At 39.5% G+C, this 144,179-nt stretch overlaps 1 protein-coding gene across 3 annotated transcripts; it reads left to right on the forward strand.

Annotated features, from left to right (window-relative positions):
- Positions 1–13,344: 13,344 nt before the first annotated feature.
- GXYLT1 (glucoside xylosyltransferase 1) lies at positions 13,345–92,013 on the forward strand. 3 transcript variants are annotated; one of them, XR_004059714.1, is made up of 9 exons: positions 13,345–13,799; positions 32,368–32,460; positions 43,385–43,556; positions 46,717–46,842; positions 50,444–50,695; positions 57,301–57,424; positions 57,713–57,885; positions 73,311–73,625; positions 91,680–92,013. XR_004059714.1 is itself a non-coding variant. In XM_010376179.2 (8 exons), the coding sequence occupies exons 1-8, from the start codon at positions 13,579–13,581 to the stop codon at positions 73,470–73,472; spliced, it is 1,323 nt and encodes a 440-aa protein (XP_010374481.1). In that variant the 5' UTR covers positions 13,345–13,578; the 3' UTR covers positions 73,473–79,456. The 3 variants fall into 3 exon arrangements, 2 of the variants coding, with proteins under 2 accessions (XP_010374481.1, XP_010374480.1); XM_010376179.2 differs by lacking the exon at positions 91,680–92,013 and having other exon boundaries at positions 73,311–79,456; XM_010376178.2 differs by lacking the exons at positions 32,368–32,460; positions 91,680–92,013 and having other exon boundaries at positions 13,346–13,799; positions 73,311–79,456.
- The last annotated feature ends 52,166 nt before the right edge of the window (positions 92,014–144,179 follow it).

The raw sequence follows: 144,179 nt of genomic DNA on the forward strand, positions 1-144,179 counted from the left end.
AAAAAAATTGAGTTCAGTTTTAATAATTATGTGGGCTTGGTTGTCTGCTTATCTGTATTCTAATGTTTTAGTCTTTTTCTATCAAAGGAAAAAGATTTAATATAAAGATTCAAGCTTCACATCATGACAAATAATAAATTGTGAAATATAATTTTTTCTTCTTCTTTTTGTATTTTTTATAAATATTGGGTTTCCCAACATTTCCCTGGCTGGTCTTGAAATCCTGGGCTCAAGCCATCCTCTTGCGTTGGCCTCCTAAAGTTTTTGGGATTATAGGTGTGAGCCATGGAGCCTGGTGGTTACTCTTTTTCTATTTTAATCTAATTTCTTATTCTTGGTCTTTTTTGTATTTTTCCAGAGTTTGATTTTTATCTATTTGTTTTTCTTTTGTTCTTATAAATGGCCACAAATCCTAGTGTAAATCAGGCCAAATAGTATTTAAAAAAAAAATTATTTCAAGTTGTAAGAATAAACTCAGAGGGGAACTTTTTGGGGCGAGGACCCAGTGAGATACATACTTCCTCAGCTGGAATTCCTGAGGAGTGGAAATACTACATACAGTTTTAGTAGGTCTTGAGATTACATCTAGATTTAAATTGGCTGACCTACTTGGAGGAAGGGAGTTTGGATGAAAGCTACCACCTCATCATCATTTTTCTTTTTTTTTTTTTTTTTTTTTTGAGACGGAGTCTTGCTCTGCCGCCCAGGCTGGAGTGCAGTGGCCGGCTCTCAGCTCACTGCAAGCTCCGCCTCCTGGGTTCACGCCATTCTCCTGTCTCAGCCTCCCGAGTAGCTGGGACTACAGGCGCCCGCCTCGTCGCCCGGCTAGTTTTTTTTTTTTTGTATTTTTTAGTAGAGACGGGGCTTCACCGTATTAGCCAGGATGGTCTCGATCTCCTGACCTCGTGATCCGCCCGTCTCGGCCTCCCAAAGTGCTGGGATTACAGGCTTGAGCCACCGCGCCCGGCTCATCATCATTTTTCTAATAAATCTTTTAGCAAGAAAAATCAGAAACGAAACTGGAAACCAAGATTTATTAACTTAGATTTTATGGATATTATTTTCATTATCCTCTTTTAATTCATAATAATACCGAAAATAAAATGGTCCTGTGTTTACTTTTGGAGTCAGCAAGAATGGGAAGAGCTGGAAGATTATAAAACTAGTTTGGGGCCGGGCGCGGTGGCTCAAGCCTGTAATCCCAGCACTTTGGGAGGCCGAGACGGGCGGATCACGAGGTCAGGAGATCAAGGCCATCCTGGCTAACACGGTGAAACCCCGTCTCTACTAAAAAAATACAAAAAACTAGCCAGGCGAGGTGGCGGGCGCCTGTAGTCCCAGCTACACGGGAGGCGGAGGCAGGAGAATGGCGTAAACCCGGGAGGCGGAGCTTGCAGTGAGCTGAGATCCGGCCACTGCACTCCAGCCTGGGCGACAGAGCAAGACTCTGTCTCAAAAAAAAAAAAAAAAAGAAAAAAAGAAAAAAAAAAAAAGAAAACTAGTTTGGGAGAAGATTTCTAAAGGACAAGTAAAATGACAGTGAACACATTTTGTTTTTTAATTTTTAATTTTTGTGGGTACATAGAAGGTGTATATATTTACAGGGTACATGAGATGTTTTGATATGTAATGCATAATAATCAAATCATGGAGATTGGAGTATCCATTTCCTCAAGCATTTATCCTTTGTGTTACTGACAATCCAATTATACTCTTTTAGTTATTTTTAAATGTACAATTATGTTATCAAATAGAAGGTCTTATTCTATTTTTTTTTGTACTCATTAACATCCTCCCCACCCCCGCCACCTACCCTTCCCAGCCTCTAGTAACCATCCTTCTACTGTCTGTCTCCATGAGTTTAACTGTTTTAATTGTTAGATCCCACAAATAAGTGAGAGCATGGGATTTTTGTCTTTCTGACCCTGGCTTATTTCACTTAACATAATGATCTCCAGTTCCATCCATGTTGTTGCAAATGACTGGATCTCATTTTTTTTATGGCTAAATAGTACTCCATTGTTGGTATGTACCACATTTCCTTTATCCAATCATCCGTTGATGGACATTTACATTGCTTCCAAATCTTAGCTATTGTAAACAGTGCTGTAATAAACACGGGAGTACAGATATCTCTTCAATATACTGATTTCCTTTCTTTTGGGTATATACCCAGCAGTGGGATTGCTGGATCCTATGATTCCTCGATTTTTAGTTTTTTGAGGAACCTCCAAACTGTTCTCCATAGTGGTTGTACTAATTTACATTCCCATCAACAATGTACAAGGGTTCCCTTTTCTCCACATCCTTGCCAGCATTTGTTACTGCCTGTTTTTTGGATATAAGCCATTTTAACTGGGGTGAGATGATATGTCATTGTAGTTTTGATTTGCATTTCTCTGATGATCAATGATGTTGAGCACCTTTTCATACGCCCATTTGCCATTTGTACATCTTCTTTTGAGAAATGTGTATTCAAACATTTGGCCCATATTTTGATTGAATTATTAGACTTTTTTTTCTTACAGAGTGTTGCTTGAGCTCCTTATGTATTCTGGTTATCAATCCCTGGTCAGAGGGGTGGTTTGCAAATATTTTCTCCAATTCTGTGGGTTTCCTCATGTTGTTGAGTGTTTCCTTTGCTTTGCAGAAGCTTTTCAACTTGATAGGATTCCATTTGTCCATTTTTGCTTTGGTTGCCTGTGCTTATGGGGTGTTACTCAAGAAATTTTTCCCCAGACTAAGGTTCTGGAGATTTTCCCCCATGTTTTCTTTTACTAATTTCATAATGTGAGTCTTAGAGTTAAGTCTTTAATCCAGTTTGATTTGATTTCTGTATATAGTGAGAGATAGGGGTCTAGTTTCATTCTTCTGCATATGGATATCCAGTTTTCCCAGCACGATTTATTGAAGAGATTGTCTTTTCCAGTGTATATTCTTGGCACCTTTGTCAAATATGAATTCATTGTAGGTGTGTGGACTTTTTTCTGGGTTCTCTATTATTTTCTATTCATTTTTTTGGGAGACAGAATCTCACTGTGTCACCCAGACTAGAGTGCAGTGGTGCAATCTTGGCTCACTGCAACCTCCACCTCCTGGGTTCAAGAATTCTCATGCCTCAACCTCCTGAGTAGCTGGGATTACAAGTGTGCACCATCACACCCAGCTAATTTTTGCATATTTAGTAGAGACGAGTTTCGTCATGTTGGCCAGGTTGGTCTCTAACTCCTGGCCTCAAGTGATCCACCTGCCTTGGCCTCCCAAAGTGCTGGGATTACAGGTGTGAGCCACTGAGCCTGGCTTCTGGGTTCTATTCATTGATCTACGTGTCTATTTTTATGCCAGTACCATGCTGTTTTGTTTACTATAGCTCTGTAGTACAATTTGAAGTCAGGTAATGTGATTCCTCTAGTTTTGTTCTTTTTGCTTATTAGGACAGCTTTGGTTATTCTGTGTCTTTTGTGATTCCATATAAATTTTAGGATTGTTATTTATATTTCTGTGAAGAATGTCATTGGTATTCTGATAGAGATTGCATTGAATCTGCATATTTCTTTGGGTAGGTAGTATGAACATTCTAACAATATGATTGTTCTAATCCATTAACTTGGAATCTCTCCATTTTTTTGTGTGTCCTCTAAATTTCTTTTGTCAATGTTTTATAGTTTTCATTGCAGAGATCCTTCACTTCTTTGTTTAATTCCTAGGTATTTAATTTTATTTGTGGCTCTTTTAATTGGGATTACTTTTGTTATTTTTCAGATTGTTCACTTTTGGTATATTGAAATGCTACTGATTTTTGTATGTTGATTTTTTATCCTGAAACTTTAGTGAATTTGTTTATCAGTTCTAATAGTTTTCTGGTGGAGTCTTTAGGTTTTTCCAAATGTAAGATTATAATTACCTGCAAACAAGGATAATTCAACTTCTGTTCCAATTTGGATGCCCTTTATTTATTTCTCTTGTCTGATTGCTCTAGCTAGGACTTCCAGTAGTATGTTGAATAACAGTGGTGAAAGTGGGTGGTGTTGAATGCATTTTTAAAAAGAAAGTAGGTTGAGTTCCCAGAAGAAAAGAGCAGTGATCTGGCCTTAGCCTGAGAGGTAGTTTTTGGGTTTTATTTATTTATTTTTTTTAGACGGAGTCTTGTTCTGTTGCCAGGCTGGAGTGCAGTGGCGCGATCTCTGCTCACTGCAACCTCCACCTCCCGGGTTCACACGATCCTCCTGCCTCACCCTCCAGAGTAGCTGGGACTACAGGCACGTGCCATCACACCCAGCTAATTTTTGTATTTTTAGTAGGGACAGGGTTTCACCATGTTTGCCAGGATGGTTTCAATCTCCTGACCCTGTGATCTGCCCGCCTCGGTGTCCCAAAGTGCTGGATTTTTTGGTATTTAATAAGGGAAAATTTAAAAAGCCTATGTTTTCTAGCATAGAATAAGATAAATAATTTAAGGAACACTTTCACTTAATTGGAAAAGAGAGCAAAAAAGAATATTTACTTTATTACAAATAAAATATATAAATGTAAAAATAAAAGAAACCAAACATAACAGGATTACCTAGTGATGTAATTTCTGTACAGAAAGGAATATGAGGGAACAATAAGAATTCTGAGTTCAGCCAAGCTTCAGACAAAAGTGTGATAGTAGCAGAATTCTTAATTATTTTCAGTCTTCAATTTTTGGGAACGTGGGTCAAAAGAGTCTTGAAACCCTTCCTTCCTTCCTTCCTTCCTTCCTTCCTTCCTTCCTTCCTTCCTTCCTTCCTTCCTTCCTTCCTTCCTTTCTTCCTTCCTTCCTTCCTTCCCTCCTTCCTTCCTTCCTTCCTTCCCTCCCTCCCTCCCTCCTTCTTTCTTTTTTCCTCCTTTCCTTTCCTTCCTTCCTTCCTTCCCTCCCTCCCTCCTTCTTTTTTCCTCCTTTCCTTTCCCTTCCTCCCTCCCTTCCTCCCTTCCTCCCTTCCTCCCTTCCTCCTTCCTCCCTTCCTTCCTTCCTTCCTATGCTTATTCCCTTTTTAAAGTTTAAAAAAATATTTTGGGGGTACATAGTATGTGTATATATTTACAGGGTACATAAGATGTTTTGATAAAGGCAGGCAATGCAAAATAATCACATCATGGAGAACAGGGTATCCATTCCTTCAAGCATTTATCCTCTGTGTTACAAACAATTCAATTACATACACTTTTAGTTATTTTTAAAATGTACCATTATGCTATTGATTATAGTCACCCTGTTGTGCTATCAAATAGTAGGTCTGTTCTTTAATATTATAATTACGAGCCTTGACTTATCACAATAATTTGCATATGGGTGTTTTCTTTTTTTTCTTTTTTTTATTTTTTGAGATGGCTTTTTGCTCTTGTTGCTCAGGATGGAGTGCAGTGGCGCAATCTCAGCTCACTGTAACCTCTGCCTCCAGGGTTCAAGTGATTCTCCTGCCCCAGCCTCCCAAGTAGCTGGGATTACAGGCATGCACCACCATGCCTGGCTAATTTTGTATTTTTAGTAGAGACGGGGTTTTACTATGTTAGTCAGGCTGGTCTCAAACTCTTGATCTCAGGTGATCCACCCACCTCGGCTTCCCAAAGTGCTGGGATTACAGGCATGAGCCACACACCTGGCCTATGGGTGTTTTAATCCAAAATTTCCTCGTGACTACATTTCCCTACAAATCTAGCTTTATATTTTACTGACTTTTTTTTTTAAACGGAGTCTCACTCTGTCATCCAGGCTGGCATTCAGTGGTGCGATCTTAGCTCACTGCAACCTCCACCTCCTGGGCCCAAGTGATCCTCCCATTTCAGCCTCCCGCGTAGCTGGGACCACAGATGCACAGCACCGTGCCCAGCTAATTTTTGTATTTTTTGTAGAGATGGGTTTTCACCATGTTGCCCAGGCTCATCTTGAACTCCTGAGCTCAAGTGACCTTCCTGCCTTGGCCTCCCAAAGTGCTGGGATTACAGGCATAAGCCATTGCGCCTGGTTGTTACCATTTTTTAAAAAATAATATATTTTGTTTTACTAATTGGTATGCAGGGTTCTTGAAGTTTGAACCAGGGAGAAACAGAGGGATGTCCAGAGGATATTCCTTGCTCTCTTTCCCACCTAGCCCACTCTACACTTTCCCTACCTTGTAGATGGAAATGTCAGCGAAATTCTGGTATCATATAGGAGGTTAAGACATCCTCATGAATTGGCTTTCCACCGCTTCTTTTTTTTTTTCAATTTAAATTATTTATTTATTTTTAATCTTTCACTACTTCTTTTTCTACTCTTGTGGCCTGTAGCAACGTGTTTTTGAGAATGAAAAGCATTACTTTAGTATTTCATTCTTCCCCTGACTCTTTCCCTAGAGTTACTGCTCTGAATGAACACATGAGATTTTTGTTCAAACTAAACATTATTTTCCAACTTTTCCTCCAGTCCAACAAAATCTCTAGGAATCGGACTGTGGAAAATCGGGAAATACACTAGAAGACCATTAGGGGAGAGAATGAATTTTACTTTTAGCCTGAGTTTCTGAATCTTTGTGCTCTGCTACTAATGTGACTTGTATTTCACTGATTGTAAATTTTATTTTAGACTCCAAGACCAGTCTGAAAGATTTTCATATAACATTGGTTCCCTTTTTGCTTTCAATTTGAATTTGTACCACTCCATTTAGTGCTTATTTGTTCCTAGTGAGATAGCATGGTGTAATGGAAAAGAACAAGAAATCGAAATGTTAGAGGATTTCTATTTGAATTTTGGATCTTATTATTAACCGTGTGGTAAATGAACAACTCCGAATTTCAGGCTGTTTGCTTTTTGAGGGGAAGTTGTTTTTTATTTTTAAATTTTTCTTACCATCTGTGGTCACATGTCTATCAGGCTCATTGTTTTAAAAGAATAGAATAACATCTCCTACTTCATAGCAATGTTATAAAGATTAAATTAAACATTCATTTATTTATTTGTAGAAAGAGGGGTCTCCGCTAGCAAGACTAATAAAGAAGAAAAGAGAGAGGAATCAAATAGACGCAATAAAAAATGATGAAGGGGATATCACCACTGACCCCACAGAAATACAAACAACCATCAGAGAATACTATAAACACCTCTACGCAAATCAACTAGAAAATCTAGAAGAAATGGATAATTTCCTGAACACTTACACTCTTCCAAGACTAAACCAGGAAGAAGTTGAATCCCTGAATAGACCAATAGCAGGCTCTGAAATTCAGGCAATAATTAATAGCCTATCCACCAAAAAAAGTCCAGGACCAGATGGATTCACAGCTGAATTCTACCAGAGGTACAAGGAGGAGCTGGTACCATTCCTTCTGAAACTATTCCAATCAATTGAAAAAGAGGGAATCCCCCCTAACTCATTTTATGAGGCCAACATCATCCTGACACCAAAGCCTGGCAGAGACACAACAAAAAAAGAGAATTTTAGACCAATATCCCTGATGAACATCGATGCAAAAATCCTCAATAAAATACTGGCAAACCGGATTCAGCAGCACATCAAAAAGCTTATCCACCATGATCAAGTGGGCTTCATCCCTGGGATGCAAGGCTGGTTCAACATTCGCAAATCAATAAACGTAATCCAGCATATAAACAGAACCAAAGACAAGAACCACACGATTATCTCAATAGATGCAGAAAAGACTTTTGACAAAATTCAACAGCCCTTCATGCTAAAAATGCTCAATAAATTCGGTATTGATGGAACGTACCTCAAAATAATAAGAGCTATTTATGACAAACCCACAGCTAATATCATACTGAATGGGCAAAAACTGGAAAAATTCCTTTTGAAAACTGGCACAAGACAGGGATGCCCTCTCTCACCACTCCTATTCAACATAGTATTGGGAGTTGTGGCTAGGGCAATCAGGCAAGAGAAAGAAATCAAGGGTATTCAGTTAGGAAAAGAAGAAGTCAAATTGTCCCTGTTTGCAGATGACATGATTGTATATTTAGAAAACCCCGTTGTCTCAGCCCAAAATCACCTTAAGCTGCTAAGCAACTTCAGCAAAGTCTCAGGATACAAAATTAATGTGCAAAAATCACAAGCATTCTTATACACCAGTAACAGACAAACAGAGAGCCAAATCATGAATGAATTTCCATTCACAATTGCTTCAAAGAGAATAAAATACCTAGGAATCCAACTTACAAGGGATGTAAAGGACCTCTTCAAGGAGAACTACAAACCATTGCTCCACAAAATAAAAGAGGACACAAACAAATGGAAGAACATACCATGCTCGTGGATAGGAAGAATCAATATCGTGAAAATGGCCATACTGCCCAAGGTTATTTACAGATTCAATGCCATCCCCATCAAGCTACCAATGAGTTTCTTCACAGAATTGGAAAACACTGCTTTAAAGTTCATATGGAACCAAAAAAGACACCGCATTGCCAAGACAATCCTAAGTCAAAAGGACAAAGCTGGAGGCGTCACGCTACCTGCCTTCAAACTATACTACAAGGCTACAGTAACCAAAACAGCATGGTACTGGTACCAAAACAGAGATATGGACCAATGGAACAGAACAGAGTCCTCAGAAATAATACCACACATCTACAGCCATCTGATCTTTGACAAACCTGAGAGAAACAAGAAATGGGGAAAGGATTCCCTATTTAATAAATGGTGCTGGGAAAATTGGCTAGCCATAAGTAGAAAGCTGAAACTGGATCCTTTCCTTACCCCTTATACGAAGATTAATTCAAGATGGATTAGAGACTTAAATGTTAGACCTAATACCATAAAAACCCTAGAAGAAAATCTAGGTAGTACCATTCAGGACATAGGCATGGGCAAGGACTTCATGTCTAAAACACCAAAAGCAATGGCAGCAAAAGCCAAAATTGACAAATGGGATCTAATTCAACTAAAGAGCTTCTGCACAGCAAAAGAAACTACCACCAAAGTGAACAGGCAACCTACAGAATGGGAGAAAATTTTTGCAATCTACTCATCTGACAAAGGGCTAATATCCAGAATCTACAAAGAACTCAAACAAATATACAAGAAAAAAACAAATAACCCCATCAAAAAGTGGGGAAAGGATATGAACAGACATTTCTCAAAAGAAGACATTCATACAGCCAACAGACACATGAAAAAATGCTCATCATCACTCACCATCAGAGAAATGCAAATCAAAACCACAATGAGATACCATCTCACACCAGTTAGAACGGCAATCATTAAAAAGTCAGGAAACAACAGATGTTGGAGAGGATGTGGAGAAATAGGAACACTTTTACACTGTTGGTGGGAGTGTAAACTAGTTCAACCATTATGGAAAACAGTATGGCAATTCCTCAAGGATCTAGAACTAGATGTACCATATGACCCAGCCATCCCACTACTGGGTATATACCCAAAGGATTATAAATTATTCTACTACAAAGACACATGCACACATATGTTTATTGTGGCACTATTCACAATAGCAAAGACTTGGAATCAACCCAAATGTCCATCTGTGACAGACTGAATTAAGAAAATGTGGCACATATACACCATGGAATACTATGCAGCCATAAAAAAGGATGAGTTTGCGTCCTTTGTAGGGACATGGATGCAGCTGGAAACCATCATTCTTAGCAAACTATCACAAGAAGAGAAAACCAAACACCGCATGTTCTCACTCATAGGTGGGAACTGAACAATGAGATCACTTGGACTCGGGAAGGGGAACATCACACACTGGGGCCTATCATGGGGAGGGGGGAGGGGGGAGGGATTGCACTGGGAGTTATACATGATATAAATGATGAATTGATGGGTGCTGACTAGTTGATGGGTGCAGCACACAAACATGGCACAAGTATACATATGTAACAAACCTGCACGTTATGCACATGTACCCTAGAACTTAAAGTATAATAATAAAAAAAAAAAAAAGAAAGAGGGGTCTCATTATATTACCCAAGCTGTTTTCGATCTCCTGGCCTCAAGCAATCCTCCTAGCTCTTCCTCCCAAAGCGCTGGGATTACAGGTGTGAGCCACTGTGCCCAGCCAAGGATTAAATTCCATTGTGCATTATGTCCATTTATAAAATGGAAGTCATGCAAAAAGGTTTTTTTTTCCCCTGCAAAAAGTTTTTGAATTTTACTCTGAAAAGGTGTAGAATTTAACTCTTTCTCCATAAGATGTCTTTTTTTTTTTTTTTTTTTTTTTTTTAAGGAATCAAGTACTTAAGGTAGAAGCGTAAAGAAAATGCTGAGCAGGCCCCCAAATCTGCTCCAGAGTGATTTAGAGAAGATATTTAAACAAAATGAAAACGGCGGCCGGGCGCAGTGGCTCGCAGTGCGATCTTAGCTCACTGCAACCTCACTGCAAAGTGCCTGTAATCCCAGCACTTTGAGAGGCCAAGGTGGGTGGATCACGAGGTGAAGAGATAGATGCTATCCTGGCCAACATGGTGAAACCCGGTCTCTACTAAAAATACAAAAAATTAGCTGGGCGTGATGGCACGCACACTCCTGTAGTCCCAGGTACTCCGGAGGTTGAGGCAGGAGAATCACTCAGTTGAACCCGGGAGGCGGAGTTTGCAGTGAGCCGAGATTGCGCCACTGCACTCCAGCCTGGAGACAAAGCGAAAGTGCATCTCAAAAAAAAAAAAAAAAAAAAAAAGAAAATGAAGAAAAGAAAACGCCCACTGATTGAATGTCTATTGTATATCCAAGATGTACTAGGAGCTATACGAAAAATCAAGATTAATCTTTTAAATATAAAATTATTGAGATGTGGCTTAATTCTGAATCAGAGAATTTTCCAGATCATGGAGACTTCTATCTCCTAAACAATAAATTTTGATACTCTTAAATTACTTTTTCTCCACCTAAATTTACCTATTTGATAGGATGAATGAAGGTCAACATCGGTTAAAAATTTGGATATCAGTCTATCAGAGAATTAAGAGACTGGCATAGACAAAAAAATAGATTTAGGAATACATACCTTTACGCAGTACATGAAAGAAACACCTAACTGTTGTGACATCAAATATGTTAAAGCGTCTTCATTAACTTAATTTTAGCAATATCAAAATGCAATGTGTAAATCCGGTTAATAATTAGAGGGGATGCCAGCATGCACACAGCTCCTCAAAGATAGCCAGTTAAGATGGTGTGTAATAGGAAAATCATTTCTATTTTTGGAATGGTTTATATAATTTTTCAATAGAAAATTACAAGATTAGAAGGAACCTAAAGGGATGATATGGTCCAGTACCCTGACGTCAATAAATGAGTGGCTGTTCTTCCCGATATGCTCTTTTCATAAAACTGTTGCAGAAATGAAAATTGCTTGCCTTCTCTTTTTGCCATTCCATTATTTTAGCCAGCTGTGGGTCAAGGAGTTATTCTTAATTATTACTACGTTTAGTTTCTTTGTTGAAATATATAAGTTACAGTTAGTATCTTTTAAATTAAACATTTTTCGAGTACTAGTCCTTACTCTAGTTTCTTGGTACCGTATCCTTCAGCTTTCTCTCAAAAGTTGTTTTCATTATTATCAATGCTTTTCCTATCATTCTGGGTACTTCGTTAAGTTTATCTTCATTTCTCTAAGAAGTGTAAGGTGTAGTGGAAGGATTTAGTATTCTCGTGGTTTTTATTTGCCTGTCCTCCCTTTGAGAGCAGTACACTCCTTTATTTCTGAATACTCTGCATCCGAGCCCCTTGTCTGGCATGTAGAATATGTTCAATAAATGTTTATTGAATGCATAAATGTATGTTCTTATTCTCTTTACACATCTCGATAGCATGCTAATTTTCATTTTTTATCAGGTAAAGTAAGAAGGGGAGGAAGTTGAGCCTTAAATTTGTTTAGTGACTTTCTCATGGTCACAGAACCACTACTTTTTTGGTATAGGGAGCCAAGGATCCAAATGGAGACTGCTACTATATTGAGCATTTCCCCACCTTGTATTTCATGGTCAAACTTGTCAACTCCCCAGACGCAATTTCAGCAGTTAAACGCATGATTTTTCCCTATGAATATGTGTTTGTGTGTATTTTGAAGCCTCCCTTCCCTTACTTTTTGGCACTGGTGCTGCTTTCTGCCTCCAATCTCTCCTCTCGCTGTTTCAGCCTCCACATTACAGCCAGAGTCTGCTCTCTAAAATGCAAATGTGATCATGTTACTTTCCTATTTAAAAACCCTTCAATGGTTCACTAGTGTCTTGCAGATTAAATTCAAACTCCTAGGTGTGCTAAACAAAGCACTCAAATATCTGGCCCCTTCTATGCTCTTATCGCTCATCATATCCTCTTTTGCATTCACTTAGCTGGTGGTATCAAACTTCTCACGGTTCCCTACACACGAGCCTGTTTATTGATCCTTCAGCCTGGAATTACTTCCCTTAACTGACTCAAGACTCTAGCGGCACCTTTGCTATGAAGTCTCTCTTGACCACACTCGCAGACAGAACTGATTGTTCCTTTGTGTGTGTGCCCACACCCTTACAGGCCTGGATCTTAAGTCTGTATCATTGTGTTGCGCTTATTTACAAGTATCCGCTGTCCCACCCACGCTCCAGTTAGGCTTCTTTATACCCCTAGGTACTCACACCGCGCTTGGCCCAAGTGATGCTTTATAAATGGCCAATGAATGAACGTAGTGGAAACAGCTGAAGAAGAGGGAGAAGAACTGGGGAAGAAAGGAGAAGCTCTGTGGGGAGAATACTAATTGTTTTGCACATGCAAATAATGAGTTGTGAGGGAGGTCAAAAAGGTCAAAGGGAAGAGCCCTGTGGTACAGGAACTCACTGTCTGCTGGGAGGCAAGGTCCGCATAAGAAACATACGAAGCAATGAGCTTATCTGAGTGAAAATGGCTCGTGCACATTCTAGTATCACAGAAACTTACAGGCTGGGGGAGGATGGAGAGGAAAGTGGCCTAGTCAAGTGCCTTCTAAGTGCTAGACGGTTTTCGTGCGTTAAACAGTTTAATCTTTACAATCACCCCACGATGAGGACAGTAGCTCCATTTTAGGGACGAAGAAACATGCTCAGAGAATTTAGGTTGCCCAATGTCACAAACCACCATGTGGAAGGACCATAATTAGAATTTAGGTCAACTGCCTCCAGAGCCCTGAAGCTTTCGCTCCACCTCTCTCGGCGGTCGAGACCCACTGCTCTCCCAGTCACCTGCGTGTCGGCCTGCCCTCACTCTACCCCGCAAGCGCGCCACGTTCCCCGCGCCCACTCCGCCCCCGGCGCGCCAGCCCTGCGTCCCTCCTACGCGAACTGCGCCGGCGCGTCCAGCCCTCTCGCCCGGGGGAGAGGCGGGGCTGCGTCGCTGCGGCTGACCCTTGGGCGCGCGGCGGCAGAGGCGGTGTCCGAGCTTCCGGGCGGGTTGTCAGCCGGCTCCGGCGCCGCGCTGCGCTCGCCTAGGTGGTGGGCGGGGAGGGAAGGAAGGGAGCGGGTGCAAGGCGGCGGCGGCCGCGGCGGCGGGGGAGGAACTTGTTGCGCCCGCGGCTGCGCGGTGGCGCTCCCTCAGCTCCAGTTCGCCAGGGCGGGCGCGGCGGCGGCGGAGACTGAGAAGCGCGGCCGTGGCGATGCGGCGCTACCTGCGCGTGGTCGTGCTGTGTTTGGCCTGCGGCTTCTGCTCGCTCCTTTACGCTTTCAGCCAGCTCGCCGTATCCCTGGAAGAAGGAGCGGGTGGCGGTGGCGGGAAGCCGCAGGCCGCGGTGGCTTCCTGGCTCGCGGGCGGCGGACGCGGCGCCGTGAGAGGCACGGGCGGCGCGGGCCCCGCAGCGCATCCCGGCGGCTCGGGCAGGTACGGGCAGTTCCCCGTGCGGGAGACGCCGCGGGCGCAGGGCGCGGGTTCGGCCTGGCCCGGGCTGCTCGTGGTTCGGCGCCGCGTCTCCCGCGTCTTTCCTGCGGTTTCTGACCCCTCATTTCCCTCCTTCCCCTCCGGTCGGGGCTAAACCAGCGCTGCTCCCGCCTGAGAGTGTCCCACACTTTTTGTGTTTGTCTTTTGACCCAGTCATGCGCCCTTTAAAGCAGTTAGAAATAAATTTTCAACTTTTTAAAAAGAGGATTCTTTGAAAATAAGAGGTGTTCACAAAAGCCTTGCTGCTGCCTGGCTTGTGAGAATTCCTTCTTGTTTCAGTGGAGTTCAAGTTGAGATATTTAAACATGAGGCTGGCGCCCTAGTTCAGTGTTTAAGGATTGTGCGTGTGTGTATGTGTGTGTGTTTTGTCTCTCATGCTGATTTTGCTGTGTTAACGCTTACACTTTTAAGTATTAGCCACAGTTAAATTTGGAAATGGCATTTGTGCGGGTTGTGAAATTTTCTTTTAGAAACACTATCTTTCTTGACAAATCGGTATTTAAAAAGCGACGTAATGACCTAGGTGGATTTGCACAAATCACTGCCAGAGTAGGAATCGACATGAGATTTAAATAGAAAAAAAAGTGTTTCTGTCAACGCGTTATGAATGCTTGAAATCTGAGCGTTTACACTGCCTTGCAACATGGACACTTCCACCTTATGTATGGGCACCTCTCTGGGAACGATCTGAAGTGCTGCCTACCAAGACTTGGCAAATGCTGCTTTGATACAGAAAAGTATAGGGTTTGTCGGGAGAGGGAGTGTAGGTCAGCTGTGGGCTGTTGTTTAACATCATTTTGAGAGTCGATGGTCATTCCCGGAATGAAAAGGGGAAGTTTGGGCAGAGTAGCAGCGTGGAAAGCGGGCTTGTCATGTTTTTACCCTGCGATTTGATTCTAGTCAGGGTAATTCCTACATCAGGACCCTCAGTTGTCTGTCTTGGGAGAAAGCATTCACTGAAAACTTGAATGAGCTCGTGAAAAATGACAGGGTTTATGTTTATGTTTATGGCCTAAACTGTTTATGGCCTACTACGTTGTTGTGAAGCATTTGCAATTATGGAAAATGGATTATATTGGGCAAAATTGTAAGGAGGCAACATTTTAATTAAATATTTAATGACGTTAGACTGATGCTAGCATTCCTTGGTCTTAGATATTTTATTTTGTGACAAAAATTTACAAATTTTGTTTGACCAGTTAACTTTAATAAAATTATTTGGAATTTTTGAAAATAGGAGCCTCAGTTTCAATAAACATCCAATAGAATCATTACTTAAATGTTAAGTTTTATGTGTCAGGATTGAGTCAGCCGAAATGCTGTACTTTTTTAGGTACTTTGAGTAGCATGACTTTATTTTAAAGAAAGTGTACATCTAAGTTAGAACTAAAGGTGTATCTGTCTTTGTAAAAATGTGATGAAGAACAACATGTCACCACATTTGTGCGTGTAAGAAACCATTTGGGCAGAGGAACAAGGTGGAAAAGTTGGATTGTCAAGTTTTACCCTATGGTTTGATTAAGGTCATGCAAATTACTAAGACCTCAGGACTCTATTTTACATATCGTCATTTATGACATCTTTATAGCAATCTCGTAGAGTTAAATCAACTTTTGGCAACGCTCGGTAGCTCACACCTGTAATCCCAGAATTTGGGGAGGCTGAGTGGCGATGATTGATTGCTCGAGACCAGGAGTTTGACAACAGCCTGGTCAACAACCCATCTCTACAAAAAATAAAAAAATTTTTAAAAATTAACTGAATGTGGTGTTTCACACCGGTAATCACAGCACTTTGGGAGGCTGAGGTGGGAGGATCACTTGAGCCGAGGAGTTCAAGGCTACAGTGAGCTATGATTGTACTAGTGTAATCCAACCTGGGTGACAGAGCAAGATCCTGTCTCAAAAAAAAAAAAAAAAAAAAAAAAACAAAAAAAGGCAGGGTGCGGTGGCTCAAGCCTGTAATCCCAGCACTTTGGGAGGCCGAGACGGGCGGATCACGAGGTCAGGAGATCGAGACCATCCTGGCTAACACGGTGAAACCCCGTCTCTACTAAAAATACAAAAACTAGCCAGGCGAGGTGGCGGGCGCCTGTAGTCCCAGCTACTCAGGAGGCTGAGGCAGGAGAATGGCGTAAACCTGGGGCTGAGATCCGTCCACTGCACTCCAGTCCGGGCGACAGAGCGAGACTCCGCCTCAAAAAAAACAAAAAACAAAAAAAGCTTTTTTGGCCGCCATGAGATATGGTATAGAAATCCCTAAGTTCTTCATGTATAAATCATTTGGCCAAGATCCAAAGCAAATCATTATTGGAGGAGGATTAGAAACCGTGTATCCTTTGATTGTTATACAAGAGCTCTTTCTGTAAAGAAAGATAAGGGTCTAATTTAGGTAGTGGACTCAGTGCATAGTGGGGCTATGGGGCAAGCCAGCAACTTCCTCTTTTCAGTAGTACTTAGGTATTATTGCTTTTTTGTCTTTTTTGATAACATCTTACTTGAAATATTATAACTATTATTTCTCTTATTTTAAACATGGAATCTAGGTTTGTACCCAGTCAAGTTCCGTTGTTCAGATCTTATAAAAACTCTTCATAGTATAGAATTTCATGGCAACAAAATACTTGGAGTAAGAACTTTAAAATGAAAGGAACAGTTTTTCAGTGGAATCTCTTATCCATTAGTGTATTCTATTTGAAGCCATGATTTTAATAATCAGAAAATACATAGGTCTTGGAGTCAGATAAACCCGTGTTCTCAGTATTCTGGCTCTGGTTGCTGTGAGACTTTGCCTCAATTGTGTCACTTGCCTGTGTTTTAATTTCCTCACCTGTAAAATGTAGATAATATTTTTTAAAGCTTTATTAGAGTATAATTGATAAATAGAAATTGTATATGGTTAAGGCATACAACTTGATAGTTTGACATACATGTACATTGAGAAATGATCACAGTCAAGCTAGTTAAACATCATTCATCACCTCACCTAGGGTTTTTTTTTTTTTTTGTGGTGAAAGCACTTAAGATCTACTGTCATAGCACATTTTAGATATACAATACAGGTTGTTAACTATAGTCACCAGGCTGTACATTAGATTACCTTACTTAATTTGTAATGGAATTCTTAGTTGTCTTTGGTAAAATTCAATAAAACGATGTCAAGCAAAACATATTTATAGGCTTACACAGTTTTTGAATTGAAGGAAAAACTGCAGATAGCAGGGCAACTCAAAGGACCTTAAGGAATGGGGACTCTTTTCCACTAACGACAGAACTTTCATGGGGTTTTTCTGTTCTTGCAGGTTTTGTTCTCGAATCTCAAATACAAAATCCTAGGACAAGGCTGTCATTGGACTTGCTTGGATTGCATGCCTGTTTGTGGACCAGTCAGTGTTAACTTGGGATGGGGAGCTCTGATTTATTGACTCTGTGTCACTTGCACATGCCTGGGGCAGACAGAATAACATGATTGGTGTTGGAGAGGAGAGGTGCCTCAAAGGAGAAGAAATGCTGGGTAGGCAGTGCCTCTTCTACAAGGAGAGACTCAGGCTCTTCAGTGTGGACAGACTGTATTAAGGTGTTTGACAGAAAGCAGTAGTTATTACAGGACATCAGTACTTCATACCACTTTGTTGCATTTTAGTTACTTTTTGCATTTTAGATACTCAGGATGATTAAATTATCATATTTCACTGATGAGTCCTGACATTGATTATCAAAATTTTACGTGTGGCTATACAGCAGTATTGGTTGTGGGGAATCAAGAAATTACTAAATGTTTCAGTGATACCATTTCTGAACCCATCATGCCCTTGGAGTCTCCTCGTGTATCTCCTTGTCACACAGGGAGGTAATTACCTCACTTTCTTTTTTAGATCTGGTTAGGCCATAGACTTATCATTTCTGCTGGATCCTGGGAACCCTAGTGTTGTATACTGAGAACTTAAAGAATAGAAAATAAGGGTTTTGGAGTGACAGACTTCAGCTTTGCCACTTACTGACTCTGTTGACCTTGCACGTGTTTTCTTCATCAGAGAGAATATGATATTGAGTTGTTTGTGAGAATTGAAATTAAATATTAAATAGCTGGCATAGAGTACCTAGTGTGGTGCCTGACACAACAACATTTTAGCTAATATCATTTTGGTAATTTAAATTTTAAGTTGGGATTTTTTTTTTTCCTTCCAATTTCTTACCTCTGGGAAAAATTCTGGTCATTGGGCTCCAGTTAAGACCTGTTAAATAAAAATGTCCTGGCAATGGGGTCCAGGAATTTATATTTTACAGATGTGCCCCAGCTTGTTGTGATAAAACCAAAAATTGAGAATAGTTTGGGCACTATTTTCACACTACTGTTTGAAGTTCCCCCCCTGCCTTTTCTTTTTTTCTTTTTCTTTTTTCTCCTTTTTCCTTTTTTTTTTTTTTTTTTGAGGCGGATTCTCTCTTTGTTGCCCAGACTGGAGTGCAGTGGATTGATCTCGGCTCACTGCAAGCTGGTCTTCCAGGTTCACGCCATTCTCCTGCCTCTGCCTCGGAGTAGCTGGGGTTACAGGCGCCTGCCACCACGCCCAGCTAATTTTTTTGTATTTTTAGTAGAGGCGGGGTTTCACCGTGTTAGTCAGGATGGTCTCGAAATCCTGACCTGGTGATCCGCCCGCCTCAGCTTCCCAAAGTGCTGGAATTACAGGTGTGAGCCACCTGCCCAGCCCATTTCCCCCCTTTTTTTTGCAGTTATGTTTGAAGAAGAGAGTTGAGTCAGTGAACAGTAAAGAGTTGAATTACTTACTAAAGCCACTTTAATCTCTGCTTTGTTATTGCAAAAACATCTTACATAAAACCAGTGCCCTGTACCTTGTATTTTGGGTCATTGAAGGATCATAGTGGTATCTACGTTACGTATTTGTGAAGTGTTATCTTAGTTTGTTTGGGCTGCTATAAAAAAATACCATAGACTAGAGAGCTTAGAAACTACAGAAATTTATTTCTTTCGGTTCTGGAGACTAGAAATTCAAGTCAAGGCACCAGCAGGTTCAGTGTCTGATGAGGACCCATTTCCTGGTTCATAGATGTCGCCTTCTCCCTGTGTTCTCACATGGTAGAAGACAAGAGGCAGGCCCCTTTTATAAGGGCCCCCCAGTAATCCTATTCGTGGGGGCTCTGCTCTCATGACCTAATCACCTATGCCCTACCTCGTAACATCATGTTGGTAATTAGATTTCAACATATGAATTTTGAGGGGACACAAACATTCAGACCATAGCAAATGCTTAGTGCAAACTTGACACATAGTATTTAATAAATACTAGTAATTAATTAAAATATTCTGTGCTTTTGGAGGGGAAAGTTACTTGGCTTATGAAAAAATAATAGGTACTTCTGATTTAGAAATCTTATTTTTTATTTCTGAGACAAGGTCTCACTCTGTCACCCAAGGTGGAGTACAGTGGCCTGAGATCATGACTCACTGCAGCCTTGACCTTCTGGGCCCAAGTGATCCTCCCACCTTAGCTTCCCAAGTAGCTGTGACTACAGGCATGCACACCACACCTGGCTTTTTTTTTTTTTTTTGTTGCGACAGAGTCTCGCTCCGTTGCCCAGGCTGGCGTGCAGTGGCATAATCTCGGCTCAGTGTTACCTCCGCCTCCTGGGTTCAACCAGTTCTCCTGCCTCAGCCTCACAAGTAGCTGGGATTACAGGTGTGTGCCAATCTGCCTGGCTTTTTTTTTTTTTTTTTTGTATTTTTTGGTAGAGATGGGGTTTCACCATGTTGGCCAGCCTGGTCTTGAACTCCTGACCTCAGGTGATCCGCCTGCCTCGGCCTCCCAAAGTGCAGGCATGAGCCACCATACCCTGCCTAGAAAATCTTATTTTAAAGCAGTAAGATCATTATCTTTATGCCATACCTATTGGAAGTACTTCCCCCAGGTATAAACTTAAATTTTATTAATGTGTGTACTGTATGAGGTTTACGTTTTGTTTTTAGATTGGCTACTTTTTGCTTTATCGTTTTTACCTTTATTATGAATGGGAAAGCTTTCTACCAGTTTTTTTTTTCCCTCCCTTTTTTACATTTAAATCAATCTGGCTTTGTGGGGAAGCTAGGCGGGTAGAGGAGGTATATTGTGTGATGCTGTTTCTTTGAAATGATTGTTTCAGTGTCATTTATGCATAAACAGTCCTTTTCCTACTTGCTGAGGATTAGTGAAATTAGAAATTTAAGAAAAAGGTCTTCGAGCTAGAAATTAAGTTGTCTGGAAACTATTTATTTATTTTATTTCTTTTTTTCTTTTTGATATGGAGTCTCTGTCGCCCAGGCTGGAGTGCAGTGGTGTGATCTCGGCTCACTGCAGCCTCCGTTTTCCGGGTTCAAGCGATTCTCCTGCCTCAGCCTCCTGAGTAGCTGGGACTACAGGCGCGTGCCACCATTCCTGGCTAATTTTTTATTTTTAGTAGAGACGGGGTTTCCCCATGTTGGCCAGGCTGGCCTTGAACTCCTGACCTCAGGTGATCTGCCTGCCTCGGACTCCCAAAGTGTTGGGATTACAGGTGTGAGCCACTGTGCCTGATCTGGAAACAATTTGGTTGAAAATTAAATAACAGTGATTTGGCATATCATGGGAATGGCCTCCTTTAATGTGTCTGTAAGCATCTTTGCTTCTCTTGCACAGTCATAGGGTGGGGATACATGTCTTGAAGTTGCATTGCTGCTTTGCAGCAGCACTTCATTCATACCGTAATGTATTTATGCTGAATATGCCTAAATTTGTCACTGACTTTTTTTTTTTTTTTTTTTTTTTAATTTGAGATGGAGTCTTGCTCTGTCACCCAGGCTGGAGTGCAGTGGCACGATCTTGGCTCACTGCAAGCTGTGCCTCCCGGGTTCACACCATTCTCCTGCCTCAGCCTCCCGAGTAGCTGGTACTGGTGCCCGCTACCATGCCCAGCTAATTTTTTGTATTTTTAGTAGAGATGGGTTTTCACCGTGTTAGCCAGGATGGTCTTGACCTCTTGACCTCGTGATCTGCTTTTTTTTTTTTTTTTGAGATGGACACTCTGTCGCCCAGGCGGGAGTGCAATGGCGTGATCTCGGCTCACTGTAACCTCCACCTCCCTAGTTCAAGCGATTCTCCTGCCTCAGCCTCCCAAGTAGCTGGGAGTACAGGTGCATGCCACCAGGCCTGGCTAAATTTTTGTGTTTTTAGTAGAGATGGGGTTTTACTGTGTTAGCCAGGATGGTCTCGATCTCCTGATTTTGTGATCCTCCCGCCTCCGCCTCCCAAAATGCTGGGATTACAGGTGTAAGCCACTGCACCCGGCCTAATTTTTCTATTTTTAGTAGAGACAGGGTTTCACCATGTTGGTCAGGCTGGTCTCGTATCACTGACTCTTTAAGTTTTGCATAGTTTTCACTGAAGCCTCCTATCATGGACATTTTGAAATGAAAATTACTTTTTCTAGTTTGACTTAAAAGTGTAACCAGGCACGGTGGCTCATACCTGTAATCCTAGCAAGGAGGCCAAGGTGGGTGGATTGCTTGAATCCAGAAGTTCTAGACCAACCTTGGCAACATGGCAAAACACTCTCTCAACAACAACAAAAATACAAAAAATTAATTGGGCATAGTGGTGTGCACCTGTGGTCCCAGCTACTCCAGAGGTTGAGATGGGAGGATCGCTTGGGCCCAGGAGGTTGAGGCTGCAATGAACCGTGTTTGCACCACTGCACTCCAGCCTGGGCGACTTGTTTATTTATGTGTGTGTGTGTATGTGCGTATAAAAAACATTTTGTAATTGGATTTAAGTAAACTTCAAGTTCGACAACTGTTATTGTGCCGAGCGTTGTTTTATCACATGTAAATATATGTAACCACCCCCACAATCAGGATACAGAATTGTTTCATCACCACGAAGATACCTTGTGCTACCCCTTAGTCAGTTGTAGACAAGCTACCTAGAGCTATATGCTTTGTGCCTTGCTAGATTTGAGGATGAGCCATAGTAAAGTAACGTTTTATTTCAGTTTGATCCACAGTGAAAACAATTCCCTTTTAGAACTTAAGTGCTTTTGAATGTCAGTATGGGTATAGTGAAGACATATCCACCAACTCATATTAACACTTTGCCCCATTAAAATTATTTGAGTTACCTCTTTGAATGTTGGATTTTAGTATTCTGCTTTCAACAGTTTTAAGCAACTAATAGCCAGAACCTAGATAACTACCTTTACTTTTCCAATATTTTCAAACTTTAATTTTTCTTTTTGGCCTGAAAGTACACGTGCTGTCTTCAGATGAGTTGCTTATGCTAATTTATCTTATTGCTTCTAATAAGCCACTGATATGTCGTAAGTTCTCAGTGTGAGTTTCTACTCTTTAAGTTCTCAGTGTGAGTTTCTACTCTTTATCTTGATCTCCAAAACCAGTTTTTCAAAGTGGGAGAATGGATATTTGGGAGTTAAGAAACTGTAAACAAATTACTTCACTCCTTACAGCAGTACCTAAGTGTTTTACGATTTTTTTTAATGGCATGCAGCATATGTATTCACTGGTGCATGTGTTCTTATGTTTCCAGTAAAGAAAGAAAAACATCTTTCCTATATACTGTGTGGTTTTTGACATTGAATTATGATCAAGAAATTTACCTATAACTTGATTTTTCCCATCCAATTTTGACTGCATTAAACCTTTGTGAAGTTAATCATTACCCCCAAAGAAACCGTATATCTGTTAGCAGTAACTCCCACCTTGCACTCCTCAGTCCCCCAGTCCTAAGCAACCACGAATCTATTTTCTGTCTGTAGAGGTTTGCCTGTTCGGGGCATTTTACATAAAGGAATCACACAGTATGTGGCCTTTTGAGTCTGACTTTATTCTTGGTATAATGTTTCAAGGTTTATCTGCTGTAACATGTATCACTGTATTTCATTCCTTTTTATGGACAAATAATAGTCCATTGTATGGATATACCACATTTTGCTCATTATTTGATGGACATTTGAGTTTTTTCATACTTTTTGGCTATTATAAGTGATGCTGCTATGAGCATTCATGCTCAGTTTTTCTGTGAACATGTTTTCAGTTCTCTTGAGTATATACTGAGGAATTTAATTGGTGAGTCATGGTTGCACAACTCTGAATATACTAAAAACCATTGAATTATACACTGTAAAAGGGAATTATGTTTGTATTATTCTGATTTGCTTTGTAACAACCCCACACATCTTAGCAGTTGACAATAGCAAGCATTTATTTCTTGCACACATTACATGTCTATGGCTATGACTTTGCTTGATATATCTTCTCATTCTGGGATCCAAGCTGAAGGAGCAGTCCATACATTGGATATGCCTGGTCTCATGGTATTGGCTGAGGAATAAGCCAGATTGAACAGCACAGTCCCATTTGAAGCTTCTCCTTTAATGCCACAGTAATCATGTCTTTTTGTATTACTTTGGCCAAAGCAAGTCACTCGAATAAGGTCAAAGTCAATAAATGATGCAGGGATATATGCCTCCCCTATCAGGCAGGCAAGGCCCATGGTAATGAATAGGGTTGTATAATCCTTTTACAGTTAAATGTGGGGAGTGAATAACTGAACAGTAATACAGTCTACAACACAAATAGAGATTGCCAGTTAAGGAGAAAGAGTAATTGATGCAAGAAGGTCTTTAAGGACCCCTGAGAAGAAGATGGGCAACAAGGGGATGCGAATAGAGTTGGTAGTAGGCATGAGACTAGCTAAGAGGAAGACAGTTAATTTATATTTCTACTAATCAGCATAGTCATGTCATTAACTGTTCTTCAGTATTCATCTGAGAATGTGAGTGAATGGCTCAGTTTCAACTGAAGATTGTACTGAAAAGGTATGGTGAAAGGAGGTGGTGCAAGTTGTAGGTATAGGAACATGAATGGATGAACCATATGACGTAGTCTGAGTAGGGAGGGAAATGGGTAAAGGAGGGAGCTTATACCTAGGAAGCATGTGATTGGAGGGCTGAGTGATTTCCACACATGTAACGGGATACAAATAATAAGCCTAGGCAGCAAAGCAAGACTTTGTCTCTACAAAAAATTTCTTTTTGAGGCGGAGTCTCGCTCTGTCGCCCAGGCTGGAGGGCTGTTACCCAGACCTGGTGTGCATTGGCGTGATCACAATCACTGCAGCCTCAAACTCCTGGGCTCAAACTATCCTCCCAACTCAGCCTCCCAAGTAACTGGGACTACAGACACACACCACCATGCCCGGCTAATTTTTTTTTTTTTTTTCTTTGTAGAGACGGGGTTTCGCCATGTTGCCCAGGCTGGTCTTGAACTCCTGGGCTCAAGCGATCCACCCACCTCAGCCTCCTAAAATGCTGAGATTACAGGTGTGAGCCACTGTGCTTGGCCAGCATTTGCCATTTTTAACTGAAGAGAAAAGGAGGTAAGAGTTACTGGAGTTAAACAATTGTGTAACCTGAGTGTTGGTTAGGTCTCCCACATTGCAGTATGTGAGGTGACATTCTGTTGTCCCCCACTAGACAGTATGATCCATGTCCATTTTACTCACTATTGTGTTGCCAGTGTTTGGCCTGTAGAGGTAATCATTCAGTAGAAAATTTATTGATTTACCAAATGAATGGTTAGAGGAAAGTAGGATTTGGTACTGAGACGCTACTTCTACTAGTCTTCTATGGAAGCCATGGAGCAGGTGGCAGTGCCCGTCGGGGAGGCTCGGGCTGCGTGGGAGCCCACTGTGGAGGCAGAGCTTGGACATGGCAGGCTGTAGGTCCTGAGCCCTGCCCTGCGAGGAGGCAGCTGAGGCCCGGCGAGAATTCGAGCACAGCGCCGGCAGTCTGGTAGATCTGTGAACCAGATGCTAGTCTTCTGTGAGTTGGGGAGGAACCAGTAGGTTGGTAGATCACAATGGTGTGGCATTGTGGCCCTATTACATGGCTAGCAGTTGATGCTGGCTTTTTACTAGGAGCTCAGTGGAGGCTGTTGATCTGCATTTTCTCAAGTGGCTTTTCCATGTGCCTTGGGCTTCTTACAATGTAAAGGTCAGGTTCAAAGAGAGTTCCAAGAAATTGGATGTAGAAGTCTTAAGGCAAGGGCCTGAACATTGGCACAATATTATATTCAGTATTCTATTTGTCAAAGCAATCACAGAGCCCACTTAGATTCTGGATAAGGGGAGTTAGATCCTTTTTTTTTTTTTTTTTTTTTGAGACAGAGTCTTGCTCTGTCGCCCAGGCTGGAGTGCAATGGCACGATCTTGGTTTACTGCAACCTCCGCCTCCTGGGTTCAAGCGATTCTCCTGCCTCAGCCTCCTGAGTAGCTGGGATTACAGGCAACCACCACCACACCTGACTGATTTTTTTAGTAGAGGTGGGGCTTCACCATGTTGGCCAGGGCATTCTCTAACTCCTGACCTCAAGTGATCTGCCTACCTTGGCCTCCCAAAGTGCTGGGATTAGAGGCATGAACCACTGTGCCCAGCAGATCCTACTTCTTAATAGAAGTGTCAGATGTGTGATCATCTTGGCACCTAGTTCTGTGTCCGGAATTAGTGGGTTCTTGGTCTCGCTGACTTCAAGAATGAAGCCGTGGACCCGCGCGGTGTTATATGGCTCTTGAAGATGGTAGTCTGGAGTTTGTTCCTTCAGATGTTCAGATGTGTCCACAGTTTCTTCCTTCTGGTGGGTTCATGGTCTCGCTGACTTCAGGAGTGAAGCTGCAGACCTTTGCGGTGAGTGTTACAGCTCATAGAGGCAGCGTGGACACAAAGAGTGAGCAGCAGTAAGATTTATTGTAAAGAGTGAAAGAACAAAGCTTCCACAGTGTGGAAGAGGACCTGAGCTGGTTGCCGCTGGCTGGCTGGGGCAGCCTGATTTTATTTCCTTATCTGACCCCACTCACATCCTGCTGATTGGTCCATTTTGCAGGGAGCTGATTGGACCGTTTTGACAGGGTGCTGATTGGTGCATTTACAATCCCTGAGCTAGACACAGAGTGCTGATTGGTGCATTTACAATCCTCTAGCTAGACATAAAAGTTATTCAAGTCCCCACTAGACTCAGGAGCCCAGCTGGCTTCACCTAGCGGATCCTGCACTGGGGCTGCAGGCAGAGCTGCCCACCAATCCCTAGCCACGCCTGCACTCATCAGCCCTTGGGCAGTCGATGGGACCGGGCGCCATGTAGCAGGTGGCAGTGCCCGTCGGGGAGGCTCGGGCTGCGTGGGAGCCCACTGTGGAGGCAGAGCTTGGACATGGCAGGCTGTAGGTCCTGAGCCCTGCCCTGCGAGGAGGCAGCTGAGGCCTGGCGACAATTTGAGCACAGCGCCGGCAGTCTGGCAGTGCTGGGGGACCCAGTGCACCCTCTGCAGCTGCTGGCCCAGGTGCTAAGCACCTCACTGCCGTGGGCCAGCGGCTCCCAGTGTGGGGCCTGCGGAGCCCACGCCTGCTGTAACTTGCACTGGCCTGTGAGCACTGCGTACAGCCCCACTTTGCGCCTGCGCCTCTTACTCCACACCTCCCCACAAGCAGTGGGAGCCGGCTCTGGCCTCGGCCAGCTCAGAGAGGGGCTCCCACAGTGCAGTGGCAGGCTGAAGGGCTCCTCAAGTGCTGCCAGAGTGGATGCCGAGGCTGAGGAGGTGCAAAGAGTGAAGGCTGCTAGCACATAGTCACCTCTCAATCCCTCCTCTAAAGAGGATACCCCAACTACTGTTGGGAATTTGGCCGATGACCACTCTAGCTACTTCCTGCTGGATAGGTGCAATGAAGGGACCCTGCAGTTGTAGTGTCCCCCAGAGGGGAGCTCTCTAGGCCAGTGAAGGTGCCAGTGGGTCGGTCCAGGGGTCCTCGGTAGAAGTTGTTGAGCTCATTTGGGGTTCCATTTGTAAGACCATCTGTGTAGCTTGATGACCTCGATTTTAGAAGAAACAAATTTGACAAGAAGGTTAAAGATACAGGGCCCAAAGGCGAGTAACTGCAAGATGGCTGCCACGGGACTTAGAAAGGGGAGAAGCCATGTTGCCTAACTCCAGAGATTGGTATAAGAATTTGAAAGGCGTCTGATTTCAGAGGCCTTTTCCTGTTAACGCCAGGCAGCATCTTAAGCTCTCCCTGACTGGTTAGTGTAAAAACAACACTCTTCCCCTAAGAAGGTGCAGAGTCCTTCTTTCTCAGCAGTGAGGAGGTCTAGGTCTCGGCTGTTTTGGGGAGTCACTGCTGCTAAAGAGTCTATTTGAGATTGTAAAGTAAGAATAGATTTCGTTATTTCTTGCAAACTGTTTGAGAAATCCTTTGAGAGTGTGTGGTAGTACAATAATGAAGTAGATAAACCAGCTATCCCTGTTCCTGTAGCAGTAGCCATTCCTAACCCTATAAGTAGGGGTACTAGTTGTATGGCTCTGTGCTGACGGACTTAAGCTTTGAGGGGTACTGATAAGGTGTGAGTTCCCGGGGCAATATTAATGTTGGGACTTAGAAAGACTAAGGTGCAGATGCCTGTCCAGTTAGTGGGGAGGCAGATATAGGTCGATGTTCCACATAAGAATATACCTTCGCTGGGTAGATAGAACTGGTTGTGTATGTTAAAAAGGTGTGTGAGTTTGTTGTTTTCATTTTGCCATCCTCCTAGAGTACTTGCCAAGGTAGCTCTGGTGAGCGGCTGGAAAGGGGTGTTGGGAGCAAACTGAGTGGCTCCCTGTGTTCTGTTTTCCTATTGGAGAAAAAAAATTTTGTATCTACTAGGAACTTTCCAGAGAGTGATTGAAAGAGGGGATAAGAAGGCATTCACTAGTGGTGGGGGCACTGCTGCAGGGCGTCCAGGGGTGAATGGTCATGCAGGGAGTATGTTTGCCGTTACAAAACCTGGACTGCTTGTTAAGCAGGGAGGAGGTGATGATTTTGGGGGGCCCTGAGAAGCAGACAAGCCGACTGAATGGAGCTGTTTGGGTGACTCGGAAGTTACTATGATCAGTTGGAGTTTTTGAAGGAATAGGGTACACTCTTGTTTCTTTACTACTTCCATCTCTCTTTCTTCCTCTTTGACTTCTTTGTCTCTCTTTTTCTGACTCTGTCTTTCTTTGACTGTCTCTTCCTCTGTCTCCTTCTCTTTGTCTCTCCTGTTCTTCCTCTCTCTTTCTCTGACTTCCTGTCTCTTTCTCTCTTTCCTTTCTGATGGTCTTTCCCTGCCTCTGCCAGCTGCGTATGCTGCTGTTCTCCTTTCTCCTTCCCCTTTTTGATGGCTTTGGCAGTATAAGACTGTCACCTTCTTTGGTTTTTGCATTGCACGCAGTAACTCCATGATTTCCTTGTGGCATTTAATGGGGGTTCCTGGAGGTTAGGAATTCCCTTTCTTTCCATCTTGTAGCATGGGCACGTAGGATTAGATAACCATACTTGCTGTCTGTATACACATTTATTCTTTTTCCCTTTCCCAGTTCTAAGTCTCAGGTAGGTGCCACTAGTTCTGCTAACTGGGCACTGGTCCCTGGGGGAAGAGGCTTAGTGATGTTCAGGTACCGTTACATCACTAACTATGGTGAGTTTGTGGTCTCGCTGGCTTCAGGAGTGAAACTGCAGACCTTCACTGTGTTACAGCTCATAGAGGCGGCATGGACCCAAACAGTGAGCAGCAGCAAGATTTATTTTAAAGAGTGAAAGAACAAAGCTTCCACAGTGTGGAAGAGGAGTTGCTGCTGGCTGGCTCCTGCAGCCTGCTTTTATTCCCTTATCTGACCCCACTCACATCCTGCTAATTGGTCCATTTTACAGAGACCTGATGGGACCGTTTTGACAGTGTGCTGATTGGTGCGTTTATAATCCCTGAGCTAGACACAGACTGCTGATTGGTGCATTTACAATCCTCTAGCTAGACATAAAAGTTCTCCAAGTCCCCACTAGACTCAGGAGCCCAGCTGGCTTCACCTAGTGGATCCCGCACTGGGGCTGCAGGGGGAGCTGCCCACCAGTTGCCCTTCATGGGTGCTGGGGCTGCGTGGGAGCTCACCGCGGAGGCAGGGCTCTGACATGGCGGGCTGTAGGTCCTGAGCCTTGTCCCATGGGGAGGCAGCTGAGGCCCAGTGAGAATTCGAGTGCAGCGCCAGCAGGCTGGCACTGCTGGGGGACCCGCGTACCCTCTGCAGTTGCTGGGCCAGGTGCTAAGCCCTTCACTGCCTTGGGCCGGTGGCCCCGGCCAGCCGCTCTGAGTGTGGGGCCCGCGGAGCCTGTGCCGGCGGGAACTCACACTGGCCTGTGAGCACTGTGCACAGCCCCGGTTTCTGCCTGCCCCTCTCCCTCCACACCTCCAGGCAAGCAGAGGGAGCCGGCTCCGGCCTCGGCCAGCGCAGAGAGGGGCTCCCACAATGCAGTGGCGGGCTGAAGGGCTCCTCAAGCACTGCCAGAGTGAATGCCGTGGCCGAGGAGGCGCTGAGAACAGGGTCTGCTAGCACATTGTCACCTCTCAGTTTGATAATAGCAAAAGTATAGGGCTCTTGGTGTGGCTCAAAGCTTCACAAAATTTAAACTCATTACTAAGTTGTTCAATGTGTTGGTCTTGTTGAATTTAATTCTCATGTCTGTGGCTTCATCATCTTGCATCAACTTAAAGAAAAGCAAAACATTGCCCCCAAGTACAGTTTAATTGTAATACTGCAAGAGGGTCCTTTGAGTTAGAAGCGCCCTGGTGGATATTTCCTGAGAACAGGGAGTTTGAGGTGTGCTGTCTAGCTCACATGGTTTCTTGAGACTAACGAAGATCAAGTAGTTTCAGCAACTTCTGCATGTTGGCAACATGCATGTTAACTTTTCTAGTCAAATATTTGTAGGAAGATATTTTTGAAATATGAGGTAGTAAAGATATGAAAATGTTAATAGTGGTGGGTAATTAGTTTCTTAGGCTTTAAAAAATTTTCTAAATGGTACTTAATAACATGTATTCATTGAAGTATTCATAGAAACACAAATTTTCAAAATTTAATCCTTAAGTTGTAAATAAACAGGATTATCATGAGAGAAGTTATTATCAGTATTTTGTTAAAAAATTTCAAGTTGACTCTAGATATCCCTTGATATAGCGTTTCTCATTCAGGTCTGATTTTGAGACTTACCTGGGGATATTGATGAAAAATTGAGGTTCTTAGTCCACTTCTCTGGGGAGGCTTGATTAACTGGATCTGGGATAGGATCCTATATCTGTATTTTTGACAAGTGACCTGAGGACCAGGCAGGTTTGGAAAACAATGCATAACTGATTTGTAACTTAAAGTACAAGTTGAGGCTGCAAATGGTATTGTTAAATATATATAATTTTAATTAATTTTATAGTAAAATTGAATTTGTCTTTGAGATTTCCATTTCCATTTTTCACTGTTGTAGAGTTTGACAGGGGATATGGAATAACCTGATTAGTTATCTTCTTAGAACAAAGGTACACATTAGGTGTTGATTGTAAATAAATTGTGGATTTGTTGAAATAAAGCTGTGATATCGTCAGTGTCTGAAAGACAGAGATTGTATCTACCTTAAAACGTTTCTTGTGAGTCTAAATGGGTGTGAAAGTGCCTGAATCTGAAAAGAACTCTGTGTTCGTTATTACCATCACTGAGTCTGACTATGTGGTATGAAATCAAAGACTTAAGAAAATACATAGCCATGCTTGAGAGGGTACAAACACAGATTTTCTAATCAAGTCTTAAGTTTTACTGATACGTACACATTTTCTTCTCTTTCCGGTTCAGCCTTTTAAATGAAGATATGTAGCCTTTTGTGCTATGCTAGAAAATGGTGTTTCTTTACAGGAAAACAGTTACAATGTAACTTTTTTTTGTTGATTAAGAAATTCCAACCTTCTTGTTCTTTATGCAGTAGTATACAGAATTACTTAGGCAGCATTTTAAAAACCACCAGTGCCAGACCCTGTTTCTAGATTCTGATTTAATAGGTCTTGTGTGGCACCCTGTACCAGAGCTGAGAACCTCTGCCTTGGACTGTTGCCATTTGTGAGAGATGTGATCAGATTTTTGCAAATCAGAAATTTCGTAGGCCATTTGATATACGCATAGTAACTCATAATTGGATTCATAGTGAGAGAAAACAAAGCTGCATAGTGATGAGATAATGAAGTGGCCTGGTTTAGTGACTCACCCTGACTTCATACGTACTTTAGTACCCAGTGACTTTTAGACTATTATTTTGAAAAGAAATAACGATGAAAAACAATTTTTTTGTAATATAAGGTGTTTTCTTTTTTCCTCTTTGGCTCCAACATGCAACCTAACAAGAAAGACCAGACTTGATCCTCCATTTTAGCTTGTATAATGTGGAACCGAGATAATGTAGATAGTGATACTAGGCTGTGAATATCAGCATGATTTCTGGGTTTTTTTGAGGGGAGGGCAGTTCAATTTTTTTTTGTTTTCTTTTTGTTCGAGACAGAGTCTTGCTCTGTTCAGCCAGGCTGGAGTGAAGTAGCACAATCACAGCTTATTGCAATGTCAAACTCCTGGACTCATGCCATCCTCCCACCTCAGCCTCCCGAGTAGCTAGAACTTACAGGTAAATGCCACCATGTCCAGCTAATGTTTTATTTTTAGAGACGGGGTCTTGTTATGTTGACCAGGCTAGTCTTGAACTCCAGCCTCAAGCAATCCACCTACCTCAGCCTCCCAAAGTGCTGGGATTATAGATGGGAGCCACTGTGCCCATCTATGTATGTGTGTATGCATGTGTGAATATGTATGTATATATACATACACAGAGCAGTGGGGTTGCTGGATCATATGGTAGTTCTATTTTCAGTTTTTTGAGGAATCTCTATACTTTTTTTTATAGTGGTTGTAGTAATTTATGTTCCTACTGTCAGTGTATGAGTGTTTCCTTTTCTATCTTTGCCAGGATTTATTGTTTTTTGCCTTTTTGATAATAACTGTTTTAACTGGGTGAGATGTTATCTCATTGTGGTTTTAATGTGCATTTCCCTGATCATTAGTGATGTTGACCATTTTCATATACATCTTGGCCATTATGATTTCTTTTTCGGTTTGAAACACCATACAAGTAGTTTGGGTTGAGGATTAATTTAAAAGTATTTGAAGATCTTTTCCCTTTCTGCTAGCATTTGTGGCATTTTTATTATGTTTGAGGATAAGGAAATATTTTGTTTGTCCCAAAGGGATTTTGTTCTAGGGGTATATGTGTAGCCTATGAAGAAAATTTTAGAAGACATATTTGTCTGTGTTATCTGACGAGGGGATTTTAATATATCAGGAGAATTTCCGATGGAAAAACTCTTTCCCAATCTGTAGTATGGTTTACCTTCAAGGTTATAAAGTTCTATTTAAAATAATGGTGCCCTAAGTAAGGGAGAAATCAGTTTTCCAAAATCTTTATCATAGCAATTTGGATTTTCAATTTTATTTGCTTTAAAATAGAACAGTAAGTTACCATGTTACTGAGTAAATTCCTTGTTAGTTCCAAATCAGAATACTCACTCACATAGGACTCTTATTTCTGTCTTACTCTGTTAGGTGTAAAGATTTCTCTCTGTGTTACTGGAATCCCTATTGGATGCTGCCCTCTGATGTTTGTGGAATGAACTGCTTTTGGGAAGCGGCTTTTAGGTAGGCACTTAATATTTAATTGGTAGATCAGTGTAGGTAAGGTTAGATAGTTGATAATAAAACCTTTGACTGTAATAGGATGTAAAAATGTTTCTTATGATATTATACAAATAATTTATTTTCTGATTGGGTTTTCCATTTTTCCCATTTTGTAGTTGTTATCACTATTTTTTAGTACATACTGTGTATAAATGCTTTAAATTTTCTTAGATGTTATTAAGGTAAGCCACTGTTCTTAAGAAAATTTATGATCTAACTTTTGGTAACAGTTGTTAAAATGATAAACTGGGATAAAAATAGGCTTCTACTGATGTTTACAGATCTATATAATATATATTACCATCTATAATATATAATATAATTATATATGATATAAATATATATAAGGCACATATCTAAATTAAAGCTGGTATACTGTAGTGGATAGGGACAACTGGAGAAGGATTATATTAGTTATTAGCAGAGAGGTTGAATATTGGGGAATAGGAGGATAAAGATAAGTATTTAATGGAGGAGCAAATGGAGGAGCAGCTTCTGGCTACTACTTCCTTTAATGTTTATTGACCTTTTAAGTTACTGACTAGTTTAGCTTTATTTGCTTCTCTGGATAATGAAGGTATTGGGTTGCCTGGCCTCTTAGGTCCCTTCTTGCTCTAATCTTCAGTGAAAGAAACAAGTATTGATAAGAATAGGATAAGGCAGTGACTCTCAGACTATCTCCTTGATAGAGTGGCAGAGGGGAATGGGACAAAGGGTTGAAATGCTCTTCCCAAGAGTAAAATTTATTTGAAGAGTATCTACTTTTACTGCATCTTTATGATTCATTTAAATAGTCTAGGCTGGGTATGGTGGCTCACGCCTGTAATCTCAGCATTTTGGGAGACTGAGGCGGGAGTATTGCTTGAACCCAGGAGTTCAAGACCAGCCCAGGCAACAAAAGCAAGACTGTCTCTAAAATAAAAAAAAAAAATTTTTTTTAATTTTAAAAGTTAGCCAGGCATGTTGGCATGCGGGCTCAGGTGGGAGGATTGCTTTAGCCCTGGAGGTTGAGGTTGCAGTGAGCTGTGATCATGCCACTGTACTTCAGCAATTCTCATTATATTTGCAACATGCTGTGCTAGGTGGTAAGCACCAGACTCTTGGGTCAGGTTAATGTGGCTCCATCCTTCTGGAGCTTACATTCTGGTGGGAGTTTCATACTAGTAAACCTGAAATTACAATAGAGTGTAACAAGTTGTTGCTGTGATGAGTCATCTTAAGGCATCAGGGAAGACTTCCTGGAGGTAGTGACTGGATAATGATCTGGAAATTAGCTAGTTTCAAGGACAGGAGAAGTGTTTCAGATAGGAAGAACTTCATTTTTAAAAACTCTTAATTAAAACATTTATTTTTAATTGACAATAATTGTAGGAATTTATGGGGCATAAAGCAATGTTTTGGTGTCTATACATTGTGGACTGATTATATCAAGCTCATTAACATATTTATCATCTTACATATTTATCTTTTTTTTGTAATGGGCACATTTGAAACCTATTCTCTTAGCAGTTTTGAAATAAACAATTATCTGTAGTCACCTTGCAGTGCAGTAGATCTTGGGAACTTATTCTTTCTGACTGGAAGTTTGTGTTGTATTCTTTGGTCAACATCTTTCCATCACCTACTCTCTCCCACCCCTTCACCTCCAGTGCCTGGTGACCACCATTCTACTCTCTGTAAGAACTGCATTTTAAATATCTATTAATTGTACATATTTGTAAATTCTTGCATTCTCAATACAGTGTGCATCCCATGAAGAACTGGCAGGGAATAGGTTCAAATCAGATAGTTTAATTATATCCTGTTGCTGTGGAAGAGATTGGGTGATTGAAATTTTAATATGAGCCAAGTGATAATATTCCAATTTTTAAAAATTAACTTTTAAAGATAATCTAACCTTTCAGTTTGGTTGTAATTTTGGATAGTTGAAGCTTTTTATGTTTTCATTCTTATGAATATTTGCAAATGAATAGTATTGACAAGAGTCACTTTGCCTTGCCACGTAATTCCACTAGCTCAAAGCTGGGTAAACTTGAAAACTTCAGCATACTCTGATTTATACAACCCAGACCTTTTTGTAAATTACAGCATGAGTAATAATAGTCTTTCCTCCTTATTGACTGCAGGAATGTCCCAGGGAAATTTACCTAGTCGGAATCCTGGACTCTTGGCTTACCATTCCTTTTGTTTTGGCTCCTCTAACTCATTTTCCTAATGCCCCCAAGTATTCCATGGAATAAATTATATGTGGATGGATACATAATGTTGTAAACCTTGTGCCTGTAACCTGAATTTGAGACTTCAGAAATTATATGCCTTTCCTCTGTTATACTTTCTACCCGTAACGTTGCATCCATTATATCATGCTATTACACACAAAAAAGTAAATATTTTGTGTCATATAATTATGTAAAAATCTCTCAAACTTAGTTTCTTATTTAGAACTAAGGATTCCCTCACATTTAATCACCCTGTTTCAAATATGCATACAAGGCCAAATGCCATACACCTGCCAAATCATTCTTGCCCTCCATCTCAGTATCTACTTTAATACTGGTAAAGCTTCTTTGGAATCCCCCTTTACTACCACTTTTGATGTCACATTCTGCCTGGCACCAGGGGGCCCTTAGTTGGGTACCTTACTTTCCCAACTTGAATTATTTGTATAACTTAGATCAAATCTTACCTGGGGGATCGTATTCTCCTGATTAATTTATTATACAGTGAACATAAAATAATATAAAAAATAAAATTGCCTCAACTTCTATTACAAGTGTTTTCATCATTCATATACATCTTGTGTTTTCATCATTCATATACATCATATGCTTTTACATACTTGTAATTCTGGTGTAGATTAATCTTGAATTTTTTCTTTTTCCTTGAGACAGGATTTCACTGTCTCCCAGGCTGGAGTGCAATGGCATGATCTTGGCTCACTGCAACCACTGCTTCCTGGGCTCAAGCGATTCTCCTGCCTCAGTCTCCTGAGCTAGGACTACAGGCATCTGCCACTGCGCCCGGCTGTTTTTTGTAGAGACGGGGTTTCACCATGTTGCTCAGGCTGGTCTCAAACTCCCGATTTCAGGTGATCTGGCCGCCTCGGCCTCCCAAAATGCTGAAATTACAGGCGTGAGCCACCACCCCCAGCCTAATCTTGAATTCTGAGCTTAAAATTTTAATACTTTCCAGTGTAGTATGGTCTTCATATTTCTCATGTCAGTGGCATCACACTATTCCATTGCCTCTCAAAGTGCTGGGATTATAGACATGAGCCACTGTGCCTGGCTTTATGGCCTTAAAACAAAATAAAAAATTCCCACAACAGTTTGCTTTCAATCCTCTCTTTCCCTTCATCAGCAAGCTTCTTTTAAGAGTACCTACCTACTGGCCGGAGGGGTGTGGCTCATGCCTGTAATTCCAGCACTTTAGGAGGACAAGGCATGCAGATCACTTGAGGTCAGGAGTTCGAGAACCAGCCTGGTCAAAATGGTGAAACCCCATCTCTACTAAAAATACAAAAATCAACCAGGCATGGGGGCGCACACCTGTAGTCCAAGCTGCTTGGGAGACTGAGGCACGGGAATCACTTGAACCTGAGTGGGAGAGGTTGCAGTGAACCAATATCACATTGCTGCACTCCAGCCTGGGCGAAAGAGTACCTACTGGTTTTATTTCTGGGTTTTGTTTAGTTTGTTCATTTTTTTGAGATGGTCTCACTTTGTTGCCCAGGCTGGAGTGCAGTAGCACCACCAGGGCTCATTGCTGCCTAGACCTCCTGGGCTCAAGTGATCCTCCTGCCTGAGTCCCCTAAGTAGCTGGGACTACAGGTGCATGCCACCATACCCGAATCTTTTTTTTTTTTTTTTTTTTTTTAATATTAGTCAAGATGAGGTCTCGCTGTGTTTCCCAGGCTGGTCATGAACAACTGAGCTCAAGTGATCCTGCTGCCTCGGCTTCCCAAAGTGCTGGGATTACAGACGTGAGCTACCGTGCTCAGCCTTGGTTTTACTTCTTTAAATAAAAAGAACTTCACACCTCAACTATCTACCACCTGACTGTTATTCCCATCACCCCACCTCTGAATTATTGTTTTGGGGCTTAATCTTACTTTTCTTACCCATTTGGCACTGTTTACTGCTTCCTTTTTCTGTCAGCTCTATTAGCCTCTGGCTTTTGAGACCAGACCAGTTACTCAGCTCTTTGATCTCTCTCCTGGACTCCTCCAACTCTGCTTTCTAAATAATCTGCATTTCTTAGGACTCTGCTCTTTTCTCTCCCCATTCCCGGAATAGTTATAGGATAATTTGTTTAACTGATAGCTCCAATTCAGAGTTCTTTTCTGAGAGCCAGACCTGTATTTCCAGTTGCATATTGGTCATTTTGACCTTGCTGATTCAGATGCCTCAGAGACTCATGTTCAAACATGAACAAGTCTAGCTCCTCGGACTTTCCTTCATCTGTGTTTTGTATCATGTTTACAATGGACTTTCTCCACATGTCAGTCTACATTAACTCGTCTTGTCTCCTTTCACACTGTTGCTCCTGGCTGCTGCTTCTTTCCTTCTCCCTTAACGGTTGTACTCATCACTTCCCATCACTTCTCGAACGATTGTAGTTTCCTCTCACTGCTCACCTCATCTCCCTTCTCTGTCTCCTCTTGGTTATTGTATTTACCACATCTGTTGTGATTGTGAATCTTCACTTCTAGACCTTTAACTTTGCAGGCTGATACCATGTGGTGTTATCATTTAAGTCCCATGCCTAGCAAGGTGTTTGGGAACCAGTGAGAAACAAATGATTAACAGGATCGTTTGGGAAGCTTTCCCCAATACCAGGTTAGACTAGGTCACACTAGGTTAGATGTTTGTGTTGTGAGCCTCTTTAGCAATCTCAGTTTTTTTCTATTAAAACAATTACCATGCTTTCTTATTGTTTTAAAAATCAATCTTTTCACAACAGGCTGCAAATTGTGTGGTGAAGATTGTGGCTTTCTTATCTATCCCAGTGCCTATATGAAAGGAGTTCAAATATTTGTTAAAAAGAATGAATTATATCACTAAATTGTGTTTTAAAAATTATCTGGCTATAAGCCTGCACCAGCATTGTGTGAGTGTATTTGGGGTCATCATAACCTTAGCATTATTGGGAATTATAATTTTATCACTTATTAAAATGATAGCTTTTTGTTGATTATTTGTTGAATGTATTTCCACATTTATTTAGCTTTTTTCTTTTGTTCTGTATATCATCTATTTGATATTGATGTTTATCTATTGAATTTTTAATGTTTATTTTATGAACTCTTAGAATAATATATTCGGTTTTGCCATTGATTGCAAATAAGTTTCTAATTTGTTTTTTATTTTACTTTCATTATACAAACTCTAAATTTTAGAATTATCAAAATATAAAAAATATTTTGTTTTGTACTAATTTTTGTATGACTTGAGCTTTTTAAAAAATCAGTTATTTAAAATATTTAATCTTTATGGTGGGAATTGATTTTAGATTTGTGAATTATGTGGTCATAGGTGAATTTAATCTTAGCTGTATTATTTTGAGTAGTTCATACTAGTTTTAAGAGATATATTTTTACTGGTTATTTAAAATTGTATTTTAGAAATTAATACTTATATTTCATGTTGGATTTTTATATTTTATTTTTTAATACTTTATATAAAAATCCTAGAGTTTTTTTTAAGTATTTTGTTTTGAAAGTGTTTTACATGCAACTCATGAAAGTAATTTTGCCTGGTGTGATAATTTAACACAACTCTTTTTTTTTTTCCTTCCTTTCTTTTAGTCCATTATGTGTTGCTGGGAACAACTCTTTTAATAGTAAGAGAAGAAGGTGTTGTTTTTCTTTTTAAGCACAACAGGCTAAGCAAAAAAGCTTTCCATTTTGTTCAACTGCAGGTTTTTAAAGATAGCTTCATGGCATTTCTCTTTTAGTTTCAGTAGATGGTTATTTGAAATTTGTTCAGTTTGACTTTGTATACATCAGTGGTAGTTTGTAGTCTAATTATGTATTTTTTTTTTTTTTTTTTTTTTTTTTAGACTGAGTCTCGCTCTGTTGCCCAGGCTGGAGCGCAGGGGCGTGATCTCGGTTCACTGCAAGCTCCGCCTCCCGGGTTTACGCCATTCTCCTGCCTCAGCTTCTGGTATAGCTGGGACTACAGGCGCCCGCCATCTCACCCGGCTAATTTTTTGTATTTTTAGTAGAGACGGGGTTTCACCGTGTTAGCCAGGATGGTCTCGATCTCCTGACCTCGTGATCCACCCGCCTCGGCCTCCCAAAGTGGTGGGATTACAGGCTTGAGCCACCGCACCCGGCCTTATGTATCTTTTTAAACAGAGAATACTAATTTAATAATAGGCTATAAGAGCACACTGGAGATTATACTGTGAAATAAAACAAAATCGAAAAAATTATTATTCCTTTATAGCAGAAATTTGCTTAAAATCAGAAGTTAATTCCTAAGATTTAGAAATTTGTTGTTAACAGTATTTGCATCTAAATTTGTTATGTAAAGCATTCTTTAAGTTTTTTTAATGATAAACCACTACCTCCCAACTTTTTACTTTGATAAATTTCAAATATACAAAGGTTACAAGAATAGTACAGTAAGCATACCATACATTTTTCACCTAGATATTTATTACTAACATTTTACCAGTTTTCTTTTTCTGCCAAACCATTTGAGAGACACCAGGCATTATGACACACCCCTAAATACATAGATTCAGCATGTGTCTCCTAAGAACAGGGACATACTTTAATACAGCCATAATTGTCACTTTAAGTTATTTAACACTGTTCATAGAATATATATTCCTATTCCTATTTTCTTATTTTCCTGTTAATGTCCTTTGTATCTTTTCCTCCCCATTCAGGACCCAGTCAAGGACCATACATTGCATTCAGCTCAGGCTGAGTTAGTCTCCTTTATTCTAGAACTGTTCCCCAGCCTTTTTTGGGGTGAGAAGGGGTGCTGTTTTTGGTATCTTTTGTGATATTTTTGTTTCTGTTTTGCAGAATGTCCCTTAATTTTGATTTGCCGACTGTCCACTTATTATTAGAGGATTTTTGGCACGATTACTGCATGGGATACTTTGTTCTTCTTTGGGCATGCTATCAGGAGACTTCTGAAGCCATAAGTTTAATATTAAGTTTGATCACAAGGTTAAGGTGATGTTCTTGCATTTCTACATTGTACCAGTACTTTTATCTCCTGTATAATATATGGGGGAAATACTTTGTTAGTATGGAGTTTTAGCATCCACTGATTATATTTGTCTAGATTATCTGTTACAGTGGTGATTGCAAAATAGTGAATTTTATAATTCTCTCATTTCTTCTGCATTTATTGGTTGGTATTCATCTTTAAAAAAAGAAGAGTTCTCTCTCCTTACCCCTTTATTTAATATCATTTTTTGACTGATGCATTCACTTTGTATTTATTTTTTTGAAACAGTCTTGCTCTGTTGCACAGATTGTAGTGCAGGGGCATGATCGCAGAGCACTGCAACCTCTGCCTCCTGGGTTCATGCAATTCTCCTGCCTCAGTCTCCCGAGTAGCTGGGACTACAGGTGTGTGCCACCACGCCCAGCTAATTATTGTATTTTTAGTAGAGACGGGGTTTCACCATGTTGGCCAGCTTAATCTCAAACTCTTGACCTCAAATGATTCACCCACCTCGGCCTGTCAAAGTGCTGGGATTACAGATGTGAGCCACCATGCCCGGCCAGGCTTCACTTTATAAATTTAATACGCTATCATTCATTACTGTCATACTTTTCATATGCAGGTTATGCCAGCTTTAACCATGGGAGCCCTCAGATATTATCTTTGAATCATCTGAAGAATTTCTTCTCATCGTATATCTGTAGAGAAATAAGTTTGACTTTAAAATCTCCTTTTCTATTACATTTCTTTAAATCCACATTGACTTTTTTCCTGTTCATATTGTGATCAAAAGAAAGATTTTTGTAGACCTGGCAAGATTCCGCGATTCAATTGGGGCCAACATAATTTGAATGACTGCGTCCCTATAACTGCTTAGAAGGTTTTAGTTATCACTTCTTATCATGTAGAAGCTTACTTTAGATTTTTTTCCAGTTGCAATTGATTTTCCTGTCTTTTGGGTCTAGGGGTAGTGTGGTTGTCAGAGACATATTTTAACTGTGTTTTTTGTGGTTAGTTTAGGAGTTGAGCCTGTACTGTATATAATACTTTCACTCAGAAGGATCCCAAACAGAAAAGGAAATGTGATGTAGTTGACAGTCACCTGTAGAAATTGGTGAAAGGAGTGCTGGCAGTGTGACTAAAACGATCCTTGCTAAAATACCTGGGAGGAGTTCCTGAGACTGATTTTTAGAGGGATTTTTTTTTCTTGAGAAACATTTGGGTATATTATTATTTAAGACATCTCCCAGCACCCAGGCTGGAGTGCACTGTGACATGATCACAGCTCTCTGCAATCTCGAACTGCTGGACTCAAGCAACCCTCCTGCCTCAGCCTTTGAGTAGCTAGGTGTACACGTGTGCACCACCACACCCAGCTAGTTTTTTTGTGTGTGTGGATACTGGGTCTCGCTATGTTACCCAGGCTGGTCTCAAACTCCAGACCTCAAGCTCTCCTCTCGACTTGGCCTCCCAAAGTACTGGAATTACAGGTGTTAGCCACCATACCCGGCTTTGAGGCTGTTTTTTCTTAAGGTTTAATATACTTCTTATCTGTGTATGTAGCTGATGCTGTACAAAACAGCATATGACTATCATGCCTTACTTTTAAAATCTTCTCTTGGCCTTTGACTTTGGGGCAAGATCTAGCTATGGGCCAGTAAAGCAATCTGAGCCCATTAATGATTCTTAAATCATGATGCTGTAGAGAGAAGTAGGATCTGGAGGCAGTCACTAGAAAGATGAGGTAATTTAGAATTCTCTAAAAATTGTTGTGTCTTTATTGCCTAGTTTTTAACTTGTCATTGTGGCTTCCACTGTTTTTGAGATGAACTGGATTCATGTCCCCACTTTATAGACGTAGAAAGCGTAGATAGTCTCCCCTCCACTGATAGTTTAAGTCTCCCCTCCATCATTAGTTTCAGTGTTATGAACTGATGGGCTCAGCACAAAAGAAGGCAAAGGATAGAGGGTACAAACAAGGGAAGAGACATTGCTTGTTTCAAATTACTGTCAATGGAAAATAATAGAGAGCTTTAAAAAGACCCAAGCTGGCCAGGCGCGCTGGCTCATGCCTGTAATCCCAGCACTTTGGGAGGCTGAGGTGGGAGGATCCCTTGGGGCCAAAAGTTCGAGGCTAGTCTGGGCAACATAGTGAGACCCCATCTCTACAAAAAAAAAAAAAAAATTAGTTGGACATGGTGCACGTCTGTGGTCCCAGCTACTTGGGAGGCTGAGATGGGAAGATGGCTTGAGCCTGGGAGGTTGAGGCTGCAGTTAGCTATGAATGCGCCACTGCACTCCATCGTAAGTGATAGAGTGAGGAGACCCTGTCTCTAAAAAGAAGAAGAAAAAGTAAAAAGACCGAAGCTTATGCTAACACCAGACATGTGAAAGAAGTGGCATAGCAGAAGCAAGAGGTATTAAAGGTTACTTTAGCCTGTTGGTATACACTGCTGCTCTGTGTTAGAAGTAGATTCTAATGACGTTCTAGTGTTCGACTAGCATGTTTTAGACCATCTTAGAAGTGTTTACATCTTGCTGGATATTTGGTAAATGGGACTGAATGTGTATTATTAATGTGAAGGAAATTTTTTCTTGTAGTCAGCATGGTTTAAGATTGGATGTAATACTGAAATATTTATGGATGAAATTATGATGAGTTTGCTTTACAGTGAACTGTTGGTTGGTGAGAGGTGGTATGGGGAGAGGTTTCAGATGAAGTAAGAATGTTTTTAAGGTTTTTTTTTAAAAAACAATATTTTAAAAAAATTGAATGGAAGACCTCAAATCAACCTTTCTCAGTGGGTTCCTTGAGAGAATTAAGCTCTAATTTCCTAAGGCATAGTAATGAATTAATTTATTTACTGGCAACCACAATGGTACTCGTTATGTATTCTTGGGAGAATTGAGAAAGTAGTCATTTTTTGTGTGTTCTGTAGTTTGAAAGGAGGAAAATGGTGAGAAGACCTGGTTGAGAGTGTGGAAATACATGATTGATTCAACATTTTAAAAATGTTTTGTAATTTGACCTTTGCCCTTTACTTATTTTTAAAATAAATACATTATTTTTTTCGAGACAGGATCTTGCTCTGTCTGGAGTAAAGTGGCACAATTACAGCTCACTGCAGCTTCTATCTTCTGGGCTCAAAATATCCTCCCACGTCAGCCTCCTGAGTAGCTGGGGCTACAGGCACATGCCACCACTCCTGGCTAATTTTTGTATTTTTTGTAGGGATGAGATCTCGGTATGTTGCCTAGGCTGGTCTTGAACTCCTGGGCTGAAGTGACCCTTCTGCCTTGGCCTCTCAAAGCTCTGGGATTGCAGACTTGGCCTCGTTTGTTTTATAAATAAAAATTTTGAACTTCAGTTTTTCTTTCTTTCTTTCTTTCTTTTTCCTTCTCTCCCTTTCCCTTTCCCTCTCTTCTCTTTCCATCCTCGTCCTTTCTTTCTTCTCTGTCTTTCACAGGGTCTGGCTCTGTTGCCCACGCTGGAGTGTAGTCATGCAATCATAGCTTATTGCAGCATTGAACTCTTGGTTTCAAGTGATCCTCCTGCCTTAGCTTCCCAAGTAGCTGGGACTACAGGCGTGAGTCACCACATCTGGCCTTGAACTTCACTTTTTGAACATGATGGAAGTACCATGTTGTAAACATATACTAAAACTGTTGGAAAATGTGGTTTTCTTTCCAATTAGGTACAGTCTGAAAATACAGCCTGTTGAGAAAATGCATCTAGCTGTAGTTGCCTGTGGTGAAAGACTGGAAGAAACTATGACCATGTTGAAGTCAGCTATCATTTTCAGCATGAAACCTCTTCAATTCCATATTTTTGCTGAAGATCAGCTACATCAAAGCTTTAAAGACAGAGTAAGTATTTGAGACATAGTCAAGGTTGTAGAGTTGAATATTTAATAATATACTATAATAGAATGTTGTTGTAATAGTCTGTTTTCACATTGCTAGAAAGAACTACCTGAGACTTGGTAATTTATAAAGAAAAGAAGTTTAATTGACTCACAGTTCAGCATCGCTGGAGAGGCCTCAGGAAACTTAGAATCATGGCGGAAGGCAAAGGGGGAAGTAAGGCGTGTCTTACATGGCAGCAGCAGGAGAGAGAAAGAAAGAACACCACACTTTTAAACCATCAGATCTCGTGAGAACTGATGGTTATCACGAGAACAGTAAGGGGGAAACAGCCCTCATGATCGAATTGTCTCCCACTAGGTCCTTCCCTCGACATGTGGGAATCACAGTTTGAGATGAGATTTGAGTGGCAACGCAGAGCTATACCATATCAGTTGTTTTATTTCTTCACTGCACAAAAATATTTGTTCTGTAACACCGCCCTTTTAAAGTGAGGAGTGCTCCTTGAACCACTTCCATCTGAGTCCAGATCTAAGGTGAAAGAGGAAGGTTCATTTTTGAACGGCAGTGGGCTACTTAAAAGTAAGTTCCTGGTGAAACACGGAGGTTTTATTTTAGTGACTCTAGTTCCAGGATGCTTTGACTAAGAAGTCCTGTGATTTATTTTGTCTATATCCTTTCCTTGGGAGTGCCTTAATCAGAGCTTATATAAAGGTTTTAATCCTGTTTTGAGGGGAGAGAATTCTTGATTAATAATATGGCGGGAAGTGGCTTCTGGTTCTGATAAGTAAGTTATTTATTTTGGTTTTGTATTAGTTAAAATCAATTTGGCAACAGTGGCAGAAAACCCAAAATAACAGTGGCTTAAACAGGATTTAAGTTTATTTCTCTCTACCATGAAAGTAGATTGTCTGGATTATATGGCAGTTCTTTATCTTCAGATACTGTGGCCTTGTCTGACTGTGGCTAAGCCATTTTCAACGTGAGGCTTCTGCTTGATGGTCCATGATGACTACTCAGACTCCAACCAATACACCCATATTCAATTCAACATGAGGACAGGGAGTGAAAAAGGGCAGTATCCTTCTCTTAAGGGTACTGTCTAGAAGTTATTGTGACATTTCTGCCAGTATCCCATTGGTCTGAATTTAGTCATATGACCATACCTAGCTGTTACAATGGAATATATACTCTTTAATCAGGTCAGCCTTGTAACTTCCTTAACAACAACAAAATATTACTGTACAGTATAATAAGAGAACAGATACAGGCAGAAGAAAACATACAAAAAAAAGAAAATTCACCTGAAATCTCGCTACCTTTTGTTCTGAGATGGTGGTAAAGGTGATGCTAATGATCATTCATTCATATTTTTGCTCTCCTCCCTCTCTGTCATCTGTTTACATCTATCCACTTAAGCTTTTAAATTCATTTGGATTTTTATGCTTGGTCTAGCTGTAAAAAATATATTTGATGTTTTTTCAGGTTAAATCAGTTCATTTTGCATATTTAGTGCAAAAATACTAGTTATGAGCTTAGCTCTTTTAGTTTTCTGCCAAAAACGTCTATACCTTTTAGTTTTTGGCAGAAAACTAAAAGGTATAAAAGTTTTCTTACTGTTTAAGTGGTATATGAAAGTATACCTTTTTACTTAAATATTTTTAGTATCTGTATTTTTGTTAGATAATTTTGTGAACTTGGTCTCTATCTGGATTGTTTTTTAAAATACTGAGGAATTAATCTTGTCCTAGGGGTTAAGAGAATAGTCATAGACTGCTGCCAATTATGGAAATCTTTGAAAATATAATAGAAAAGTAAAACATGTATTGCATTATCTTAGATGCAGCCTTTGTGTTGTGTTTACACCTGGCTGAATTGTTTGTGTAACATATACTATATTTTTAAACTTAGTTTTCCTTTGACTGTAATCATCACTGAGAATGTTTGGTTTTGCTTTTGATGAAAGTATATCAAATATTTTGTGGAACATGCTTTTAGTACATGAAAACACTGTTATATGTTAAAGTGACTAAGATTTTATTTTGAAGTTGGTATTGAAAAGATCTTTAAGTGATTAATAAGTGGAACCGGGAAATTACAGTGCTAGTATTTTAAAATAATTCGTAGATAGCTGGATGTGGTGGCGTGCACCTGTAGTCACAGCTACTTGAGAGGCCTGAGGTGGGAGGATCACCCGAGCCTGGGAAGTCAAGGCTGCAGTGAACCATAATCATGTTACTGCCCAGCCTGGGTGACAGAGTGAGACCCTGTCTCAAAAAAAAAATAAAATAAAATAAATAAAATAAAATAATCAGAGACACCATAGCAGAGTGTTGGAAGTAAAGGCATTCCCTTAAACTATGTTGGAAGATACTGTTTTAAAAATGACTTAAACACAATCATAATTCAAAAGAGATCATATTCAGCCTGTATATAAACTACTTAGTTTTTCCCCCCATAGATTGTTTCTTACTGCTGTTTAGGAAATTTGAATGAGTAATTCTGTTGAAATAAGAATGAGAGATATTACTTAAACTAGATTTGAAACAATTTAGTATCTTGAAATCCATTTAGGGTACTAAGTGTAAACATGTTCATCTTAGATTTTCAGATATATTTTGCTTTTTGTAGTAATTTTTTAAAAATTGGCATTGGCTATGTATTTATCAGAATATTTTATTATCAGAAATATTCAGGCATATTAAAGCTATGAATTGATGGACAAATATTTTTTAACTAGTTTCACATTTGGTCTGACTTTGAATGGAAGCATCTGTCATATATACGGTAGTAATAAAATTAGTGCTTAATTTTTCTGATTTTAGCTTGTTAATGGGTTAAGAGAATTTACACATTAGGTAAAGCTGAGGAAGACAAATTTGCAAGGGTCTTTCACCTTTCTGATTTGGGGAGTTGGACCCTGATAACTTTCATTATGCTTCAGATCTTAATGGTAAAGTCTTTCCAGGATCTTATTTTGATTTTTATATTTTAAATGAAAACAAATACCATGGTGGAACAGAAGAATCTTTCCCTTAATTTTACAGCATAAAATGTGTATTATCTTAATTTTTAGCTGTTTTGTTTTATAATCTGTTGTTTTATGATTTTACAGAGAAAATTCAGGGTGAAACTATACTGTTTTTTTTTTTAATTGTTTTAGCTTGACAGCTGGTCATTTCTACAAACATTTAATTATACGTTATACCCCATAACCTTTCCAAGTGAGAATGCAGCAGAGTGGAAAAAACTCTTTAAACCATGTGCTTCACAGAGATTGTTCTTGCCGGTAAGTTTTTTCCCCCAGTGTCCTTTTTTTTTTTTAATTTTGAACCTGACTTTTACACATATGAGTCTCTGAAGAGTTACATGTAATTCCAGTTAAATAATTAAATTAATAAATAGAAATCAATACGGGTACTATTTTCCTTTTGAACATGAAAAAGTATTCCTATGGAACAAGTAAAATAAAAACCCTGTTAAGAATGAAAAATTTTTAGTAATTTCTGTTGAGATACCAGTTTAATATATTCAGTTGTGTGGAACTCTTTTATCTATAAGAAAGAATAGAGGTTGCCAGGTCTTAATGGAGCCAAGTCTTTTGCCAGCAGAAATGCAGTGGCGTTATCACTTTCAACTTGTAGGCAGCATTTAGAGTTTGAGAAATGAGATAGAGTGCATCATTAAATAGCAATTTGTGTCTTATACCAAGCCAGTTTGTCTATTGTAGCTGATACTTAAACAGAAACAAATTTAAGGCATATGAACTCAAAGGGAAAATGGGAACTATTTATTCAGTGGGGCTGTTCTTTGGTAGTGTTCTATGGTGACAAACCTTGATTTTGTTTCTTTTTTTATATACAAATGTTCTGAAGCAAGGTTACGTCTTTAATTTTGATTTGATTTTACGCAGTTTTAAAATTCACAGTTGTTTAGACCATTATGATACTTAAATACTTACAGTTTTGCAGCTTAAACACATAGAGAATACTTATGGTAGAAATATTGAATTTAAGAAGCACACAAGTTTCCGGAAAGTATATAAATTATGGGGAAGAACCTTCAGTTACTTCTTATTGCTAAGTGGATTAAGGCAATCCCTAGCTTATTAAGAAAATGGTTTATTGAATCCAGGATATCTGTAAGGTTAAGTTATAATATTGATAAACACGTCTGCCTAAGCAGTATCTTTGTTGCTCTGCCTTAAAAAGTTGTATCCTAGGATCTTTCTCTTCCATTGTAAAAAGCACACAAATAAGGGATTAAGATTGGTTAAAAAATATGTTTTAGATACTTCATGTAGGTTTTATTTTAAGTAAGTTTTATATTGAATGATTGCAGTGTCATTTAATTAATGTGTGAGTGCCTAGTATTTGTTAGTCATCTATATTGAAATGCTGGGTATGTAGGAATGAATAGAATACACAGGTTTCCTGTTTTCATAGAGCTTGTTACCTGATGTGGGAGACAGACATTAAATAATCACACAAATATATTGAAAAAACAATAAGAGATGAAGGAAAGACGTGAGGTTATGGCCATTTCTCTGCCATTTTGTTATGGCACTTTATTAATACTTGGCACCATGGCACTTGTTAGCACTTTATTAACAAGTTTATTATTGATGTTATATGAAATTTGCCAGATCATTTAATGATTAATCTAGTTAAATCCCTAAATGAAATTTTAAGTATAAGAACTACTTGAAACCTGTCAAATTGACCTCATACTTTACTGTTACTTCTAATCTTTTTAACCAGATTTAAGTAAATTGGTGCTTTATTTTTTTATAGTGATAAACTTTTTTGCTGAGTTTTTCTTCCTTTAAAATAGATGCATGAAAAGAACTAACGTAAACTGTACCAATGCCTTCTTCACCTGAAAGCAATCAGAACTATACATAGGTGATTATTATTTAACCATATGTCTGATTTCCAGCTGGTAGTAGCTCCCAGCATTGAACTTGAAGCTTTATGCAGGTTCTTCCTACTCTGCTAACAGTATAGTAATCTGTAAACAGATGTGACACAGATGTAGAATGTTGCTATTAAAAACAATTCTCACTTCACCACCCCTCAGAAAAGTGAGACAGATACACAGATTCCATCCCCTCACACACACCTTTTTTTTTTTTTTTTTTTTTTTTTTCTTTTGAGACAGAGTCTTGCTCTGTTGCCTAGCCTGGAGTACACTGGCGCAGTCTCGGCTCACTGCAACCTCTGCCTATCGGACTAAAGCGGTTCTCCTGCCTCAGCCTCCTAAGTAGCTGGGATTACAGGCATGTGCCACCGCACCTGGCTAATTTTTGTATTTTCAGTAGAGACAGGGTTTTGCCATGTTGGCCAGGCTGGTCTCAAACTCCTGACCTCAGGCAATCTGCCTCAGCCTCCCGGAGTGCTGGGATTACAGGTGTGAGCCACCATGCCTGGCCACAGATTCCCTTTTAGTTGAGGTCTTTGACCAAGTGTACTTTCCCTACTCAGGCCCTGCAGTCAACCATCAGATTTTTTTCCCCAGCCTGATATTAAATCAGCTGATAGATAAGGGAGGAATGAGGTGATTTCAGCCTAATAGCTGCTCATGAAGGTGATGGCTTTAGTTGCAGGAGGAAGTAGCAGCTTTGAAAAATAGCAGAACTAGGATCAAGCTCCTATTATATTCTTAACTAAAAAGGTTTAGATTCACCTATTTATTGAATCTTACTAATAGACCAGGATAGGCAGTAAATTTAAATTTGTAGGTGTCAGAATCTAAAGTTCATGGGTAAGGCAGAAATGAAAAATTATCCTTGGTTGGGCGCAGTGGCTCGCGCCTGTAATCCCAGCACTTGCGGGAGGCCGAGGTGGGTGAATTACTTGAGGTCAGGAATTTAACACCAGCTTGACCAACATGGTGAAACCCTGTCTCTACTAAAAATACAAAAAATTAGCTGGATGTGGTGGTGCATGCCTGTAATCCCAGTTACTCAGGAGGCTGAGGCAGGAGAATGGCTAGAACCCAGGAGGTGGAGCTTGCAGTGAGTTGAGATTGCGCCACCGCACTCCAGCCTGGGTGACAGAGTGAGACTCTGTCTCAAAAAATAAAAAATAAATAAATAAAATAAAATAAATAATAATTATCCTTAAAATTCCCCAGGGAAGGCACATGTTGGAGATTTATCTCTTAGAAAGTGCAACATAGCCAGTCTTTCTTCTAAGTCAAGCCTTTACCCTTGCTAGGTGCACATTTTGCTTTGATTCATTGGGAGACAGCCTGGAAATAAGAGCATGGACTCTGAATCTGGGTTGTCTGGGTTCCAGTTTGGCTCTACCACTTACTAGTTGAAACTGAAATATGTAAAGATGCCAGTGTTACAGGTCAAGAGAAATAAGTTCAGAAGATCTTTATTTGTATTGGTTTATTTCTGTATTTATCTCAGGAAATTAGGATTCAAGATATAAATTTACCTAAGCTAATGTTATTGTCCATTATGAAAAACATTTCCTCCCTGATCTTTGAAGATTTGGTATTCTCTCACTTTTTGTAATTGAGTATTTGTTTTGGTTTGTTTTTATATCTTCTCAATTTTTATAATTCTCTCAATTTTTATAATTGAGTATTTGTTTTATATTCTCTCAATTTTTTATTCTCTCAATTTTATATTCTCTCAATTTTTGTAATTGAGTATTTGTTTTGGTTTGTTTTTAATATCTTCTCTGAAAGTTAATGTGAAGGTTAGCATAGTATCTTTATATATATGCTGTTGTTAAAAATGACAGATTTAGGAAAGATTACCTTAAAATAATATAAATTAGCTAATCTCTTAGATGTATCTTATACAATTAGAGGTGCTTTTATGTTTCTTTTTAAAATAGAATTATAGTTAATCATTCAAATATCTCTCCTTGTAGTTAATCCTGAAAGAAGTTGATTCACTATTGTATGTCGACACTGATATCCTTTTTTTACGACCAGTTGATGATATTTGGTCTTTACTAAAGAAATTTAATTCCACACAAATTGCTGCAATGGCACCAGAACATGAGGAACCTCGAATAGGATGGTATAATCGCTTTGCTAGGCATCCATACTATGGAAAAACTGGAGTAAACTCTGGAGTTATGTTGATGAATATGACTCGAATGAGAAGGAAGTATTTCAAGGTAAGTCACTAATATGGGTAGTTGTTAACATTTCTCTAAAAACCTTCTAAATTGTTGGCTTTTCAATTTAGTTTTATTAAAAACTTAGAAGTCAGTCTTAGAAGTCTGACAGCTATTACCGGTCACTGTTCTGTTCTGTTGGTCTGGTAAACTTAGTTTTTTTTTTAGCCTTCCCTTTTCCGAACCTTTTTAAAATTCTGTTTTAAATTTAGTTTTGTCTCCCACAACTGATTGCATTAATAAGCCCAGTGTTAGGTAACCTCTGCTCTTGTTTAACAGAGAACAGCTCTCTTTGGTTACCAAGTTTGTTATTATATCTTGAATTTTTAAATTTCATGTACTGTAAAGTTGTACTGAATATAATAAAACTAGGATAGTAACATGATTGTTATTTTCTGATTGTTAGACTATGCACAGTGATCTTATACCAGAAGATGGTGCTGTAAGATTATCTGCAAAAAAAAATGTGACTTCTCAATAACTGCATTTGAAATTTATGAAATTAATAGAAGTTTAGTGTTGCAAAGAACTATAGAGATAATATGACAGCCTTTGATTACAACTTAAAAATAGCTGTAAAGTTCAAATCCATTGTTTTTACAATTATTTTATTCTTATTTTACTTTTTTGTAGAGAACAGTCTCTACAAAAAAAAGAGTTGCCCAGGCTGGTCTTTAACTCCTGGCCTCAAGTGATCCTCCCACCTCAAACCCCCAAAGTGCTGGGATTATAGGCATGAACCACTGTGCTTGGCCAGATTTACTGTTTTTTTACTTACCTATTACCTATTTAAATATGATTCATAAATACTTTAATAGTTTCTCCCTTTCCCTTTTTCTTTTTTTTTTCTGTGACATGTTCTAAACTACCTAGAGATGTAGTTATGGGGGTTGGAATAATTTCTAAACTTTCAAACCTTTTTTTCTTCTGCACATTAATGACTATGAAAAAAATACAAGATGATTGGTTGTACATTAATTCAGCAGGTATAATTTACTTCACACCTGTGTTACAAACAACCCTATTCTTGCTCCTTGGAACATACTCAGATTTGCTTCATTTTCAAATATTATTATTATACTTAGGATTGTCGAGATGGTCCTACAAAATTTATTAATTTTTAATTCCTTTTCTCATATATTTTTATTTTTCTTGATCTCTATATCTATAGCAAACATTGTCTTGGTTTTTTTCCTGCCAGTTCTACAGTTTCTAGCACAGGTCTTAAATTTTAGAAATTTAGCAATATAACTGAGTTACTTATAAGCGCTTTCCAAACTGTTTTATACAGATTCACGACTGTTGCTTCATGGTTCTTAACCCATCTACAGCCACAATACAAATTTAGGACAAAGGTCATAGTTTAAGTTATTTATTTGTTTTGCTGTCACCTGGTTCTTACCACTCATGGCTGTTCATTTCCAACTTGATGTATTATAGTTATGTATATTAAAAAGTTAAAATAGGACCAGGTATGGTGGCTCAACGCCTGTAATTCCAAGACTTTGGAAGGCCGAGGTGGGCAGATCACTTGAGGCCAGGAGTGTGAGACCAGTCTGACCAACACGGTGAAACCCCATCTCTACTAAAAATAGAAAAAATTAGCTGTGCATAGTGGTGCATGCCTGTATTCCCAGCTACTTGGGAGGCTGGGACAGAATCGCTTGAACCAGGGAGCAGTGAGCTGATATCACGCCACTGCACTCCAGCCTGAGCGACAGAGCTACAGTGTGAGTGAGACTCTTTGTCTCAAAAGAAAAAAATAAAAATAAAAAAATTTACATTCAAATACTTTAATAATTAATAATTATTTAATTAAATAAATATTTAATTTAATTTAAAATTAATTTAATTCTTTTTAAAAAGCATATAATTTTTAATCTCATAATTGTATATTTGTTAGACAATGAATAACATTGATTAAATTATTATGTTCTATTTTGCATAATCATATTTGCAGTGTTGAATCCCTATTAGGGTATTTCTTTTCTCTCCTTCTAAAAAATATATTACTGTATTTCTTAACCTTTTCCTGTTTATTAGAGAAAAACCAAAGAGTATAAATTAGACATGGTGGGAATCTTTTCTTTGTTTGTTTACTTTGCCCTTTTCAAATTTCTGTATGTTACTTTGTATTTTTTTGTCTGTTTGCTCCACCTACTGAGGGCAGGATGTGGCTTTTGTACAGCTTTTTATTAAGAATATTTAGCATGGTGTCTGATATAAAGTAGCAACTTGATAGATAATTGCTAGCAAAGGAGAGTCAGATGAAGGTTTTAGAAACTAGGCCATTAATGAATTATTGAAAAATACTGGAAAAGAGAATACTTTGTGTGAAGTAGTTACAATGTTTTTACATATTTGTAAGATGTATGTGATAGAAGACTTTTCTTGTGTTAGTACATAGCTTATGAGAGCAGAATAATAACAATGTACATCTTGCCAAAGGACTTTTTAAAGTGAAGTAACTAATCTTTGGGAATTGATGAGTTCCCACTTTCTTGTTGGATGCTCTTTAATTTTATATGTATGTATAGGACAGGCTGATAATGATAGTCCATTCATTTTCAAAGCATGCTTAATTTAAAAAATGAAACTAATTGATCTTAATGTAACATACATGTATTTGGTCATAGGTTCACTAAATTTTGTAAAATTAGAACATTTTCTGTTTTAAATGTTATGAAACTAAATTATGCTTATAAATATTCAAAAAATTCATTGTAGAATAAAAAGACAGATCTCCTCTTGACATATCTCTCCACACTTTCATGCCTCCACCCAGAGTGACACTATAAACTTGGCTGTGTGTTCTTTGGACCTTTTAAAAAGTATATTTTGAGGCTGGATGCAGTGGCTCATGCATGTAATCCCAGCACTTTGGGAGGCCGAGGCAGGTGAATCACTTGAGGTCAGGAGCTCGAGACCAGCCTGGCTAATATGGTGAAACCCCATCTCTACTAAAAACACAAAAGTTAGCCAGACATGGTGGCAGGTGCCTGTAATTCCGGCTACTCGGGAGCCTGAGACATGAGAATCACTTGAACCCAGAAAGTGGAGGTTGCAGTGAGCTGAGATTGTGCCACTGCACTCCAGCCTGGGCGACAGAGTGAGACTCCATCTCCAAAAAAAAAAAAGAAAAAGTATTTTGAAACAAGCATATGTGTGTATTAGCATTTAGATATAGGATTCTTTTATACATTTTCAGCTTGCTTTTTTCATTTAGTAAATATATAGTTGACTGACTTCTATGTCATTACACATAATCACATTTTTAATGTATGTATGATGTGGAGAATGGATGATTTTATTTTCTTTTTTTGTGTGTACTTAGTTTGGATATGTAGTTGTATGGCTGAAAATATATTTTAAATTTTGTATTTTCTTGACTATACTACTGGTGTGATTAAAAATCTTTTCTTATAATTTGTAGCCATTTCTGTTTCTTCTTTTGTGAATGGCTGCTTGCCCATATCCTTTGCCCACTTCTTGGTTTTCTCTTTCTTATTCACTTGAACTCCTTTTATATGTAATGCCTCTTTATTAAACTCATTTCTCATAGCTTTTCATTGGTTGTCTTGGATAGTCTAGGTTATATCATTAGCAGACAATACTAGCGTTATCTCTTCTTTTCCAAATAGTTTTCTAATAGGACTTTTTTCTTTAAGGTTTTTTTTCCCTTTTTATTTTTTTCCTAAGACTGCACTGGCCTCTTAATTTTGTCTTTCATTGATTTTCTTTGAATAGATACATTTCTTGTAGGATATATATTCAAATATATATATTTGATTTATATTGATTTTTAAAATTTATATATATATCTATATTTCTCTGTATATTTGAATAGATAGAATCACTTGAAGACTTTAACGTGGTATTGTACAAGGGCTCCACCAGTTCTGCCTGTTGAAAGTGTTGCTGGTTTTTGTCCTTGTGTAATTGATATTTTTCTTTTCAGATCCTAAGAATGTTTCCTTAACATACTCAATGACTTATTTCTAAGAGTTATCTTTTCAAATTGTTTCCTTAAGTAAAACTTGTTTTAGTCGTTTTCCAGATTAAAAAAAATTCTGATTATAATTACTGTTTACTGTGTTCTAAGAAATTTCACACAAGGATAATACAATTGTAGCAGATCAATTTAAGTATGTGGATTTTTTTTTTTTCATGAATTCTGGCCTTCTCTTTTTTGAAGGATAGATTGTTGATATCATCACTGAATTTACTATAAATTATACAGTAGCTTATAACAATGTTTCTCAAACTGTGTCAAAGGATCAATTTTTAAAAAATTTTCAGTATGTTATGAACCAATACTTTTGTAAAAGATAGATTGCTAGAAAAATAAGTAGACATAAAACTATTCTATTAACTTGCTGTAAAAATTTCTAAATCTTACTCTTAATTTCTGTACTTAATTACTTAATCTTATTGAGGACATAGAAAAAATTTACATATTAGCACACTATGTGAACTGCACTATGAAGAATACTGGTTTTTACTTTGGATAGTTTAAAAGAGTCACATAGATCTAAAAGGCCCAGTATTCAATTCTACCCCTTCCAACACCAGGTTCTCACTGGACTCAGTTACTTGCGTCCTTAAGTATTTAACTTTGGGTTTTCAAATAACAAGTTTTGAGCATTAAAACAAACATTACATTCAGTATCTGAAAAAGCATTAAATTCAGTACCTGCTTTATTTTAAAAAAACAAAATACAAATTGATGGATTATTGGTATAATATTTTTATCTTATTTCAAAAGGCAGCATTGTGCTTAATGGCTAAACAGGAGCTTTCCAGTTAAAATGAAGATAAGGATATCTGTTAATATTACCATAACTTTTTTTTTTTTTTTTTTTTTTTTGGGAGACAGGGTCTCATTCTGTCACCCACACTGGAGTGGAGTGATGTGATCTTGGCTCACTGCAAACATTCACCTCCCAGACTCGAGTGATCCTCCCACCTCAACCTTCCAAGTGGCTGGGACCACAGGCGTGTACCACCATGCGTGGCTAATATTTTATACTTTTGGTACAGGGTTTCACCATATTGCCCAGGCTGGTCTCGAACTCCTGAACTCAAGTGATGTGTCTGCCTAGGCCTCCCAAAGTGCCGGGATTACAGGCGTGAGCCACTGTGCCTGGCACCGTAACTATTAAGTAATATTTAAATAGCGGTTCTCAGCATGGAGGAATAACAAGCTCCCATATTAGACAAGTGAAAGAAATAGGTATAAAAAATTAGATAGGATGTAAAATTATTATTTGCGTGACATATTTATATCCCTGAAAAACTTCAACCTATTAAAACTACTATAAACGTTAAGGATATGTAGTTAATTTGGCTGGGTTGAAAATTAAAATACAGAAATTGCTGCTTTTAAAAGGAGAGTCAAACTGTTTACTGTGCTGGCTGACTCCAGGAGTTCTTTCTTAAGTAACCTAGTATGGTCTCCTCCTGAAAACAGTGTTGATATGCCAATTAGTTGATATCCAAGAATAGGAAAATACTTTTGCTAGCAGGGTTGTAATTCTGATAGCAAAACTTACAGTCATTAAAATGGGTTGGGTGGATGTGTCAGCTCTTCCATAGTATGAGAGGCATCAGGAGACTAGGGTCTCTTTCTTGGAGTGCAGTCGTAATATTGCCAAAGATGCCAGTCCTAGCTTGCCTACCTCTGGGATGGTGAGAGTTTATGGGACTGCATACATCTGCTAGACTGGACCCAGTTATTTTCCTTAGCAAATCTTCTTTGACTTTGTATGTCATTCATGGTGCCTCTTTACAGAATTCTTTGCTTGCATTTTCTAATGTACAAGTAGCAACCTTTTAGAAGATAAAATGGAATCCTCTCAAAAGAGATAGTATACATAGGAAGAAACTTGAAAGAAATTGGCAGTATATATGTATATACACACATATTATATATATATTTTAAATGTAATAAGATAAATGAACACTTAAATAAGTAGGAAGACATACTATGTTTTTGGATAGGAAAATCCATCATAAAAAGGCCAGTTGTCTGTGAGAATTTTTTACTACAAGTAGACACAAAGCTCATAAATTTCTGCTGCTTTGTTCATTTTCCCCACTCCCTCTGCAGCCTTAATTTTTGTCAATCATACTGTTTTTTAGTGTTTAACTTTAGTTGTGTATGCATTTTTTAACTTGATTTATCAATTTCAGAATGATCTATTTGAACTGCCAATTATAAAAGTTAAGCAAATCAATCTGAGAATAATAGCCATCATGGTAAAAAAATAATGATAGCTTTACCATGTGTCAGGTGCTATTCCAAGCACTTTAAATTTATATATTAACAATTTTAATCATCAACAACTCTGACGTAAGCACAGACATAGGTACCAAAACTATCTTAAGATAAGGATACAGTTACTTTCGCTTTCTTTCCTGACTTACTAGTTTTATCACTGCCACATACAACTTCCTTTTGTTATCTTCTCTTTTACTGGACAGCCTTTCTCACATTTAGGGTTGGAAATGTCACTGGATATTGTGAGGAGTTTGCATTTCTCTTTGTGGCTTTGTAATGGTTACTGTGGGTTACTGTAATATCTTTTGAATGTTTTTATCAACAGAATGATATGACAACTGTACGACTACAATGGGGAGATATACTTATGCCATTGCTTAAAAAATACAAACTGAACATCACATGGGGTGATCAAGATCTATTGAATATCATGTTTTTTCATAACCCAGGTAGTTATTCCTTTTATTTGCATTAAAAAATCACAGATAATACTGAGTGAAAACGGAAAACATGCACTTATCTGATTCTGTCTTATATTAATGATTATTGCTATTTATGTTTAAGACAGAGTAAAACTTTTCTTGAATTTTGCTTTAATTGGAAGAGATCTAAATGCTAAACATTTTTCATTCATTCTTACTTGTAAGAGCTGTATTTTTTAACTAAAAGTTTTGCATAATGTTACATTTGTGGAATTAGGGGTATTTGCTTCATTGTCTGGTCTTTTCTTTATGTAGAAAGCCTTTTTGTTTTTCCGTGTCATTGGAATTATCGACCAGATCATTGTATATATGGAAGCAATTGCCAAGAAGCAGAAGAAGAAGGAATCTTTATTCTTCATGGGAACAGAGGTGTTTACCATGACGATAAGCAACCAGCATTTAGAGCTGTTTATGAAGCACTAAGAAATGTAAGATTTGCCTTTTCTGTTTTTTTAACTTTGTGTTTGAAAATACTTTCAAGCTAATGGTTAGTTTACAAAAATAGTACAAAGAATTTTTATACACCCTCAGCCTCATCTGTTACTAACATTTTGCCTTATTTGCTTTGTCATTGATTCTCTCTACAATTTTTTTCTGAAAATAATGTAGTTGTTTTTTCAGAAAACTTAAATTTGATTGTAAGTTGCATACATTAAGTTCTTTTACCCCTAAAAGCTTCGGTTTTTTTTTTAAACTAAGAATAAGGACATTCTCTTATTAACCACAGTACATATATCAAGCTAGAAAATTTAATACTGATGGAATACATTAATCTGCCATCCATATGGCTTTACTCTCTTTGATCTAGTTTCTCAGTCTTTGTCTTATATGACATTGGCATATTTCGACAATAGAGCCTTTTCACCCCCCCCCTTTTTTTTTTATTAGAATGTTCTTCATTTTGGCCTAATATTTCCTTACAATTAGGTTCAGGATATACATGTCTGCTCAGAATACTCTATAGGTGGTGAGATGTCCTTCTCAGGCTCTCATAGTCATAGTCCCCTTTGTCTGTCCCTTGCTGCTGATGTTGATTTTGATCAGTCAGTCAAAATGTCATTAATTGTCTCCACAGTGTAGTTATTTTTCCTCTTATAAGCAGCCAATGGGGAGAACCTTTTAAAATCATGTAAATACTCTGCTTCTCATTAAAATTTTCCTACAAGATTTAGCATCTGTTGTTGGTTCTTGCTCAAAACAATCTTCACTATGTTATTTGCAAATTGATGATTGTTCAATACTAGCACTCCTTCCACATACATCATTTGACACTTGGCATGCATCTGTAAGGAAGAGCTCTCCCTTTTGCACATATATTGACGTTTATATAATCAGTATGAGCCCTTTGATACTTATTTTCTCCAGTGATTTATAATTCATTATTTCCTTGTGATTATGTTGATGCTAAAGTTGTTCCAGATATGGCCACTGGGAGCCCCATTGGCTACTTCTTGTGCCCCTTTGACATGTGCTCATGACTTTTTTTGAGTACCTCCTTTATTTTCTGTTCCAACAAAATATTCCAGGTTTATTTTATACTTTCCCTGCCCTACCCTTGAAATTAGTCATCTGTCAAAGGAGCTCTGCTTCCCTTTGGTAGGCTCTGGATGTTAGGCATGTTTATTGCTACCGTGGTCTCATTGCTTCTGAGCTTTTTCAGTGGCAGAGCTAGGAAGTATAAGCATGCACACATGATGTTATGTGTTCACACCTGATTCTTTAACTCCAGGTCATTCTTCCAAGGCTCTTCCTTGCTTTCTTTTACTCTATATTTTATCTCGTTTCTTCCACAGTTAGAATCCTGACTTCTATCAATAACACATTTTCTCATTTGCTTAATCCTACAATTATTTAAAATAATTTCAGAAATGTTCCATTCATACCATTGTCTCCACCCCCAAACCAACTTACTAAAAATGGCTTAGGATTTGTTTTCAGTCCTTCCTCTTCCTCTCCTCTGCTCCCAGACAAGGGTGTGTACTCAATACTGTATTCATAAGTTACTTGGATTGGTTCTTTTTTTCTGCTCTTTCAGTGTGATTATTTTATTCATTTGAAATACAGTTGGATTCATTTGTTTCCGTATGCTTTCAGTTTTAGTTTTTTTTCCACTATCTTTGTTGATATAATTGCATTTTTTGTTGGGGGATATTAATATACTTCACAAAGTCAGAATTACATAAGAGTTTACTCACCTGTAACCTGTTGTCTTAGCCCTTTCATCCTAACTGCCCCCTACCTCTATAGGGTACCAATTTCATTGTTTTCTGGTTTATCCTTCCTGTGTTTTTAATAAGATGAGCAGATGTGTGTATGTTTTGTAATTTCCATTTTTTTACACAAAAGGTAGTTTAGTGTATATCTCCCTTCATTCTTTGCTTTTTATACTTAAAATATTCTGGAGATATTTTTCTCTCTCTCTTTTTTTTTTTTAAAAACAACTGTATGGTACTGTATTTTATGTATGTACCAGAGTTTATTCAACCATTCTCTATGTTTGGACATTTTGGTAGTTTCCAGTAGCTTGAATTATAAATAATGCAACAATGTACAGTTAGCTGTGTCATATATATATTTGTATTGTTGGAAGGTGAGTCTTCATGGTAAATTCCTCGAAGTGGGATTATTGGATTGAAATTATTACTTGTGTTCCTCCATAGGGATTGTTTGTATTCCTGCCAATGATTTATGAGACAGTCTGTTCCCCACATCCTCATCAACAGAGTATAGTATCAAGCTTTTAAAGTTTTGTCATTCTGATGGGTGAGAAATTGAATCTTAGTGTAGTTTTAATTTGCATTTCTCTTTTGAGTGAAGTTTAATCTTTTTATATATTTATGAACTATTTTTATATGTTTCTGGGGGGTGAATTTTCTTTTAAATATTTCACCTATTCTTCTATAGGTTTTTAAAAAATAACTAATGAAACATAATTTATATGCTGCAAAGTTCACCCATTTCAAAAATATAATTCAGTTGTACAACCATCATTATTACCATGAGGGCATTTGGGCTTTGTCGCCCTCTCCTTCCTTTAATTGTTAAAAGTTCTTTGTATGTTAGGAATATTAGTACTTTTCCTGTGATACATATTGTGAATATTTTTCTACCAATTTGACTTATTGTATTTGATGCCATTCAGTTTGTATAATATTTTTCATGTAATAAGTTTATCAAATTTTTTTTTCTTTTAATTAACAACTGGGTCTTGGTCTGTCACCCAGGCTGGAGTGCAGTGGCACAGTCATGACTCATTGTAACCTCTGTCCCCTGGACTCAAGCGATCCTCCTACCTCAGCCTCCTAAGTAGCTGGCACTACAGGCACGTTCCACCACACTCAGCTAACTTAAGTATTTTTTATGGAGATGGGGGTGTTGCTGTGTTTCTCAGGCTGGTCTTGAATTACTGGGCTTAAGCAATCTGCCAGCATCAGCCTCCATAGTGGCTGAGATTACAGGCATGTATCACCCAGGCTGGCGTGCAGTAGTGCGATCACAGCTTACTGCAGCCTCGACCTTCTGGGTTCAGTTGATTCTCTCACCTCACCCTCCCGAATATCTGGGACTATAGGTGCATGTCACAGGCTTGGCTAAGTTTTGTATTTTTTGTAGAGATGAGGTTTTGCCATGTTGCTCAGGCTTGTCTTGAATTCCTGGGCTCAAGCAATCCTTCTACCTTGGCCTCCCAAAGTGCTGGGTTTGCTGGGATAACTCACCACGCCTAGCCTAACACCTTTTTTTTTTGTTTGTTTTTTTGTTTAAAGTCGTTATCTGAAAGCTTTTTCCAATCTACACTTGGGTTACAGAACAGGTTATAGAATAATTCCTCCATATGCTGTTTCATTTGTTACATTCAGACCTTTGCTCTGTTTGGAATTTACTCTTTTGTATTGGGTTAGGAATGGATACTATTTGACTTTTTTCTAAATGGCTATCCTTTTGTCTCAACACCATTTACTTAAAAAATCTATCTTTGGCTGGGTGCACTGGCTTATATCTGTAATCCTAGCACTTTGGGAGGCCAAGGTGGGCAAGCTCAGGAATTCAAGACCAACTCAGGCAACTCCTTCAGCCCAGCAGTTTGAGATCAGCCTGGGCAACATAGTGAGACTTTGTCTCTAAAAAACAAAATAAAATAAAAGGCTGTCTTTAACCAAAAGATTTGAGATACTGACATTATCATAAATTCCATTTATTTTTCATTTTTTATTTTTGATTTTATTTTATTTATTTATTTATTTATTTATTTATTTATTTATTTATTTTTATTATACTTTAAGTTCTAGGGTACATGTGCATAACGTGCAGGTTTGTTACATATGTATACTTATGCCATGTTGGTGTGCTGCACCCATCAACTAGTCAGCACCCATCAATTCATCATTTATATCATGTACAACGCCCCAGTGCAATCCCTCCCTCCTCCCCCCTCCCCATGATAGGCCCCAGTGTGTGATGTTCCCCTTCCCGAGTCCAAGTGATCTCATTGTTCAGTTCCCACCTATGAGTGAGAACATGCGGTGTTTGGTTTTCTGTTCTTGTGATAGTTTGCTAAGAATGATGGTTTCCAGCTGCATCCATGTCCCTACAAAGGACGCAAACTCATCCTTTTTTATGGCTGCATAGTATTCCATGGTGTATATGTGCCACATTGTCTTAATCCAGTCTGTCACAGATGGACATTTGGGTTGATTCCAAGTCTTTGCTATTGTGAATAGTGCCGCAATAAACATACGTGTGCATGTGTCTTTGTAGTAGAATAATTTATAATCCTTTGGGTATATACCCAGTAGTGGGATGGCTGGGTCATATGGTACATCTAGTTCTAGATCCTTGAGGAATTGCCATACTGTTTTCCATAATGGTTGAACTAGTTTACAGTCCCACCAACAGTGTAAAAGTGTTCCTATTTCTCCACATCCTCTCCAACACCTGTTGTTTCCTGACTTCTTAATGATTGCCGTTCTAACTGGTGTGAGATGGTATCTCATTGTGGTTTTGATTTGCATTTCTCTGATGGTGAGTGATGATGAGCATTTTTTCATGTGTCTGTTGGCTGTATGCATGTCTTCTTTTGAGAAATGTCTGTTCATATCCTTTGCCCACTTTTTGATGGGGTTGTTTGTTTTTTTCTTGTATATTTGTTTGAGTTCTTTGTAGATTCTGGATATTAGCCCTTTGTCAGATGAGTAGATTGCAAAAATTTTCTCCCATTCTGTAGGTTGCCTGTTCACTCTGATGGTAGTTTCTTTTGCTGTGCAGAAGCTCTTTAGTTGAATTAGATCCCATTTGTCAATTTTGGCTTTTGCTGCCGTTGCTTTTGGAGTTTTAGACATGAAGTCCTTGCCCATGCCTATGTCCTGAATGGTACTACCTAGGTTTTCTTCTAGGGTTTTTATGGTATTAGGTCTAACATTTAAGTCTCTAATCCATCTTGAATTAATCTTCGTATAAGGAGTAAGGAAAGGATCCAGTTTCAGCTTTCTACTTATGGCTAGCCAATTTTCCCAGCACCATTTATTAAATAGGGAATCCTTTCCCCATTTCTTGTTTCTCTCAGGTTTGTCAAAGATCAGATGGCTGTAGATGTGTGGTATTATTTCTGAGGACTCTGTTCTGTTCCATTGGTCTATAGCTCTGTTTTGGTACCAGTACCATGCTGTTTTGGTTACTGTAGCCTTGTAGTATAGTTTGAAATCAGGTAGCGTGACGCCTCCAGCTTTGTCCTTTTGACTTAGGATTGTCTTGGCAATGCGGGCTCTTTTTTGGTTCCATATGAACTTTAAAGCAGTTTTTTCCAATTCTGTGAAGAAACTCATTGGTAGCTTGATGGGGATGGCATTGAATCTATAAATAACCTTGGGCAGTATGGCCATTTTCACGATATTGATTCTTCCTATCCATGAGCATGGTATGTTCTTCCATTTGTTTGTGTCCTCTTTTATTTCACTGAGCAGTGGTTTGTAGTTCTCCTTGAAGAGGTCCTTTACATCCCTTGTAAGCTGGATTCCTAGGTATTTTATTCTCTTTGAAGCAATTGTGAATGGAAGTTCATTCCTGATTTGGCTCTCTGCTTGTCTGTTACTGGTGTATAAGAATGCTTGTGATTTTTGCACATTACTTTTGTATCCTGAGACTTTGCTGAAGTTGCTTATCAGCTTAAGGAGATTTTGGGCTGAGACAATGGGGTTTTCTAAATATACAATCATGTCATCTGCAAACAGGGACAATTTGACTTCTTCTTTTCCTAACTGGATACCCTTTATTTCTTTCTCTTGCCCGATTGCCCTAGCCAGAACTTCCAACACTATGTTGAATAGGAGTGGTGAGAGAGGGCATCCCTGTCTTGTGCCAGTTTTCAAAGGGAATTTTTCCAGTTTTTGCCCATTCAGAATGATATTAGCTGTGGGTTTGTCATAAATAGCTCTTATTATTTTGAGGTACGTTCCATCAATACCGAATTTATTGAGCATTTTTAGCATGAAGGGCTGTTGAATTTTGTCAAAAGTCTTTTCTGCATCTATTGAGATAATCATGTGGTTCTTGTCTTTGGTTCTGTTTATATGCTGGATTACGTTTATTGATTTGCGAATGTTGAACCAGCCTTGCATCCCAGGGATGAAGCCCACTTGATCATGGTGGATAAGCTTTTTGATGTGCTGCTGAATCCGGTTTGCCAGTATTTTATTGAGAATTTTTGCATCGATGTTCATCAGGGATATTGGTCTAAAATTCTCTTTTTTTGTTGTGTCTCTGCCGGGCTTTGGTATCAGGATGATGTTGGCCTCATAAAATGAGTTAGGGAGGATTCCCTCTTTTTCTATTGATTGGAATAGTTTCAGAAGGAATGGTACCAGCTCCTCCTTGTACCTCTGGTAGAATTCAGCTGTGAATCCATCTGGTCCTGGACTTTTTTTGGTGGGTAGGCTATTAATTGTTGCCTCAATTTCATAGCCTGCTATTGGTCTATTCAGGGATTCAACTTCTTCCTGGTTTAGTCTTGGGAGAGTGTAAGTGTCCAGGAAATTATCCATTTCTTCTAGATTTTCTAGTTGATTTGCGTAAAGGCGTTTATAGTATTCTCTGATGGTTGTTTGTATTTCTGTGGGGTCGGTGGTGATATACCCTTTATCATTTTTTATTGCGTCTGTTTGATTCCTCTCTCTTTTCTTCTTTATTAGTCTTGCTAGCGGTCTGTCAATTTTGTTGATCTTTTCAAAACACCAACTCCTGGATTCATTGATTTTTTGGAGGGTTTTTGTGTCTCTATCTCCTTCAGTTCTGCTCTGATCTTTGTTATTTCTTGCCTTCTGCTAGCTTTTGAATGTGTTTGCTCTTGCCTCTCTAGTTCTTTTAATTGTGATGTTAGAGTGTCAATTTTAGATCTTTCCTGCTTTCTCTTGTGGGCATTTAGTGCTGTAAATTTCCCTCTACACACTGCTTTAAATGTGTCCCAGAGATTCTGGTATGTTGTATCTTTGTTCTCACTGGTTTCAAAGAACATCTTTATTTCTGCTTTCATTTCGTTATGTACCCAGTAGTGATTCAGGAGCAGGTTGTTCAGTTTCCATGTAGTTGAGCGGTTTTGATTGAGTTTCTTAGTCCTGAGTTCTAGTTTGATTGCACTGTGGTCTGAGAGACAGTTTGTTATAATTTCTGTTCTTTTCCATTTGCTGAGGAGTGCTTTACTTCCAATTATGTGGTCAATTTTGGAATAAGTGCGATGTGGTGCTGAGAAGAATGTATATTCTGTGGATTTGGTGTGGAGAGTTCTATAGATGTCTATTAGGTCCGCTTGGTGCAGAGATGAGTTCAATTCCTGGATATCCTTGTTAACTTTCTGTCTCGTTGATCTGTCTAATGTTGACAGTGGAGTGTTGAAGTCTCCCATTATTATTGTATGGGAGTCTAAGTCTCTTTGTAAGTCTCTAAGGACTTGCTTTATGAATCTGGGTGCTCCTGTATTGGGTGCATATATATTTAGGAGGGTTAGCTCTTCCTGTTGAATTGATCCCTTTACCATTATGTAATGGCCTTCTTTGTCTCTTTTGATCTTTGATGGTTTAAAGTCTGTTTTATCAGAGACAAGGATTACAACCCTTGCTTTTTTTTGTTCCCCATTTGCTTGGTAGATCTTCCTCCATCCCTTTATTTTGAGCCTATGTATGTCTCTGCATGTGAGATGGGTCTCCTGAATACAGCAGACTGATGGGTCTTGACTCTTTATCCAGTTTGCCAGTCTGTGTCTTTTAATTGGAGCATTTAGTCCAATAACATTTAAGGTTAATATTGTTATGTGTGAACTTGATCCTGCCATTATGATATTAACTGGTTATTTTGCTCAGTTAGTTGATGCAGTTTCTTCCTAGCCTCGATGGTCTTTACATTTTAGCATGTTTTTGCAATGGCTGGTACCGGTTGTTCCTTTCCATGTTTAGGGCTTCCTTCAGGGTCTCTTGTAAGGCAGGCCTGGTGGTGACAAAATCTCTAAGCATTTGCTTATCTGTAAAGGATTTTATTTCTCTTTCACTTATGAAACTTAGTTTGGCTGGATATGAAATTCTGGGTTGAAAATTCTTTAAGAACGTTGAATATTGGCCCCCACTCTCTTCTGGCTTGTAGAGTTTCTGCCGAGAGATCTGCTGTTAGTCTGATGGGCTTCCCTTTGTGGGTAACCCGACCTTTCTCTCTGGCTGCCCTTAAGATTTTTTCCTTCATTTCAACTTTGGTGAATCTGGCAATTATGTGTCTTGGAGTTGCTCTTCTCGAGGAGTATCTTTGTGGCGTTCTCTGTATTTCCTGAATTTGAATGTTGTCCTGCCCTACTAGGTTGGGGAAGTTCTCCTGGATGATATCCTGAAGAGTGTTTTCCAACTTGGTTCCATTTTCCCCCTCACTTTCAGGCACCCCAATCAGACGTAGATTTGGTCTTTTTACATAATCCCATACTTCTTGCAGGCTTTGTTCATTTCTTTTTCTTCTTTTTTCTTTTGGTTTCTCTTCTCGCTTCATTTCATTCATTTGATCCTCAATCGCTGATACTCTTTCTTCCAGTTGATCGAGTCAGTTACTGAAGCTTGTGCATTTGTCACGTATTTCTCGTGTCATGGTTTTCATCTCTGTCATTTCGTTTATGATCTTCTCTGCATTAATTAGTCTAGGTGTCAATTCTTCCACTCTTTTTTCAAGATTTTTAGTTTCTTTGCGCTGGGTACGTAATTCCTCCTTTAGCTCTGAGAAGTTTGATGGACTGAAGCCTTCTTCTCTCATCTCGTCAAAGTCATTCTCTGACCAGCTTTGATCCGTTGCTGGCGATGGGCTGCGCTCCTTTGCAGGGGGAGATGCGCTCTTATTTTTTGAATTTCCAGCTTTTCTGCCCTGCTTCTTCCCCATCTTTGTGGTTTTATCTGTCTCTGGTCTTTGATGATGGTGACGTACTGATGGGGTTTTGGTATAGGTGTCCTTCCTGTTTGATAGTTTTCCTTCTGACAGTCAGAAGGACTGTCTGTTGGTCTGTTGGAGATTGCTTGAGGTCCACTCCAGACCCTGTTTGCCTGGGTATCAGCAGCAGAGGTTGCCGAAGATAGAATATTGCTGAACAGCGAGTGTACCTGTCTGATTCTTCCTTTGGAAGTTTCCTCTCAGGGGTGTCCTCCACCCTGTGAGGTGTGGGGTGTCAGACTGCCCCTAGTGGGCGATGTCTCCCAGCTAGGCTACTCAGGGGTCAGGGACCCACCTGAGCAGGCAGTCTGTCCGTTCTCAGATCTCAACCTCCACGTTGGGAGATCCACGGCTCTCCCCAAAGCTGTCAGAGTCGTTCGCGTCTGCACCGGCCCCCGCTGCTTCCCCTGTTGGTCTTCAGCTGTGCGCTGTCCCCAGAGGTGGAGACTACAGAGACAGGCAGGCTTCCTTGAGCTGCTGTGAGCTCCACCCAGTTCGAGCTTCCCAGCGGCTTTGTTTACCTACTTAAGCCTCAGCAATGGCGGGCGCCCCTCCCCCAGCCTGGCTGCTGCCTTGTGGATAGATCGCCGCAGACCGCTGTGTTAGCAGTGAGGGAGGCTCCGTGGGCGTGGGACCCTCCTGGCCAGGTGTGGGATATATTCTCCTGGTGTGCCTGTCTGCTTAAAGCGCAGTATTGGGGTGGGAGTTACCCAATTTTCCAGGTGTTGTGTGTCTCAGTTCCCCTGGCTAGGAAAACGGATTCCCTTCCCCCTTGGCTTCCAGGTGAGGCGATGCCTCGCCCTGCTTCAGCTCTCGCTGGTCAGGCTGCAGCAGCTGACCAGCACCGATTGTCCGGCACTCCCTAGTGAGATGACCCCAGTACCTCAGTTGAAAATGCAGAAATCACCGGTCTTCTGTGTCGCTCGCGCTGGGAGTTGGAGACTGGAGCTGTTCCAATTCGGCCATCTTGCTTCGCCCCCCCATAAATTCCATTTGTAATTTCTGACTTTTCTGTTTTGCTCCATTGGTCTGTTCATTTGTACACTAATAACACACTATTTTAATTATAAATGTGCTTTGTATGTGTTAATATCTGATGGGGCTACTCCCTCTTTATAGCCTGTTTTTTTCAGTGTTTTCTTAGCTATTGTATATTTATTTTTCCATAAGTATCAACTCCATTAAAAAATCTTGTTGGTATTTTTAGGCTGGGCACAGTGGCTCACGCCTGTAATCTCAGCACTTTGGGAGGCTGAGGCGGGCGGATCACCTGAGGTCAGGAGTTGGAGACCGCCAAAGTGGTGAAACCTCATCTCTACTAAAAATACAAAAATTAGCCGGGCGTCGTGGCACATGCCTGTAATCCTAGCTACTCGGGAGGCTGAGGCAGGAGAATCGCTTGAATCTGGCAGGTGGAGGTTTCAGTGAGCCGAGATCGCTCCATTGCACTATAGCCTGGACAAGAAGAGCGAAACTTGGTCTCAAAAGAAAAAAAAAAATTTGGTATTTTTATTGGGATTGTATTAGCTTCATATATTAACTCAGGTACTGCTAACGTTTTGATGGTGTTGAGACATCCCAACCAAGAACAACGGCTGTCTTTACATTTGTCTTTTAGGAATGTTTTATAGCAAGCCTGTCCAGCCTGTGGCCAATGGGCCGCATGCAGCCCAGGACGACTTTGAATGTGGCCCAACACAAGTTCTTGAAGTTTCTTAAAACATTATGACATTTATTTTGTGATTTTTTTTTTCTTAGCTCATTATTGTTAGCATTAGTGTATTTTATGTGTAGTCCAAGACAATTCTTCCAGTGTGGCCTAGGGAAGCCAAAAGATCGGACACCCCTGTTTTACAGTTTTTTTCCTGTAGGTTTTGAATATAACTTAAGTTTATGCTTAAGTATTGTCTTTCTGTTGCTTTTGTAAATAAGGTTTTGTCTTTTAAGCATTTGCTTTAAAAGTTTGGAAAAAAATTATACCGCCCCTCTTTCCCCCATCCCCCAATTGTTTGTTTTCTCTTTTCTTCATGTTCTCATTAGCTCCCTTTTACGTAATTAGGGTGGATTGATGGGGGACATGATTAATACTTCATATACCTCTAGATGGATGCATGAACCAGATCTCTGAATGTTAAGGACCAAGACTTGGGGCAAATTCAGGGGAGATTTGGATGTATGCTGTTACTTAACAAGTTGTATCACTATCTATGTTAGCTGTTTCACTGCTACTAAGGAAGAAGTATTAATACAGTGTGATCACGCAACTCTTATTTAGATGTGCTATCTGGTCTGCTAGACTGTTTAATCTTACATGGGTGGAAACAAAGCAAATAATAGGAGTGCTCCTTTGGTTTAAATGTGGGGGTCAGGAGAAAAGCCGACGACCCCTGTTTACTAGGTTCTCATTATTTGATAGTGTGAAATCCTCTGGTCTGTATAGCCTCATTTATAGCAGTGAGAATAAAAACACATAACTACAATCCATGGTGATAGAGATTGTTCTAGAACTGTGAAACAGAGTGTCTCAGTTTTGCCTTGAAGGGCCAGGGAATGCCTTCTTGAAGAGGAGGCTTTTGAAGTGGGCCCTGAAGAATAAGTAAGAGTTTAACCAGGTGGGTGGAGGCAGTCTGGGCTGAGAACTGCCTGAGAAAAAGGTTCAGAGGCTGTGAAAAGATCCATGGAGAGGTCAGGCATCCATCTGTTCAGTGTGACTGGAGTGATGGATAAAAGTCAGCAGGGGCCGAAATGAAGTGGATGTGGAGATGATATACTATGTTAAGGTGATGATCTGCCATGAAAAGGAATTAAAGTTTTCTCCCAGAAATCTGTTTCTTAAACTTGATGGTAGACAAAATGCTAGCAGCATTGTGGGCTGCGGTTTTAGTGCATTATTAGCTAAGTTTCTCCTATAAACTTGACAGATGCAGCTTTTAAACCATCAGTTTGTCATGGTATGAGTATACTCATTGATGAATTATAAAATTTAGTGTTGATGTTCATTTTAATGTAGCAGGCCTCGTATACCTTCAGAAATTAATACTGTATTTTAATAATGCTTTATTATGGGTTGTCAGAAGGTGATAAAAATGAAGAAAAGTGCTTGTGGGGTTCTGAGACTTTGCAGGATAGAAGAGAAATGCATTCCTATAAAAATGAGATTCCTTTGTTTCCTTTGAGTATTAAAAAAATCTACTATTAGAGAATTAAATTTCCCGAGTTTTATTTGATCTTTTCTCTGGTTTATAAGTGTGTACCTTTAAAAATCCGAGTAATAGTTTTAAGTTGATTAATTACACTTGATTTTTTAAAAAGAAATCTTATTTTTAAAAGGATTTCAGATGATTGATTATCTTTTGTGTTTGTTTTGGGTCTGTGTTAACTACAGCTTACATCTATTCATTTTTCAACTTAATGAAGTTAATCAGTCTTTTATGGTGCTCCTGCTTAGTGTTTTTATATTTCCTTATCTATAATTCAGTGAGAAGTGTAATTTTTAAAAGAATTGTGTTCAGACAAGGATATTTATGCAAGTTTCAGACAGAGGCTTAGTCATAGCCATGGAATGCAGTGAACAGTATGAATTATAAAGGATGTGAACCATCTTTAAAGTGTGAATTCATGGCTATGTCTACCAGCAAATCTGTTTTTATAGTCCATGCATATTTGTTAAATATTAGTTGTTGAGTGAATAAAAATATTGTTTAAAAATTGCAAATTCAAAATCAGAACAAAACATTTTATGGCTCTATAAGGTATTTTCTGCATCATGCATTTCATTCTGAATTATATTTCTTGATGTTTTGTGTTAACTTTGATTTACTTTACACCTTGTGTATATTTGCATAACTATCTCTGCAAAGCAGTCTTGAATGTTTTCCTTCCCATAGTGCTGGCTTGCATATAGTTAACACTTAGGATTTGTTGGATTGAACTGCCATTCTCCTATGTTTTCCAAAGATGTGCTATTCTTTGAAAATACCTCAAATTGTCTAATTATGGTCATCACAGCCTCACTATTTCCTGTTCTTCAACTGACAGTATAAAGCACGAGCTTCCTAAAAATTAATGTACTGGGTCCTGTGCCAATGAAAAGAGGGAATGATTAACTGTACATGGAAAGGCTTCTCAGAGGAGCTGACATTTGAACTAAGTTGTAAGGATGATGAGTACTAGGCAGAGAAGAAAACGTAAGGACAAGTCAGGCATATAGTATGAAAAAAGGTCTGGAGTCAGGTAAGGGCATGCGTGGCCTCCGGGAAAGGGACACCCAGATGTAGGTTATGTACTGCACAAATATGCAGGCACTGCAGATTACATAAATGACAGAATGCAGTGTCTTTAGACTATATTTATATAGGTGGAAATTTTGGAAATTTATCTTCTTCCTTAAAGGTCAAATTGCTTTTGTCATATGGGCAGAAAGAGGTCTAATGAGACACTGTTTTTATTTAAGAAAATATTCATCAAAGGGCGCTTTTTTTTTCTCCAGTGAAGAAGAAAATATTTTTTAACCACAAACACTGGGATTTAAATCACATGAAAACAAAGAAACTGAATCTCAAGTACTCCATACTCCTGGGAATCAATAGTCTTCCTCTATTCTTAAATGCTTTCATGGTGTTTTCATTTTATTATATAGTAAAAATAATGATCACAGTAGTTTGGGCTTCCCATAATTTTCCGCCACTCAACCAGTTGTTCAAGTGTTTTTTTGTACACATTGAACTATTTCTTGACATTATCACTTGATGAAGTTTACCTTCTTCAGCCTGGCTACACTTTTAACCCCAAACAAATTTGTTTATCTATTTACAGTACAGCAGTTTCCCCAGATTTCCACCATTCACTGAGCTTCATCCTTCAACAGGATTTTTGAGCTGAGTTGGCATGGTGTTGTTTGCTTAGTGTTTGGATAAGTAGTGCTGTCTGGTGGTTAATTAAGTGCATGGACTTTTGGAGCTAGACTGCTGGGACAGAATCCTGGCTTAACCACTTACTGGATTTATAACTGTGAGAAAATCCTCTCTCCTTGCCTTAGTTGTTTCATTGTCAGATGGAGATAATATTACCTATATTATAAAGTTATTGTGGGGCTTAAATGTGTTAATACGTATACAACTCTTAGAATGGTGCCTGGCGTGTAGGTAGCAAGCACTCTATGTGCTATTGTTATTTTCATGACATTGTTCCTGGCTAAGTTTCCCTGCCTCTTTTGAAAAATTTTATCTTCAAAACAATTTTAGATGTTTATCTGGAGTATGTGTGATTGATTTTTAAAAATCACTCCAAGGGTGATGGTTTTATGCAGTTAATGCTTAGGATTTTTCTTGCTCAAAAGATGTCAAAAGTTTAGGATCTCTTTGCATCTCTACAGTGACAAAACCCATGTTTTAAACAAACATCCAAGTTCATCGTCTTCTCCATAGATTGACTGCAGCTTCCTGCAGACTCACTAATTGTGCTTGGGGTGATGCTTTCATTTCCTCTCCCTCAGCGTGCTAGTGAACCTTAGGGATAACCTGGGAGATTTCTGATTCTGAATCCTTTGTGATTTTGCATTTTTCACCAACTTCAACTTCCATGTAAAATGTTCTACTTTTAAGCCCCATCCATCTTTCTAACTGAAAATATACCTAGTTGAAAATACTAAATCACAAAATACCTGGTTGAAAATACAAAGATTACACATTATTTCCACTTTACTACCACAGCCTTTTCCAAAATATATTTCTTGATACTAGTATATTTTATAGTAAGAGAAGGACTCTAGCCAAAAATATATCTTGGGACAAACAGTCAAACAACACTAAACAGATTTATTTTCCGTTTTACTTTTTAGACTTTTGCCTGTGCCAGTCTGAATCCCCATGAGGCGTGCCTAATATTTAGCAGTTTTCAAATGTGTTTATTGTTGGGATCTTTCTGTGCAGTTAGGGTTCTGTGGGAAATGCCGAACTGTGTTATCATCTTGCATTCCTCCTGCCATATGCCTCTACTTCATTTCCTTCAATTCCAGCCTCAGCAGTATTATTACCAGAGTAGTTTTTAAAAGGTGGGACGTGGGTGTGGTGTGTGGTCAAGCTCTTCCTTTAGGCAGTCCAGATTTTATTAGTTTCGCCCAGATACTTGTAGAGCTTTTGGTTGTCTTCTTAACCAGTGTTTCAGAGTCTTCTCTGCCTTTGTGCACGTTCTCCAGGATTCCGCCGGAGATTTACCATGGCTGTCTTTCTTTAATGGGAGATAATAGTTCTGTTTAATTTATTGAAAATATTTGTTAAACATCTAATTTCTGTGAGACGTTAAATGGAGATCGTTCATATTAAACTGATTGAAGAAGTTTGGAAAATAATTGAATTTATATACGTACCTTTGCCTTTTAAATTTTTTATTTTTTAAAATTTTCTTTCTCTAGTGCTCTTTTGAAGATGACAACATCCGTTCCTTATTAAAACCTTTAGAACTGGAACTACAAAAAACAGTGCATACATACTGTGGAAAAATTTACAAAATATTTATCAAACAACTAGCAAAAAGTGTAAGAGATCGTTATGCCAGATCACCAAAGGAAAAATGATTCTTGGTGACTGCTAAATCAAATGAATGAAAACAACAAAGAATCAGAGGATAAGTGTGAAGGAATCGTCTTGGATGAAGTATTCAGGAAGGAATTATTCATCTCCAGAATAATTTTTTTTCCCTAAAGAAGTTAAATGAGCAGTATTTTCAGGTAATGAAGAATAAGTTAAAATCTTGGGCCTCAACAATGAAACATTTTTTATCTCTGATGTTTTGTAATGTAACTATCATTCCAGTATTGATGAAAATATTATTGAATGGTTTTAACCTGCAGACTTCTGTTGACTCATACTCGCAAGAGTGGTAGGGGTGTGTAGATGGAGAAAATGTACCTCAAACAGTGCAAACACTCAGACTGTGAGTAGAGCAATAATTTTATGTCAGCACTAACCTCACTTTAAATGTGTGAGAAAAAAGTTTGTTTACAGGAGCAGAAACAGTTCTGTTTCTAAAGAAATGTGATGTAACTGATGTAACCATTGACAATCTATGTGTGCCTTTATACATTTCATCTCTGTTTTAAAATATTTTTATGACAATCATGTTTAAAATTATTTTTAGATTATAAGTAAGCTGCATGTTACACATTGAACTGTGTAAGGTAGGGGAAAAATACTGAAAACTTTGGGGTTTTAATCTGTGTGCGCATTTGTGTGAGAGAGCGAGCGAGCGAGAAATGTAGTGTTTCATTTTGTATGCATTAAACTCTCTTGCCAAAACTCAGATTTAAGATTGTTAAATAGATATTTGGGGATTTTTTTTATCACTTTAAATGAAAAATGTCAGCTTTACTGGGCATTCTGGAAGCAAAATGTATTATGCTGATGATAAAGTGAGAACCTTGGGAGTATACTCATATGATGGTGGAAAATGTGATGGACCAAAATACATAAGCTATATACTTTCTGTGAGTAGTAATTTTAGTTACAATGGAGTAGAAAAATGTGGTCCATTTAAACTTGTCTTCTACCTCATAATGGCCTTGCAAGATACTTTTGAAGAAGCAAATATCTAGAGCCTTACTTTAAGTAAGTTAAACAACTTAAGTGGATGATTTGGATTAAGATTGTTACATCCACCTATAGAAAATGTGGTTTTAATTGGGTTGATTTGCATATCTTCCTTTTTTGAGTATCACTTAAAACAGTTAATTTTTTAAAAATCTTGAGAAAAATATTGTTTCTTTGGCATTCTTGACCTGTTATCTAATATAAATATAGATTATGAATACTTAGCATATACTATGCTGGGGCACATATCTTATTTTACCAACGATTATCTATATGGTTATCTTCTTTTTCTCTCTGATATTTTAATGCTCAAGTAGAAAATGGAAAATCATGAAGGAAAAATATCACCAGTGAAAATCGTGGCAATTAGTTTTGTGAAGACACAGTGACCTCTGTGGAGACATGGAATATGCAGAAAGAGATGGTTAGTACAGTTGTTCTGTCGTCTGCAGTTCAGTCAGGGACAAATTGAGAGAGGAAAGTTTAAGTAAGATGCATTAGAAGTTGATAACCAGCCCAGCATTCTTAGAACAGATGGGTTTAGAGAACACAAGTTGTAGTTCCTTGGCAGAATGCCATGGTGGATATAAGAAACTGTGAAATTGAGCGTACTGAGTAGAAAATGAGAATACTAAAAATGTGAAGTTTGGAGGGTATGTATTAGATCATTTCTAATGGTCCTCAAATAATGATCATTGCCTGCCTGACTATATGAGATTCTTGTTGGGAGCTTAAGAGTAGATTCCTGAGCTAGGCCTTTGGAGACTGTGGCATGCTGTGTCTAGGATGGAGTCTGTAAAAAAGTTTCTAATGAAGAGATTTAAAAATTATACAAAACTAGAATAGTGCATTGATACTCAACATCCAGATCTGACACTTATCACTATCTTACCATGTTTGCGTCATCATTTTTTTCTTTGCTTAAGTATCTTAAAATCCCAGACATTGTGGTATTTCATTGCTGTGAACACTTTAAGTAGATACCATGATATCACACCTAACAAAAGCAGCAGCAGTCCTTCGGCTTCATCTCATAGCCAGATTTCCCTGATTATCTCAAATATGCCATCTTCTAGTTGGTTTGTTAGAATCAGGGTACAGAATATAAGTCACATGATGATTTTGTTTTTAACAGTCACCTCAGACGACTTTGATGTTAGCTACTTTGGGAACCACTGGAAATTATTTTGCCAACTTGAAGTTAGGATACCACAATTCTTGGCACAGTTGGTAGATTATAAATGTGATTTTGAAATATTAGAGGAAGCATTTGGGGTTAATGACAAGATATGAATTTGTATTAGTAAGTTTGATAAGATTTAATTTCCTCAGTGAACGGAGAATCTCAGCCCCATGGGCTCTAATTGATTGGGAGTTGTATAGAGCGTGGTCACAGTTTAATCCAACTGGACTGTATGCTGTGGTCTCACTCATGGTGTGGATTATTTACACTGTCACACACTCTACATGGTGGATCAGTTGGAAGGTTCTTCATCTGGTTTATTTAGACCTGACCTAATTGATCGTTTTACGATAAATGGAATTAATAGTGAAAGCTCTCTTTTAGGTACTGTTTCTACCTAAAATTAAAGGTATCACAAAATGTGTATAATAATTTTTAAATGAATTTTCTGAATTTATTTTTAGACAAGGTAATTCTTCTTTTGAATTCTAAAGAAATGCAGTTCTTGGAGTTGATGAGAGGTTGAATTATAGATGGACAACTTAGAGAATGTATTCCATTTTCATATAAATGGTCTTTCATAAAACATAGTATATGTATGCAGTTCATATAAATTACGTGATTTATTATTTGAGTCTATGTATTCTGACCTCAGAACTCTCTCTGGGCTACAGTATTACCAAAGTGGGATGCCTTTAAAATGCAGTCAAACTTCATTTGTATGAAGTAGAAAAGAACTTGGGAAACCTTTAAAAATATATATTGTGATTTACGCTCTAAGAAAGTGCATACTTTTTTCTACTGAAGAGTAGTTCATAATATGTAAGGGTTTTAAGGCCCTGAAATAATAATAGTGCTTACTCATTGCTCTCTCATCTTGCCTCCAGTCAGATGTTATTGGTATAGTGAAAAGAAGACCAGATTGTGAGCTAGATCTGGATTCTCTTCTTAGTTACTCAGGCATGTTATTTAACCTTCTCTGTGCCTTAGGTTTTAAAGTACAATCAGTGTACCCTTCAAACCTCACAAGATGAGACTCAGAAGAGATAATGGATTTGGAAGCATTTTGTGTGGCTTATGTTATGCCACACCAGTGTTACTTTTGAAGTTCTGTTTTGTTCTGTTGCCTTCTGTACAGAGCGTTCAGTTTACTCAGGCTGAATGTTTTCTGACATATATCTCCAGTATGAATTTGTTTATTTTATGTAAGGAAGAGTTTTTCAGGAAGAGAAAGTAGAGAAGAAAAGAATGATGTAACTAAATCAAAAAAGAAGGAAAAGAGAGGAAGTGAGAAAAGGGGTGAGGAAAGAGAAAGGAGTAAGAGTGGGAATGGCAAAGGGCAGAGGAAGAGAAAAGATGGAATGCATGTATGGAAAATTGAGAAGTAGAGATGGAGCGAAATGGTGTGGAAACATTTACTTATTGAGTTGTAGCCCTCATGCTACATCTGTTTGCTTGCCTAGGCTCTCTGGGGTCAGGAAAGGTGCTGACTTCCATGGAATGGGGCAGCAGGGCCTGCTGTGTTTGGTTTGTTAATACTAGAGTTGTCTCCCAATCACCCGACTTACTGATCATTTAGTCCCAATTCAACATTTTGTGTGTGTGTGGTTTTTTTTTATTTTTAAATTTTTATTATTTTTTATTTTTTACTGGATCCCAGTTTGTGAGCTAGGACCTGTGGAAATACAAGTATCTTCCTTTTTAGCTTTATCGTTTTAGCTATCCCAAGTGTTAGACTGCAAGACTAACTACATATTCTCCAGTGGAGGTTGGAAGTGGAGGGGACTGCTTCATTAGGTCTGAAGGTGGCCCAGGAATGTGTTGTAGCAGTTTTCCCAGATGTTACTGATGAGAGGCCAGGTTTGGGAATCACTGCCCAACCTTGGATGGCAAATTAAACAATAAATTACACCTATTTATTCCTCAGTCAGGATACTTTCAGTTGAACCATTCTGAGTAGATATAAGAGGACAAAAGACAGCAGAAATACCTTAAAAGATATTATTTGTTGTCTTATTTTTCACATATTTGTATTAATAAATACCTTAGTAGTAATCAGAACCTCTTTGAGATGTTTTTAGGAAGGCACTGATTTGTTTTTTAAAATAATTTTTTTGGTTCCTTAGAGTAGAGAAGAAAAGTAGGGGTGCAGTATGTCAGGTGTGGGGCCAGTTATCCATTTATTAAATGCAATTTCAAATGTCTTAAAACAATAATTGCCTTATTGCATTTTAATATTTAATAAAGTAGATTAAATAAATATTTGTATTATAATAGTTATTCTTTTTATACAATGCCAAAGCAACCTTTTTTTGCCTATTAAAGTCTGGCTAAACTGTTCTGATGTTGTTGTTTCTTAATTCATTAAACATGAAACTAGGTTTTACAAAATTATATAAACTTAAGACAAATCTAAAAATGGTACAAGAAAATTCTTTTTTTAAAAAACAAATTAATATGTTATTCAAATATTTAGCAATTAAAGACTAAAGAGAAAAACAGAATAGCATATTGGATGTAACAGTTTAAAATGGATTGCATATCAATGTCAGACTTTTAAATAGAAAATATTTATTATCACCTCATTTCTACCAGTAATTTCAAATGTTTAATGGGACTTTGAAAAGATAAGAAAAAATAGAAACGAAAATTTCTCTCACCATTAATACTGTGAATACTATTTGGAAGGTCCCTGGTCCGACATTTAAATATCAAACTTAAGAACTGATTTGGAGCCTTTGATTATATTTAGTTTATATACGGGATCTGAATATTTACACACATAGCACACTATAGCAACCTCTTGTAAAAAATCGTGAAGATAATGCAGCAGTATATTCTATTAAAAAGTAAATTGGCTGGGTGTGGTGGCTCATGCGTGTAATCCCAGCACTTTGGTAGGCCGAGGAAGGAGGATTGCTTGAGCCCAGGAGTTTGAGACCAGCCTAGGTGACAAAGTGAGACCCCATCTCTACAAAAAAATTAAAAAATTAAATTATCCAGGTGTGGTGGCGTGTGCCTGTGGTCCTAGCTACACATTAAGTTGAGGCAGGAGGATTGCTTGAGTGCTGCAAGAGTTTGAGGCTGCATGAGCCAAGATTGCACTGTTGCATTCCAGCCTGGGTGACAGAGTGAGACCCTGTCTCAAAAAATAAAGGAAATTGGCTTTGAAAAATAGCCATTTTCAACCTTTTTATAAAACCTCTTCAGGGAATATTGGAGTATTATTTTGTCAGGCAAAAATAATCCAGGGCTTGAACATTGCTGTAGAATATGTTATCTGTTCAAAACTTAGCAGAGCACGCATGCATCACATGCATTGTCATCAGTATTTGAGAGCTCTACCAATGGTTTTTGATGGATGCTGTAACAGAAGGTCTATGAAGAGGATGGTGGTTTGCACCTACTCCTCAAGTCAGAAACTGGAAAAGGTTGCAGGTATTTCAATTTTCCCAATCATTTTGCATAAATGTATTAATATTTTGAGTAGTAATAGTTCTAAAGCTGCAGGAAGGCATCATTGTATACTGTGATTTGTAGAGAGTACTACTCTTACACTGCTCTTTATCTTAAAATGTTTTGGTATACTGTGAACATTTTCCTCTAAGTATTTGTTGTATTTTGACAGTTATTCAAAGAGAATATAAAATGATAGATTCTGGTCTAAACTAAGAATAATGGAAAGTTGCTTCATCCTGCCTTAGAGGAGTTTTCAGTTCATCCTCTTCTTGAGAAACTATGTGTTGCTGTTACTAAATAAACATTTACTCACTAAACATTTTATTTCCTTAAATTATGTGTCTGGATTATTTTAGCAATCAAAAACAATTGTAGAATCTTTGGGATTGAGGTGCTTGAGAACCAGGAGTCTAGGTGGAGGGCGGTTCCTGGATTGGCTAATTCAGCAGCTGAACAGTGTCATCAAGAGCCTTAGTACCTTCTGCCCTGCATTGCCATTCTCACCAAGTGAGTCTGATGTCTCCCCTTCCGGCTCCAAAGTGACCACAAAGGTTCCACGTGGTGGATGCTAAGAGGCTGAAATATATATATATATGTTTTTTTTTTTTTTTTTTTTTTTTTTTTTTTTTTGTAAGAGGAACGTTTCTCCAGCCCCCATTCACTTGCTTTCATGGCCACAGCAATGTGCATTATCTCCAAAGCAATCACTTTTCAAAGGGAATAAAGCTCCTATGATTGGCTCAGACCACGAAGATTTGCCCTTGAAATTAAAAATGACCTCCCCTTGATGAATAGCTGCTCAGACAAAGGGGAACAACTTCCAGGTTCTGGATGAAGTTGGTGGGGTAGGAGTTTGTAGGGAGTTTGGAACATAGCTGTTCGGTGGGCAACAGACCATGTGTTGTTTTACTGACCCAAGTATTTCCTATAATTTTCAGGCGGGTCAAATTTCACATCTAGAGAAGAACACCCTTTTCCATCGCAGAAACTAGTTTTGCTTTTAAAAGTCTCTGTAGGCTGGGCATGGTGGCTCATGCCTGTAATCCCAGCACTCTGGGAGGCTGAGGTGGGCGGATCTCAAGTCAGGAGATCAAGACCATCCTGGCCAACATGTTGAAATCCCATGTTTACTAAAATACAGATTAGCCAGGTGTGGTGGCATGTGCCTATAGTCCCAGCTACTCGGGAGGCTGAGGCAGGGGAATAGCTTGAACCTGGAAGGCAGAGGTTGCCGTGAGCCGAGATCACGCCACTGCACTGCAGCATGGCGACAGAGCAAGACTCTGCCTCAAAAAAAAAAAGTAGCTGTAAGGCCAGGCAAGGTGGCTCACACCTGTAATTCCAGGACTTTGAGAGGTTTGAGGTGGGAGGATCGCTTGAGCCCTGGAGTTCGAGACCAACCTGTGCATCATAGTGAAACCTCCCCTGTCTACAAAAAATATAAAAATTAGCCCGGTGTGGGTGGTGGCACACGCCCATAGTCCCAGCTGCTTGGGAGGCTGAGGCCAGAGAATTGCTTGAACCCAGGAGGCGGAGGTTGCAGTGAGCCGAGATCATGCCACTGCACTCCAGCCTGGGCTACAGAGTCAGACCTTGTCTCAACTAAGATGAGAATCATGTGTACTAAAGACAATTTAATAGAAAATAAGTCTCGAATGTTACAATCGATCAGTTTTCAGTTTTGTATATTTTAATTTTTATACTTTTTTGTCACAATCATAAAAGGTTTCAAAAGACTGGAGGTGATGATGGCTTCTGAGGAGAGTTTAAAAGTCCCTTTAAATTTGTGATGAAAACGTATTTGCAATCTTTGTCATGTTTTTAAAATTCTTTTTGTAAATTAAAAGTCCCAATTGAAATAATAAAAAAAATACAGAAGAGTTAGAAGTATATTATGTGAAATATGAAGGAACTTCCTCACCATCTACAACTAAAAAACATTTGGTATCTTCCCAGTCTTGTGCTATGTATGTGTACATACAGGAACACACAAATGTGGCTGTAAAATGGTTTCTGCTTTATAAACTGTTGTATAATTTGCCTTTTTTCACATCATCTGTGACATCTTAATACATTAGATCCACCTCACTCTTATTCATAGCTGTGATTATTGTATAGTAGTGTCCTTAAATACAGATTACTACACAGATTTCTGAAGTACAAAAGTGTAAGTAAATGAGTTTTAACTTGATAGGGGAAGTAGAAACAAACCAGTTTCTCATTTTCTGCTTAAATGTGATTTAACTTAAGGAACATCAGAGTAAAACTGTAGTGTAAGTATCAAAATAAATGTTAAATTTTTTAAAATTAAAAGTGAAATTTTCTACAGTTTGATACATACCAATAGGTTGGTGTAAAAGTTATTTTTTTATTTTGCCATTTTAATGTGTAATGGCAAAAACCGCAGTTATTTTTGCACCTAGTAGGTAGCAATACTTGATTTTGTGAAACTGGTGTGGCTGATAAATGTTACTTCAAGGTTCTTTTCCATATATATTTTTAAAATATTTTGAACAGTTTAAAAACTATTTGTGGTCTGGATGTGGTGGCTCATGCCTGTAATCCCAAGCACATTAGGAGGCCGAGACAGGAGGATTGCTTGAGACTAGGAGTTTGAGACTAGCCTGGGCAGCAAAGTGAGATCCCATCTCTATCCCAGCACTTTGGGAGGCCGAGGCGGGTGGATCACGAGGTCAGGAGATCGAGACCCTCCTGGCTAACACGGTGAAACCCCGTCTCTACTAAAAATACAAAAAACTAGCCGGGCGCGGTGGCAGGCGCCTGTAGTCCCAGCTACTCGGAGGCTGAGGCGGGAGAATGGCGGGAACCCGGGAGGCGGAGCTTGCAGTGAGCCGAGATCGCGCCACTGCACTCCAGCCTGGGCAACACAGCGAGACTCGGTCTCAAAAAAAAAAAAAAAAAAAAAAAGTTTTAAATGAGCTGGGTATGGTGACTTGCACCTGTAATCCCAGCTGCTCTGGAAGCTGGGGCAGGAGGATTGCTTAAGCCCTGGAGTTTGAGGCTGCAGTGAGCTGTGATCATGCCATTGAACTCCAGCCTGGGCAACAGAGTGAGATCTTGTCTCTTTTTAGATAGATAGATAGAAAAAATTAAAAATTGACCACCAATGTGTCTTTGCTTTGTCCACTGTTCTTTAACATTTAGAAATATTAACAGAGTCACTTGACTGGTTAAAAGATATTTTTAAAATATAAAAATATATGTGTATTCAAAATTCCAGAAACATATTTAACTCAGTATATCTAAAATATATGGATATGTCAGTATAAAATAAGGTATTTCATATTTTTTCCCCATACCAAGCGCATATTTTTCATTTACAGTGCACTTCTCAATTTGAACTTGCCACAGTTCAAGTGTTCAATGACCACTTGTGGCTGGTGGCTATCATATTGGACCATGCCTCTCTAGAATGTAAACTCTCAAAGCAGACACCATTTCTGTTTTTACCGTAGTATCTGTCACTTAGTACCCTGACCACAGTACTGTACATGGTAAACACTAACATTTGAATTTCAATCGAGAAGTGTTAGAATTTTTTTTGTGAATTTGGAAGAGTTTGAACTCTAGCCATTTAAAAAACAAAAACATTAACTAAAATGCTTCAGAAGATGCCCATCCTCATTGATTGCGAAATAAACCAGAAGAGTTTCATTTTTTAAAAATTGTAATGAGTGGAGCTTGTATTTTTTAATGTGAGGAAGCTCAGTACTGAAAAGTTACAGTGAATCTACTATGCAGGAACTACAGATGGAAATGTAAGGTTGGTATGTTTTATGTACCCTCTTAGTTCACTTTTTGGAATCATTGATGATTCATGCACATAACATTAATCTTAAATCTGTAATAAACATGGGAACAACCTAAATGTCTAGAGATAGGGAAATGATTAGGAAATGATACATTTTTCTAGGTCAGTGGTTCTCACCTGGAGGCAGTTTTGGCCCCCAGGGGACATAAGACAATGTTTGGAGACATGATTGTCACAAACACAACTATACAGGTGGGAGGAAGGAAAAGAATGAGTACTACTGGCATATAGTGGGTAGAGGCCAGGAATGCTGCTAAACATCTTATTCATTGGACAGTTCCCCACAACTAAGAATTATCTAATCCAGAATGTCAATGCCACTGTTGAGAAACTGGGATATGGGTAAATAATAATTGCAAGATGTGATTTGATACAGATAAGCACAGGAGGCAATAGCCACACAGGGAAGTCAAGCAGCTCTTGAGACATAAGAAACATTTCCCAGAGGAAATCACATCTGTACTGAAATCTAAAGGAAAAGTAAGGGCTAGGCAAGAAGGGTGAGGAAGAACTTTATGTATGTATGTATGTATGTATTATTATGCTTTAGGTTCAGGGATACATGTGCAGAACATGAAGTTTTGTTACATAGGTATACATATGTCATGGTTTGCTGCACCCATCAACCTGTCATCTACATTAGGAATTTCTCCTAATGCTTTCCCTCCCATACCCCGCTACCCCATGACAGGATCCTGTGTGTGAGGTTCCCCTCCATGTGTGCATATATTCAGCCATTGTGGAAGAAAGTGTGGCGATTCCTCAAGGATCTAGAACCTGAAATACCATTTGATCCAGCAATCCCGTTACTGGGTATATACCCAAAATATTATAAATCATTTTATAAAGACACATGCACATGTATGGTTATGTATGGTTATTGCAGCACTATTCACGATAGCAAAGACTTGGAACCAACCCAAATGCCCATCAATGATAGACTGGATAAAGAAAATGTGGCATATATACACCATGGAATACTATATAGCCATAAAAAACGATGAATTCATGTCCTTTGTGGGGACATTGATGAAGCTGGAAACCATCATTCTCAGCAAACTAAACACAGGAACAGAAAATGAAAGATCGCGTGTTCTTACTCGTAAGTGGAAATTGAGCAATGAGGAAGAATTTTCTAAGCAGAAGATTTAACTGCAAATGCCCAGATGAGAAAGATTAACATGAGTTCTGGAAACCAGAATTAATTTGGAATGTCTTTATCCTGTTTCCACAGCCACTAGCCTAGATCAATCTAGGTAAGCTGTCTCTTAACCTAGATTATGGCCACAGCTACCTAGTTTGTCTCCCTGCCTCCATTCTTGCTCCTCTAAGCTGTTTTCCAAAATGTAACTGGAATGGTCTTCCTAATGCATTAATCTAATGCCTGTTGTGCTTACAACTTTGCCATGGCATTGCTGGTGATAAGCAAACTGAGCAGGTGTCTTATCTTTCCCTGCTTTTGACTTCAGGGTAATGGAAGTGGCTATTGGTGAGAGAAGTTTGTACTATGAGAAAATAGGATGGATCCTCTGATGAAAGTAGGCTCCAGAGCCAATGAATCAGGTGACTGTTCTGAGGCTGAAGATACTCCTTATAGAACTGGGGTGCATTCCGAGAACAGGAAGTCTGGGCCTTTGTGAATGACATATGAAACATCAGGAGACATAGGAGAGCCTCAGGATTTTGATAACGACTGCAGATCTCCAGAATTGAAATTTTCTTCCAGTAGGAAAAAGTACGTAACTTGCAAAATGCCAATGTTTACTCTGTTAAGAGAGAAAAACCTGTCAACAGATACAGCAACAGCAGATACAGTGGGATCAGGAGACCTTCATTCTATCACCCATTCCCTCTCATTTCATGATCATTTTAGAGTCTGACTCATTAATCTTACCAAAACTACTACTTTCATATTCTAGGTGATTTCAATAAATACATAAATGATATTTTAAACACCTTAAACTCTTCCCGACCCTACCTCAACACTCATAGTCACAGTCTAAACTTGTCATTACAACTGCTTCAACCTCTTTATAGTTTTGGACTTGTACATCTCACTCTCTGATCACCACCTCCTCCACCTTCCTTTCCAGTTCACTTCCTCTAGTATCCTGACTCTAACGGTTTTCCTATTCCATGGGGATTCCAGTCTACTCATCTACCACTTTTCACTGCCCCTTGTCCACTTGATGTCCTCCTCTCTTCTTTTTCTTGCCAAATTACATGCCATTTGATCATTATAATTATTTACTTGTGCCTGGGTGTGGTGGCTCACACCTATAATCCCAGCACTTTGAGAGGCCAAAGTGGGTGGAACACCTTAGCTCAGGAGTTTGAGACCAGCCTGGGTAACATGGTGAAACCCCATCTCTACAAAAAAATATGAAACCATTAGCTGGGCATGGTGGCATAGACCTGTAGCCTCAGCTACTCAGGAGGCCGAGGTGGGAGAATCACTTGAGCCTGGGAGGTTGAGGCTGCAGTGAGCCGAGATCTGAGATTGCACCACTGCACTCCAGCCTCCTGGATGACACAGCAAGACCCTGTCTCAAACAACAACAACAACAAAATTATTTATATGCATATACCCTCAACTTTGCCTTCTCTCACGTGGTCATACTACTTTGGCAAAACCATGACCTTGGTTAAATCCAACTCTAGATCTATTCTTTATCTGCAGTAGTGTAGCTGAAGATGGCTGAAGGAAAAACAAAACTGCTTACTGGTCCTACTTTAAATTCATGGCCATGAACCTTATAAACATAAAAAAAAAAAAAAGCCCACACACAATATATCATTTTAAAAAAAGAAGACTTTTATTTTCTGTAAAGGATTACAGTTGCCATCCTACAGGCTGGGAAGCATGCCTCAGGCCAAGATCAGAGACAAGCTCTTCAAAGAAGATGGGGTTGGGGTAAGAGCTTTTTGCCGAACAGTTGGCTAAACATATGTATTCAAATTACTGGAGGAGCTATGCATGTTCATGAAGGTGGTCCTGAGACATTTTTTATTGAACATACATGTAATATGTGGTCCATGTTCACGTTGGGGTGGGGACTTAAGGTCTTTTCAGGACATGAAGGCATGCAAGTGCACAGCCTCCCTAAACCATCCAGAACCAGTCCATGGTTCAGTTGGTGGTCTTTTTACATGGAGAAAGTTTCTGAAATTGTCTCCTGTTTGATAAAAGCAGTGGTTATGGCTGGTGGAACAGGGGTTCAGTCAGCGTCTGGCAATGGATGAGCTGCAACTGTTTTAATATTGCTTATCAAGGCCAGTGCTTGTTTAGTTGCTAGAGACAAAAACCTTGTGGTCATTAGAACATAGTTTATTCTTGTAAATATGGAGTGCATGACTTAACCCTTGTGACGTGGTCTTAGGTCCTCTTTATAATTTGGTATCTTATTGCCATGAAGAGTCTGTTCTGTCAGTTTCATGATCTCTATTTTACTAATGCTGGTCAATTGTGTCTAAACTGCGAAAGGGAGAGGGTATAACGAGATATGTCCAACTTCCTGTCCCATCTTATCTGGGAACTGTTTCAAGGCTTTTCTGGGGTCCCCTTGGCCAAGGTAAGTATCCATTCAGTTGATGGAGGGCTTAGGATTTTTTTTTTGTAGTTTGCAACCTCAAGTGGCTCTTAATGTTGCCAGCAGTTATGCTGTATATCTCCCTGTATTAATCTGTTTTCACACTGCTCTAAAGAACTTCCCTGAGACTGGGTACTTTATAAAGGAAAGAGGTTTAATTCACAGTTCTGCATGGCTGGGGAGGCCTCAGGAAACTTACAATCATGGTGGAAGGGGAAGCAGGTACCTTCTGCACAAGGTGGCAGGAGAGAGAGCATGAAGGAAGAACGGTCAAACACTTATAAAACCTTCAGATCTCATGAGAATTCACCATGATGAGAACCGGATGGCGGAAACTGCCTCATGATCCAATCACTTTCCTCCCTTGATACATGAAGATTATAGGTCCCTCCCTCCCTTGGCACGTGGGGATTACAATTCGAGATGAGATTTGGGTGGGGACACAGAGTCAAACCATACCACTCCCTGATCTATTGAGGCTCCCATTTACCTATGATAGTTTACACCTTCCCCTTTCTCTTCAAACCAAGCAGCACCTCTTCCTCGATCCTCATATTCAGCTGACACCATTGTTTCTTCTTTCAGCAATTAGAATTTTCACATATTCCTAGCGTTAGATCTATTAAAACCAATGTTCCTGAGTCTGCACCCATAGATTATATCTTCCCCACGTTACTACAGCTCCCATCTAAAGCCATTTTCTTCATTTTGTCCTAGACTCAAGCCCTCTGTTTATTCAAGAACATTGTCCATCAATTCTTCCCTCTTTCTCTTACCTTGCAGTTTTTTCCACTCTGCTGAATTTTTCCCAGCAAAATTCTTTGAAAGAGTTATTCTTTGTCCCCAGTTCCTCTCTTGTCAGGGTCGCCTATGATGTGTGTGCTGTTGATTCCAATATCCAATTGCTAATTCTCTTCTTATTTGACATGTGAGCAGAGTTTGACATAATTTGATGAGGCACTTTTTTCATTGAAACACTTTCTTGATTTGACCCCCCATTTCATCACACTGTTTTCCTCTTTCCTCATTCAATACTTCTTTTTGTCTCTATTCTGATATTCCATTTTCTTCTACCCTCTTAATGCTGAAATACACCACAGCCTCTCTGTGATCTCATCCAGTCTATGCCTTTTTTTTTTTTTTTTTTTTTTTGAGACGGAGTCTCGCTCTGTCACCCAAGCTGGAGTGCACTGGCCAGATCTCAGCTCACTGCAAGCTCCGCCTCCCGGGTTCACGCCATTCTCCTGCCTCAGCCTCCCGAGTAGCTGGGACTACAGGCGCCCGCCACCTCGTCCGGCTAGTTTTTTGTATGTTTTAGTAGAGACGGGGTTTCACCGTGTTAGCCAGGATGGTCTCGATCTCCTGACCTTGTGATCCGCCCGCCTCGGCAGTCTATGCCTTTAAAAACATGGACCATCTATCATATTTTTAATATCTTCAGTCAAGAGTGTCTTCCAAATTCCACACTCTTCTGTCTTCCTTGTTCCTGACATCTCTCCTAGGATAGCTAACATCCATCCCATATTTAACATGTCCAAAACAGAATCCTCAATTTTTCTCTTAAACTTACTCTATCTGGAATTTTCTTTATTTAGATGATTGTAAATTAATTCTTCCAGCTGCTATGGCTAAATTTTTTTTTTTTTTTTGAGAATGAGTCTGTCTCTGTCACCCAGGCTGGAGTGCAGTGGCGTGATCTGGGCTCACTGCAACCTTCACCTCCTGTGTTGAAGCGCTTCTCCTGTCTCAGCCTCCCGAGTAGGTGAGACTATAAGAATGCGACACCATGCCCGGCTAATTTTTTTGTATTTTTTGTAGAGATGGGGTTTTACCATGTTGGTCAGGCTGGTCTCAAACTCCTGACCTCAAATGATCTGCCCACCTTGGCCTCCCAGCGTGCTGGGATTACAAGCATGACCCATGCACCCAGCCAGATATGGCTAAAATCTTTGTAATCATTCTTTACTTTTCCCTTGATCATATACATTCCACATTCAAGCCATTAAAAATCTTATATCAATCTTCAAATTGTTAATAAATCCAGAATCCAATCACTCATCACTACCTCTGTTTCTACTATGCTTGTCTAAGCAAGTGTGATCTCTTGCTTAAATTACTGCAACAGACTATTAACATATCAGCTAGAATAATCCTTTTAAAAGATGTCATATGTCACACCTCTGTTCAATTCTCAGTGATCCACCATTCACTCAGGTAAAATCCAAAGTCCTTAAATGGCTACAAGACTCACAGGATCTGCTGGGAGTCCATCCCTTCCCCCTTCTCTCTCATAGTCCATTTAATATTCTTCCCCTGCACATTCTATTTCAGTCACATTGAAATACCTGACACACTACTGACTAGGGAATGTTGCCCTGTTGTTTTCTCTCTGCAACTCTATTCTCCCAAATATCCCCTGGCCAATTCTCTCATCTTCTTCAAGTCTTTAGTGAAATGTCATTTCCTAATGATTCCTGCTGGGTAAAGGCATAGCCACAAAATTTTTGACATTTCTCCTATCAAGGTAAAAATTCATATCCCATCCCCTTGAATAATGAATGGTGTATGACTGCTTGGACCAACAAAGTTTGGCAGACTTAGCTTTGAGACTAGCAATTTCCACCTGGGACTCTTAGAATCCTCAGTTTCCTTGTAAGAAGTCTGACACCTTGCTTAGAAACCACCTGGAGACATCCTGACACTCCATGGAGGAAGGAGAGGGTCCCAGTTGAGCCTAGGCTTCTGGTCCTCCCTGTCAAGTCTAGGCATGTGAGTGAAGTCATCTTGAAACCTCTTGGACCAGTGAAGTCATGTTGGATTTTGCAGCCCAGCCTAGCCACCAGTTGACACCAGGCAGAACAGAAGAACTGCACAGTTAAGCCCTAGCCAAATTCCTGACCCACAAAATCATGTGATATAATAAAATGGTTGTTGCTTTGAGCCATTAAAGTCTTGGGGTAGTTCATTACACAGCAATAACCAAAACATTTATCCTGACTACTAATGTACAGTTGCAAATTGCGACTATATGTCTCACTTCTCACCTTGCTCTTTTTTTTCCTTCATAGTACTTATCAGCTTCTAACATATAACATATTTATTTACCATGTTTATTATCTTTCTGTTAGTCAACATCTTTTCCCCTGATTCACCATAGTATAAACAGGGATTAATTTTTTTTCTATTTTATTCACTGATACATACCTGGCACGTAGAAATGTTCAATGTAATGGATGAGAAGTAACATATACTTTATCAGAACATATTAAAGATCTCAACAGAGCTGTCCAATAATGAGCAAGATATTTTTTAAATGATAGGGTAACCATGTGGTCATACTACAGGAAAAGAAATCCAGCAATTAGCTTCATGTTCTCTGCAAAAGACATACCTGGTGACTTTCATAACAAAATGATGTGATTGGTGGAAAAAATTCCAATGTCATTAAAGGATATAATGTTTTTTATAGGAAAGAATATGGAAACTTATGGACTCAATTCCACAAAGTCAGGATATGACATAACATACTACCTAATGGTGGTGTGGACTTGCCAGTCTCCAAAGATTTCCATAGGGAAACAGAGTTGTGTTTATTACCAACAGCACTAAGTGAAGATTCTGCTACACAAGGGAATCTCACCTTACCATTCTCACAGGATTTTCATCTCCTTCTTTTTACAACCCCTGCCTATTGCCTTATAACCTGACTATTATAGAGACCCGAGCTATATAACTGCCCATAAATCAGAGGCAAAATGATCCCAACATTTTCTGAATGCTTACCATGAGAGTGGTGAGGCTAATGGCAATTTCCCAGGTCTAGCATCCCTCAAAAAAAGTCTGCCTGGCCGGGCGCGGTGTCTCACGCCTGTAATCCTAGCACTTTGGGAGGCCAAGGCGGGCGGATCACGAGATCAGGAGATCGAAACCATCCTGGCTAACACGGTGAAACCCGTCTCTACTAAAAATACAAAAAAATAGCCGGGCATGGTGGCGGGCGCCTGCAGTCCCAGCTCCCCAGGAGGCTGAGGCAGGAGAATGGCGTGAACCCGGGAAGCAGAGCTGGCGGTGAGCCGAGACCGTGCCACTACACTTCAGCCTGGGCGACAGAGCAAGACTCCATCTCAAAAAAAAAACAAAAAACCAACAAAAAAAAAACACAACCTTCAGAATCATCTGAGATCAATTCTGCAATACTCAAGCAAGTGACAACTGAAGTTTGAAAATAAGCAAGTGGGGAAAGACACAGCAGAAAAATAAAAACGGAAGAAGCCAAATGTAGTATTATCAGAAAAAATCAAAACTCAAAGTTTAAAATGTGGCAAAGGGCTAGTTTATAATGGTTTTGTGTATACACATCAAAATCTCCCCCGAAATATAAGAAATTGATAAAGCCACCATCATAGTGTCACTTTAGTAAATTTTCATAATTTGCATATCAAGAAGACAAAACATGTATACAGAATATTTAAATAATGCAATCAACAAATATATATGTATCCATATTTATAGAACTTAATAATTTACAAAGAAAACCTTCATAAACTTATACATTAGATAGGATTAGCCAGGATAAGTTTGACTACAGTGACAGAAACCCAAAATAATGGTGACGTAAAGAAGATAGAAACTCCCAGAAGAGGTAAGGGGAGGCACATCCCTAGAAACACTTAAAAAAGAAAGTCAAGAAATATTCTACCTTCGAATTTTGAAGCCAACAGTTTGAAGAAAAGCAACTAGGGGTTTTTTATTTATTGAGATTGTGGGTGGGACTCTCGTGGCCGTATGCTGTAGCTATGCCATTTATAGCACCAATCTTCTGAAAAGTCTGTTTGCCTTTTGTACCTGCAACTACAAAGCAGATCAAAAATGTGAAAATGTTGCTATGCAGAGGAGGATCCCTGGTAGACATTGGTAATGGCGATGGACACATTAATAACACAGTAATAGCAGCTGCAAAGCAAAGATTCACAGCAGTTGGTTGTGAATTAAATCAGTGGCTAGTTTGGTATTCCAAGTATCATGCTTGACAAGAAAGTGTGCATGACTCTGCCAAATTTTATATTTCAGATTTGTGGGCAGTTACTTTTTCATAGTACTCAAACACTGTTATTTTTGGTGTGCTTCTCAGATGATGCTGCAGTTGGAGAAGAAACTTGAACTTGAGGAGATGATGCCAGAGTCATTGCTTGCCAGTTCCCTTTCCCCCACTGGACCCCAGACCATGTCACCGGGGAGGGGATAGACACAGTGTGGGCATATGACATGTGCACTTTTAGAGCAGGTGAAGCCCTGAACATCGATGCATTTCCAGTCAGGCATTCAAATATAAACTTTAGTAAGAGTGCTCTTCGGAAATGTTCATGGCACCAGAGCATACTTTTCTTTGGTGTGTGACATGGTTTGGCTCTGTGTTCCCACCCAAATCTCACCTTGAATTGTAGCCTCAATAATCCCCATGTGTCAAGGAGGTAATTGGATCATGGGGGAGGTTTCCCCCATGCTGTTCTCATGATAATAAGTGAGTCTCACAAGATCTGATGGTTTTGTATGTGTGGCATTTCCCCTGCTTGCACTCACTCTGCGCTGCCACCCTGTGAAAAAGGTGCCTACTGCTCCTTTGCCTTCTGCCCTGATTGTAAGTTTCCTGAGGCCTCCCCAGCAATTCGGAACTGTGAGTCAATTAAACCTCTTTCCTTTATAAATTACCCAGTCTCGGGTATTTCTTCATAGTTGTGTGAAAACAGATTAATACAGTGGGAATGTATTACACACTGTATTCGTGTGAAAAATTACTAGTGTGATTAGAATGAAATGAAAAATTACTATTACTTTCCTTAACTGTGGGAGAAAACAAACAGAAGTTAAGAAAAACAGGTAGATTTAAAATCTGCTTTTAATTGTATATTCTAAGAAATGTACTACTGCCTTTTTATGCACTTGGATGCATGAAAATATGAGTAAGTGATGGTCATATGGTCATGTTTATGGGTAGGAAAAATGTCAACAGCTCTTCATATTATAAGCAATATGGCTTAATGCCACAGATGAGGAGAAATGAATTTTTTTTTTTTTTTTTTTTTTTGAGAGGGGCTCTCACTCTGTCACCCAGGCTGGAATGCAGTGGTGTGGTCTTGGCTCACAGCAACTTTTGCTTCCCTGGCTCAAGCAATCCTCCCATCTCAGCCTCCTGAGTAGCTGGGACCATAGGTGTGTGCCACCATACCCGGCTAATTTTTTGTATTTTTGATAGAGATGGGATTTCACCATGTTGCCCAGGCTGGTCTCAAACTCCTGAGCCTAAGTGATCCACCCACCTAGGCCTCCCAAAGTCCTGGGATTATAGGTATGACCCATTGCGCCTGGCCCCGATAAATTATTTTAAAAAGTAGCAAATATGAATGTGAATGTGAGTCAACAAGCTTCATGTTTCTGAAAAATGAATATTGAATGATAGCTCAAATAATCTATGCTTATCACAAAAGAGAATTGAACTCCCAGTCATATACCTGTAACCTAAATACTGAACTGTTTTAATGGAGATGTAATAAAGTAAGATGGTCACATCTTTAAACTTATAAAAATATGATCAATTTGATAATTTTCTTTTAAATGAGAAAAAAGATAGAAGCTTATTCTCTCACATAAATGTAGTCAAAGCTGATTTGGAAGTTCTATTATTATCAGGGACTCAATCTCCTTTTAGCCTGCTCCTTTGTCATTCCTAACAAATGGCTTCCACCAGTAGTATAAGAATGATATTCTGGTTCCATCTACCATCTCCTTTTTAGCTATGGAGGAAAAAAATGGAAGGAAAAGGGCCTGCTTTTAAGCTTTTAATAAAACTTTTGGGGAGTACCATCAATTACTTCTACTTACATACTTTTGGCCCAAGAACTTAGTCACATGGACACATCTAGCTGCAGAGGAAGTTGGAAAATTTTTACATATCCTGGATGTTCAAGGGTCCAGATAAAATTTGTCATGTTTACTACAGAAGGCGAAGGAGAAGGAGAAGAAGAAGAATAAAAAGAAGAAGAAGGAGGACAGAAAGAAGAAGAAAGATATTGAAGGGCAACAATCAATGTCCTATCTTGCACATCTAAACTAAATGTGTTCTAGAGTTCCCCTTTTGGATAATTTGGCTGCGTATAGAATTCTAATTTGGACAGCAACTGGCCTTTAAATTTGGAAGGCATATGTTCTATTGTCTTCTAAATTGTAATATTATTATTGAGATGTCTGATGGAACTCTGATTCTTGAACTCTTGTATATGGCCTGTCTTTCTGGAAACCATTAAAGTATTTTCTTCCTGGATGTCTTCATTCTGCTGTGTAATTCTCCCTGGAGTTCTGAAATTTCATGATGATGAACATGGGGATGAGCCTTTTCTCCTTCATTGTGCTGGGTACTTAAAAAACTCTTTTGATTTGGACATTTGACATTTGATCCTTTATTTCTGGGAAATTGTCTTGAATCCTTTTACCTTTTATCTCTCTTTCTGGAGCATGTATTTTTCAGACATTTCGTAGCCTAGACTAGTTCTCTAATAAACCTATCATTTCTCTCCTACCTCCAAACTTCTATTGAGTCTTTCTTTTTTTTTTTTTTTCCCCTTTTTGGGACAGAGTCTCACTCTGCTGCCCAGGCTGGAGTGCAGTGGCACAATCTCGGCTCACTGCAACCCCTGCCTCCCAGGTTTGAGCGATTCTCCTGCCTCAGCCTCCTGAGTAGCTAGGACTACAGGTGTGCACCACCACACCCAGCTAATTTTGGTATTTTTAGTAGAGATGGGGTTTCAACATGTTGGCCAAGCTGGTCTTGAACTCCTGACCTCAGGTGATCTGCCTGCCTCGGCCTCCTAAAGTGCTAGGATTACAGGCATGAGTTACTGCCCCCGGCCTCTATTGAGTTTTTCATTTGTTTTCATATTTTTAATTTCCAAGAATAGTTTTTTTTTTTTGTTCTCTGAATGTCCTTTTTAATAGCATATTGTTCTTGTTTCAAAGACCCACTCTTATCTCTCCATGGATATTAATGATTTTGTATTAGCTCAGTCACAGTTTCTTTTTATTCTTTGTTTTGACCTTTGTCTTTCATGTTAGATTGAATATTTCTAATGACTGATGATTCTTGACTATTTTCTCATATTTAATATAGAGCTAACTAAAAGCTGATGGGAAACTCTATGCATGGGTGGGATTTATCACCTGATAGACTCTATAACACAGTAATCTATTTGTGCTGTTTTATTGGGAGCCCCTGACTCTCTATGTATAAGTATTTTTGGGGGGGTGGGGGGTAATGGTCAGATTCCTAAGAAACTCTTGTTTATGTGGTTTGAAATTGACTGCCATATTTTGGAATCTAAGTAGGGGAAAGGGATTGTTGCCTTTCACTTAAACTACCCCCACCTTTTTTTGGTAGAATACCCCTCATTCTCTGTGAAGCACAGTGTACCCAAATTCAGTCTTTTTGGTCAAACTCTCTAACCAGTTAAACTCCAGGCTCTGCCATAGTGGAGGAATGGTGTTGCATGGTGGCAAAGGGTGGAGGGCAGGTGTGGGAGTCAGGGGGCGGGGGGGGAGGTGAAGGGAGAGGAGGGGTGAAAAAGATGGCTGTGGTCTAGCAGCATCTTATATGAACTTTCAGCTAATTCTCATGCATTAAGTCTATCAGTTCCCTTACTTTCAGTGGCACCTTGGGCTTCAATTCCTGATATTTCCCCAGGATTTTAGAAATTCAAATAGCTTGTTTCTGGGATTTCCCCATTGCCTGCTTACATTTAAGCAGAGAAGAGGATAATAACTTCTTCATTTGCTTTCCAGTTTTGAAATTTTTGTTGCTGCATTTATCTATTTTCCAGTTGTCTTTGTTCATGTGGGTTTATGTCTTTCCTCTTTTACTATCCGTGTTTATCAGAGTTCTCCAGAGAGACAGAACCAATAGGGATTATATATGAGGAAATTTATTATGGGAATTAGCTTACACAATAATGGAGGCTGAGAATTGCCACCACCTGCTCTCTGCAAGCTGGAGAACCTGGAGCCAGTGGTACAATTTAGTCCGAGGCTGAAGACCTGAGAATTGGGAGCTCCATTGTCTAAAAGCAGGAGAAGATGGATGTCCCAGCTCAAGAAGAGAGAATTTGCCTTTCCTCTACATTTCTTTTTTTTTTTCCCCTGTTTGAGCCCTTAATGGATTGGATTATGGCCATCCACATTGCTGAAGGCAATTTTCCTTACTCATTCTACTGATTCAAATGCTAACCTCTTTCAGAAACACCCTCACAGGCACACACAGATACAATGTTTTACTAGCTATCTGGGCATTCCTTAGCCCACCCAAGTTGACACATAAAATTAACCATCACACTTTCATTTTAGTGGAAGTTAGTGAAGACGCAAAGGTAAATATGTGAGTTCAACTTACTATGTTTAATTCAACAATTTGTTGCTGTTTTTAACATAAGGAGTTTTAATTCTCTTTTCTATCTGTTCTTCTCAATTTACTATCTAATTCCTAGATGCTGATTAGCATATTAGCTTAAAAATGTGCAAAAGACTCATTTAGCTAATCTCTGGCTGTTTTAAGCTCCATCTTCCATAAAGTCCCTTTTCCTGCCCCACACATATCAGTTTATTAAAGGAGCTAAGCTTTTTCCGATGGTTCATGCTTATTGAGCAGTATGTATGATGCTTTTTGCTTTATATTAATTAGCTTATCAAATATTTATGGTAGTACTATGGGTTAGATAGTACTATCCTCAGTTTATAGATGAGAACACTGAGTGATAGAAACATATATTTTGCCTAAGACAAAGCAATAAGTGGCAAGACCAGACTTCAGTGGTCATATTCTTTTTTTTTTTTTTTCTTTTTTTGAGACAGAGTCTCACTGTGTCACCCAGGCTGGAGTGCAATGGCGCGATCTCAGCTCACTGCAACCTTCGCCCCCTACCAGGTTCAAGCGAATCTCCCTGCCTCAGCCTCCAGAGTAGCTGGGATTACAGACACCTGCCACCACGCCCAGCTAATTTTTGTATTTTTAGTAGAGATGGGGTTTCACCATGTTGGTCAGGCTGGTCTCAAACTCTTGACCTCAGGTGATCTGCCCGCCTCGGCCTTCCAAAATGTTGGGATTATAGGCATGAGCCATCGCACCTGGCCTAGTGGTCTCATTCTTCACTTCAGAACATCAAACATGCATCCTTTTGTTCTTCTGTTTTCCCCTTTGCTATATTGTCTTGTTTGGGGAAATGTAGTTAATTATTGGAAGAATTATTTAATTTTTATTTTTAAAGAGAATTTCTCTTGACTTTTATATTAGTATTTGCCCATTTGACATAGGTAATTTTTTTTTTTTTTTTTCCACGAGACAGGGTTTCACACTGTCACCCAGGCTGGAATACAGTAGTATGATCTCAGCTCAGCCTTGACCTTGCTCAAATGATCCCATTCAGCCTTCTGAGTAGCTGGGACTACAGGTGTGTGCCATCATGCCCAGCTAATTAAAAATTTTTTTTTGTAGAGATGAAGTCACACTATGTTGCCCAAGCTGGTGACATGAGTAATTTATTAGAGTGTTGTAATGTACTTCTCACTACCCTCATGCTCCAGGAGTCCAATTTAGAGCATACTTTTCCTTTTGATAGCTTAGCACCTTATCTACAGTGCTGTAATTATATGCTGCACACAACAGATTCATTTGCTATAATGTTCATTTTTAAATAATTGTCAAGTCTGCTGATCATTTGCCAACTTTTTTGTGCCAAAATGTTGTCTATGAAGTTAATTTATAATATTAATTATGAGTACTTTATAAAATATAAAATATCAATTATTCTAAACACTTGCCCACTTTGCCTGCAGATAAATCAGTCTGCCTTGTGAAAGCAAACAAACAAAAAATCCTTGACAACCACTTCCTTGCCAAGACTGACCAAACACATACAGAATTTTTATATGTTCAGATACCTTAATCTTTATTTGGAATGGTTTTTAGAAAAACATTAAGCACAAAACTTTTGTATTATAAATTCTTTAGTTGACTCCTATTTGTCCTATGTGTCAATCCCTCTCCTTGTAAAACTAAGATTTATATATCTGCCTTGCCAGGGTGGGAAAGGACTCAGTAAAGAAATGTGAAAGTGAATCAAAAGTCTGAAAATGTATAATTCTGTCTCTTTCCTTTTTTAACAAAAATCCACAGTATTTCAGAGATTCCTTACTCATCTCAGGGAATAAATTGAGTACTTCGGGCTGCTTACATTGAAGAGAAGGTTCTCATATGAATGCCAGGCAGTCTGTGTCCCATTCATTCCTACCAGGGTTCTTGTTTAAGAATGGGTTGCTACTCAGTTGTCGTAATGTAAATAGATATTTTTCTGTCTGTAGTCGTTTCAGCTTAGTTAATCCACAGTTATTCTTTTAAAAACTAGGAAATACAAACAAGTAAAAGGTAAAAAAAATTCACATAAGTTCAGAGATAACCAGGGTTTACATTTGGTTTGTATCTTTTCAGACATTTTTCTACACACATACATATATTGTGAAGGGAACCAGAATATGCCAGTTTGGCATGAGGATTATTTTGAGCTGAAGGCAATTAAGAAATAGCTTATGCAGAAAAAACTCTCTGCCCTCCTCCATCTGACTAAAAACAGGACATGAATTTCCACTTGTAAAGGTGTTTACCTCTTTTGTATAAGAAAGAAGAGGGCCGGGCGCGGTGGCTCAAGCCTGTAATCCCAGCACTTTGGGAGGCCGAGACGGGCGGATCACGAGGTCAGGAGATCGAGACCATCCTGGCTAACACGGTGAAACCCCGTCTCTACTAAAAAAAAAAATACAAAAAAACTAGCCGGGCGACGTGGTGGGCGCCTGTAGTCCCAGCTACTTGGGAGGCTGAGGCAGGAGAATGGCGTAAACCCAGGAGGCGGGGCTTGCGGTGAGCTGAGATCCGGCCATTGCACTCCAGCCTGGGCGGCAGAGTGAAAAAAAAAAAAAAAAAAAAGAAGAGAACAACTTTTTTTTTTTTTTTTTTTTTTTTTTTTTAAGAGATGGGGTCTTGCTCTGTCTTTTGAGTAGCTGGGACTACAGGTGTGCACCACCACACCTGGCTAATTTATTTTTGTAGAGACAGGGTCTAACTATGTTGCCCAGGCAGGTCTTGAACTTTTGGTCTCAAATGATCCTTCTGCTTTGGTCTCCCAAAGTACTGAGATTACCAGTGTGTGAGCCACAGCTCCCAGGAGAACAAATCTTAATCACCAGGACTCTTAATTACTTGAGAGGACTCTAGAACTCTTATCAGCCCTGAGATGCACCAAGACAAATCTGCAGAACAAATCTTACTAAACAACCTTTATTTCCCATTAATTTCCTCATATATCTACTGTCTCACAATTTACCACCCCTAGGAAATTCCCTCGCCTCCTTTTCCTTTGACCTGTCATAGCTCCAGAATTTAGCATTCTTTGTTGAAATGATATATAAGTGCTCACGCCTATTTGCTTTTTTGAATCTTCATTTCTTTTATACAAAGGCCTCCATGGGCATGTAAACATAATATCAGATAGCATTTGTATGCCTTTTCTCCTATTAATCTGTCTTTTGTCAATTTTATTGGCAGGGCCCCAGCTGCTGAACTTAGAAAGGTGGAGGGAAATTGTTTTTCTTCCTCTACCGTTGTATCAGTTGGTATTCAGTCAGGGAAGCAGAACCACCAAAAATGTCACAGAATAAGGAATTAATTATAGGAATTAGACCTTGCCCAATTGTGAGGGAAGCTGAGGAAGTGAAAGTCTGAAGGGAGGAGGATCAAGAAAGAGCTACTAACCAGTTCTTCCTAAGCGCTGGTGTGGGTGAAGAATTTGGAGCTTTCAGGGAAATATGAGCGAGAGCTTGTGGCGAGGTGTCTGGATTGCTGGGTTTGGTGGTGTGAGCCTGTAGTCCTAGCTATTTGGGAGCTGAGGTGGGAGGATAGCTTGAGCCCAGGAGGTGGAGGCTGCAGTGAGCCAAGATTGTGCCACAGCGCTCCAGCCTGGGTGACCCTGTCTCAAAAAAACTAATAATAAAATAAAATGCCAACAAAGAATGAATCTAAAACGATTTTTAACAAGAGAAAGAGCTACACTGGCCAATACAAATGCTGAGGAGGATGTAGAGAGTGTTGAGTAGGATTAGGATTAGGAATATGGAGGAGCCTGACGTTTAGGAACAGAATGGAGATGAGTGTGGCAAAGCTAAGAGCTTGAGAGGGCAGGGTGACACAGCAGGTGACTTGAGAGGGCAGGGTGACACAGCAGGTGACCAGAGGTGGAAAACTGATGGCGATGATGAGAAAGAAAGGGAAATTAAACAGGGTTTCCTTAAAAGGGTGTAGTTTCCAGGGACTGGGAGGGTGGGAATGAGAGTTGTTTAATGCGTATACAGTTTCAGTTTGGCAAAAGGAAAAGAGTTCTTGAGATTGATAGCATGACAATGTGAGTATATTTAACACAATTGAACTGTACACTTAAAAATGGTTAAGATGGCAAATTTTATGGTATATGTATTTTAACACAATTTTTGAAAAAGGATATAGTGATCCATACAGCTTCAGCTTCTCAGTTTGAAATCCAATTGGAGTAGAGGGTCCCTCCTGCATTACCACCCTATTAGATAATATGATGCTTTTTAATTACTTTTTAAATTTTATTTTCTTTAGACTATATTGCCCAGGCTGATCTCAAGCTCTTGGGCTCAAGTGATCCTTCTGCTTAGACTTCCCAAAGTGCTTGGATTACTGGCATGAGCCACCATGCCCAGCCCAATGATGCTTTTTAAATAAGATCCCATAAAACCAGCTTAGATGAACATTTCCAGCAGAGGAATGAAAAGGCAAAGATTGCAAGGCCAGGCTTTGTTCTCAAAAATTACTTTTAAAGGGAAAGTTTTATTTGTATTTTAACTTATATTAATTTACAATTGCATTTAAAAAATTAAGTTGTTGAGTTCATTTGATGAGCAAAACCATCTTTGAAGTATTCTGAATCTTACTGAACTATTACTGTGATGTAACCATGTTTGTTATAATTTCAAAAAACAAACTTATTTTGCAAAAGGAAAAGAAAAACAACAAAAATATTTTATTTGGAACATTTTGTTAGCCTTTTTACTTCCAAGTCTAAAACATCTGCAATTTGTCCTTCTCTTTTCCCCTCCTACCTCTACCACCAACACTTGCCGCCTGAATGCAGTTTTATACATAGACAAAATGTAATTGCCTAGTTATGGAGCCGTGTGTATATTTTGGCAGATGGTCCTGTGTATGTTAGACCAGTAAAAAGCAGGACTAAATTAACAGCAGTATCAGGAAAAAAGAAAAGGTCTCAGCCAACATTCTGTTAAAAAAAATAATTGTGTGACACAAAGATCTGAGAAGGTTTGAATTTTACATCTTTGGGTAACTTATATGGAAACAATTCTTTACTTATAAATTATATTATAGCACTGTATTATACTTCTTTTAAGTGCTAAATGAGTACTGAACAACAGAAAGCTCATCATGTAGTGAAAACCAAATAAACAGTCAAGATTTTAGAAAGTGCTTCCTTCCATCATCACAGAAACAGATGGAGCCAGGTAGCAGAAATAATGGGAATCTCTTAATGGCTGAGTCAGTATGATACCACAGAGGCATATTTGTAACTTCGTATTGCTCCTTCTGAGGCCAGATTAAGAACGTATCAAGATACCAATTGCACATTCCAGGTTCAAGGGGGAAAACCCCAAAATGTAATAAAATATGAGGTAAATCATATGTCATGGAAAGCAATAAAGGAGGCAGATGCTCTGACAATAATGCTGAGATATCCAGGGAGGCATCAAGGAACTTGCATGATGGTTCTTAGATCAGCACTACCTAATTAAGAATAATTGAATTATAGGCACTGCTTGTGAGGCCTATAGCATTTCTCTTGTTGAAAGTAACTCCAAAACACACCCACACTTGAATTGATTAACTGGTGGCTATTGAAAGAGGAGTAAAATGGTTTAGCAAGCTAATCAGAAGGGCTGGACAGGTGGGGCTGAAAACTGTAATGTCAGTTTTGCATCATGGCCTCACTATATTGTATAATATGTTATCGAGCAGGTGGGTTGACCCTTCTGCCTCAGTTTCTTAGTAGTGAAGCTGGAAAACACACACAACTCAGATCTACATAGCCTTCTGGTCTTCCTGGTTCTGCTAATCCCAACAATCCAAACTAAATACCAGTGTCAAATGTATTGATCCCTAATTCTACTTTGATCATATGGAAGTGAAAAATGACACTTTGCCCTGCTTTCAATATAACTAAGCACTTCACATATGGCAACCAGAGAAAACATGCAACTATCAGACATAAATCAAAATTAACAAGGTCACTCTGGCTGGGTGTGGTCTCTATAGTGGCAAAACCTTGAATATTTTCTGTAAACCATTTTCTGTCTGACAATTGGCATGGTGGTGTCTGAAGATATATCATGACCTTTGTGAATATGAAAATCATGTGAGAAAGCTACTGTTTTTCCTGCTTGTGCAAACTAATGCTAACTTAGAAACCTGGGTAATTTTTCGGCTTTCAAATGTAAATACTCATGTTTGGCTAGCCAGTTCTGCTGAAGTCTGTCTGTCTTGGAAAATAAATGTTTTCTTTCCTTTTCTAAATGCTCCCTTCTCTGAGTCTTCATTTGACAATCATCTCAAAGCCTTTGTACAAAACCTCTAATTTTTTTTATTGCTTATCCAATGAAATCCTAATTCCTTTGTCTGACATGTCATGGCTTCTGAAATCTGACCTTTTCCTTCTCCAAACATATGTCCCTTTATTCCTTCATGTGAATTCTGCAGCAGTCAGGTAGACCATGATGCCTGGATTTTCATTTCTGCATCTTTGTTCATGATAGTCCTTTTACCTGCAAAACCCCCGCACACCTCTTCATCAGTGCATACGATACCCGTCTCTCCAGGTGCAGCGCAGGTCCTGTGTTGGCCATGAAACCTCACCAGTAGCTCACAGGGCTTTTCCTTCTCTCATCTCATAGTCTGTGCCATGCAGTCAGCACTTAGTCACTTGTCGTTATGTGAAGTATTTTGCATTAACATTTTATGTTCGCATAGCCCATCTCTCTAGATAGATTTTGAACTTCTATTCATAAATAAAATTGGCTTTTCTAATTTTTCTAATGCAGGTCTGAAAAGCATCTTGGGGCTTGAAAGCTGAGTACAGTATTCTTCTGCCTTTTACATATATGTAACTGCATTAGTGAGATGTGGAATAAATGGGGGTATAAACTGCTTTTAATAATTCTATGCTGTATGAGTCCATTCTTGCATTGCTATAAAGAAATACCTGAGACTGGGTAATTTATAAGAAAAGAGGTTTAGTTGGCTCACTGTTCTGTAGGCTGTATAGGAAGCATAATGCTGGCATCTTCTTCTGGGGAGGCCTCAGGAAACTTATAGTCATGGTGGAAAGCAAAGAAGGAGCAGGCTGCCACATGGTGGGGGCAGGAGTGAGAGAGAGAGAGGGAGAGAGAGAGAGAGAGCAAGAGCAAGAGAGAGAGCGAGCAGGGGGGAAGTGCTGCACACTTTTAAATGACCAGATCTCACAAGAACTCACTCACATCAGGAAGACAGCACCAAGCCATAAGGGATCCATCCCATGATGCAAACATCTCCCACCAGGTCCCACCTCCATCACTGGAGATTACATTTCAACATGAAATTTCAGTGGGGACAAATACTCAAATTATATCACATGCCAAATCTCACTTTACAACCTCCTAACAATACCTTGGGCGGATTCCAAAATTTTCAGTTTTCTTTTTGTTATTAAAACAACCTAGTCCAGGCCAGGCACGTGTCTCACACCTATGAATCCCAGCCACTTGGGAGGCTGAGGTGGGAGAATCGCTTGAGCCCAGGCAGGATGAGGCTGGATGCAGTGAGCTGTGATTGCACCACTGCACTCCAGCCTGGGCAATAGAGTGAGACCAAAAAGTAGCCAAAAGTTACTTTTCTAACAGGGGCTCTTTGCAAATATTAATCCTGTTCAAATTGTAAAGTGAATAGCTGCTTCATTTCTAAATAAGGTAATTCTAATGAAAGTCTAAGATTTCAGGCATCCCATTATGTTATGTATTAAAAGCACAGATTTCTTTACTTCACTAAAGATGAGACTATTCTAATAGTGTATTTTCAGTCCCCAACCATTCTAAAATTTGTGATATATAAATTCATTCTATTACAGATCTTTTGGGATACTTGACTAAATTTCAGGCATTTTTCAGACAATTAATATATATATATTCATATGTGTGTGTGTGTGTATATATATATATTTTATTTTTATTTTTATTTGTTGAGATGGAGTCCCACTCAGGCGCACACCATAACACCCAGCTAATTTTTGTAATTTTAGTAGAGACAGGGTTTCACCATGTTGGCCAGGATGGTCTTGATCTCTTGACCTCGTGATCTGCCTACCTTGGCCTCCCAAAGTATTGGGATTACAGACGTCAGCCTCCGTGCCTGGCCTCCATTATATTTTTATAGTTGATAATTGTCCCTATATTTTATTTCAGTTTAGTTTTTATTTATAACTTTGTTTTGTGTGTTCTACTCCATTGTCAGTGTAATCTTCTCTTATGGATTTTCACTTTTAGTCACTATATGCTTCTTTTACAATTCTCATTTTGTATTCTGTACCTGTATCTGATATTTCCAATAGCTGATGTCCTTGAGGCCCTAATTTCTTATTTCTGCTGATTTTTACTCATGGTGACTTGTTTGCTGATGTGGTTTGTGATTTTGGATTGTGAAATCATATTTGTCTGACTTTTATCTGTTAATTTCTTGTTTTGGAGCTTTTAAAACCAGAGACAGAATTTTAATCTTAACTGCATGACGTTAAGCCTGTAGTTATAAATCTCAGGAGAGATTTTTATTTTTAAGCACGTTGAATTTGGTTCAAGACTGACAAATCTTGTTTCTCCTTTCTGCTGTTGAGTAGACAGCTTTTTTTCAGCCTTCTGTTAAGCTGAATGTGAGGATTTTATTTTTAATTTTTAATTTTAGAGACAGGGTCTCCCTCTGTCACCCAGGCTGGAGTGCCTCCCTGCTGCCTCAACATGTTGGTCTCAAGCAATCTTTTTGTCTCTGTCTCCTGAGTAGTTGGGACTATAGCCACACCCCACCATGCCTGGCTAATTTAAAAAAAAAAAAAAAAAGTTTTTTTTTGGAGAGATGGGACCTCATTGTGTTGCCCTGGCTGGTCTCAAATTCCTGGGCTCAAGCAGTCCTGCCTCAGCTTTCCAAAGTGCTGGTATTGCAGGTGTGAGCCACTGCACTTAGATGGGTGTGAACACTTTATGTGAGGCTTCAATTCCAGATCCCTACCTTATGCAAGTTCACTGCCTTGTTTCCTGTTCCCAAGCAGCTGTTAAAATCTAAGACTTTAGATAATGGAAACTGGCAATTGCTTTGAGGCCAACTGCTCCTTCAGTGTCAGTCTATAACTATGGGCTACAGCTTACTTGTTAGTCTTTGCCCTTGGGAGTTTCCTTTACCTTTTTTTTTTTTTTTTTTTTTAATGAACTCAACTATGCATGAGAAAGGATTGATGTTATATTGTATTCAGTTTATCTAGGTATCTTGTAGGAGAATTTTTGAAAATATCTAGGCTGCCATTCCTTTAAATTTCACATTCTACCAATTTTATTCCAGAATTTTCTCCATGTCTTATTCTGAAGCAATAATACATAATAAAAACTACTGTTTACTGAATGCCTTTTGTGTGTCAAGTGCTTTTTCTGTTATCTCATTTTGTTGTCATCTTTCCTGTAACACTGATCACTCTGTATAATTAGGACCCTATCTGTTGCTGTTTCTACCCGTGTGTATTTCCTGTAGAGCAGCTGTCATGATATATAATTATTTCTTTTTCTGCTTTCTTATCCTTGTGTTCCACCATAATATAAGTTTCATGAGGATAGGGACCATGTCTATCTCGTTCTTAGTTCTTAATTGAATTTCTAACATCTATGTGAGCAGCTCCTAGTAATCTTTTGACAATTATTTGCCATATAGATGAACATAATCTGTAATGTAGGTAATATTGTGACTATTTCACATGAGAACCTGGGCCTAGAGAGGTGAACAAACTTGTCCAAGGTTACAGAAGTAATCAGTGACAAATGGGAAAAGATCAGATGCCGAAGTCCATCCCCTCTGCCATTTGAGAAGCTATTTCTTTCATTAGTTTCTGGAAAGCCAAAGTGAATAGTTATATTATGAAAGTGGCTTGATTAAATGATAATGGAAATAAATTGCTCACATCATTAATTTCAAATTATGTTTAATTCTAATACTGTTAGATGATTTATATTATATAGAATTAAGGAAATTTCATAGAGTCAGCACATCAGGGTAAAATGTCCAAGACCTATTGATTATACTTTGTGCCAATTTTTGGCCTATTTCTGAAAACTAGATTTCTTGTTTATTTTGGAAAGTGTATTTTTTTTAAATGAACTTAGCTATGCATTAGGAAGTTCTCACTCCAGCCAAGAGAAATATTGAAAATTGTTTATCTTTCTTTCTTCCCTCCTCAGCTCTCCTTACTCCCTAATATAAAAGAGAAGGTTGACAAAACTATTGTTTTTATTGAGCATATTATAAGAATCAGTTTATTTTAAAAACACAAAAATTAGTAAGTTCAAAATGTCATAGCCTTAAAAGTCTGTAAAGATTAAAAAATATATAAAATTGGCTTGCTTTGAATAATCTTTGTTTAAGACTATACTTTTATTTAATTTTAATTTTTAAATTATTATTTTTAATTATTTGATTTTTAAGAGACAGGGTAATGCTCTGTTGCCCGGACTGGGGTGCAGTGACTTGTAGTCTTCAACTACTGGGCCAAGCGATCATTTTGCCTCAACTTCCCAAGTAGTTGGGACTGCAGGAGTGAGCCACCCCTCTTGGCTAATTTCAAATTTTTTTGTAGGGATGGGGTCTCACTATGTTGCCCAGACTGGTCTTGAACTTCTAGACTCAAACAATCCTCCCACCTTAGCCTCCCAAAGTGCTGGGATGACAGGTGTGAGCCACCATGCCTGGCCAAGACTATATTTTTAAACTGAAGAATATTTTTTGCAATAGAGACTGAACGATCAAACTGGTGATCAAAGTCAAGTGAATATTGCAAAGAATATCCTTAGCCTGGACAAACTATACATCAGAGATGAGATTCTCACAATATAAGAGTAGATGTGCGCTGAGTAGAAAGGCCATTTTAGATATTTTCACAATAAATCTGTCTGTGAGAAATTGTAGGTCGCGACAGCTATAGTTCAGTCTTAGATGGACGTTGAATTAAATGCATATATGTGCTCTCCGAGTATAATGACTTTGACTTATAGTACTTTTTCAGCTTGGTGCTGTGAAGAAAACTGACTACCATAGTCTGAAAGAGTAGTTTTCTGTGGAGTTTAGAAAATGTTCTTATACCTTTAATGGTAACTTAAAAAATGTTGTCTATAGGGTTCTATATTACACAGCTGGAGGCAAAATCTGAGTCCATTTCACAGAAAACATGGAGCCTTGATCATTAGATTAGTTCCCATGGCGGTATGCACAATGAACAACTTCAATCTTAAGAGTCAAAGTGTGGGTTTGAGTATGTTGGGTAAATCAATGCTATTTTAACTGCAAAAATGGAATACAAAATGTTTTGAAGATTTTTTTTTAAATACATGAGGAGTTGTAATGCTAGTATTTAGGGGAAATAACATTTCAAAAATAGGATGGTTTTGAGGGAAAGTAAAAATTTAGTACATCGTGTTAATTTCCAAGTACCTATGAATGTGGAGTATGGTAGCATAGATTGTGAGCTCCTAAAGGCAGAGGATACCTCTTATCCATTTTTTATCTTCCCATTGCCATTACACCTAGTCAACGCTAGATAAAGGTCTTTGGAGACACCTATCCAAAGGATCACAGACAAGCCTCGTTTGAAAACGTTTCAACAGGTAACTCCCTATCACACCAATCAGCTCATGCCGGTTTCGTCAGCTGAGGCAGAATTTCTTCTCTTGAGTGAATATGTGCTTTTCTCTAACTTCCTCATGCTAGGTCTGTTCTCTGAAGCCTTACAGAACCAATCTGATCCATTTTTTTTTATCATGTCAGAAAACCCTTTAGACATTTGAAGGCAAATAGAATGATGCAAAATTTTAATAATGGTATGGCAAGCATCATGCTATAAAGTCATATTCCGACGTCTCCGTTTTAGGACACATTGGGTAACAACCCCACCCCTACTCTGAGATAGAGAGATAATATTCATACAACATAAATTTTGTGTCAATTTTAGGGGGTTTCTACATTCCCTAAGAACCCTCCTCTGCTCCCAGGTTAGGACTTCTGCTCCAAAATCCATTTCATGACATGACACTCCTTCAAGGACTGGAGAAAGAATTTTCCCATGTGTGGACAAGGAATACTGGGAATTCTTGATCTTGGGCTGAGTGACTATCAATGCTGAAAATCATATGAATGTTAATCATAATAGAGCATGTAGTGAAACTGCCTTTGCAGAGAGTATGACAATGGGAGAAGTCTAGCGTGACTGACTCCATCTTGCTTCTGCCCTCACACGTTGGTTCTCCTTGCTCATTCCTGGGTGTAGGCCAAGCTAACCGTGGGAGGAAATTAGTTTATAGTTTAACTTTGAAGCAAGGATGATAATATTCTCTCTCTAAAACGGACCCCCTCCTTGTTTGGGGTCTGAAACTGCCTTTCTAAGACTAATGAAAGGCCACAAGATTATGGGAGGGGCCTGAATTCTGCTATAATGTAGGTGTAGTTTTGAAGAATCTGTTATTGCTCAGGGGTCATGTGGCCAGAGGTGACAAAATTTGTGACTTTCCCAATTGCTCCTATAAATAACATCACTATTGTGGAACCTGAGATTGGTCTTTTGAGGTGTTTTTCAAATGTTTGCATTCTGGCAACCGACTGACTCTACCAGGACCCATGACTCATGAATCAGCTGGCTCTGTGCCTCCACCCAGAGGCTGACTCAGTGCATGAGGACTGTTTTCCACCTTCCTTATGATATAATTCCCAACCAGTCGGCAACACCCATCCCCTACCCCCATGCCTGCCAAATTATCCATAAAAACCTTAGCCTCTGAGTTATCAGGGAGTCTGATTTGAGTAGTAAGCCCCATCCTTCGGCTTGACTGGCTCTGTGATTATTAAACTCTTTCTTTGCGGAAAAACCCTGCTATTCTCAGTGCATTGGCTTTTCTGGGCAGCTGGCAAAATGAACCCATTGGGGGATTAAAGTAGTGTCTGTGGAATAGTGAAATATTCAAAGAGAGATTTTGTTAAGTGAGTAGACCCTGGAGGTTGGAAAGTGGTTGGAGCTGGAGGCTTGGGAATCATCAACATAGAGGCAGAAATTGAATTTAATTAATACAACAAATATATATTGAGCACCTGCATGTACTGGGTGTTCTGTTAAGCACAGGGACAGAGCATTAGCATGTGTTACTAGCTTTAGATTTTGTATCTACTTGTTGGAGCCTCAGGGAGAACAGGTAGATAGAGTAAAAGAGACACCCCTATAGTAATAATTAAAAGGATATGTTCATTTATGTAAATATGACTTTCTAATATTTTAGGAATTGAATTGAAATTCTGTCATTTTACTAAAATTCAAAAACAGTAAAATGTCACATCTAAATTTTGGGGGGGCTATTAAAAATGGCATTTAAATTTATACATGAAATGAAAAACGAAGCAAGTGTTGTCATAGTTTGACAGGTATAATAACTTATCCTGTAATGCAAACAGTAACCTAATAGCAAGATGCTAATGTTGCTTTGGTGCAGGTGTTGCTAATTAGCTATTGGATTAGCCTGTATCATATTCTTTTCTCTCACCTATGCATAATATTTGTGCAAAATGCAAATGGAAGCTCTAAGCTGAAATGTGTAAGTGCCAACCTTAAACACTGGTTTGACCTTGAAGCAATGAGAATTTTGAATTGGGCAGTGATTATGACTTAGTTGTAGTTTCGGGCTCAGTTAGATTCCTGGTTCTCCTCCCGACAGTCAAGGTTTACTGTCAAACAGGAAGTTAAACTCGTTTGGGGTCTGGCCAAGTGACTAGGTGAGAAGAAAGCCAGAAGTCATTTCTTTCTTTTTTTTCTAATTTTAAAATTTTTAATTTTTTGTGGGTACATAGTAGATGTATATATTTATGAGGTACATGATATATTTTGATACAGGCATATAATGTGTAATAATCACATCAGGGTAAATGGGTTATCTGTTACCTCAAGCATTTATCCTTTGTGTTACAAACAATCCAAATATACTACTTTAGTTAATTAAAAATGTACAATTGAATTGTTTTTGACAATGATCACCCTGTTGTGTTAGCAAATGCTAAGTCTTATTCAGTCTTTCTAATTATTTTTTGTACCTATTAACCATCCCCACTTCCCTGCTCCCTGCCCTTGCCAATCTCTGGTAACCATAATTCTACTATCTTCATGATTTCAACTGTTTTGATTTTTCTGTTCCACAAACAAGTGAGAACATGTAAAGTTTGTCTTTCTGTCCCTGGCTTATTTCACTTAACTTAATGACCTCCAGTTCCATCCATGTTGTTGCAAGTGACAGAATCTCATTCTTCTTTATGGCTGCATAGTACTCCATTGTATATTTGCACTACATTTTCCTTATCCATTCATCTGTTGACAGACTCTTAGGTTGCTTCCAAATCTTGGCTATTGTGAACAGTGCTGTAATATATATGGGAGTGCAGATATCTCTTTGATATACTAATTTCCTTTCCGTTGGGTATATACCTAGCAGTGGGATCACTGGATCATATGGTAGCTCCATTTTTAGTTTTTTGAGGAACCTCCAAATTGTTCTCCACGGGGGTTGTACTAACTTACATTCCTATCAAAATGTACGAGGGTTCCCTTTTCTCCACATCCTTGCCAGCATTTGTTATTGCCTGTTTTTTGGATATAAGTCATTTTAACTGGGATGAGGTGATATCTTATTGTAGTTTTGATTTGCATTTCTCTGATGATCAATGGTGTTGAACATCTTTTCATATACTTGTTTGCCACTTGTATGTCTTCTTTTGAGAAATGGCTATTCAGATCTTTTGCCCATTTTTATTTGGATTAGTAGTTTTTTTCTTATAGAGTTGTTTGAGCTCCTTGTATGTTCTGGTTATCACTCCCTTGTCAGATGGGAATATTTTCTCCCATTCTGTGGGTTGTCTGCTCACTTTGTTGATTGTATCCTTTTCTGTAAAGATTTTTTAACTTGGCCAGGCGCGGTGGCTTACGCCTGTAATCCCAGCACTTTGGGAGGCCGAGGCGGGTGGATCACCTGAGATCAGGAGTTTGAGACCAGCCTGATCAACATGGAGAAACTTCGTTTCTACTAAAAACACAAAATTAGCCAGGCATGGTGGCACATGCCTGTTATCCCAGCTACTCGGGAGGCTGAGACAGGAGAATCGCTTGAACCCGGGAGGCAGGAGGTTGTGGTAGGCCAAGATTGTGCCATTGCACTCCAGCCTGGGCAACAGAGCAAGACTTCGTCTCAAAAAAAAAAAAAAAAAAAAAAGATTTTTTAACTTGATGTGATCCCGTTTGTCCATTTTTGCTTTGGTTGCCTGTGCTTGTGGGGTATTATGCAAGAAATCTTTGCCCAGTCCAACATCCTAGAGAGTTTCCTCAATGTTTTCTTTTAGTACTTTTACAGTTTGAGGACTTAGATTTAAGTCTTTAATCCATTTTGATTTAATTTTTGTGTATGGTGAGAGATAAGGGTCTAGTTTCATTCTTCTGCATATGGATCTCCAATTTTCCCAGAACCATTTACTGAAGAGACTGTCCTTTCCCCAGTGTATGTTCTTGGCATCTTTGTTGAAAATGAGTTCACTGTAGATGTATGGATTTTTTTGGGGGGTTCTCTATTCTGTTCTATTGGTCTGTGTGTTTGCTTTTATGCCAGTACTATGCTGTTTTAGTTACTATAGCTCTGCACTATAATTTGAAGTCAGGTAATGTGATTCCTCCAGTTTTGTTCTTTTTGCTCAGGATAGCTTTGGCTATTCTGGGTCCTTTGTGGTTTCATATAAATTTTAGGATTGTTTTTCTATTTCTATGAAGAATGTCATTGGTATTTTGATAGAGCTTGCATTGAATCTGTAGATTTCTTTGGATAGTATGGCCATTTTAACAATATTGATTCTTCCAATCCATGAACATGGAATATCTTTCCATTTTTTGTGTGTGTCTTCTTCAATTTCTTTCATCAGTGTCTTATAGTTTTCATTACAGAGATCTTTCACTTCTTTGGTTAGGTTAATTTCTAGGTATTTAAGCGGAAGTCATTTCTTATTTACTCTTCCTATTTCTAGTGGTTTGATTGCTCTGGAAGAAAGAGCAGCAGTTACTAGACAAGTAGGGATTGTTTGCTTTTTGCTTAGCAAATATTTACTGAATACCTCCCGTATGACAGCACTTAGTATATAGTAGGAATGATAAAAATATTTTTTGAGTGAAAATTATCACTGGAGCATTACAGAAAGAATTCCATAATTAATTTGTAAAACTTTGACTTACCTATAGTGAGAAAATTTTTCTGTTTGTGCAATTGAAGTGTGGAAGAGGTAGTCATAATACTCATCAAAGAGCAAATACTAGTTTTGGATAATGAAATTAGTCTCCTTCTGGAACAAGACAGTGGAAAGCCCAGTGATCAGGGAGGGAAGCTACATCTCGATGATACAGTTGGAAGATGGTGGAACTGTGTGGAGCAGAGGCCCTTGCTGACTCCTGCAGGACACGTAGCATGAGTAAGAAATAGACTCTTATGTTAAGAGAATTTGAGAGTTTTTTTCCTATTTAATGGAAGGTTTTGGGGTTGCTTTTTTAGCATTACATTACCTCATCTATCCTAATGCAAGAACTATTATATACTTTTGATTCTTGAAAATTTTTGTTGTTGTTGCAGTTGTTGCTGTTGCAGCATTGTTTATTGTAATGTACTAATATGGAATTATCCCTAAGATATGTTGTTATAAGAAGAAAAAAGATACAGAATAGTGTTTACAGCTTTGATTAGTATTAAAAATACAGTAACTATCTATACACACATATATGCACACAGATACACATGAACAAATATAGTATTTTTATTATAAAATATACATAACATAAAACTTATCATTTTAACCATTAAGTGTACATTTCAGTGGCATTAAGTACATTCACATTGTTGTGCAACTATCAGCACCATCCATCTCCAAAATTTTTTCATCTTCTCAAGTGGAAATTCTGTACCCATTAAACAAAAACTCCTTATTCCCACTTGGCCCAGCCACTGGAAACCACCATTCTATTTTCTATCTCTATGAATTTGAGCACTCTAAGTTGCTCATTTAAATGGAGTCATATAGTATTTGTTCTTTAGTGATGGCTTATTTCACTTAGCATAATGTCTTCAAGGTTCATCTGTGTTGTAGCATGTGTCAGAATTTCCTTCCTTTTTAAGGCTGAATAAAATTTCTATTGTATGTATATATGACATTTTGCTTATAAATTTATTTATTGATGGACATTGGATTGTTTCCACCTTTTGGCTGCTATGAACATAGATGCACAAACATCTGTTAGAATACCCACTTTCAATTCTTTTGGTTATATACCCATAAGTGGAATTGCTGGATCATATGATAATTCTATATTTACTTTTTTGAGGAATCTCCATATTGCTCTCCATAGCTGCCGCACTATTTTATGTTCCCACCAACAACGCACAAGTGTTCCAATTTTTCCATATCTTTACTAACACTTGTTAATTTCTGTGTTGCTAATTTTTTATAAATATTTTTTAGAGGTCTGTTTTTGCTATATTGCCCAGGCTGAACTGCAGCTCCTGAGCTCAAGGAACCCTCCCACCTCAGCCCCCTGAGTACCTGGGACTATAGGTACACCACCATGATGCGTGCTTGCTTTCCTTCCTTCCTTCCTTCCTTCCTTCCTTCCTTCCTTCCTTCCTTCCTTCCTTCCTTCCTTCCTTCCTTCCTTCCTTCCTTCCGTCTCTCTCTCTCTTTTTCTTTCTTTCTTTCTCTTTCTTTTTCTTTCTTTCTTTCTTTCTTTCTTTCTTTCTTTCTTTCTTTCTTTCTTTCTTTCTTTCTTTCTTTCTTTCTTTCTTTCTTTGTTTCTTTCTTTCTTTCTATGATGGTCATTCTAATGGGTGTGAAGTGGTGTCTCATTGTGGTTTTGATGTGAATTGGTTATAGTCTATGGGATTAAAAATGTATAAATGATGATAGGAAATCTTCCCTGAGTATTTTAGTCAGCTATGAGATTATATATTAATTTAGTTTTATTCTAAATTATTTTTTCACCAAAAAACAGATAAGTATGTAGAGTTCAAAATATTGCTTTTCCTTCTTCACCTTCTGCAGATGCAGAATAATGGCCAATATTTCAATAATTTTCTTTTCTTTTTTTTTTTTTTTTGAGACGGAGTCTCGCTCTGTCGCCCGGGCTGGAGTACAGTGTCCGGATCTCAGCTCACTGCAAGCTCCGCCTCCCGGGTTCACGCCATTCTCCTGCCTCAGCCTCCCGAGTAGCTGGGACTACAGGCGCCCACCACCACGCCCGGCTAGTTTTTTGTATTTTTTTGGTAGAGACGGAGTTTCACCGTGTTAGCCAGGATGGTTTCGATCTCCTGACCTCGTGATCCGCCCGTCTCGGCCTCCCAAAGTGCTGGGATTACAGGCTCGAGCCACCGCATCCGGCCAATATTTCAATAATTTTCATTTGCAACTTTGTTCAATGAAGTTTCTCAGGTTTCCCTTAACATTTGAGTGCTATCATCATGCAGTGGTTAAGAGTATAATTTCTAGAGCCAAGTTATTTCAGTTCAAAGCCTGGCCCTGACACTTACTAGCTGTTTGACTTTGGACAAGTGACTTATTCTTTCTGTGCCTCAGTTTTCTCTTCTGTAAAATGGGGATAATATTGTTACCTACCTCAGAGGGGTGTTGTTATGATTACATAAGTTAATATATGTCAATCACTTGGAACAATTCCTGGGACATAGTAAACACTAAATGTACTAGTTGTTATTATAGTTAAATTAGAATCCCATGAATCATTTGGTAACAGTACATCATTTAAATGTACTTAGAAACTATGTTGTCTTACCTGGATCTCAAGCAAGGGAGTAAAATGGTTTTTCATTATGGCTCTTGGAGAAGAGCCTATGGCTTTGAACAGAAGGGTTTATCTGGTCTATGTTGGTCAATAAAAAGTAGTTGAAAGTCACCTTCACGACTTCTCTTAAGAGTAACTAATCTTTTGACACCCCGGGGCCTTGGATCAATGGTTGCAGATCAATATTTTCTATATTCAGTTATTGTTTCCTTTCACCTTATACACTATGGGCTGAAAATCAACACACTGTAGCCTGAGAAAATCAATGGAGTACATTTGTGGTTTAGAGAACAGTGGATAGAAGACATATGTCCTTTTGGAAAACACATACAAAGGAAATTATGTAGACACTTTCTCAGAGGAATCTTAAAGTAATTACTGGATGAATTTGTGATCCGAGAGGTTTCTCCTCAATTACACTGAGAGCGCACATCAATCACTTACCTTGCAGTAAACAGGCTATCTCAAGCATCCAAATAAAGACACCAAGGTTGTCCCTGTCAGAGTAATTGGCTCCAGTGGGCCAAAACTCAGAATTTACAAACCGCTTCTCATTTCTGGCCCATTTGGGCTTGATTTTCAGGGATAGTTACTACTTACTGCTTTTAAAAGAATCTTATTTCAGCAGTCTCAAGGAAACACGTCTGAATGGTTTTGAGCTTTCGGTTTTAGTGGAACCAGATGAATTACTATCAGAAGCTAATTCACATTGTGAGTTATGTTTCTTTACCAACATGCAGTCCCTCTTGGGGAATTAAGAAAGCACTGCTTTGGTTTTAAAGTCAAGACCTCAAGAGTGCTGGTTGGCCCTTATACTAGGGAGTTAGTTCTGCAATAGCCTTCAAGAAATAAACACACTTCTGTGGTTGGATGGGGAGTGGAATTTAATGCTGTGTTTTCTGAATTCCCAAATGCTGTTTACCAGGTGAAGATTATGTCAAGATAGATGTGCTATAAAATTTTCTTAAGTGAATGATCATTCCTTTCACATAGGAGAAACCTGGAGAGGCAGAATTTGTATCTGCATTTTCTGAATGTACTCGAATATTGAAGATGGGTTGTTTATATTGCCATTTGCAAATCAGATTCACAGTTATTTAATCTTAAACAATTAAGGCTCAGGCTAAGACTTATCCCTACTTCACTGTGTAGCTGTCAGCTAGCATCTGAGCTAGCTCAGGCTATGCCTCATTCTAGCCATGACATTGGGCAACTCATTCATTCAGTCATTTATTCATTGTGGAGATATACTATATTTTGAGTGGCAAGTAGCGGCTGGAAATACAGCAGTGAACAAAAAGAAAATCTGGTCCTTTATGTATCTCATAACCTTGTTGGAAAGAGTGAGATTGTCCAAATCTGAACCAAGGCAATTCAGCTAACAAAATATCACAGCCTGGGTGGCTTAAACAACAGAAATTTATTTTCTGACAATTCTGGAGGCTTAGAAGTCCAAGATCAGGGTGCGGGCTGGGCTGATTCCTTTCCTGGTGAAGTTTCTCTTCCTGGCTTGCAAGTGAATGCCTTCTTAATGTGTGGAGATAGGAAGGGAAGTTGGAGGTGGAGAGAGAGAAAGAGGGAGAGAAAGTTCACTGATGCCTCTTCTTGTAAGAGCACTATTCTCTTCATGAGAGCTTTACTCTCATGACTTCATCTAAACCTAATTACCTCCCAAAGGCCCCATCTCCAAATACCATCACATTGGGGGTTAGGATGTCAAGATATGAATTTGAGGGCGAGTCATAATTCTGTCCATAGCAGGGATATAAAATACTAAATAAGCAAGAACACAATGGGCCAGATGGTAATATACACTACAGAGAAAGATAAAGCAAGGTCCTGGGAGAGTGTTGAGGGGGCTGCTGTGTTATGTAAGATAGTCATGAAACGCCTTTCTGATAATGTCACATTGTAAACTGTGACTTTAGTCTTGACTGACATGGTGAATCATTGTCAACTTTTGGGCAGAGGAGTGATGTGATCTAACTTATGTTTTAGGTGAATCCCTTTGCCTCTTGTATTGGAAATAGACTTGGAGGTGGGGTGAGTTAGAAGACCACTGCAGAAATGCAGGCAGGAGTTTACAAAGGGCTACAGAGGCAGAGGTAATGAGAAGTGGTCAGATTCTTAATATATTTTTAGCATAGAACTGATAGCATTTGGTGATGGATTGGATGTGGGATGAGAGAAAGAGAAAAATCAAGGATGATTTTGTTGACATGAGCAACTGAAAAAATAAAGTTGCTATTTCTTGAGATGGGGAAGAGCGAGGGACAAATTTTTGTGTGGGGGATTAGAGTTTGGTTTGGCTATTAGACATCACAGCAGAGAAGTCAAGCGGGCACTTGAATACAGGAGTACAGAGTTTTGGGGCCGAGTCTGAGCTGGGGATCTATATGTGGGAGTCATCAGAACACAGACCTACTCAAAGTCATGAGACCCAGTGGAGTCAGCAAGGAGGTCCCAGGACTGTCTCTGGGAGAGGAATAGGAAGCATCAAAGCTGACAGAACGAAAAACCAAGTAAAAGTTGATCCAAGAGAAAGTGGCATTTCAGAATCCAAGGGAAAAAAAGTATTCTGAAAAGAAAGATGTAGCCAACATGTCAAATGCTAAAGGTTTTTGTTTGTTTGTTTTTTCAAGCAGGGTTTCACTCTGTCACTCAGGCTGGAGCACAGTGGCATGGTCATGGTTGGGGAGCCTTGACCATCCGGGTTCAAGTGATCCTCCTGCCTCAGCCTCCCAAGTAGCTGGGACCACAGGTGTGCACCACCAGGCCCATCTCTTTTTTCTTTTCTTTTTTTTGGTAGAGATGGGGTTTAGCCATGTTGCCCAGGCTGGTCTCAAACTGAGCTCAAGCAATCCTCCCTCCTTGACCTCCCAAAGTGCTGGGATTACAGACATGAGCCATTGCACCCAGCCTGCTAAAGGTTTTAGTGAAGAAATAATAGTGAAGTTCTGTGTACTAGACTGTCCATTGCCCACCTGGCATCATGTAAAGCTGGAACTACATTTCCCCGGAATCCCCTTCCTTGCATGGTTCTTAGTTGGGCAAGAAAGAAACTTGCATTGAGATTTGGAAGACAGTGGAGAAGCAAAAGCCATTATTCACAGGAAGTCATGGCAGTCAGTTGCGGTGGCTTTGCAGGTTTCTCCAGAGCTCCCGCGTGGTAGCTGTGATGTTGAGGTGCAACCTGGAAGTTACCTGGGTTTCCCTGTGAGCTTTGGTTGCTTCTCCCCATTCACCGCTTTAGTTTAGGGCCTGGCAACGTTGTCCAGTCTTTTGGCTTTCATGAGCTACATTGGAAGAAGAATTGCCTTGGGCCACACATAAGATACAGTAACAATAACGATAGCTGATGAGCTAAAAAAAAAAAAGGCCCATGCATAAATTTCATAATGTTTTAAGAAAGTTAGGGGCTGTTTTCCTTGTTTCGCTGCAGTCTTTAATTCCTGTGTTAAACTCCTTTTTTCTCAATACTTGTAGTAACTGTTTTCTGAGCAAATCCAGACTGATAAATTCTGTTTGGATCTTTATAGGGTCACTTCAAAAATCCTAGACACTTCTTAGGATTTAAAAGGCAGTAGAGCCCCTGACTGCCTTTATAAATTCCTCTTTTATTTTACTCTAAGAAATGTTGAAATGAGTCAAGGACAAACATTAAGTAAACCCAAAGGCTACACAACTCCTTTACCTCAGGGAATGTACTCATTTCTCCTGTCTCTAGCTTATTGGACAATCTGCCAGCAATACAAAATACCCAAAATTTGATGGTGAGTTTCCCTTCCCTGTCAAGTAAAACCCTTTATTTCTCAGATAAGTTTAAATTCTTCCTCTCATTAATACTGTCTTCTTCCCTGCAAAAGTTAAAGCACACCTGGCTATTAAATCTTCCTTCTGTTTTTTTTTTCAACACATAAAGTGCAAAAAGTGGATTGGCATCTTCATAAAATTACAGCTCCACAATCTCTCTCCTCCCATTTCATGTTATTTTGTTCAGTCACAGTCTGAGCATCTCCCTCATAGACCAGGAAGAGGGCTGGCTACTTCTTAGGCATGAAGGGGTGCTCAGTCTTACTCTAGATCTATTCCAGAATTTTAAAAAGGAATCTCCATGTGTTACAGTTTTCTAGTCTCACCGGTCATGCACACATAAGAACTCTGCATCAGTCCTCACCCACAGACTTTAAAAAACACAAAGAAATCTGCAGACCAAACAAGCTCAACTAGCAGTTTACAATGTAGACACCTAATCTGTGACTGGATTTTGAAATGATCTGAGAATTTAATTGTATTACATTTTAGATCCACATGAATCTTATTAGCCATAGATTATGACAGAAACAATATTTTTGGGGGAAGAAGGTAAACAGAAGAAATGGTAGAGAGATCAGAAAGGTTTTTTTGGCCACAGTGTGGCCATGGAGCCAATTAAATGATGGCAGTTGGCCAGCGTAGAGAGGCTGTGAACTTACAATTCAACTGAAAGAGAGATCAACACAAGTGGTAGCATCCGACATGTGGTATTCTGTACCTACTTTTTTAACTATAACAACTTGAAGATGATTCATCTTGGTACATATAGAACTGCATCAGTCTTTTTGATAACTGTATAGTATTCTTTTGTTTGTTTATGCTATAATTTATTTAACCATTACCTTACTGAGTGACACATTGTTGTAAAATCATTTTTTAAATTAAATACAATACTGGAATGAATGACCTTTGCGTCATTTGAGGTTCATTCTGAAAAACAGAATTTACTTAGTATTTCAAACAGAGAAAAATTCAATATAGATAACTGATTAGAATGGTCTTAGAAGTGTTGGAAGAGCAAAAGGAAGAAGGTTTAGGGGCCCTGGGAATAAAGGAAGATGGTGTGATAATCTGAGATCAGAAGCTGCTCATTCCCCCAGGGTAGAGGTGGCACTGTAGGAGATAATGTTGAGCCAGTTGGTTCTGACTCTGCCAGAGTTGTGCACCTAGATTAGAACTGAAATAGCTGAAAAGATGCTGCCTATCATGCTGGGGGGTCGGAATCCTGTTGCCACTACAGTTCCTGCCAGCCTCCCCCAGCAACTACCACGCTGCCAGGGCCAGAAGCAGAATGTTTGTCTCTTCTTGGACCAAGAAAAGACAACTAGAGCCTGTTATTGGGAGAACCAAACAGGAAGCGGCTGACAAGACAGCCTTAAAAATGTGGTCTGCACACTCCCAGCTCCAGGCATACAAGCATAGTCTAGAAGGGTGGCTGTGTGCTGAGGAGCAGTGGGTCACTGAGTAGCACAATCTGTGCCTTAGAGTCCTTGGCACCCATCCATGTTCTTCTACCCTGATATGGTATGGCTCTGTGTCCCCACTCAAATCTCATATTGAATTGTAATATCCTCACATGTCAGGGGAGGGCATGGTGGAAGGTAATTTGATCATGGGGGTGGACTTCCCCCTTGCTGCTCTTGTGTTAGTGAGTTCTCACGAGATCTGGTTGTTTGGAGGTGCGTGACACTTCCCCCTTTGCTCTCTTTCTTTCTCCTGCTCTGCTATGGTAAGATGTGCTTGCTTCCCCTTCGCCTTCTGCCATGATTGTAAGTTTCCTGAGGCCTCCTAGTGATGTTTCCTGTACAGCCTGTGGAAATGTGAGTGAGTCAATTAAACCTCTCTTCTTGATAAATTACCCAGTCGCAGATAGTTCTTTATAGCAGTGAACTCATATTTTGCCATTATTTGAGTATATTTTCAGGAAAAATTCCTCATGTGGAATTGCCCCAACAGTGGATAGGCAGGAAATTTTGAAAGCTATAACCCAAACTCCTTTTCCTAGAGGCGTACTTGAGAGTGCCTATTTTTCCATGCCCTTACCAAATCTGCATCTTCACCCATTCAGTAGAACTAGCCTTTAAACCCTTATCAGTCATGCTCCAAAACCTCTGCTCTCAGGAAACATCACGATTATCACCCCTGGAAAAAAACCAAAAATCATTCTTAAAAATGTCTGAAATTCTTAACTAGAGTCTCATGGTTTGTAATATTAAAATAAGGACACACCCAGCAAGGTTAAGGCTCTCTCTCACTCATTCACACAGCCCCATGAGTTAGCTCAACAGCACGGTCTTGTCTTATAAAGGGAGGTGGCAGGATTTCAAAAGTTCAGTACACATGGCCTAGGGCTGGCTCTGCAGTGACTGGAGCAGGAAGTAACTCTTCAGAGCTGGGTGGAAGCCCGGATGCCACCTGATCAAAACCCTTCATTATGTTGCTGGAGAAAGAAGCCTAGAGAGGTTAATGACCGATGGGCAGAGCTGACCAGAAGAACAGGCTGAAGAGGACTGAACTTTCTGGAGTCTGATGGAGCATGTCTTATTCTCAGGCAACTAACAAATCAGGAGCACCAGAATAATTCTAGGGGAGAAAGATAAAATACTTAACAAAAATGTTTACTGTTCATTAAAATAAGGAAAAATAAGGACTCGTTTGGACTTAGTTTATGGCATATGTCATTTGTATTTTGAATTTCATATTGGTGAGGGGCCACCATTCACTGTTTACAGCCTCTGTAGGGCCTGGTTCAGCCTGAAATCTAGGTCTCTTGACCCAGTGCTTTGTTCCTTCTTTCTCCACATGCCGTCTCTGTTTGAGCACCACTAGACATTATAATACACCAGGAGAAAGTGATATTTCTGGTTCTTCACAATTTATTCTGATTTTAAGTGAAATGAATGGTGAAATACACACATTATCTATTATTTTATTTATTTATTTTTGAGATGGAGTCATGCTCTGTCACCCAGGCTGGAGTGCAGTGGCGTGATCTTGGCTCACTGTAACCTCCACCTCCCAGGTTCAAGTGACTTTCCTGCCTCAGCCTCCCGAGTAGCTGGGATTACAGGCGCCCGCCACCATACCTGGCTACTTTTTGTATTATTATTATTATTAGTAGTAGTAGTAGAGACAGGGTTTTCCCATGTTGGCCAGGCTGGTCTAGTACTCCTGACCTCAAGTGATCTGCCCGCCTCAGCCTCCCAAAGTGCTGGGATTACAGGTGTGAACCATTGCGCTGGACCTCAAATTATTTAAAACACATTTTTAGAATTCCTAAAAAATTTCAGTGGGACTCAAAATTTCAAACATTTCAAATATCAAAATTTATAAACCTAGAAAACCTCAAGTAATATAAAAATTTATGAAAATAAGTAAGCATACATTATAGTAGTGTAAATTATTCATTGATAAAATCTATAAAATAATGTCTTTTTTTCTTTCTTCTTTTTCTTAGCTATGGGGTCTTGCTATATTGCACAGGATGGTCTCCAACTCCTGGAGATTGCTTAGTTTCCTACCTCAGCTTCCCAAGCAGCTGGGACTGCAGGTACATGTCACCACTCCTGGCTCAGACATTTTCTTTTAACTCTGTCTTCAAGTCACCCCATCTCCTAAGAGTACCTTTTGAAAATTTTTGTACCTTTTTTTTTTTTTTAGAGTGGCACTCTTTTTATTATGGTAAGCTGTTCTATTTTGTTTTGAAGAGAGCATTTCTGGCTTGTCTTTTTTTTTCTTAGCTTCATCATGCACAGACTGAGACTTATGTTTTCAGTGGAAGCTTTCCAATTGTACATCTGGCTGCTCGTTGCAACCTTTATGTGCACAGACCTGTCTAGATGTAAAAAAATGAACACGGATTTGTTTTGTTGCATAAATTAAAAATTGAGTCACTGATTTTTGAATACATAATTTAGATTTCATGTTTTTTGGAAATATGAAAATATCAGCATTGTTCAGAACTAAGTATGTGTTTCGATACTTAAGAATAACATAGTTTACCAGAATACTGAACATGGTATCATAAACACTAAGTACCATACTATCAGTTTTTGATCCTTTTTCTTCTTTTTTGTCTTTCTGCTTCTTGGGCTTATAATTCAGATTTGTAAAATAACATGAGTGTGGCTGAATTGTGAATTACGTAGACCCCCATGACTGGACCTGAAAACTTGACCACTTTTTAGGACCACTTTTTCTTTGCAGAAGTGCTAGTTTACATTTAAGCAACTGACTTAAAAATGGGCTTTTTGTATTGCAGCATGTTTACTAGTCAATGTATGAAAATATTAATTTTTTATATAGTTCTTATCTACACTACAATAAGAAAAGTTGGACAGAGACTTAACTGGTGAACAAGGATAAGAATCTAAATCTTTTTTTTTTTTTGAGACAGAGTCTGGCTCTGTCGCGCAGGCTGGAGTGCAGTGGCCGGATCTCAGCTCACTGCAAGCTCCGCCTCTCGGGTTTACGCCATTCTCCTGCCTCAGCCTCCGGAGTAGCTGGGACTACAGGCGCCTGCCACCTCGCCTGGCTAGTTTTTTGTATTTTTTTTTTAGTAGAGACGGGGTTTCACCGTGTTAGCCAGGATGGTCTTGATCTCCTGACCTCGTGATCCGCCCGTCTTGGCCTCCCAAAGTGCTGGGATTACAGGCTTGAAGCCACCGCGCCCGGCCAAGAATCTAAATCTTAACAACCAAATCGACAGCCCCTATTGAAAGCTCATTTGAGCTAGTGCATTCTGCTAAGTGATGGTGCTCTTTTATAAAAGTCATGTCACAAACTAAAACATTTGTCCAAATTAACTTCTCATAAACCTAGCCTCAGACGTGAAGAAACGTCTAGTAAAGACTGTTTACGAGGGATGTCATTCCCTATTACATCCATGTCAGTGCACCTATCCTTGAGTTTCCTGAGTATTAGGGTGAACTGTATGAAATTGCTTTGTTTTTGGAAAAAAAAACCAAAATAATCAAACAGCAGCAATTTCTTATGGCGTAACCTATACTTTGTTTCCTGAAGATGCTATTTCTAGCATATTTTTCTTTCCAAATATTTTTGGGAATATTTGTAATAAAAAATAAGCATAGTTTACCTGTTTTGGTCTCTCCTACCTGAAATTATAGTAATAGAAGCTTAATTAATGAATATCCACTGGAATCAGATGTTGGGAGAAAGTGGCCAAAGGAAGCTGCCTCTGGGTGTCACTGTCCAGGTCCCGTCATAGCGTCTTTCCAGAATCTTAGGGATGGTGGTACCATAGGTGAGGCTTCCGAGATATTTGTGGCTGTCCTTGACATCCTGTTCACCAGTTTTTTTTCTGATAACACACAAGCTCCAAATAATCTACATTAGAAAGCCAATATCTAGTCCTAAACAGCACTTTTTTCATTCATAGTTGAAAGAATCTCAGTGTCCCGCTGTCAGCTCTGAAAATAGGCTGTAGTAAAATAGAATTACATACCAAGTGCAATTAAGAACAAACCAGCCAACTTGGTGCAAAGTTTCAGCCTTTTTAAGGAAAGCAAGACTTCTTTTGAACTATTTGCTTTAAATTCTAATGTTATTGTAAAAATATTTACTTTAATAACGCAAAAGGTGCTGTTTATTTTATAACATAGTTGAATATATTTTCCTTCATCAATAGTTCTCTTTATAGTTGTATAAATACCAGCTTGTGTGTATGCCGTTACTTTTATGGTACTTAAAATGAAAGTGAAGGAAAGCACTGTAATTGGGGTCAGATAATTTTATTATGAAATGCATGCTGTAGTTTAGTGCATACATTAAAACATTATACATTAGGTTTAAATTTCTAATTTCATTTTTGTCTGAAATCAGAGAAATTTTATCTAGACTATCAGGCCTAAAGAAAACAAAAACAAATACAAAATTACAAAAACTCGCACTATAACAAATCTCATGTATTCCTTTATAGTGGAGAGAATTGCTTTGCAAAGGAGTCCGGGTCCCACTGGAAGGACCCCCTTCCATACACCGAAGCAATTCCGTAGCAGCCTCGACTCTCCCCTCGACGGACGGCAGATGGCGCTGCGCTTCCCTTTTTGCCGCCTGGATGACGGGACAGGAACCCAACTTTGGCAGAGCTGAGTTGAAGATTGCTCCGACGTATTCGGAACTGGGTAAGCAAAGGAAACTACGCATATAGAATCACACTCTACCTTGCTTCATACCCATCTGTGCTCTGGAGAACGTGCAGTTTCTGTTATCCGTGATCTAGGGGGCTGCGTGTGTTGGATTAACCGGGCTCATTACCTCTTACAAATTGCTTGTCAGGAGAAGGTAGCTCGGAGCAGGTTGAAAGACTCTTAGCAGCAGCACTCAACGAACATCAGCAAATGGACGCTCTCTGCTTCCTCATAATCAATTTGTGTTTATGAAAGATCCCTTGGTGCTCTTTAGTGGGCTGCGGTGAGAAGATGTGATTTGGAACTTTGAGAAGTTTGTGGTCAAGAAGGTGACCTGCAGATATTCAGTCAAAACTAAACAACCACAGCCACACTTCTCTGCGTTCCTGCTTCATCCACTAATTGTGTCCAGGGCTCCCCAGCAATCTCTCCTCTTTTTAGTCTTTTGGTTTGTGTCTGCTTTCTCCTTCTAGGTCTGTTCCTTTGGCTAAATTTGCATGTGTTGACCTTGGCAAACAGATATATTTAGCTTTATTTTCTTAAATAACTTTATAGAAATGCTTTTTTGGTGGGAAAATGATGACATTAAGTATAATAATCATGTAGTTTTCAGCTAGTTGGGATCTTAGGGATTATTTAACTCAACTGATTAAATAACACTGTGAGAAAGTGGTGCCTGGCCATGTGCAATGCCATGCTCAGTTCACATAGAGGCAGAGTGAGAACTCTGACCCAGGTTTCTTGAGGATCAGTCTAATAATCCATCTGACGTTATGCTCGATTGTATTTTTAAACAAGTACAGATCATAAATGCCAGGGTTAATTTATTTCCCTGCCATGCAGATCGTGGATGGATTTTGGTCACACTCATCACACAGCCATACATGCAAATCCCTCCCCACCATTCCCACCAGAGTCAGTGGCTCGGTTCTCTTTGCTGCTGTTCCCTTTGTTCACACCTATACCAGGCACTAGCCCCGTTGTGCTGGAGTTTCCTCTCTAGATATGAGATTACTGGGAACAGGCATGCCATCTCACTCATGTTTGTGCCCTCTGTGCCCTGCATAGTGCCTGACACCTCATAAGCTCTCGGAAATGTTGACTGAATGAATGAACTTTTGATGGAGACTACCTTGAACATAGCAAACCAGGGTGCGGTGGGAAGCCCTCCTCAGGCTCTGGACATAGAGACACGCTGGGAATATAAGAGAAAGCCTTGAATGTATAGCTAAGCTTGAAAGTGAGAAAAGACACCCTTACATGCTAAAAACAAAACAAAACAAAAAATAAACAAACAAACAAAAAGCAACAGCCAGAATTCAGAATGCTGCGGAGTAGAAGCAGAACAGAATCCGAGTAGGTGGCGGGAAAGGAGACGTTTTCAGCAGGATGAATTGCAAGTGAGTTTATATCCATAGAACCTTACAGGACAGGCAGCCAGCCATTCTATGTACCCGAGCTTTGTTTTATATCTGGATGCAAGGCCCTGGCACTAGGGCATAAAATGTTGCTTGATGACCATGTGCTCTGGGAACCCCTTGTTTTGTGGACCTCCAAGGTGCCACATAAGCTGCTTTGGCTTTAAGTATTTTGGAGGGTAACTGATGCTAGAGACAATCCAGTAAGTCAGCGAAGGACAGGGGTCCCTGAAGTCACTTTAAACAACTGTGGTCTCTACAGGAAACAAACGAAAAACCAAAAATTAGCCAACAGGTTGTTTAATAAACTAAGTGTTTTATTCCAGATGAGGCTAGCCCATTTACCTCAAATGTGTAGTTTATGGATGTTTGTCATCCTGTTCTTTTTTTATTTGTGTAATGGGAAAAATTTGCAATCACAAAATATGTTCTGCAAGAGATTTCATATTTCATTAAAAAAATTCAACAGAAACATGATTGTGAGTGCTCTATATCCCAGGGTTTGGAAGAAATTTACAGTCATTATTGGGGCTCCTTCCAACTCCCTTGGGTTGTATAAGAATATGGTTTGGATTTTTGTCCCCACCCAAATCTCATGTTGAATTGGAAGAGGTTCCTGGTGGGAGATGATTGGATCACGAAGGCTGATTTCTCCCTTGCTGTTCTCGTGATAGTGAGTGAGTTCTCATGAGATCTGATGGGGTTTAAAAGTATGTGGCACATGACCGGGTGCAGTAGCTCACGCTTGTAATGGGAGGCTGAGGTGGGCAGATCACGAGCTCAGGACATCGAGACCATCCTGGCTAATATGGTGAAACCCTGTCTCTACTAAAAATGTAAAAAATTAGCTGGGCGTGATGGTGGGTGCCTGTAGTCCCAGCTACTCGGGAGATTGAGGCAGGAGAATGGTGTGAACCCAGGAGACAGAGCTTGCAGTAAGCTGAAATTGCACCACTGCACTCCAGCCTGGGAGACAGAGCGAGACTCTGTCTCATAAAAACAACAACAAAAAGTATGTGGCACATCTCCCACTTTGTGCTCTCTCTCTCTCCTGCCACCATATGAAGAAGGTGCTTGCTTCCCCTTCACCTTCTGCTATGATTGTAAGTTTTCTGAGGCCTCCCAGTCATGCTTCCTCTTAAACCTGTGGAGCTGTGAGTCTAGTAAACCTTTTTTCTTCATAAATTGCCCAGTCTCAGTTTTTTTTGTTTTTTGTTTTTTTTTTTTCATGATTTCAGCTTACTGCAACCTCTGCCTCCCAGGTTCAAGTTGTTCTCCTGACTTAGCCTCTTGAGTAGCTTGGATTATAGGTATGCACCAGCAAGCCTGGCTAACTTTTGTATTTTTAGTAGAGAAGAGATTTCACCATGTTGGTCAGGCTGGTCTCGAATTCCTGACCTCATGTAATCTGCCTGCCTAGGTCTCCCAAAGTGCTGAGATTATAGGCATGAGCCACCACACCTGGCCTTTATAGCAGTGTGAAAACAGACTAATACATAATAAGAAGAGGGGCGGCTTAGTGGTGCCTTACTTTATGGGCAGGATCATTCAGCCTCAGTCCAGCATCGTCACAGCTGGCATCTGTTCTGCCCAAGCTAGGTGCCTTGGTGGCAGGCAGCTCTGTGACTTCTGGGCTAAGCTCAGGCACAAGAAATTTGCCCAGTTCTGAGAGCCCCACATTCAGAGGCCTGACCTGAGTGAGCCTTGACTACTTCCATTCCTTCCTTTCCTGTAGCATAAAATACGGAGAGGAAACACACAGTGTAGTATTTCAAAATACTATCCTGCCCCACCTATAGGATAGGGACAATGACATCTGTCCTACTCTCCCTTTCTCAAAGGTGTTGACAGGATTGGGTGAGCCGGGTCTGCGCGAACACTTTTTCAGTTATAAAATGGTGGATGCTGCGGGAGCCGCAGCTCCTATGGGGGCTGAGACCTGTGGAAGATGCCATGTGGGGTCTGACATTGTCCCACCCTAAGGGTTTTCCTCCAGCATCTAATGCACGCTTGTTTCCTTAGGTTGAACACCAGATGACCTAGAGGTGTTCATTTGTGTTTAGGGATGTGTTGTCCAAAAATACATGCCTTCAAATCCTAGAATCACGTTCACTGAGGCGAGGCGGTCTTATGATGAAAGCATCTGAGAATGGAGTCCTGTGGAGTGAACGATGTTGTCATGTTTCAGATTGCTTTCGCAGTCCATGCCATGTTTGCATTAAAAGGATGGGTCAGGGGCCAAGAGTGGTGGCTCTCGCCTGTAATGCCAGCACTTTGGGAGACCTAGGCAGGAGGATCACTTCAGCCCAGGAGTTTGAGATGAACCTGGATGACATAATGAGACCCCATCTCAACAAAATAAATAAAAATAAATAAGTAAGCCGGGCGTGGTGGCATGTGCCTGTAGCCCAGCTACTTTGGGGACTGAGGTGGGAGGATCACTTGAGCTTGGAAGGTTGAGGCTGCAGTGAGCTATAAGTGAACCACTGCACTCCAGCCTGGTGACAGAGCAAGACCTGTCTCAAACAAACAAACAAACAAACAAACAAAAGGATGGGTCAGAGATGTTGCCTGTACTATTTAAATGGTTCCTCCCTCTCACTTTTTTTTCTCTCTGTATTTTTCTCTCTTCCTTTTCTTTTTATTCCTGGAACATTTATAATTGAATTCAAGTTAATCTGAATATGTGACTCCCCATATTAGAGAGATTAACAAGGTTTGACATCAAAAGACTCGGCTTCAGGTTCCAGGTCTGCCACTTACATGCTGAGTGACCTTGAGCAATCTTCAACCTTTCTCAGTGGCCTGTTTCTAACCTGAAGACTTTGGGCTGACAATGCTGATCTCTCGGTGGGGATGAAAGGCAACAGCGAGGTCATATGTATGGAAGCGCTTTGTGAATGTAAACTGCTTGACAGGAGTTACTTATTGTGGCTGATTGTGCTTTTTTGCTGTTTTTGACCTGTATCTTTAATATCCTGTGACTGCTGGACAATCAGCAGCTGGTTAGATAGTCTTTTGTCCCTCACCCAAGAGTTTTGGAATGATAAAAAAACAAATTAGCTCTTAAATCCATGGAAAGTAAAAGCTGTGTTTTTGTTTGTTTGTTTGTTTGTTTGTTTGAGATAGAGTCTCGTCCCATCTCCCAGGCTGGAGTGCAGTGGTGTGATCTTGGCTCACTGCAACCTCTGCCTCTCGGGTTCGATCAATTCTCCCAGCTCAGCCTTCCGAGTAGCTGGGATTACAGGTGTGCGCTTCCATGCCTGGCTAATTTTTGTATTTTTAGTAGAGATGGGGTTTCACCATGTTGCCCAGGCTGGTCTCGAACTCCTGCCCTCATGTGATCCACTCGCCTCAGCATCCCAAAGTGCTGGATTACAGATGTGTTGCCACCTCACCCTGCCAAAAGTTAGTATTTTGAGTTTCTTGTACTGACTGGGTACACTGTTTAAGAGTCTGTTTAAAACTGTCCAGGGAGCACAGGTCTCCCCTAGGCTCCCTCTAACCTGGGGAAAAGGGGCTTTGATGAGGGTGTAGGGCTAAAGGGGTTTCCAGGGATACACCTGGGCTGCAAGGCTCCAGGGCAGGGGTGTGGGAATGGTGGTGGGGCCAACAGGTTACAGCCTTGGAGCTGACTGCCACTCTCCCCTGCTAGCCAGTGAGGCTGGTGTCATAGGAAGGCTTGAGCTGCTTCCAAGTTGGTCCAAGTTACTTGGAGGGACTCTTGCCCTCTGACGTCTGGGGACTGGATAACAACAGAATTTATTATCCAAACCTGGACATGAGTGGGAAAGGATCTGTTATGAATACTTACACAGGACTGGCCCAGGCAAACCAAGACAGGGGTCACCCTACACATGAGTGTGGCTTAGGGAAGACCCTTCTCTTGGTCCTCTTTCTCTTGGCTTCTTTTTTCTTTTATTCCCCCCCACCTTTTTTTTTTTTTGAGATGGGGTCTTGCTGTGTCACCCAGGCTGGAGTACAGTGGTGCAATCATGGCTCACTTGCAGCCTCGACTTCGTGGGCTCAGGTAATTCTCCCACCTCAGCCTCCTGAATAACTAAGACTACTGGTGTGCATGACCATGCCCGGCTAAATTTCTTTGTATTTTTTGTAGACTCGGGGTTTTGCCCTGTTGCCCAGGCTGGTCTCAAACTCCTGGGCCCAAGCAGCCCTCCCACCTCGGCTCACACCTGTGCTGGGATTACAGGTGTGAGCCACTGTGCCTGGCTTTCCATTTTCTTCACATCTTTCCACAGAGTGGTGAGACTCTAAGAGCTAAGAGAAGAGTGGACCCAGGGAAGAGGCCATGAGGGGTCTCCTAGCCTGGGCTTCTGGTCCAGGTGCAGCAGAATTAGGCATTTCACGTAAGGCTTTCAGTAAATACTTAGAGTCATCAGCAGTGAGCGCTTGACTGCCCTTGTCTTCCATCCTCCTCAGGTGCCCAGCTGGAGCTGAGGCTGGCTGTGGTAGGATGGGTACCAGAGGTCCCCATTTCCATTTCATTCATCACAAGGGTCTTCCTTAAACCACACTCACGGGTAGGGTGACCCCTGTCTTGGTTTGCCTGGGCCAGTCCTGTGTAAGTATTCATCACAGACCCTTTCCCACTCATGTCCAGGTTTGGATAATAAATTCTGTTGTTATCCAGCCCCCAGACATCAGAGGGCAAGAGTCCCTCCAAGTAACTTGGACCAACTTGGAAGCAGCTCAAGCCTTCCTATGACACCAGCCTCACAGGCTAGCAGGGGAGAGTGGCAGTCAGCTCCAAGGCTGTAACCTGCTGGCCCCACCACCATTCCCACACCCCTGCCCTGGAGCCTTGCAGCCCAGGTGTATCCCTGGAAACCCCTTTAGCCCTACACCCTTATCAAAGCCTTTTTCCCCAGGTTAGAGGGAGCCTAGGGGAGACCTGTGCTCCCTGAAGAGTTTTAAACAAACTCTTAAACCCTGCTCCTAACAGTGTCCCCAGTCAGTACAAGAAACACAAAATATTAACTTTCGGTAGGGCGAGGTGGCTCACGCCTGTAATCCCAGCACTTTGGGAGGCAGAGGCAGGTGGATCACATGATCTACCATGTCAAATAATAATTTATAAGAACTAACATTTATTAAACACTTATAATGAAAGCTTGCTAAGAAGTTTATGTGGATTATCTCACTTCATCCATGCAACCATCCCTCTAGGGGAGTTATTACTGTGTCCATTTTGCAGATGAAAAAGCTGAGGTTGGGAGGATAAGTTGCCAAGCTCTCACAGCCAGTAAGTGGCATATCTGGATTTGAATTTGGGGTCTGCCTCGAGAACAAGCTTTTAACCATGATACTGTCAGCCACAGCCCCATCTGGAAGGAGCTTACTGCCCGGGAGAGACAGTGAAGTACACTTTGCTGTAGCTCTGTCATAGAGATATATCCACATCAGAATAGGGGCACAGACAGGGAGCGACTCCTCTTGCTAGGAGGAGCTGAGCAAGCTGCAGGAGTGACAATTTTAGCTTCCTCATCTTGGCTACACTGTCTTGCTTCTACCTGGCTTCAGCTTGCTTCCTCTCACTCTCTGCTGCTTACTCACCTCACAGTGTAATGAGGCTTCCCTGTGACTCCTCTCACCTCTTCCTAAAGGTGGCCAGTTTTCTTTTGCTGAACATCTGGAAATATGCCAATGCAGAGGTAACTCAAAAAGCCAACTAAGGCTGGGCACAGTGGCTCACACCTGTAATCCCAGAACTTTTGGAAGACAAGGCGGGCAGATCACTTGAGGCCAGGAGTTCAAGACAAGCCTGGCCAACATGGTGAAACCCTGTCTCTACTAAAATACAAAGATTAATCTTTTCAAAAAATCCCGCAGAAATACAAACTACCATCAGAGAATACTATAAACACCTCTATGCAAATAAACTAGAAAACCTAGAAGAAATTGATAAATTTCTGGACACATACACTCTCCCAAGACTAAACCAGGAAGAAGTTGAATCCCTGAATAGACCAATAGCAGGCTCTGAAATTGAGGCAATAATTAATAGCCTACCGCCAAAAAAAGTCCAGGACCAGACGGATTCACAGCCGAATTCTACCAGAGGTACAAGGAGGAGTTGGTACCATTCCTTCTGAAACTATTCCCATCAATAGAAAAAGAGGGAATCCTCCCGAACTCATTTTGCGAGGCCAACATCATCCTGATACCAAAGTCTGACAGAGATACAACAAAAAAAGAGAATTTTAGACCAATATCCCTGATGAACATCGATGCAAAAATCCTCAATAAAATATTGGCAAACTGAATCCAGCAGCACATCAAAAAGCTTATCCACCATGATCAAGTGGGCTTCATCCCTGAGATGCAAGGCTGTGTTCAACATACGCAAATCAACAAACGTAATCCAGCATATAAACAGAACCAAAGACAAAAACCACATGATTATCTCAATAGATGCAGAAAGGGCCTTAGACAAAATTCAACAGCCCTTCGTGCTAAAAACTCTCAATAAATTTGGTATTGATGTAACGTATCTCAAAATAATAAGAGCTATTTATGACAAACCCACAGCCAATATCATGCTGAATGGGCAAAAACTGGAAACATTCCCCTTAAAAACTGGCACAAGACAGGGATGCCCTCTTCCACCACTCCTATTCAACATAGTGTTGGAAGTTCTGGCTAGGGCAATCAGGCAAGAGAAAGAAATAAAGGGTATTCAATAAGGAAAAGAAAAAGTCAAATTGTCCCTGTTTGCAGATGACATGAAAACCCCATCGTCTCAGTCTAAAATCTCCTTAAGCTGATAAGCAACTTCAGCAAAGTTTCAGGATACAAAATCAATGTGCAAAAATCACAAGCATTCTTATACACCAATAACTGACAGAGAGCCAAATAATGAATGAACTCCCATTCACGATTGCTTCAAAGAGAATAAAATACCTAGGAATCCAACTTACAAAGGATGTGAAAGACCTCTTCAAGGAGAGCTACAAACCACTGCTCAGTGAAATAAAAGAGGACACAAACAAATGGAAGAACATTGCATGCTCATGGATAGGAAGAATCAATATCATGAAAATGGCCATACTGCCCAAGGTTATTTATAAATTCAATGCCATCCCCATCAAGCTACCAATGACTTTCTTCACAGAATTGGAAAAAATTACTTTAAAGTTCATATGGAACCAAAAAAGAGCCTGCATTGCCAAGACAATCCTAAGTCAAAAGGACAAAGCTGGAGGTGTCACGCTACCTGACTTCAAATTCTACTACAAGGCTACAGTAACCAAAACAGCATGGTACTGGTACCAAAACAGAGATATAGACCAATGGAACAGAACAGAGCCCTCAGAAATAATACCACACATCTACAGCCATCTGATCTTTGACAAACCTGACAAAAACAAGAAATGGGGGAAAGATTCCCTATTTAATAAATGGTGCTGGGAAAATTGTCTAGCCATAGTAGAAAGCTGAAACTGGATCCTTTCCTTACTCCTTATATGAAAATTAATTCAAGATGGATTAGAGACTTAAATGTTAGACCTAAAACCATAAAAACCCTAGAAGAAAACCTAGGTAATACTATTCAGGACATAAGCATGGGCAAGGACTTCATGTCTAAAATACAAAAAGCAACAGCAACAAAAGCCAAAATTGACAAATGGGATCTAATTAAACTAAAGAGCTTCTGCACAGCAAAAGAAACTACCATCAGAGTGAACAGGCAACCTACAGAATGGGAGAAATTTTTTGCAATCTACTCATCTGACAAAGGGCTAATATCCAGAATCTACAAAGAACTCAATCAAATTTATAAGAAAAAAACAAACAACCCCATCAAAAAGTGGGCAAAGGATATGAACAGACATTTCTCAAAAGGAGACATTTATGCAGCCAACAGACACATGAAAAAATGCTCATCATCACTCACCGTCAGAGAAATGCAAATCAAAACCACAATGAGATACCATCTCACACCAGTTAGAATGGCAATCATTAAAAAGTCAGGAAACAACAGGTGCTGGAGAGGATGTGGAGAAATAGGAACCCTTTTACACTGTTGGTGGGACTGTAAACTAGTTCAACCATTGTGGAAGACAGTGTGGTGATTTCTCAAAGATCTAGAACTGGAAATACCATTTGACCCAGCCATCCCATTACTGGGTATATACCCAAAGGATTATAAATCATGCTGCTGTAAAGACACATGCACGTGTATGTTTACTGTGGCACTATTCACAATAGCAAAGACTTGGAACCAACCCAAATGTCCATCAATGATAGACTGGATTAAGAAAATGTGGCACATATACACCATGGAATACTATGCAGCCATAAAAAAGGATGAATTCGTGTCCTTTATAGGGACATGGATGCAGCTGGAAACCATCATTCTCAGCAAACTATCACAAGAACGGAAAACCAAACACCAGATGTTCTCACTCACAGGTGGGAATTGAACAATGAGATCACTTGGACACAAGAAGGGGAATATCACACACTGGGGCCTGTTGTGGGGTGGGGGGAGGGGGGAGGGATAGCATTAGGTGATATACCTAATGTAAATGACGAGTTAATGGGTGCAGCACACCAACTTGGCACATGTATACATATGTAACAAACCTGCACTTGTGCACATGTACCCTAGAATATAAAGTATAAAAAAAAAAAAGTTTGAGAAAAAAAATACAAAAGTTAGCTGGGCGTGGTGGCGCACCTGTAGTCCCAGCTACTCAGGAGGCTGAGGGACAAGAATCTTTTGAACCTGAGAGGTGGAGGTTGCAGTGAGCCGAGATCGCGCTACTGTACTCCAGCCTGGGTGACACAGTGAGACTCTGTCTCAAAAAAAAGCCAACTAAAGGGAGACATTTATGATGACTTTCTGATATTCTGTGTGAAAATATTTTCACACATTCACTGGGGATGCCTTCCCAACTAATTTCCAATGGAACTCAGGGCTGGAAATATGCTTTAAATGCTTGACCGTGCTAGGCTTAAATAAGTAATGCATCGAAACAACAGCAAAAATAGATACTTGCAGCAGAAATTTTGGTACAAAATTTGGCTTGTACCAAACATTTGTATAGTCTTTTTTTGTTTGTTTGAAGTAAGAGATGCATCAGACTGGTGGAAGACAACTGATACTTATCAAAGCATGTCAGTTAGGCTATTTCTTAAAATTCAGATACCTGCACTCAATCCAAGAATTCTTATTCTCAAATAAGATTTTGGGGGTGGTGGAGTCCAGGAATCTGTATTTAAAAAGATTTCAGACGATTTTTAAAAACTGCTGACTAGGCAGGGCACGGTGGCTCACGCTTGTAGTCCCAGCACTTTGGCCGAAGCAGGCAGGTCACCTAAGATCAGAAGTTCGAGACTAGTCTGGCCAACATGGCGAAACCCTGTCTCTAAGGGGTGGCGTGCACGTGTAATCCCAGCTACTCAGGAGGCTGAGACATCACTTGAAACCAGGAGGTGGAGGTTGCAGTGAGCCAAGATCACGCCACTGCACTCCAGCCTGGGTGACAGAGCAAGACTCTACCTCAAAAAAAAAAAAAGAAAAAGAAAAAGAAAAAAAAATGCCAACTGAAGTTTGAGATCCATTACATTTAATTAATTAATCTAGCCATTCAATATTTAATAAACCCTGTGATCTGTCAGTTGTGTTTTTTCTTTTTTGATTCCGCAGCTCTTTGAATTCTCTGCCAGTGATTTTATGGGTTATAATGACATGATCTCTTCATTTCAAGGACTCAGATGTCAGTGAGAGACATATAAGGAAGGTCCACAGAGCAGGCAGGTTATGTTATCTAACCACTTTAGGAATTCTGGAATCTCCTGGCTGACCTTCGAGGTATGAGACTCTGTAATTAGAACCTTTTAAATAAGCTCTTTATAGCCTGGGCAACATAGTGAGACCCCATCTCTACAAAAAATTTTTAAAAAATTAGGTGGTGCATGCCTGTAATCCCAGCTACATGGGAGACTGAGATGAGAGAGGATTGCTTGAGTACAGGTATTCAAGGCTGCAGTGAGCTGTGATTGTGCCACCGTAGTCCAGCTTGGGTGACAGAGTGAAGTGATACTCTGTCTCAAAAAAAAAAAAAAAAAAAAAAAAAAAAAGAACTCCTTGGAAGAAATTTTGAAGGGGAGTTGTTCTGTCTGTCATTTTGTGAAACAGAGAGATTATACTCTCACAGCAGGGCCAAAAGTGACCCCTGAATTCTACAGGAAATGAGCAGGGCAGGCAGGGAACGGCACCAAGGAGTCTGGATTGTGCTACTGAGCCCTGGGCTGGAGTTGATTGGGAGAGGTATCTGGTACTGTCTAGCAAGTGTCCCTTAGCTTGGTGTCAGATGCCAGGGGAGCTTAAAAATACACAAAAGAGCCAAACTTCCCTTTTGTGGGAGTTCTAGCTGGGTTGGAATCTTTTCCCACCATGGTAAGAGAGAAGCAGCTGCCTTAGCAGTGAGAGGAAGGCCACATAGGGCTTTTGATTTGCATGTGTCCACAGGCATCAGTTCGGTTCAATGAGCTGATGAAATTGATTTTCTCACTGCATTGACTGGTTGTCAAACTGAATTGCTGTGGTGATTGGCTGGTTCAGCATCTTGCAGATATAGCCACCAACTCCAATGATTCGATCACATTCTAAAAAATGAATTTCATAAAGATGCTGTTTCTTTTTTAAACCAAGTTTCAATTCACTTTGAGAAAGCTGGGCATTTGCTAAAATGTAGGGTAAAAAACTCTCTTACTCAATGACATTGACAAACACTTGGTATAAAACATACAAGATTTCACATAATTAATTTTGTTGAACATTACTGTGCTTTGACTTTGAGACTAGTATGAGTGATAATTAAATAAGTTAAATATATTCTACTTTGCATTCAACAGGTTTGCGGTGTTTTTTTCTATCCGTTACAACTATCTTCAAATTTGTGAGTCACACTATCAACCAAGGGTTGGGATAAAATTGTGCAGGACCTTCGGTGCTAATCAAGAGGATAGTTTTTCCACAAAACACAATTTTTTGCCTGAATTGTTAAACACTATTTGCAATTTTCAAAGTCTGTGTAGAAAACAAATATAGTCTGCCTTCAAATAGGACATGCATGATAAGAACCTTCAAATGATATTAGCAACACTCATATAGCATTAGTGAAATCTCTGTCATTAGTAAATGTTATTTTATATAAAAAAGTTGATAATAGGGTACAAAGATGCTAATGTGATTAGGTGATGAGCTGATAATGGGAATTCTTTTTTTTCATATGAGTGATTTTCATTCATCAACGCAAAGCTGATCTCCCTAATATGATATGATATTATAATAAAACCCAGGCAGAGAGTCAGCAGTGAAATTTATGGTGCAAAAGAAAAGTCAATAGCATTATAAATCTTATAAACTGATTATATTTCAGCTGTCAATGTTCTTGGCTGGGAAATCTCCTTTAATACCCATGTCTTAGTCCTATTTACTTTAGTGATACTGAGCAAGGAAATGAAATAGATTTAAATCTTTATCTTAAGGATAACTTTAATGAGTGACAGTCAATTCCACATGGCCTGATGGGTACAGATCTGCCACCTTTGCTTGGCTAAACTCCCATCCAATTAAATGCATATTTAAATGTAAGTAGTAGGCAGGGTGGAGTCAGTGGAATTTAAATAGAAACCAACAGATATAAACCAAGTTTTCTGTGATACAATGGCTTTAAGCAGTAAATGTCTACCTGAAGGTGTGGGATAGCCATTTGAATATCATCAAAGGATTACTAGCAGGCTTGTATCATGGATTAGAAAAGGGAAACCCTTCTTTTGAATGGAAATGTAGTCTAGTCAATGAGGCTTTTTGGAAGAGTATCTCCCTCAGAGAGTGGGGGCAAAAGCAATGAGATTCCGTTGAGCCATTCAGTCATTCAACTACAATTTCTTGAGCTTAAGCAAAAATTCAGTATATAAGCAATAATGTCAGAGTAGTGACTGGAGGGCTTCCCTGACTATCAATGCTTTGGAGGAATTCTCCAAGGGACCTGGAGTCCTAGCAAGCTGTTTCTCATTTGGTAGTACTAACAGAATATAAAATGTACCAACAGGAATGTAAAATGATGGCTCTCTCTTCTAGCTTATAAATTAAGAAAGAGTTGGCATATAAAAGTTGCTCTTAAAAGTATAACAAATACTGCAGTAAGATATGAAAGTCTTAGTGTGAGTCTAATTTCAGTGTCTAATGCCTTGTCTATAAATCTGTTGTTCAACATTATTAATGTATAGCACCAAACATGAGAATGATAAGTACAGGCAGCTCAGCAAATTTGTATGTATAGACAAAGGACTGGGAGAAATACCATTACTGAAAATGCTTTGTGCATTGAGGTCTTCATATATAACAAGACCTACTGCTGTGTGGAATGCAGAAGTAGGCAGATCCTTCCAGCAGCTTTTTAAAAAAGCTTTATGTTGGGGACACCAGGAGAACTTTGTTAGAACCTTATTTTACCTCTATTTTACCTTTACCGTGACATGCCAGAGGTGTGTCCCCCAGAGGGAGGCCTGTTCATTTAACTTTTATAAATATTTTCACCCTCAGGGGTTCCAAAACACTTTATAAAGTAGATTTCAGGCTGGGCATGGTGGCTCATGTCTGTAATCCCAGCATTTTGGGAGGCCGAGGTGGGTGGATCACCTGATGTCAGGAGTTTGAGACCAGCCTGACCAATATGGTGAAACCTCGTCTCTACTAAAAATACAAAAATTAGCCAGGTGTGGTGGCATGTGCCTGTAGTCCCAGCTACTCAGAAGGCTGAGACAGGAGAAATGCTTGAACCCGGGAGGTGGTGGTTACAGTGAGCCAAGATCGCGCCACTGCATTCCAGCCTGGGTGACAGAGTGAGACTCCATCTCAAAAAAAAATAAAAAAAAAAAAAAAAAAAAAAAAGAGATTCCACAGCTCCTTTCATGTGGATAACTCTTGTTGGCTTCCAAATATCGAGGAGAAACCTCATACATTGTGTATGCAGGGCCAGTTCACTCTTGATGAAATAGTCACTTGAATAGCCCAGCACCAAAGAACTTCCTTCTGAGAAAATATTTGAATTGAGCAAAATTCTCACTTTAAAATCTGCATTAAGCTCTCAGGTTACCACAAACTGCACTGAGCTAAACTTGGCTAGATTGGACTGAACTTGGATCAGAAGCTACACAGGGCCATTTTCCTCTCCAGGTGAGAAAGAGTTGCTTGGAACAGACAGTAAGGGGAACAGCCCCAGGGAAGCTGCAGAATTCTGTCTGTGACCTTCTGATACTTCTGAGATTGGAATTTTGGCTTCCATTCAGTTGGATTTCCTACCTGTCCCCACTACCCCATTTAATTCATCTGCTCTTGCTTGTTACCCTAAGCACACAGGCTGATTCTTTTGGTTCCTGGTTATCTGCTCTGTGTTGCCCTGCTTTCCTTGGCTTGAGACCTAATCTAACCACTGTGCACTCAGATACTACTTTTAACTTTTTATGCACTGCAGTCCTTGGATTCTGCTGCTCAGTTTTGTCCTAAGAAACATGGCAAGTAGGCCAGAACTAAGTCATCACCTGTGATTACTAAACTAAGGAGGCATTAGCTCCTGACTTCTTTATCAGGCAATGGAGTTTAAGAAAAGTTCTTAAAAAGTACTTGATTATGGCCGGGCGTGGTGGCTCACGCCTGTAATCCCAACACTTTGGGAGGCAGAGGCGGGCAGATTGCCTGGGCTCAGGAGTTTGTGAACAGCCTGGGCAACATGGTGAAACCCCGTCTCTTCTAAAATACAAACAATTAGCCCAAAAAATTAGCTGTAGTCCCAGCTACTTGGGAGGCTGAGGCAGGAGAATTGCTTGAACCCGGGAGGCGGAGGTTGCAGTGAGCCGAGATGGCACCACCGCACTTCAGCCTGGGTGACAAAGTGAGACTCTGTCTCAAACAAATGAACAAACAAACAAACAAACGAACAAACTTGATTATAATAGGGCTACTTTTTTAGTTTTTCCCTATTCTTCTATCAACATTTTGCCCCTTAAATTAGTGTTTGTCATTATTAAATATTATGCCTAAGCAAGTGCTAAAATAGATCCTTCCAGTGAGTTTCTAGCTATAGACTCTTTCCAGCCACAGCACATGTCAGGCATTGTAGCCATCCCATTTGTTTATGTAAACATCAGATGAAGTGAGGGGAAGGATAGGGTCAGGGAGGCAGGTAGAGGAGGAAGAATGGTTGGCAGGAGAAGCCTTCTGGCATCACAGCAACTACAAGAACTGATGTATCTTGAGTGCTAAGCATCTGCCATGCATTTTCTCATGCAATCTTTAGAACTGCGCTGGTAAGTCTGTTTCTATTGCTGATTTGGATGTGGAGAAATTGAGGCTTAGTGATGTTCTCCTGGTTACACAGCCAATAGGTATAGGGATTTAAATTCAGACCCATCTAACTGCATAGCTTGAATGCTTAATCATCTTGTTAAATTGCTTTTGCACTTTTATGAGTTGGTTGAAAATATATTTAATGATTGACATTTACTAAAAATCCAATATGCCCTTGAATACATTTATATTTTATCAATTACACATTGAAAGACACGTGGAAAATAGCAGAACTCTCATTGAGAAGCGAGGTCTAATTGCCCTCCGCTTGAATCACAGGCTGGTCCTGTGAGTGTTTTGAGCAATAGAATGACACTGTGTGGTTTCCAAGGCTAGGGCATAAGAAGCCTTGCTGCCTCTATCTGACTTTTAAAAATACTCCCTTTTTGGGTGCTGTCTTTTGCAACCTAGCCACTTCGAGAAGCCCCATGTACATAGAAATTCCACATATAGGTGTTGTGGTTGACAGTCTCATCTGAGCTTCCCACCAAGAGCCAAGAATAGGCAGTTGTATGAGCATGACATCTTGAATGTTCCAGCCCAGCCAAGTCCCAGATGACTGTTGCCATCCTAGCACTTTGCCAGTACCGAGTGGAGCAGTGGAACCACCAATCCACCCACAGAATTAGGAGAGAAGAATACATTTTTTTTGGCTTCTCATGGGTGGGGGGGTTGTTACACAGTAATAGATACCTGAAACATGCATCTATGTGTGATAATATGCTGTATGTAGTCTGCACACAGTGAATGACTGTGCTCATAGTGATTCAAGGATCTCTGGCAATAACTCTGCAGTCCCATGAGGTCTGAGGCCCACTGTTTGGGACCAGAGAAGAGGCTCATGGGAAGCCTCCTATAGTGATGCATATCATGCATATTGGCAACATCATAATTCATCTGAGTCCCAGACGGTATTCTCAGTTGTCCCAGATGGTGTTCTCAATTGTCTCATAGTGGATGGAAACTTTCTGTGGGGTGCCATGGAAAGTTGAGTTAAAATGCACACATACGCACCCACAATTTAGATGATCTCAAATGAACAGTATGTATCTGGGTGACATTTGAAAGAAGCAGCCATTTGGATTTCTCTCTTCCAAAGACAAAATACAGGCTAAATGATGCATCAGTAAGCGCTTTTACCAGGCATTCTTAATAGCCTTGGTTTATATGCCTATAATTCTAACATGGAATTTCAGAATGCAATAAACAAAGAACAAAGTGCAACCATTTTACGATATTATTAAAATAGTGCATATAATTGTTGTCTAGTAATCAGAATATTTTAAAAGTTACTTGATTATAATGGGTGCTACGTTTTAAATATTTCTCTTCTCTTAACATTGATTCATCTATATAGGAAGTTTTTTGTTGTTGTTGTTGTTGTTTTTGTTTATTTGAGATGGAGTTTGGCTCTTTTTGCCCAGGCTGGCATGCAATGGCATGATCTCGGCTCACTGCAACCTCTGCCTCCTGGGTTCAAGTGATTCTCCTGCCTCAGCCTCCTGAGTAGCTGGGATTATAGGTGCCCATCACCATGTCTGGCTAATTTTTGTATTTTTAGTAGAGATGGGGTTTCACCATGTTGGCCAGGCTGGTCTCAAGCTCCTGACCTCAGGTGATCCGCCCGCCTTGGCCTCCCAAAGTGCTGGGATTACAGGTGTGAGCCACTGTGTCCAGGCTAGATAGGAAGTTTAAAAATTATTCTTTTACAAACATGATCTCAGTTTTTAAGCTTTGGTTATGTTCTTTTGGTTATGGTAGTTCCTGTTTATTGTGCACCATGTGCCCTACATCACGGTGAACTTTTCCATAGCCCCGCAAGGTAGTTATGACCATCCCCTTTATAGATGGAGAAACTGAGGCTTAGAGAACTTAAATCTCTTGCTCAAGGTTGCTTGGTTAATAACTGCAGAGCCAGGATTTGAACCACAGTCTAGCTGACTCCAGAGTCATGGACTCATGCCGTCTTCTATTACTGTACCTCACATTGCCCTTCTAAAGAGCTTATGATCAAAAGGCAATCTGTAATAAACAGCCAGACTAGAATGGAGGGTTTAAAAGCACTGCCTGCCCTTTCAGGTATAAAACATTTTGTTAGAAGCAATAACAGCACAATTATAGCAAATGTCTCCACCCTCACTGTCGGCTACTGCACACAGGTCTAGGTTATAAGTTCAAAATTTCACTGATTATTGGTGCATAATTGACTTCATGTGGATGATAAATGTATTACTGATTGATTATCATGACTTGGTCATATTTGAAATGTCAAAGTAGAAAATTGAATTGTCATATTATCACATGTTCTCATTCAAGCACCAGATAAATATTACAAATGATGATTTTCCACTGAGTACTGTATAAAGAATTTATGGAATATTAATAATACTGTTATCCACAACCTTCATGCTTGGTGGATGACCCCAAACTGAAATCATGTTTGACTTTGGAGGAATAAACCTTAAGAATGATCTGCTTCAAACCACTTCTCTGCTGCCTACAGTTTTATAAGGTAAGTATTCCTAAGGACAATACTTGCCTCCCTTAGAGAGAATTGGACATTTATGACCTGCCTGATTTTTTTTTTTTTTTGCTTCATCCTTTTACAACTCTCCACATGTTATGCCAGTCAAGGTGTCTTCTGAGGTGAAATTACATCTTCAAAGAGAAGCAAGTGGTTGCTCCGAGACAGTTTAGGCTCAGTCCCCAATCCTAAACCCAGTGAAGTCACCGACAGGTTTCAAAAATGCTGCTGTCAACCATCTGAAGAAATCCAACATTAGTTTCTCTTTTCCTGTCTGGTCTAACCTCTCTGCTTTCGCCAGGGCACTGGGGACTTCTTTCCACAGACCTTGTTAAGTAGAATCTGGGAGGAAAACCCCGGAGATAAGAGGCTGGAAGAAGAGATGTAAGCTTGTGAGATGCAGGCCTCTGCTCTGGGCCCTTGAAAGTATTAAAGAGTTCTTCAGATTCCTAAGTGCATGAAGCATTGCCTGTGGACCAAATAAACCACACTTTTTAGAGACAGGGTCACTCTCTCTCTGTCACCCAGACTGGAGTCCAATAGTGCAGTCTTGGCTCACTGCAGCCTCAAATTCCTAGGCTCAAGGAATCCTTTTGCCTCAGCCTCCCAAGTAGCTAGGGCTACCAGCGTGTGACACTGTCCAACCTTAAAAAATTTTTTGGAGAGAGAAGTTGCCTGGACTGGTCTTGAACTCCAGGCCTCAAGGGATCCTCCCATCTCAGCCTCCCAAAATGTTAGGATTACAGGTATCAACCACTGCACCCAGCCTCACACAATTCAACTACTTTTTAGATATATGTAGAAGGTAGATACTGCTATGTTTAATACAACTGATTTTAAGATCACATTGAATTTATAATACCTTTCAACAATATATATTTTTAAATAGATAATAATTGTAAAAGTATAACAGGGGGTGCATGGAATTTTGTTTTTTCTTTCTCAAATTAGCTGGAGCTATAGACTGGGCCAGGAACTGTTTGTTCAAGTATGTTGCTCTGGAGAGCTAGGAGGACAGCCAGGAGAATGTAGTTCCCACC

The sequence above is a fragment of the Rhinopithecus roxellana genome, chromosome 10, assembly GCF_007565055.1.
Source record: "Rhinopithecus roxellana isolate Shanxi Qingling chromosome 10, ASM756505v1, whole genome shotgun sequence".
In the NCBI taxonomy this organism is placed as follows: Eukaryota; Metazoa; Chordata; class Mammalia; order Primates; family Cercopithecidae; genus Rhinopithecus; species Rhinopithecus roxellana.

Coding starts and splice junctions, on each gene's coding strand:
- GXYLT1 (XM_010376179.2), top strand. CDS start 13,579: ATGCGGCGCTACCTGCGCGTGGTCGTGCTGTGTTTGGCCTGCGGCTTC. Junction 32,461..43,384: donor TTTTGGGAAGCGGCTTTTAG/GTAGGCACTTAA, acceptor CTTTCCAATTAG/GTACAGTCTGAAAATACAGC. Junction 50,696..57,300: donor TGAGAAGGAAGTATTTCAAG/GTAAGTCACTAA, acceptor TTTTATCAACAG/AATGATATGACAACTGTACG.